At 41.9% G+C, this 144,179-nt stretch overlaps 3 protein-coding genes, 1 non-coding gene and 1 pseudogene across 4 annotated transcripts; 4 read left to right on the top strand and 1 right to left on the bottom strand.

Moving 5' to 3' along the window:
• Positions 1-27,343: 27,343 nt before the first annotated feature.
• Positions 27,344-37,166, top strand: B2m (beta-2-microglobulin). Its single transcript, XM_004660727.3, has 4 exons — positions 27,344-27,454; positions 33,062-33,340; positions 33,888-33,915; positions 36,979-37,166. The coding sequence occupies exons 1-3, from the start codon at positions 27,388-27,390 to the stop codon at positions 33,899-33,901; spliced, it is 360 nt and encodes a 119-aa protein (XP_004660784.2). The 5' UTR covers positions 27,344-27,387; the 3' UTR covers positions 33,902-33,915; positions 36,979-37,166.
• A 12,508-nt stretch (positions 37,167-49,674) lies between these two features.
• Trim69 (tripartite motif containing 69) lies at positions 49,675-73,451 on the top strand. Its single transcript, XM_045156990.1, has 8 exons — positions 49,675-49,692; positions 53,867-53,878; positions 58,137-58,613; positions 59,769-59,864; positions 63,937-64,170; positions 65,764-65,786; positions 65,873-65,997; positions 72,913-73,451. Exons 1-8 carry the CDS (start codon positions 49,675-49,677, stop codon positions 73,449-73,451), a joined length of 1,524 nt encoding a protein of 507 aa, XP_045012925.1.
• Positions 68,585-68,689, top strand: LOC123463265. The gene has a single exon (XR_006638851.1). It is a non-coding gene; the product is annotated as a small nucleolar RNA U13 (small nucleolar RNA).
• Positions 73,452-83,470: 10,019 nt separating the features above from the next.
• Positions 83,471-127,161, top strand: Terb2 (telomere repeat binding bouquet formation protein 2). Its single transcript, XM_004660726.1, has 7 exons — positions 83,471-83,534; positions 83,617-83,698; positions 84,695-84,834; positions 89,547-89,608; positions 92,583-92,662; positions 112,010-112,098; positions 127,013-127,161. The coding sequence occupies exons 1-7, from the start codon at positions 83,471-83,473 to the stop codon at positions 127,159-127,161; spliced, it is 666 nt and encodes a 221-aa protein (XP_004660783.1).
• Positions 127,162-132,210: 5,049 nt separating this feature from the next.
• LOC101607661 lies at positions 132,211-133,361 on the bottom strand (annotated as a pseudogene).
• Between the last annotated feature and the right edge of the window lie 10,818 nt (positions 133,362-144,179).

Here is a 144,179-nt window from a genome sequence, read left to right as displayed (position 1 = left end):
GAAACCTGAAGGAAAGCAGCAGAGATCAGCTAAGGAGCTGCTGAAAGGAATACAGGCAGGACAAGCTGAGCAATTCCAGTACAACTCCAGGCTATCTGCACTCTCTCATCCCCCAGTCAACAGAGCTGTGACTCTCCAGAAAACACATTCAGCCCCCAGAGGCAGGGCGTCCAGCACAGCTGATCAGAACACCAGATTCACAGCACAACATGGAGGGATCGAGGTGGGCACTCAGCATTGGTGACATTGGAAGCCACCCCAAAAGGTAATGAGGCCAATTGACAAAAAAGCAGGTACATAGGCCTGCATTGGAAGTGCTAATCTCTCTTTCCATGTCAGGAAAGGTTATGGGTTACATAGTCTTGGTTGGCTTTAGCATTCATTCTCAATTAAGCTGTATTTGGGGGTTGACTATTGTTGCCTTATAGGGCCTTTGTCTTTTTTTTTTTTCTGTTATTATGAGGGGCAAGATCTGATTCAGACCCAGGCTGGCCTGGAACCCAATTCAGAACAGAAATATTAACCTCCCAGCTAACAGGATTAAGGATGTAGAGCAATACACACCCTTAGGGATGGTAGATTTAGAAGGTTATCTGTTTGTTTCAATCCCCACACTTGCATACTCTGTGCTGGTTTTTATTGAATGTGTATATTGCTCAGTTGAATTTTAGAATTTGCCAGTAAATTGCTCCACCCAGACCACTAGAATACTTGAATAGGAGGCTCAACACTTGTGATTACTTCTGTGGTTGGATTGAAGTACAAGAGCTACACTTGGCACCTTAAACTCCTAATCTGAAGGTACATAAAGTTGGATTTCCAAATCTAAAAGCACCGTAGATTATTAGAAAACTCAAGCATCAAATCAACTCAGGATGAAAAAAATTGCAACATCATAATACAAGAAACACAAAGAATCAAAACAATACAAGCCCACCAACAAATAAATAAATAAATAAATAAATCCATCAGAAATGTTCCCTAATGAGACTGTTTTAGATGAAATTGAATATAGATGAAATGATTTCATCTATATTCAAAGAAATCAAAGGAATCAAAGAAGAAAACAAAAGAACTAAAGAATAAAACAAACTTCTGAAGGAATTCCAAGAGAACACAGGAAATCAGCTTAATGAAATAAAGAAATAGAAATACTGAAGAAAAATCAAGCAGAAGGGCCCCAGCTGAAACTAAGAATAATTGGTGAAACAAGCAAGGGTGCTGTTTTCTTATGAACTGGGTACCAGCACAAGGGTGAAGGAGATCAACAATCAACTCCTACCAAATCAGAGATCCAGAGACTCAGAGGCCCCCAACACCTCATCACTGAAGCAGACCAAAAATGAACCCAACATGGCTCAGAGAAATTTTGTGGAAGAGGGGGCAGGAAGAATGTCAGAGACACATGTTGGGTCATGATATGCAGACATTTATCCTACCCATAACTGAGGGCTAACTCCAGATTGCATGACCCATATACCTTAACAAGGAGGGGCCAAGGGGAGGGGGTAGGTAATGAATGAGCCTAATAATGGTACCAAATTGACTGTATTTGCTGAGTACAAAACTAATTAATAAAAAATTCAACATATTCTGAAAAAAAATCAAGCAGAAATTCTACCTCTGACAAACACAGTCAGTCAAATAGAAAACTGTGGAAAGTCTCACCAGTAGAATAGATGAGAGGAGAACCAAATATCTAAACTAGAAGACCAGGTAGCAGATCTAATACATCCCAACAGAGAGAAAGACAAACTAATAGGAAGGTATGAATGGGAATTCCAATATATCCAGGACACTATGAAAAGATCAAATATATGATTTCAGGCTGTAGTAGAAGGAGAAGAATTTCAATCCAGAGGCTTAATAGGCATTTTCAACAAAATCATAGGAGAAAAAAATTCCTCAAATTGGGAAAGAAATGCCAAAGCAGATACAGGAAGCTTTGAGAACACCAGACAGACTAAACCTGGAAAGAACCCCTCCTTGACATGTTGTAATTAAACTACTAGACACACGAACCAAAGAAAATATATTGAAAGTAGTCAGAGAGAAAAAGCAAATCATCTACAAATGGAAGCCCATCAGAGTCACATCAGATTACTCAACACAAACTTAAAAGCCAGAAGGGCTTGGAATAATGTATTCCAAGTTCTGAAAGATAACAACTGTCAACCAAGATTACTTTATCTTGCAAAACTATCTACCCAAATTGATGGAGAAATAAGGACATTCTACAACAAAGACAGGCCAAAGGAATTTATGTCAACTAAGCCAGTTCTACACGAAATACTTGAAGGAATCCTTCATGCTGAAGAGAAAGCACAACACACACATAAAACAAGAGAAAATTAATCATACTCTAATGACAGTTAAAACAAGCGAGTAAAGGGAAAACAGGAAGCACTACAAGCCAAGAAGAATGGAGAGAATAAATACATACCTTTCAAAAATAACTCTTAATATCAACGGCCTCAATGCCCCAACCAAAATGCTAAAAGTATTCATTTGAGAAAAGACAGCCTCTTCAACAAATGGTTTTGGGAAAACTGGATATCTATATGTAGAAAGATGAAAAAAGATCCTTTTATTTCTCCATGCAAAAGAATCAAGTCCAAATGAATCAAGGACCTTAATATCAGACCTGAAACTCTGAAACTGCTACAGCATAGGAAATAAAACCACTAATCAACCACTGGGATCTCATGAAATTACAAAGCTTTTGTATAGCAAAGGATAAGGATGCTGTGAATAGAGCAAAGAGACAACCTACAGAATGGGAGAAAATCTTTGCCAGCTACACATCTGATAGAGGATTAATATCCAGAATATACAAAGAACTCCAACAAAAAGTAAGAAATCAAACAACCCAATTAAAAAATGAGCTATGGAACTAAATAGAGAGTTCTCTATGGAAGAAATACAAATGGCATATAAACATCAAAAAAAAGTGTTCTACATCATTTGTCATCAGGGAAATGCAAATTAAAACTACTTTGAGGGCTGGAGAGATGGTTTAGCACTTAAGGCACTTGCTAGAGGCCCTGGCATGCCCATTTCTCTCTGTCTGTAATAAATAAATAAAAATAAATCATTAAAAAACCCTACTTTGAGATTCTACTCTCTCCTGTCAGAATGGCTACCATCAAGAAAACAAATGATAATAAATGTTGGCAAGAGCTGGACATGGTGGTGCACGCCTTTAATCCTAGAACTTGGGAGGCAGAGGTAGGAGGATCGCAGTGAGTTTGAGGCCACCCTGAGACTACATAGTGAATTCCAGGTCAGCCTGAGATAGAGTGAAACCTTACCTCGAAAAACAAAAATTGAAACAAAAACAAAACAAAACAACAACAACAACAAAAATGTTGTCAAGGATGCAGCAAAAGGGGAACCCTTCTACACTGTTGGTTGGAATATAATCTGGTACAGTCATTGTGGAAATCAGTGTGGAGGTTCTTGAGACAGCTAAAAATAGATTTACCATATGATCCAGCAATAGCACTCTTAGGCATATATCCTAATGACTCTTCTCATTACCTTAGAGATACCTGTACAACCACGTTTATTGCTGGAACAATAGGAAATGGAACAAACCTAGATGTCCCTCAACAGATGAATGGATAATAAAGATGTGGTACATTTACACAATGGAATTCTATTCAGCGGTAAAGAAAAATGAAATTGCTGAGAAATGGATGGATCTGGAAAGGATTTTACTGAGGTAACCCAGGCCTAGAAAGCCAAACTTCACATATTCTCTCTCATATGTGGATCCTAGTTAAAAATGTTTAGACTTGTGTGTGAGCTGGAACCAAAAAATTGGTAGCAGAGGCCAGTAAGCCAGAAAAAGGCTATAAGGGAGGGAGAAGTAGGAAGGACTTTAGGGGATGGTATTGTATATATGTAAGTAGAAGAACAGATTAGAGGGAGTGGAATAGCCTAAATGAGGCCAGGGAAAGAGACTAAGAGAAGGGTGGGGGAGGGCCAATCAAATTTCAAGATATTTTGAATAAGACATATGAAAGTCTAATTCAGGTTTTAAGTATATTTGTCTATTAGTTTCTTCCAAAAGAAAATTGAATCCTTCTGTTCTATTTTCTCAACACTTTTTATTCTTAATTATCATTTTTCCAGTACCTTCTATAATTAAAAATGCTTTTTTCAGGTGGGGTTTCACTCTAGCCCAGGCTGACCTGGAATTCACTCTGCAGTCTCAGGGTGGCCTCAAATTCACAGTCATTCTCCTACTTCTGCCTCCCAAGTGCTGGGATTAAAGTCATATGTGACCATATCCAGCATTATATAATTTTATTTATTTGTTTGCAAGCAGAAATACAGAGAGAATGGGTGTGCCAGGACCTCCAGCGAGTGCAAACAAACTCCAGACACATGTACCACTATTGGGGAACTGAATCTGGGTCATTAGGCTTTGCAGGCAAGTGCCTTTAATCACTGAGCCATCTCTTTAGCACTCCCCTTTATAAATTTAATGCCTACCATTATCCTTTATTCTAAGCACCACTGAAAAATTGTTCATACTATGACATTCAATATTTAAAATTTTTTATCAACTTTGTTTCCTCTTATTAACCTTATATAGGACCCTTATTAAAATCCTCCTGTAAGTGTTGGAGAGATGGATTAGCTGTTAAGGCATTTGCTTGCAAAGCCACAGGACTCAGGATGGAGTCCCCAGGACCCATGTAAGTCATATGCACAAGGTGGCATATATGTCTGGAGTTCATCTACAGCAGCTGAAGGCCCTGGCATGTCCATTTTCTCTCTCTCTCTTTCTCTCAAATAAATAAAATAAAATACATCTTTTAAAAAATACTCCTTTAAAGAGAAACAATTGCAAAATGAGAGAAGAGAGAAAGGAGAAAACCATTAATTTATTTTTTATTTTCTTTTAATTTAAATTTAATTTTATTTATTTGAGAGACAGAGAAAGAGACAGAGGGAGAATGGGTACACCAGGGCCTTCAGCCACTGCAGTCAAACTCCAGATGCATGCATCACCTTGTGCATTTGGCTCATGTGGGTCCTGAGGAATTGAACTTGGATTCTTTGGCTTTGCAAGCAGGTGCCTTAATCACTAAGCCATCTCTCCAGCCCTCCCTTTTAAAAATTATTTATTTTTTTTTCTTTTTCTTTTCTTTTGAGGCAAGCCCAGCAAACTGGCCTTTATAATGAGGGAGGGAGAGAGAGAATTGGTATGCCAGGGCCTCTAGCTGCTGCAATTGAACTCCAAATATGTGTGCCATCTTGTGCACATGTGCAACTTTGTGCACTTGCATCACCTTGTGCATCTGGCTTACATGGGATCTGGAGAGTCAAACATGGATACTTAGGCTTCGCAGGCAAGTGCCTTAATGGCTAGGCCATCTCTCCAGCCCTAATTTTCCTTTTTTTATTTTTATTTTATCTTATTTATTTGAGAGAGAGAAAGAGGTTGATAGTAATTTGTTATTATTATTATTATTATTATTTACCTCCTCTAATGCTCTGGCTTTCATGATCTATGGCACCAAAAAACCTTCCTTGAAATTAGGATTCCTAGGAAAAAAATCATAGCAGGCCATGAACATCAAAAGATTTCAAAAATCGGGGCTGGAGGGATGGCTTAGTGGTTAAGGCATTTGCCTGCAAAGCCAAAGGACCCAGGTTCGATTCCCCAGGACCCATGTAAGCCAGATGCACAAGGGGGTGCACGCATCTGGAGTTCGTTAGCAGTGGCTGGAGGCCCTGGCGTACCATTCTCTCTCTCTCAAATAAATAAAAATAAATTAAAAAAAAAAAAGATTTCAAAAGTTGTTATAGTGTTTTGGAATGGAAGCCTCTCTTAAAGGAATATTGAATAACATGTAAGAATCCATGAAAATTCCCTCTCTATGTCTTGGAACCTCCAACTGAGATGGAACTTACTTTTGGGGGGTTTAAACACAAACCTCAAACTTGAGCTTGTGTTTGCTTTACTAAAAGAATTGAAATAAGCACTTGGGAGACGGAGGCAGGAGGATTGCTTTGAGTTTGAGGCCACCCTGAGAGTACATGGTGAATTCCAGGTCAGCCTGGGCTAGAGCAAGACCCTACCTCAAAAAAAAAAAAAAAAAAAGGCACTTCCAGCTAAGATGATGGCACAGGAGTCATGCCAAATCAGCATACGGAGAGATATAAGCAAAAACACAGCAAAATACACTCTTCTTCTGAAAAGTGAAGGTATATAAGTTATTATCAACCACAGCAGAGAAGCAGGAGAGATGAAGATCTTCTGGAAAGGAGGAAACCAGACAGAATCCCACGGAGGTACTTGTGGGCATGATCCGCAAGCCCACCTGGCCCCAGGCTGAGCTTCAGGAGCAGAAACCAAGTGAGGGGATTTTCCACTCACCTCAGCCTCTCTCAAAGTCAAGACACCTGAAGGGGACACAGCAGGGACCAGCTGAGCAGCTCTGGTACAACTCCAGGGTTCCTGTACTCTCCCACCCCCCAACTGTCAAGGCCGTGAACCTCGAGAGAACTCATTCAGCCCCCAGAGGCAGGGCGTCCAGCACAGCTGATCAGAACACCAGATCCGCAGTGCAACACAGAAGGATAGAGGTGGGCAGTCAACATTGGTTAAGACCGGAAGATGCCAAAAGGCAATGTGGCTGACTGACAAAAAAGTGGGCACACAGGCCTGCACTGGAAGTGCTAATCTCTCCATGTCAGGGCAGGTTATGGGTTACATAGTCTTGGTTGGCTTTACCATTCTCAATTAAGCTGTATTTGGGGATTGACTATTGCTGCCTTTGATGCTTTCAGATTTATGGGGCCTTTGTCCTTTTCTTCTGTCATTGTTGGGAGCAGGGTCTGATTCAGACCCAGGCTGACCTAGAACCCAATTCAGAACAGAAATCTCAACCTCCCAGCTGACAGGATTAAGGATCTAGACCAACACACACCCTTAGGGATTTTGGCTTTATAAGGTTATCTGTTTGTTTTAATCCCCACTCTTGCATAAATACTCTGTACTGGTTTTTATTGAATGTGTATATCACTCAGTTGTATTTTAGAAATTGCCAGTAAATTGCTCTACCCAGCCCACTAGAATACTTGAATACCAGGCAAACTCAACCCCTAGGATTACTTCTGCTATTGTCTTGCTATACAAGAGCTAAACTTAGCACCTTAAACTCCTACCCTGAAGGTATATAAAGTTGGATTTTCATGGCTAAGAGCACTGCATATAATTTTAAAAAAAAAGCATCAAATTAACTCAGGATGCAAAAATCTCTACATTATAATACAAAAAACACAAAAAAATCAAGACAATACAATCCTACCAAAAATTATAAATCCATTGGAAATTACCCCTGATTAAACTGTTTTAGATGAAATGCCTAACAATGATTTTTTTAGAAAATGATTTTATCTACTCAAAAAAATCGAGGTAGAGGTAGGAGGATTGCTGAGAGTTCAAGGCCACCCTGAGACTACATAGTGAATTCCAGGTCAGCCTGGGCTAGAATGAGACCTCAAAAAATAATAATAATAATAATAATAAAATAAAAACTAAATACATCAGGAATCAAAGAAGAAAACAAACTCCTGACGGAGAACACAGGAAACCAACTTAATGAAATAAGGAGGTCAATATAAGACATGAGTAAAGAAATAGAATTACTGAAGAAAAACCAGGCAGAAATACTAGCAATGAAAGACACAGTAAATGGACTGGAGAGATGGCTTAGTGGTTAAGGCATTTGTCTGCAAAGCCAAAGGACCTAGGTTCAATTCTCCAGGACCCATGTAAGCCATATGCTCAAGGGACACATGTGTCCAGAGTTAGTTTGCAGTTGCTAGCGACCCTGGCACATCCATTCTGTCTCTGTATGCCTCTCTTTTCTTTATCTCTCTATGCTTGCAAATAAATAATTAAATTTAAAAAATTAAAGAAAATAAAAATATAGGGCTGGAGAGATGGCTTAGCGGTTAAGCGATTGCCTGTGAAGCCTAAGGACCCCGGTTCGAGGCTCGGTTCCCCAGGTCCCACGTTAGCCAGATGCACAAGGGGGCGCACGCGTCTGGAGTTCGTTTGCAGAGGCTGGAAGCCCTGGCGCGCCCATTCTCTCTCTCTCCCTCTACCTGTCTTTCTCTCTGTGTCTGTCTCTCTCAAATAAATAAATAAAAATAAAAAAAAATAAAAATAAAAATATAGTAAGTTTAATTAAAAAAAAACTGTGAAAAGTCTCACCAGTAGATTAGATGAGAGGAGAGAACAGAATATCTAAACTAGAAGACCAGGTGGCAGATCTAATACAGTCCAACAAAGAGAAAAACAAGCTAATAGGAAGGTATAAGTGGGAATTTCAAGAGATTCAGAACACTATGAAAAGATCAAACATAAGAATTCAGGGTATAGTAGAAGGAGAAGAATTTCATTCCAAAAGAATAACAGGTATTTCCAATAAAATCATAGAGAAAAACTTCCCCCAAGTAGGGAAAGTGATGCCAATACAGATACAGGAAGCCTATAGAATGCCAAACAGATAAAATCAGGAAAGAACCTCTCCTTGCTATGTTATAATTAAACTACTAAACATGCAAACCAAAGAAAAAATATTGAAAGCAGTTAGAGAGAAAAATCAAGTTACCTACAAAGGCAAGCCCATCAGGATAACAACAGACTACTCAACACAAACTTTAAGATCCAGAAGCACTTGGAGTGATGTATTCCAAGTTCTGAAAGATAACAACTGTCAACCAAGGTTACTTTATCCTGCAAAGGTATCCATCCAAATTGAAGGAGAAATAAGGACATTCCATAACAAAAGCAGTCTAAAGGAATATATGACAACTAAACCAGCTCTATAGAAAATAGTTGAAGGAATCCTTCATGTTGAAGAGAAAGCAAAGTACATACATGAGGAAACTTTAAAAAAAAATCATACCTAAATAACAGTTAAAACAAGAGAGTATAGGGAAAACAGGGAACACTACAAAACAGGAATAGCAAGAATAAATGCATACCTTTCAATAATAACTCTTTATCTCAATGGCCTCAATGCCCTAACTAAAAGACACAGATTGCAGATTGGATTAAAAGTCAAGATTAAAAAAAAAAAAAAAAAAAAGAGGCAGAAGCCAGGCATAGTGGGACACGCTTTTAATCCCAGCACTGAGAGGCAAAGGAAGGAGGATCACTGCGAGTTCAAGGCCACCCTGAGACCCCATAGTGAATTCCAGGTCAGCCTGGGCTACAGTGAGACCCTACCTTGGAAAACAAAGAACAAACAAAAAAGGACGGATCCTGATGTTTGTTGCCTCCAGCAAACTCATCTCTCAATAAAAGATATAGACACTGTCTTAGGGTGAAATGATGGAAGAAGGTATTTCAAGCAAATGGGCCTAGGAAACAAGCAGATGTTGTTATCCTAATATCTGGCAGGATAGACTTCAAACCAACATTAGTAAGGAAAGATAAAGGTTACTTTATACTGATTTATACTGAACACTCCAACAGGATGACATTATAATCCTATACATATATGCACCTCACATGGGGGCTCCCAATATCATCAAACAAACACTATTAGACTTATGGTCATAGATAACACCAAACACAATTATAGTGGGTGACTTCAATACCCCACTCTCATCAATTGACAGGTCATCCAAGAAAAAAAAGAGAGAGAGAGAGAGATCTGGATTAAATGATGTCATGGAACAGATGGACCTAACAGATATCTACAGAAAATTCCATTTAAATGCTGCAGAATGCACATTTTCCTCAGCAGCATATGGAACATTTTCCAAAATAGACCATATATTAAGGCACAAAGTAAATCTTAACAAATACAGGTAAATTGAAATAATCCCTTGTACTCTATCTGATAACAATGGGATTAAACTACAAATCAGTAACAAGAAAAACTACAGAGCATACACAAATTCATGGAGACTAAACAGTACACTACTGAATGATGAATGTCATTGAAGAACTCAAAAATGAAATCAATACATTAATCGAATCAAATGATAATGAGAACATACCAAAACCTTCAGGACACAATGAAGGCAGTCCTAAGAGGGAAATTTATAGTTCTAAGTGCCTACATTAAGGAATTAGAAAGTTCACAAGTAAACAATTTAATGCTTCACCTTAAGGCCTTGGAAGAAGAAAAACAAGGCAAACCAAAAATCAGTAGATGGGAAGAAATAATAAAAATTAGGGGAAAAATTTATGAAATAGAAACAAAAAAATCCAAAGAATTAATGAAACATCTTTGAAAGGATAAACAAAATTGATAAACTCTTAGCAAATCTGACCAGAAGAGACCCAAAGTAATAAAATTTGAGATGAAGAAGTTACCATTATAACAGATACCAAAGAAATTCATAAAATCATAAGGACATACTTTAAGAATACACATACTTCTAAGTTTGAAAATCTGAAAGAAATGGATGATTTCCTTGATTTATATGACCGACCAAAATTAAATCAAGCTGAGATAAACAATTTAAGTAGACCTATAACAACTACGGAGATCCAAGCAGTTATAAAAAGTCTCCCAACTAAAAAAGTCCAGGACCAGATGGATTCACTGGTGAATTTTACCAGATCATCATGGAAGAACTAACACCAATGCTTCTCAAACTTTTCCATAAAATAGAAAATGAAGGAATTTTACCAAACTCCCACAAAGCCAGCCTCACCCTGATAACCAAAACCAGACAAAGACCAAACAAAAAGGAAAATTACAGACTAATTTTCTTCCTCATGAACATAGATGCAAAAATTCTCAACAAAATATTGGCAAACAGAATACAAGAATATATCAAAAAGATCATATACCCTGACCAAATAGGCTTTATCCCAGTGATGGTTCAACATACACAAATAGATAAATATAATACACTATGTAAATGGACTGATGGACAAAAATCACAAGATCATCTCAATAGATGCAGAAAAGGCATTTGACAAAATCCTACAGAAACTGGGAATAGAACGAACATATTTCAACATAATAAAGGCTATTTATGACAGACCTACAACCAACATAATACTAAATGGGGAAAAACTTGAAGCTTTTCCACTAAAATCAGGAACAAGACAAGGGTGCCCACTGTCCCCATTCTTATTTAATATAGTACTGGAAGGCTGAGCCATAATAATAAGACAAGAGGTACTCATAAAAAGGATACCAATTGGAAAGGAAGAGATCAACTTACTATTATTTACAGATGATATGATTCTATACATAAAGGACCCTAGAGACCCTACCAGCAAACTGTTCAGAGCTGATAAACACTTTTATCAATGTAGCAGGATAAAAAATAAATACAGAAATCAGAAGCTTTTCTATATACTAACAACAAACATGCAGAAGTTGAAATCTGGGAATCACTCCCATTCACAATTGTCTCAGAAAAAATAACTAAATAAAGTACCTTAGAATAAATCCAACCAAGGAATTGCAAGATCTCTACAATAAACACTCAAGCTAGATATTGGAGGAGACACTAGGAAATGGAAAGATATCCTATGTTCTTGGATTGGTAGAAACAATGTTGTGAAGATGTCAATCTTACCAAAAGCAATATACACATTTAATGCAATCCCCATTATAATTCCAGTGGCATTCTTCATGGAAATAGAAAAAATAATCCTAAAGTTCATTTGGAAGCATAAAAAACCTTGAATATCCAAAATATGTGTGAGCAACGAAAACAAGGCTGGCATTATCACATGGCATACCCGATTTTAACCTATACTACAAAGCCAAGTAACAAAAACAGCGTGGTACTGGCACAAAGACAGACATGTGGATCAGTGGAACAGAATAGAGGACCCAGATGTAAACCCAAGCTGTGCAGTCACCTGATCTTCAATGAAAGTACTCATTGGACAAAAGTCAGCCTCTAACAAATGGTGCTGGGAAAACTGGATGTCTGTATGTGGAAGGATGAAAACAGATCCTTATCTCTCTCCATGCACAAGAGTCAAGTCCACATGGACTTTAATCCCAGAACTCAGGAGGCAGAGGTAGGAGGATCACTGTGAGTTCAAGGGCATCCTGAGGCTACATAGTGAATTCCAGGTCAGTCTGGGCTAGAGTGAAGCCCTACCTCCATACAAACCAAAAATAAAGACTAGGAAGGAAGTTTTAAAAATAAGGCAGCAACACGTCATCCTTTTCCAAACTGCCAGGGTAGGAAAGACAAAACCTTACCAGTGGCAAAAACCTGAGTGCTAGGGGATGAACAGCTTAGGAGCCAAAAAAGAGGAAAAAGTTCCACCAAAAGTCTCATGAGCAGCCAGGATTTTTATCCTGGGTCCAGGCTTGAATCTGAAAGGAGTCAACACACCTGGACATAGTATCAGGAAGGGGCTGGGCCTAAACTTTACATGACCTGCGTAATTCCAGCTCTGGGTCAGCTGCTGTAGACAGCTGGGTGAACGCAAGGTGTTAGACAGCTGTGCTTTGTTTTATTTCTACTTGGTAGGCAGCAACTAAGATCCTTATTTTTTCCTATGGACCTTCCTGTCTGACTGCTTCTCCCTAAAGCTACCTATCTCCCTCTCAGCCTAGCCTACATATGAGCTTGTCTCAAAAAGAAAAAGAATCTTAGAAATGTTACTATCTCTCTCAAAAGCATCCCCCTACTTGTGTTATATGAAAGATGAATACTGGGCTGGAGAGATGGTTTAGCGGTTAAGCACTTGCCTGTGAAGCCTAAGGACCCCGGTTCGAGGCTCGATTCCCCAGGACCCACATTAGCCAGATGCATAAGGGAGCACATGTGTCTGGAGTTTGTTTGCAGTGGCTGGAGGCCCTGGTGCGCCCATTCTCTCTCTCTCTCTCTCTCTCTCTCTCTCTCTCTCTCTCTCTCTCTGTCGTTGTCAAATAAATTTAAAAAAAAAAAAGGAAAGATGAATACATAGGCAGGAAAAGTTGGTACTTTATCTTCCAAACCTATATCCAATACATAGTCAGGCAAACCTCAGCTGTCCGATAGCCTAACATATTAAAATTATCTGTTGTCATTGTGCAATTGGGCTGGAGAGATGACTTAGCAGTTAAAGCATTTTCTTGTGAAGCCTGAGGACCCAGGTTCATTTCCCCAGAACCCATGTAAACCAGAGGCACATGGTGGTGCATGCATCTGGAGATCATTTGCAGTGGCTAGAGGCCCTGGTATACCCTCACTCCCCATAAATTTTTTAAAATGTGCAATTGCTAAATTTGCAAAGAAAGTCTGAGGTGATAGGAACTTACTTTAGTTTGGTTTTTGGTTGTTGAGTCAGGGTCTCTATATAGTGAAGATTGACCTGTAACTCCTTATGTAGTCCAAGCTGGCTCAAAATCTTCCTATCTGCCTTGTAAGTACTAGAATTACAGGCACACACCACTACCCAGACAAGAGAAACTTAGAATTTTAGGTCTTTTGTCACTGCTGATGAGTGCCCATATGGAGGGTTTTTTTTTTTGTTTTTTTTTTGAGATAAGCCCAACATACTGCTTTTTTTTTTTTTTTTCAAGGTAGGGTTTCACTCTAGCCCAAGCTGGCCTGGAATTCACTGCAGAGTCTCAGGATGGCCTCAAACTCATGGCAATCCTCCTACCTCTACCTTGCAAGTGCTGGGATTAAAGGCATGCACCACCACGCCCGGCAGCCTGCTTTTTTAAAGTGTGTGTGTGTGTGTGTGTGTGTGTGTGTGTGTGTGAGAGAGAGAGAGAGAGAGAGAGAGAGAATTAGCATGCCAGGGCCTCCAGCCACTGCAATTGAACTCCAGATACATGCACCCCCTTGTGCACATGTGCAACCTTGTACACTTGTGTCACTGTGCATCTGGCTTATGTGGGACCTGGAAACTGGAACATGAGTCCTTAGGCTTCTCAGGCAAGTGCCTTAACTGCTAAGCCATCTCTCCAGCCCCCATCTGGCTTTCTGTGGGTGGCTTCTTTGGAATCAAGTACCCTTAACATCCAAACCATCTCCCCAACCCAAGAGAAACTTTTGAAAACATATTTTTAAATACTGCATTTAGGCTCAATTTGTGTTTGTTTGTTTTAATCTTTTAGTTTTTCAAGGTAGGATCTCCTTCTAGTCCAGCAGAACTAGAATTAGTCTTAGGCTGGCCATGAACTCAGTAATATTCCTCCTCCCTCCACCTTCTGAGTTCTGGGATTAAATGGTGCACCACCATGCCTAGTTTATCAATAAAGTCTTAAACTAAAATAATAATAATAATAATAATAATTCTGTAGAAATGGTTTAGCAGTTAATGCACTTGCCTGCAAAGCTTAAGGAACCCAGTTCCATTCCCCAGGACCCACATAAGCCAGATGTACAAGGTGGTCCATGTGTCTGGGGTTTATTCACTGTAGTGGCTGGAGACTCTGAGGTACCCATTCTCTTTCTCTCTCTATCCACTTCTTTTGTCTCTCCAAAATAAATAAACAAATAAATAAATGTTTAAAAATAGTCTCAGAATTACAGAATGCTACATGCTTGCCAAGATTACTGCTTCCAATGACCTTGGACAATTAGCTATGTTGTATAATCAAGAAGGCAGAGGGAAAGAGAATTATAGAGGCCCCCCCCCAAAAAAAAATTGTCATGTTAACCCTTTCATTGCAGGTTTGTATATAAAAGGCATTTGCTCCTCTGAAGAACTGGGGGCGTGTGGTAATTTGAATGTACATGCATGTTCCTCATAGCCTTAGGTATTTTTCCCCTCTGAAGTAGGGTCTCACTCTCTAGCCCAGGCTGACATGGAATTCACTATATAGTCTCAGGGTGGTCTTGAACTCATGGCCATTCACCTATGTCTGCCTCCCAAGTGCTGGGATTAAAGGTATGTGTCACCATGCCTGGCTAGGTTTTTTTTTTAATTTAAATATTTTATTTATTTGAGAGAGACAGATAGAAAAAGAGGAAGATAGAGAAAGAATGGATGCTCCAGGGCCTTCTGCCACTGCAAATGAACACATGTGACACTTTATGCACCTGGATTTACATGGGTAGTGGGGAATTGAACCCAGGCCATGAATCTTTGCAAGCAGTACCTTTAACCACTGAGCCATCTCTCCACCCACCCTAGGTTAAGCTTCTTACTTAGTCTTTAGCAGATGGATCTTTTAGTTTTGTTTTTCCAGGTAGGGTCTCTAACCCAGAATTCTCTTGGTAGTAGTCCCTGGCTGGCCTCAAACTCATAGGATCCTCCTACTTCTGCCTTCCAAGTGCTGGGATTAAAGGCATGCACCACCATGCCGGGCTAGGGCTTCTTGAGTCCAGCCCTGAGAGATGTAGGGCCAGCTGGAGCCCTAGCTGTTCCTGTTGGCTGGTGTTGGTCTTTGTTCTTTTTTTTTTTTTAATTTTTTTTTGTTCATTTTTATTTATTTATTTGAGAGCGACAGAGAGAGAAAGAGGCAGATAGAGCGAGAGAGAGAATGGGCACGCCAGGGCCTCCAGCCACTGCAAACGAACTCCAGACGCGTGCGCCCCCTTGTGCATCTGGCTAACGTGGGTCCTGGAGAATCGAGCCTCGAACCAGGGTCCTCAGGCTTCACAGGCAAGTGTTTAACCGCTAAGCCATCTTTCCAGCCCTGGTCTTTGTTCTTATAGAGGCATAAACAGAGACTGATTTGCTGAAACATGCCCCAAGGGACTGTCACCAGGAATAGGGACTGTACTATCCATCTTAACACAGAGACAGGACAGGACAGAATAGAAAGGTACCTTTAAATTGGAGGTCACATAACCCATAACCCAGGAATGAGATCATACCAGAAAGCATTTTGAAACCAAAGGCCAAACCCTAACCAAGGAACCAAACCAGAAAATGCAGCAATTCCATTTGTTAGGTGAAAGTGACTGAGTGCTGGGGAAGTTAGGGAAGGGACAGTCCCCCCCTAAATCAGTTTTAGCTACCTGGGGGTTTCCCAGCCTGGAGCCTCAAGGCAGTCCAGTCCAGACAGCCATCAGGACTGCTCTTCAATTTAAGGACGCACTGGCAAGTCCAAACAAAGGCTGTTGTGGTGGAGTCATCTGAATATGTAACCAGAGTGCTTGATGTCAGTACAGAGACCAGTGAGCAGAGACAGATATTCAATCTTTAAATTTTATTTGAAGATTAAGCCAGCAATCTGAGAAATCAGCAGGTTAGCACCCTAAAAACTGCCTTGTATTTTATTTCTACCGGCAGATTATGCAGGTAGGGGTGGGGACAAAAGCAGTCAATCATTCCAGAGCTCAGTCTTTCCTCTGGTCAAATGGTCAGCCACCTTCTGATACTTGTGAGGTCTGTGCTCCTCTCCTTATCATCCCTTGCATTCTCCCCTCGGCTTGTGGGCGCCTGGGCTCAAGCACTGTTTTTTTCCTTCAAGGTAGGGTCTCACTCACTCTAGCCTGGGCCGACTTGGAATTCACTATGTAGTCTGAGGCTGACCTCAAACCCACAGTGGTCCTCCTAATTGTGCTTCTTGTGTACTGGGATTAAAGGCATGCACCATCATACCTGGCTAATAAGCTACATCTTAAAGCTATATTTTTATACTCATAGAAGCATAAACATAGTCAGACACTATTCTATCTATATGTATCTGCCTCTTTCTCTCTCTCTCTCTCTCTCTCTCTCAAATAAAGTAATGAAATATTTTTAAAAACTCTTCCAGGATGACCTGGAATTCACTATGTAGTAGTCTCAGGGTGGCCTCCAACTCAAAGCAATCCTCCTACCTCTGCCTCCCAAGTGCTGGGATTAAAGGCATGCACCACCACACCCAGCTTAAATTTCCATAGTCTTTAACCATCCTGACACTGCTCAGAAATTCAAAGTTCTATAGCACATGCCTTTAATTCCAGCACTTGGGAGGCAGTGGTAGGAGGATAGCCCTGAATTCAAGACCAGCAGAGTAAGGTACAGGTCAGCCTGGGCTAGAGTGAGACCCTACCTCAAAATAAATTTAAAAAACCCCAAGTTCAAAGTATCTATCTCCTGAGATTCAAGGCAATTTCTTTTTTAAAATGGAATTTTAAAAATATTTTATATTTATTTATTTGAGGGAGAGAGGCAGATAGGTAGAGAGAGAATGGGCATGCTAGGGCCTCTAGCCACTGCAAATGGACTCCAGACACATGTGCCACCTTGTGCATCTGGCTTATGTGGGTCCTGGGTAGTTGAATCTGGGTCCTTTGGCTTTGCAGACAAGTGTCTTGACTGCTAACCCATCTCTCCAGTCCTCAAGGCAATTCCTTAACTATGACATCCTGTAAAATCAAAAAATACAAATTACAGGGCTGGACTCTCAGAGTAACAGCAAAAGTGAGCCTAAGTGTTGGGTTTGCCTTCTTCTTTGTCTTCTATGGGAGTATCCTAGTAGGCTGGGTGGAGCAAAATATAGGGAAAGTCTAAAATTTCACTGAATAATATACACATTCAATCAAAACCAGTGGGTATGGAAACAAAACAGATCATTAAAAAAAAAAAAAAAAAGCCAGGCATGGTGGCGCACGCCTTTAATCCCAGCACTCAGGAGGAAGAGGTAGGAGGATTGCCATGAGTTCAAGGCTACCCTGAGACTCCGTAGTGAAGTCCAGGTCAGCCTGAGCTAGAGTGAGACCCTACCTTGAAAAACCAAAAACAAAAACCCAGCCGAGCATATTGACACACATTTTTAATCTCAGCACTCAGGAGGCCGAGGTATGACTGGGCTAGGTTGAGACCCTACCTCAAAAAACAACAAATAATCATAATTATAATAGTAATAAAAACCCCAAGGATGAACAGCAAGGAAAATAAAACAAGCACATCAAGGGCTCAGTCTGTTGGCACTGCTTCACAGTCTAAAGGATAAAGTTCATTTTCTTTCCTTTGGTTCCAAGGTCCTCAGCAGACTGTTCCTAGAGTCTCCAGCTGGCGTTACTGTCCTGATATCATGATTTATTTATAGGCCTCTAAACCATAGTCCATGAGCTCATCAGGGGAGGAATTTTCCCCGTGCTTAGAAGGTAACAAAACTCAGTAAGGAATTGTTGAATGAGCAGCCGGGAATGGTGGCGCATGTCTTTAATCCCAGCATGTGGGAGGCAGAGGTAGGAGGATCGCTGTGAGTTCGAGACTACCCTGAAATTACATAGTGAATTCCAGGAGAGCCTGGTTTACAGTGAGACCCTACCTCAACCCCCCCCAAAAAAATTGTTGCATGATTGAATGATTATTGTGGCCACTGATACCGATAGATGGGTTGGACTTGATTGTGTTGATTTTTGGAAGCATTTAGCCAGGCTAAGAAGGGAGACAAAACTTTGGACACCTTTGTCCTGAGTCTGGAGGTTTCCTGTTCTTTCACTCCCCTTTTAACTCTGTAAGCTCAGGTAGGGCAGTAATGGTCTGACTATTTGAAAAATGGTTGTGAAAGAGCCCAGATAAGACAACACCATCAAGTCTGAGGCCTGTCGTTCTGTGTGCTGGGTCCACATCACTGGAGTTGGCTCAGCTCAGATGAGAATGGTAACAGGAGAGGCGGACCCAGATCCTGTCCAAGGCTTTAGCACAATTCCAACTCCCCTTAGCTATGTAGCAGATGGTATGTTGCTTCAACATGAGTATACCCAGTGACCTGTGAAACCAATCTGATTAACCAATAGTAAACAAGACTTTGGAAAGGTAAATATTTATACTGAAGTAAATTCTTGGTAACAAGTCCAAAATATACATGCTTCTGGAAAGGGAAATGAAGTGTGTGTATGTGTGTATGTGTGCATGCACACACGAGCATATGTGCGCACCCATGCACCAGACGGGAATTTTGAATTCCCTTCTCTTCTATTGCTCATCCATGCAGTTCTTGAGATGGGGGTCTCTCCCTCAACCTAGAGTTGATATTTTTCTGTCCACATGATTCTCTGGTTTTTCTCAATCCCCCTAACCATTTCCCACACCCCAGACCAGGGTTACAGATACGTATGACCACGTCTAGATTTCTGGGGAGTCAAACTCAGGCAAGCTGAGGTCCTCTCAGATTCATGCTTAGAGTGGCAAGTGCTCTTAACCACTGATCTGTCTCCCCAACCCTGGACTGGTTTTCTATTACTGTATGCCCAAATGCTCTCTCTCTCTGTCTGTCTGTCTGTCTCTCTCATAAATAAAAAATATTTTTAAAAGAAAGAAAACACCAGAATGAATGACACTTAAGTGTCTGTATGCTAACTAAAAATTAATTTAGGGCTGAAGGGATGACTCAGCAGTTAAGGCACTTGCCTGTAAGGCCTGACAACCTGTGTTTGGTTCCCCAGTACCTACATAAAGCCAGATACACAGTGGCACATGCATCTGGAATTCATTTGCAGTGGCTGGAGGTCCTGGTATGCCCATTATCTTTCTCTGTCTGTCTTTGCTTGCAAATAAATAAATTCCTATTTGGAGATTCTAGAGGACTTTGTCCTTGACTTCTTCCAGCTTCTAAAGGCTGCCTTCATTTCTTTTCTTTTGTTTGGTGCATGTTCGTATGTATATGGGTACATATACATTTGCAGTTGGCTGAAGGCCTTGGAACACCCATTCTCTATCTCTCTCTCTAAAAAAACAAGATAAAGTAAAAATTAAGAAAGAAAACACCTAATGACCCAAGTTTGATTCCCCAGTACCTATGTAAAGCCAGATGTACAAAGTAGCATATGCATATGGTGTTTGATTGCAGTGACTAAACTAAAGGCCTTGGCATACCCATTCCCTTCCCCCTTTCTCTCTTCCTGCTTACAAATAAACTGTTTTATTTATTTATTGATTTGAACGGAGTGCTGTGATTGGTGCAAATAACAATCCTTTATTTGCAAGTCACTTCTTTACTGCTTGATTTATTTTATTTATTTATTTATTTTTTTTTTGAGGTAGGGTTTCACTCTAGGCCAGGATGACCTGGAATTCATTATGTAGTCTCAGAGTGGCCTTGAACTCACAGCTATATTCCTACCTATTCCTCCCAAGTGCTGGGATTATAGGCATGTACCACCACACCCAGCTCGCTTGATACTGTGTTTTTTGTTTTTTTGTTTTGTTTTTTTTTTTTTGGTTTTTTGAGGTAGAGTCTCACTCTAGCCCAGGCTGACCTGGAATTTATTATGTAATCTCAGGGTGGCCTTGAACTCACAGTGATCCACCTACCTCTGCCTCCCAAGTGCTGGGATTAAAGGTGTGCACTACCATGCCTGGCTTGCTTGGTATTTTTTTTTAAGCAGTGCCTTCTTTTTTTTAAATTTATTTTTGTTTATTTTTATTTATTTATTTGAGAGCAACAGACAGAGAGAGAAAGAGAGAGAATGGGGGCTCCAGAGCCTCCAGTCACTGCAAACGAACTCCAGACACGTGTGCCCCCTTGTGCATTTGGCTAACGTGGGTCCTGGGGAATCGAGCCTCGAACCGGGGTCCTTAGGCTTCACAAACAAGCGCTTAACTGCTAAGCCATCTCTCCAGCCCTTGGTATTTTTAAAATGGCACCTTTGTATGCTTTTTCTAGTAAGAACAAACTGGCAATTGAGAAAGTACTATGGCTTAAGTGGAAGGCGAACAGATTCCCTACCAACAGATACTTTACTCTCTTAAATTTTGTCTTTCTATTTACTCTCCCTAAAGTGGGGATAATGGCATTTACCTCATGTGAATCTTGTGAATCTGTTTGTTTCTTCAGTGTAGAATGTTTGACTTACTGTCAATGAAAAAAATGTGTTGTAGGGCTGGAGAGATGGATCAGAGGGTAAGACATTTGCCTGCAAAGCTTATAGACCCTAGTTCAATTCTCCAGTATCCATGTAAAGCCAGATGCACAAGGTGATGCATGTGTCTGGGGTTCATTCATTGCAGTAGCTAGAGATCCCGGCACACCAATTTTCTCTCTTTCTCTCTCTCTCTAATCAATAAATAAACAAACCACTTTTATTTATTTATTTGTAAGCAGGAAGAGAGAAAGGGAATGGGCATGCCAAGGCCTCTATCACTGCAGTCGAATACCAGATGCATATGCCACTTTGTACATCTGGCCTTACATAGGTACTAGGGAATCGAACTTGGGTCATTAGGTTGTTTTATTTATTTAATTATTTTTATTTATGAGGGAGAGAGAAAGAGGGAGAGAGAGAGTGAACGCTCTAGGGCCTTCAGCCACTGCAAATGAACTCCAGATGCATGTGCCACCTTGTGCATTTGGCTTACATGGGTCCAGGGTAGTCAAACCTGGGTCCTTTTGCTTTGCAGGCAAGTGCCTTAAGCACTAAGTTATTCCTCCAACCCATCATTAGGTTTTGCAGGCAAGCACCTTAACCACTGAGCAATCTCTCCAATCCCTAAAATACTTATTTTTTTGAGATAGAGTCTCACTGTAGCCTCTAAAATATTATTTAAAATATATTTAATTATTTATTTGTGTGTGTGAGAGAGAGACAGAGAGATAGAAAGAGAGAGAGAGAGAGAGAGAGCATGTGCTAATGGGCATGCCAGGACCTCTAGCCACTGCAAACAAATTCCAGATGCATGTGCTATCTTATGCATCTGGCTTTACGTGGGTACTCAGGAATCTAACCTGGGTCCTTAGGTTTTGTAGGAAAGTACCTTAAGTGCTAAGCTATCTCCCCAGTTCCTAAAATATTTTTTTCAAAACAAAACAGAAAAAAAAAAAAAAAAGCCCAGGCTGACCTGGAATTCACTATGTAGTCTCAGGCTGGTCTCAAATTCACAGCGATCCACCTACCTCTCTGCCTGTCAAGTGTGGTGCAAATCACCATGACTGGCTTTGCACTTGTTTTTTTCTTGGTGGTTCCACTGTTTAAACAAGCCTATCTCAGAAAACTGTGGACAGATACATTCAGGTTCAATCCAAATCATGTAAATGTTAACATGCTTCTGTTGTCTCCCCACTTTGATGTTTTTTTTTTAAATGTTCAAGCACTTTGTTCCATATCTATCATATGTACATATGTATGTGTGTGGAGAGAGAGAGAGAGAGAGAGAGAGAGAGAGAGAGAGAGAATGGGCATGACAGGCTCTCCCACCACTGCAAATTAACTCCAGATGTTTGTGCCACTTGGTGCAATTGGCTTTATATGGGTATTGTGTAACTGAACCCTGAGCTTGCAGGCTTTGCAAGCAAGTGCCTTTAACCGTTAAGCAATCTCCTCAGTTTCAATTTCTCTCCCTGCTTCCAAATAAAAAAGAGAAGAGAAGAGAAGAGAAGAGAAGAGAAGAGAAGAGAAGAGAAGAGAAGAGAAGAGAGAGAGAGAGAGAGAGAGAGAGAGAGAGAGAGAGAATGGGAATGTGTGCAAGCCAGGAGGGCTTCTAGTCACTGCAAAGGAACTCCAGATGTGTGTGCCCCTTTGTGCATCTGACTTTATGTGGATACTGGGGAACCGAACCTGGGTCATCAGGCTTTGTAAGGCAAGTGCCTTAACTGTTGAGCTATCCCTCCAGCCCTATTCTTTTTTTCCTCCTCCTCTTCTCTTCCTCCTCCCCCTCCTCCTTCTATTTCTCTTTTTTAATTTTATTTATTTTATTTTTTGTTTATTTGGTTGGCTTTTCGAGGTAGGGTTTCACTCTAGCTCAGGCTGACCTGGAATTCACTCTGTATTCTCAAGGTGGCCTCGAACTCATGGCGATCCTCCTACCTCTGCCTCCAGAGCGCTGGGATTGAAGGCGTTCACCACCACACCCGGCGTCCTCCTTCTTCTTCTCTTGACCTAACGACAATACAAGTATCTACTTGTTTTTGGTTTTTCAAAGTAGGGTCTCACTCTAGCCCAGGCTGACCTTTAATTCACTCTGTAGTCTCAGGGTGGCCTTGAACTCATGCAATCCTCCTACCTCTGCCTCCCAAGTGCTGGGATTAAAGGTGTAAGACACCATGCCCAGCCTAGCTTGTCTTTTTTTTTTTTTTAAACAATCATAGTTGGCATACAATGAATGTATTAAAGTATACAATGAGTTATAATGTATGTATACACCTATAGAGCCATCATCAAATTCTAAGTAATAAACACACCTATCACCCCAATGTTTCATCCTGCTTCTGATGCTTCTCCTAACCGCTGAAAACCACTTACCTACTTAAAATCACTATATATTAGCTTGTCTTTTGTACAGGTCTTATCAACAGAATCATACAGCACATATACTCTGGCTTCAGTGACCTTGCAGCTTAAGTATGTGGAGTCTTCAGCAATAGGGTCTTACCATCTATTCCTGATGGGAAACCAAGGACCTCAGCAATGGCCTATAATATTTTGGGGGTATCAGGACCTCCCTGGCCAACAACTCACTGGAAGGTATCCCATCCCTGGCACTGAAAAATTTCTAGTAACAATCTATGGCTTCTAAGTGTTCCATTGTCCAAAAAAGTACGTTTCCATATGACTTATTTATACCGTCTCAGATTTTGATTAGCCCTCCCTCCACCTTTCCTTTACTCAATATCTTCCCCTGACCTCACTTAGACCTTTTCACCCCCTATAGGCCATATTTCACCCTACTTACATATATACAATACCATCCTATTAAGTCCCCCGTTACTCTCTTTCTGTTCCCTTTATATCCCCTTTCTAGGTTACTGGTCTCTCTTTGCATTTTTTTTTTTTTTCTTTTCTGGTTTTTCGAGGTAGGGTCTCACTTTAGCTCAGGCTGATCTGGAATTCTCTATTGTAGTCTCAGGGTGGCCTTCAACTCATGGTGATCCTCCTACCTCTGCCTCCCGAGTGCTGGGATCAAAGACGAGCGCCACCACGCCCAGCTCTTTGCAAACATTTTAAAAAAGAAATTATATAGAAAAAAACTCACCAGTTAGTTTCTTGGGAGATAGAACATTAAATGGTCATGTTTATAGATCTCCAAAGTCTGTGCTCATAGGCAAGCACTGTCTTTGTTGTTGTTTTAAAGTATTGTAGAAAAGAGACCATGAGAGGGGAAAGAGGCGTTGAGGAAAGAAGGGAAAGCAGTAGGACACATGTGACATGAAAGCAGACAGTCTGTGTGCTCTGAGAATGGAAGCGTACAGGGTGGGACAGGATATGGGGAGGGGATGGGCAAGGAGAATCAACAAAACCAATTTTGTTTTGAAAATAACACAATGAAAAATAATATGTTGTGTACTAATTTTAAAAATTAAGGGCTGGTTGGGCATAGTGGCTCACGCCTTTAATCCCAGCACTTGGGAGGCAGAGGTAGGCAGATTGCTGTGAGTTCAAGGCCATCCTTAGACTACAAAGTTAATTCGAGGTTAGTCTGGTCCCAAGTGAGATCCTACCTTGAAAAAAAACAAAATTAATGTCTGGCTGAATCGTCTGACCACTCCTGAACCTTCAGGTTCTGGTGAGTTTCCCCTCCACTACTAGGCTGGCTGGGTTGAGACAAGGGGAGAACCCCTTAGCTCCTTCTCTGACACGGCTCTTTACCCCTCCTGTCGTCCACATGGCAGGAGCTCTTTGTACTTTCTTTTCTTCCTCTCTAACTTCCAGGTCCACCATGTGAGCTCTCGGACTACATGGGTATTTATTTTTCCTCCCTTAGTTTTGTACTTACCTATATATATAATAATTTAATAATTAAAACATTAAAGGCTGGAGAGATGGTTTAGCAGTTAAAGCATTTGCCTGTGAAGTCCAAAGAGCCAGGTTCGATTCTCCAGGACCCATGTAAGCCAGATGCACAAGGCGGCGCATGCGTCCAGAGTTCATTTATAGCAGCTGGAGGCCCTGGTGTGCCCATTCTCTCTCTCCCCACACCCCCTTGCCTGTCTGCCTCTTTATCTCTTCCTCATATAAATAAAAAATTTTAAAACATTTAAAAAAAATAGCTGGGCATGGTGGCACATTCCTTCAGTCCAGAACTTGGTGGGCTGGGGTAGAAGGATTATTGTGAGTTCAGGCCAGCCTGGGGCTACAGAGTAAGTTCTAGGTCAGCCTGGCTAGAATGAGACCCTACCTTAAAAAAATAATAATAATAAAAGAAAATAAAACTTTTGTTTTGTCTTTCTCTCTCTCTCTCTCTCTCTCTCTCTTTTTTTTTTTTTGGTTTTTTGAGGCAGGGTCTCACTCTGGCTCAAGCTGACCTGGAATTAACTGTGGAGTCTAAGGTCTCAGGGTGGCCTCAAACTCATGGCGGTCCTCCTACCTCTGCGCCATCATGCCCTGCCTACTTTTGTTCTCTTTTTTAAAACACATCACATATGAAAATCCAAGAAAAACACATGAGTTCCCCACATTCAGAAAACTGAAAACTAAGCGGGGCATGGTGGTGCGTGTCTTTAATACCAGCACTTGGGAAGCAGAGGCCCTCTTGGGACTGCATAGTGAATTAATTCCAGGTCAGCCTGGGCTAGAGTGAGACACCACCTAGAAAAATAAATAAAACTGAAAAATAAACTTTTCTCCTCCTTTTCCTTCATTTCTCCCCTGCCCCCCCCAATTTTTGTTTGCTTATTTGCTTATTCAGTTGGTTTTGGAGATAGGGCCTTACTGTATTGCCCAGGCTGGTTTTGACCTCCTGGGCTCTCACTTTCCTCCTTACCTTGAAGTATAGGTGTGTGCCAATTCACCTAGCGCTCTCTCTCTCGCTCTCTCTCTCTCTCTCTCTCTCTCTCTCTCTCTCTCTCTCTCTCTGGTTTTTCGAGGTAGGGTTTCACTCTAACCCAGGCTGAGCTGGAATTCACTATGTAGTCTCAGGGCGGCCTCGAACTCACAGAATTCCTACGTCCGCTTCCCCAGTGGGGATTAAAGGTCTGTGTAACTACACCCAGTTTACTGTTTTACTCTTTCATTTTGTAATGTCTGTGAAGAGTATTCTATTTTCTGTAGTTTTGACATGGCCTCCACTATAGAGATTAAAAACTTGGCGGGGTGTGGTGGTGTACCCTTTTAATTATAGCACTTGAGAGGCTAAGGTAGGAGGATTGCCATGAATAATTCCCAGGTTAGCCTGGGCTAGAGTGTGAGAACCTGCTTCAAAACAAAAGTTTAAGAATATGTAGAGAAATCCAGAAGTTACTTGTGCTTCTTGGGGAATCCCAACGCAATTCCTTTCAACTGAAAACAAGGTGATTTCCAAGATCTCCTTCTCAGTCTCCATGGGCCACTTCCTCTGCTTACTGCCCCGCTCAGTGAAGACCCCTGGGTTTGACTGTGTATAATGACAGCGAGATTTAGACTCTCTGGTCACTGTCATCCTTTTGTGGTCTGCAGTTTTACTTCCCTGTTGAGCCCACGGCTGACGTAATTCAAACTCAATAAACTGCGGGCACCATTGTCCTCGGAGTAGGTAGGGCAGGAACCCCATGGGGGTGCCTTTCTCGCTGACCAGAAAACGGGTTCGCTCATGTTACCCACGGCCCTGTTCTAGGGTGCTGATCCCAAGGGGATGGTCTGGCATCTCACAGCGCTCAGCAGTAAAGTTTGATCCCAAGCCCAATCAACGGAACACAGAAACTAACCCAAACAATAGCAAGGCCGGCGGGGGTGGGGGGTGTTCTTGGCACAGAACTTTCCAAGAAGCCTGCGGGAAGTAAGAAAGGGTCCCATGCACTCCTGACCGAGCTCTGAGCTGCAGTCAGGAAGCGAGTTTCCTGACACTGTTCCTTGCCCAGAGAATCCTGGCACCGACCGGGGTGTGCCTGGGCTGTGGTTTTAAACTGAAGTTTGCGTTCTTTTTATTTATTTCTGGTTTTTCTTAGTAGGGTCTCACTTTGGACCAGACTGACCTGGAAGTCACCACGTAGTCTAAGGGTGGCCTCGAACTCTCGGTGATCTTCCCACCTCTGCTGCCCTGTGACATGCAGATAACGATAATATTTACATCGACGAAGAGTATTTTCAAAGTTAAATGACAAAGTCCACAAAGTTCTTCAGCATCGCAGTAAACTACCTTAACACGTAGCTCTTAAAGATTATCACTGAAAGCAACATGTTAATGAAAACAGTGGGTTTTTGGTGCTGGGACCAACGCCACCACGCCTGGCTGCAGTTTGAGTCCGGCCAGTGGATGCTCACTTTTCAAGAGCGAGAGCCGCCGGTCCTCCCTCCACCCACCCGTGAGCGAGCCGATGGGTGGAGGGAGGCGCTTCCTCCTCCTGGAGTGCTGGGACCAGCGGCCCGGGCTCCACCCGCGGGCGCGCCGAGCGCCCCAGGTCCGGCAGCTTGGCGAGTCGATGGAGGCTTTCCTGGAAGTCACGTGACCTTTCTTCATAAGAAAATGAAAATGGGAAAGCCCCTTCTGTCTAACCTGGGGGGAGCCGCCCGCTCGGAGACTGGTGACGGCGTGCCCGGGCCGGCCCCTGATTGGCTGGGCGCGCGGGGCACATAGGCGCGCCGCCCGCCCGCGCGCCCGCAGTAGGGTTTCCTGCCTGCGCTCCGGCGAACATGGCTCGCGCGGCGCTCCCGCTCCTGCTGCTGTTGCTCACTCTGGTGGGCTTGCACGCGATCCAACGTGAGTGTCTCTCCCCCTCTTTGGCGCCCACTCTGAGAGAGGTCTCCCCAAGTTCTCCTCGGCTGGGAGCCGCCCAGGCTCGGTGTCTGGCGGGGCCAAGGGGAAGAGATGCCCTGCCCAGGATGCTGGCGGGGAGCCTGGGGATGAGCGAGCGCGGACTTCGGCCGCTTCAGGCTCCGGGAGGCGGTGGTGGCAGGGCGCGGGGCTGGGACCGCTGGAAACCGGGTCTGGAGTTTGGGCGAAGTCGGCTTCCTTTGAAGTTGGCGGGCGCCTGGCAGGCTCGCCAGCCCGGGTCTCTCTGCCCGATCCAGAGACCAAAGCAGGGCGAGGGGTGGCAGAAGGCGGCTCTGCGGTGTCAAAGGCTTTCCCACCTTTAACCCACTGTTTTCATTAACATGTTGCTTTCAGTGATAAGCTTTAAGAGCTACGTGTTAAGGCAGTTTACTGTAATGCTGGAGACTTTACGGACTTTGTCACTTAACTTTGAAAATACTCTGCTTCGGTGTTAATATTATCGTTATCTCTCTGTCACAAACGAGGAAATGGAGGATTATTGCGGCTAGTCTGTGTCAGATTCTTGAAGCAAGCTGGGCGGCCAACCACCCTGCTTTTTTCCCTTTTGGCACCCTGCCTGGTTCTTTCCAAGATGTACAGAGCTTCTGCTTTCAGTTTTGGAAAATGAAGGTTTGTCAGCGTCAGGGAGGTTGCAAACCCCAAATAAGCGTAATCCAGCATGATTACCAAGACTTCTGAAGGTGCCCACGATCTTCATTACGTTTTGTAAATACCTGCCAATGTACTGGAAGGCTCTCAACTCCCCCCCCCCCCACAATACCCTTATAAAAGTATTTTGAGTACCCGGCGTCGTGACGTCCGCCTTTAATCCCTGCTCTCGGGGAGGCAGAGGTTAAGAGGTTTGCCATGATTTCGAGTTCACCCTGAGACTACATAGTGAATTCCAGGTTAGCCTGGGCTAGAGTGAGACCCTACCTCTGAAAACAAAACAAAAAACCAAAAAAGTGTTTTGAAAAATTTCATATTATGGGCTGGAGAGGTGGCTTAGCAGTTAAGTGCTTTCCTGTGAAGCCTATGGACCCGGGTTCGAGGCTCGATTTCCCAGGACCCACGCTAGCCAGATGCACAAGGGGGTGCACGCTTCTGGAGTTCGTTTGCAGTGGCTGGAGGCCCTGGCGCGCCCCTTCTCTCTGTCTGCCTCTTTCTCTGTCTGTCGTTCTCAAATTAATAAATCATAATAAACAGGGCTGGAGAGATGGCTTAGCGGTTAAGCGCTTGCCTGTGAAGCCTAAGGACCCCGGTTCGAGGCTCGGATTCCCCAGGACCCACGTTAGCCAGATGCATAAGGGGGCACACGCGTCTGGAGTTCGTTTGCAGCGGCTGGAAGCCCTGGGGCGCACATTCTTTCTCTCTCTCTCTCCCCCTCCTTCTCTGTCTGTCGCTCTCAAATAAACAACAAAAATTTTAAAAAAAATTTTTTAATTCATATTACTACACAAACTATGTCAAAACATTTCTGGAGGCTATCCAAGGCATGTTTTATGGAGACTGCCTCTAAAGATCTACTCTTCCTTCACCTCTGATGAGTATTTTTGTGGTAAGGTCCTCAGCATTACAGTAAGCTGCCTTAACTTACCTTCTTTCTCCCACCTCTTCCACAATTCACCCTGAGCCTTGGAGGGTGAAATTAAGATGTCGCATTCAGTGCTGAACACTCCACTGTCACTTCTCAGCACTTTGGAGAGTTTTGAATTACCTAGTGGTCTCTGCCATCTGAAAAAAGAAGTTTCTCTAACCATAGTACAACTCTTAGTAGGGCTAGCAGCCTTTCCCTTGATGATGTTACTAGGGAGGTACATCTGGTCAAGTTATCCAGGTATTTTTCCTTTCCCCTACTATCTTTCATTCATGGATAAGTAGCTGCCCTTTAGTAATCATGTGCCTTGAATATCCATATATTGAAAAATATATTCTAAAGCTGGGTGTTGTGACTCATACCTGTAACCCCAGTATTTGGAACGTTCAGATAGGAGGATTGTTAGGAGGTGGGTCTGGGCTACATAGTAAGTTAGACTAGCCTGGGACACAGAGAGAGAACCTCAAAAAAGATGAGATTATATACATGCATTAAGGCCAAACCTGTATATTCTACATAACATATCTCTTTAATGTTGGATGAAAAACAGAAATAGAGAACAGAGCTGGGTGTGGTGATTCACACTTTAACTCCAGCACTTGAAAAGCTTAGGTAGGAGGGTTGCTGTGAGTTCAAGGTCAGCCTGGATTACAGAGTGAGTTCCAGATTAGTTTGGGCTAGAATGAGACCCTGCTTCAGGAAAAAAAAAAAAAAAGGGCAGGGGCTGAGGAGATGGCTCAGTAAATAAAACTTGCTGTGTGAGCATGAAAACTGGGGTTGGTATCTCCAGACCCTGTGTGAGTGCCATTTGGGTGTGGCAGCCTGCATGGGGCTGGATCTGGAAACTCTGGGTTTAAGTGAGAGACCCTGCCTCAGTAAATAAAGTGGAGAGCAATCAAGGAAGACCTCCATGTCAACCTCTGGCCTCCACATACATATATACACATATGTACCTACATATGCACAAATGCATGTACACATGAAAAAAATTATTTAAAAAGAAATAGAGAGCCAGACATGGTGGTGCACACCTCTAATCCCAGAACTTGGAAGGCAGGAATAGGAGGATAGCTGTGAATTCAAGACTAGCCTGGTTCTATGAAGTGAGTTCCAGGTCAGCCTGGGCTACAGTGTAACCCTACTTCAAAAACAAACAAATAAAAAAATCAAACAAACAAAAAGAGAATAGAGAGAATGAGAGGGAGGATTGGCATGTCAGGGCCTCCAGCCACTGCAATCGAATTCCAGACACATGTGCCCCCTTGTGCATGTGTGCAGCCTTGCATGTTTATGTCACTGTGCATTTGGCTTACATGGGACCCAAAGAATTGAACATGAGTCCTTAGGCTTCACAGGCCAGTGTCTTAACTGCTAAGCCATCTCTCCAATCCCCTCCTTTTCTTTTCTTTTCTTTTCTTTTCTTTTCTTTTCTTTTCTTTTCTTTTCTTTTCTTTTCTTTTCTTTTCTTTTCTTTTCTTTTCTTTTCTTTTCTCCCTCTCTTTTTCTTTCTTCAAGGCAGGGTCTCACCCTAGCCCAGGCTGGCCTGGAATTCACTATGTAGTCTCAATCTCATGGCAGTCCTCCTTCCTGTGCTTCCTAAATGCTGGGATTAAAGTTGTACACCACCATGCCTGGCTTTCTTTCTTTTTTTAAACTTTTTTTTAAACAACTTCCATAATTATAGACAATAAACCATGGGTTTTTTTTTTTTTTTTTTGAGGTAGAGTCTCATTGTAGCCCAGGCTGACCTGGAATTCACTATGTAGTCTCAGGCTGGCCTCAAACTCACTGTGATCCTCCTATTTTAGCCTCCCCAGTGCTGAGATTAAAGGCGTGCACCACCACACTCAGTCCAGACATAAATAATTTGATGTGGGTGCTATGGAGGGTGCATGGAATGAAAAATGAAGTTTGAAAAGGCTGAGGGGATGGGGAGATGGCTCAGTGGTTAAAGGTATTTGCAAAGCTTGAAGGTCTGGGTTGCATTCTTTAGTACTCACACAAAGCTAGGTTCACAAAGGGGTGCACGCATCTGGAGTTTGTTTGCAGTGACAAGAGGCCCAGGTGTGCCATTCTTTCTCTCTGATTGCAAATAAATAAAAATATTTTTAAAAACCCCAGAAAAGGGCTGGAGAGATGGCTTAGTGGTTAAGCGCTTGCCTGTGAAGCCTAAGGACCCCGGTTCGAGGCTCGGTTCCCCAGGTCCCACGTTAGCCACATTAGTGCACAAGGGGGCGCATGCGTCTGGAGTTCGTTTGCAGAGGCTGGAAGCCCTGGTGCGCCCATTCTCTCTCTCTTCCTCTATCTGTCTTTCTCTCTGTGTCTGTCGCTCTCAAATAAAGAAATAAAAAAATTAAAAAAAAAAACACAGAAAAGCAGGCTAAGCCTTGAGTGATTTATTAAGGAATTTGATGTGTACTGAGAAGACAAATGAAGGTTCTTGAACGCCTCTAATAAAAGGCTTTTAAAAACTCAGCACAAAGCAGGCATAGTGTCGCACGCCTTTAATCCTAGCACTCGGGAGGCAGAGATAGGAGGATTGCCATTAGTTTGAGGCCACCCTGAGACTACATAGTGTATTCCAGGTCAGCCTGAGCTAAGTGAGACCCTCCCTCAAAAAACCAAAAAAAGAAAAAAATTCAGTGGAGGGGTCTGGAGAGATGGCTTAGTGGTTAAGGCACTTGCCTGTGAAGCCTAAGGACCCAGATTCAATTCCCCAGGACCCACATAAGCCAGATGCACAAGGTAGCACATGTGTCTGGAGTTCGTTTGCAGTGGCTGGAGGCCCTGGAGCACCCATTCTTTCTATCTGCCTCTCTCATAAATAAATCAAATAAAATATTTTTTAAAAACTCAGCACAGGCTGGAGAGATGACTTAGCAGTTAAGGTGCTTGCCTGCAAAGCCTAAGGATTCATATTTGACTCTCCAGTTCCCATATAAGCCAAATGTAAAAGGTGACATCTGTAGTTCAATTGCAGTGGCTGGAAGCCCTGGCCAGCCAATTCTCTCTCTCTCTGTCTCTTTTACATTACAAAAACAAAAACAGGGGCTGGAGAGATGACTTGGTGGTTAAGGCATTTGCCTGTAAAGCCAAAGGACCCAGGTTCAATTTCCCAGGATCCATGTAAGCCAGATGCACAAGGTGAAGCATGTGTCTGAGTTTATTTGCAGCATCTAGAGGCCCTTGCTTGCCCATTTTCTTTCTATCTCACTCTCTATCAGTCTCTTTCCCTCTCTCTCAAATAGATAAATTTAAATAGGCACACATCCCCCCACACATAGAAACATACATACAAACTGCACACCACACACTGGACACATGCTGAAAAAGAATGATAGAGCTAGAAACCAGATAGAAAATAGCTGTAGTAGTTTGAATAGATGGCCAGTATATTCAGTGTTTTATTAGTTTGTAGTTCGAATCTGCAGCCACCTGGCTGGAGGTGGTGTCACTGGGCAGAACTTAAGGTATGGTGGTGGGTTGAGATTTCAATCTAAAGATGCACAAAGTGTGCCTAGGTGGAGTTCCTGAAGTGTGCTGTGCAGTGTGGCTTTTGGCTTGTGCTCCTCTCTCTGCTTATCCTGTGAAGGCAGGCCAGCTTCCTCTGCCATTATAGAACTTCCCCCGGATCTGTAAGCTTCAGTAAATATCCCTTCCTTCATAACCGAGCCTGTTCTGGAAGTTTGTCTCAGCAAACCTGAAGCTGTCTGCTACAATAACCCAACACATATGTAGGATAATTTCAAGGAAAATATACTAAATCATGTTTGTTTTTTTTTTTTCTCTCAAAAAGGTAGTAGGTAGCTTTTGGAAATTAGAAGATCATTTGGTCAGAGTAAACATGGAATTAGGAGAAACAAATGATACTTGGTATCTGATTAGATGTGAGACTAAGTTAGCTCCAAGTAAAATATTCTTGCAATTTTAATTTGTTTTTCTGTAATGTTTTTCAGGCGCTCCACGGGTTCAGGTTTACTCACGTCACCCGGCAGAGAATGGGAAGCCCAACTTTCTAAATTGTTATGTATCGGGGTTTCATCCTCCTGAGATTACTGTTGACATCTTAAAGAATGGAAAAGCCATGGAGAAAGTGGAGAGATCAGATTTGGCTTTCAGCAAAGATTGGTCTTTCTACCTCTTGGCCTATACTGAGTTCACTCCCAGCAACAGTGACCATTACGCCTGCCGAGTCGAACATAGCACTCTGACTGAGCCCAAGATAGTTAACTGGGGTAAGCGTTCAAGTTCTTGCTTCGCTTCTGAAAGTTGTGTCTGTGTAGAGCTTAGAGCTGCCTTGACATTTTAGAAGTGTGCATGCTGGGAATATTAAAGAAGATGCCCAAAGCACTAATGAGTGGCACCTGCTAGGAGACCTGAACACAGCATGCACCCCGACCCGGTCGTCTCCCAGCAGTGAGAGCAGGATGCAGCAGCGTCCTCTACTGAAGCGCAGTCACTCTCCCAGTGCTTCTTACCAGTTGGCTCTGCCAGGCTCCCTGGCAGCCTGATGGGTCCTAAGCACCAAAGAACATCTCAGGGAGGCACAGGCCTTGGCCTGCAAGCCCTCCTTTCCTGCTACCCTGCTATCCTGAACTGCTCCAATATTCTGCCACAGTTTGGCTCTGAGGCTAGTAGGCAGAGTGGGTAGTTTTAAACAAGTACTCCAAGTTAGGAACAAAACCCTATTCTGCCAGGCTAATTTCTAGCACTATTGGATGTGTGTTTTCAAATAGTATTTTTAAAGTAAGCATGTTTTCCCCTCCATTTTCTTTTCCATAGATCGAGATAACTAAGCGGCATCATGGAGGTAGGTTTTTGATCCTAAGTAATGGGCCTTTGGTGAGGGTCGGGTGTAACTAAGCGGAGAAACATTGTCTAGCATACATGAGGCCCTGGATTCCATATCCAGCACTGCAAGAAAAAAATCAGTCCATTAACTTTAGGAACTATTTATAGGCAAACCTACAACAATAACCCTCACTGTGTGGAAGACATTCATCAAGGTAGCAAGTCAGCAGGTGCATCAGTTGCTTTCTTTTAAAAAAAAAATATTTATTAGCCATGCGTGGTGGCACACGCCTTTAATCCCAGCACTTAGGAGGCAGAGGTAGGAGGATCATTGTGAGTTCAAGGCCACCCTGAGATTACGTAGTGAATTCCAGGTCAGCCTGGACTAGAGTGAAACTCTACCTTGAAAAACCAAAATTAAAACACACACACACACACACACACACACACGCGCGCGCGCGCGCGCGCACGCGTATTTTTTTTATTTGCAAGCAGAGAGGGGAGGGTATATTAGGTGCGCCAGGGCCTCCAGCCACTGCAAATGAACTCCAGACACATGTGCTGCTCTGTGCATCTGGTTGTTGTGGGTAGTGGGGAACTGAACTTGGGTGTTAGGTTTGGAAGGCAAGTTCCTTAACTGCTGCGCCTTCTCTCCAATACTCAGTTGCTTTTTTGTTGCTGGAAACAAATCACCTGACTAGAAACAACTTGTGGAAGGACAGGAGTTTTATTCAGCCTACAGTTCCAGAGGGTAGACTCCACCATGGCTGGGAAAGCACGCCCGGAGCGGCAAGCTGGCATCACGTGTCAGTAGTAAGGACAGGAGAGAAAGGGAGAGACAGAAAGAAACTGCACCTGGGGCCCACGCTATAACACCTTAAGGCCCACACCCAAGTGACACACTTTCTGCAGCAAAGCCCCACTTCCTAAAGATTCCACAACCTTCCAGAACATAAGTATACAAACACATGAACTCATGAAGGACATTTTGATTCAAAACACCACATGCCAAGCACCCAGGAGGCAGAGATAAAGGGATCACTGTGAGTTCAAGGCCAGCCTGGGACAACAGAGTGAGACTCTACCTCGAAAAAACAAAAACAAAAAACCCACAAAACGAAAAACTACTACAGCAGAAGATTCCGTTGAGGTCACATGGCCTGTGGAAAGCCACAGGTCTGGCTCTGCCAGCATCACTAACCCTGTAAAAAGAGAACAGAGGAGTTGCCAGCAGCAGGAAGAGGCAGACAGTTATGCACACCACCTGCAAAGGTTTGGTCTCTTGTGTTTCCGTCTCCAGCATTTCTGTTAAAAAGGCCTTTAAAAGTGAGCCACTTTCTTCCTTTACGTGGTGCTTGCTTTGCTGTTCAGCCAAAAGCGTAGTGACACAGCGCTGCAGATGTCTCACTCTCAGTTCTCACTGTGTGGTCACTCTGCTTTCTGGAGGCTTCCAGGCCACTTGGGGAAAGATGGGGACAGAATGTAAAGATATGTAAAGATACTACAATAGATTTTTTTTTTTCCGAAGTAGGGTCTCACTCTGGCCCAGGCTGACCTGGAATTCACTATGTAGTCTCAGGGTAGCCCTGAACTCATGGTGACCCTCCTACCTCTGCCTCCCGAGTGCTGGGATTAAAGGCGTGCAGCACCATGCCCGGCTATAATAGATTATTAAAAGGACATCTGTAAACATGAAAGAGGAAGGGACTTGGACTTCTCTGTATTTTTAGTTCGAGTCCAGTGGTAGATAATCCAGCTCTGAGGGCCGGGAAAATGGCTTAGTGGGTAAAGTGCTTGCCATACAAATATAAGGACCTGAGTTCAGATCTCCAGTACTCCTGTAAAAGCTGAGTGTGGTGGTATGCACCTGTAATCCCAGTGCCAGGGAGGAGGAGACAAGATGCCTGAGGCTTGCTGGCTAGCATGTGTGGCTGAATTGGTGACCTCTGAGTTTAGTGAGATGCTGTCTCAAGAAAATAAGGTGGTGAGCAATAGAGGAAGACGCCCGATATTGACCTCTCCCGCATGCGTGCACATATGTGCATGCCTGTCTGCACACACCACACATATATAACTCACACACACACACTTAATCTCCCCAATCCAGGTTTTCATTGAAATTCTATTGCTCAGGGTACCTTGATGCTCAGAACTGATTCAAATCTTCTATAACTTTATTACTTTCTAGGGCAACATCTGAGAGATTGGGTGATTTGCCCAGACACGGTTACCAAATGGTACAGCCTGGACCCAAACTCTAATATCATCATTCTTCCCCCAGCATTGGGAAAAATTCCTGGTATATGCTAGTCATTTTGGAGAATTGTCTGTAGCTACTTCTTTTGTAAAAGTGACCTAGCTAGATGTGATAGTATGCACCTTTGTTTTTTAAATGTTTTTATTTATTTATTTGAAAGCGACAGACAGAGAGAGAAAGAGGCAGATAGAGAGAGAGGGAGAGAATGGGTGTGCCAGGGCTTCCAGCCACTGCAAACGAACTCCAGATGCATGCACCTCCTTGTGCATCTGGCTAACATGGATCCTGGGGAATCGAGCCTCGAACTGGGGTCCTTAGGCTTTACAGGCAAGTGCTTAATCACTAAGCCATCTCTCCAGCCCAGTACGTGCCTTTAATTCCAGCACTCAGAAGGCTGAGGTAAGAGGATTGCCATGAGTTTGAGGCTAGCCTGGGCTAAAGTGAGACTCTGCCTGAAAACAAAAACAAACAAACAAACAAACAACAACAAAAACACAATCTAAGGCTGGAGAGATCTCTCAGTGGTTAAGGCACTTGCCTGTAAAGCCTAACAACCCGAGTTTGATTCCCCAGTGCTTGTGTAAAGCCAGCTGCACAAGGTGGTGCATGCATCTGGAGTTTGTTTACAGTGGCTGGAGGCCCTGGTGTACCCATTCTGTCTGTCTCTCTTCTATGTCTCTTGGCTTGCAAGTAAATAAATAAATCTTTTTTAAAAAAGTGATCTCTACAACAGAAGTTAGGCAAATTTGGTGGTGAGATATGTAATCTAAATAAAATAAATGCTTTTAGTAACTTCCTCCTCTTTCTCTCTCCCCTTTTTTTCAGGTTTGAAAATACCTTATTTGGAGCAGCCTAATCCAAGTTGATTGCTTGATTTTTAATATTCATATGTTATATGTGATGGACACAGTAAGGAAGGCATAACAATACAGCATCTTTATAATCTTACTTTGGGCACTGTTTGCATGTTCCTCATAAAAAATTGAAACAATAAAGTATCTATGAGTACTTGATTGAAAGCCTTATTTTTGATAGTCTGATAAAAACTGTATTAAACATAAGTAAAAATAAATTGATCACATCTCAAATCATTACTGTGTACTAAAGTCTCCATGTCTCATTAGAAGGATATGATATGGTTGTTCCTCTTTTGTCCTCCACAACAGGAATGACTAAAACATCTCAGAAACTTGAGATATTTACAAATTCTCGTAAAATACATAGGTCCAACTGAAGCCTGTCAGTGATGTGTGGGCTTCCCCTCTCTTATGGATCATGTCCTCTTTTAATTATTTTCACTCAGAAAGAAAAGACTTTTGGGCTGGAGAGATAGCTTAGCAGTTGAGGTGCTTGCCTGTGAAGTCTAAGGACCTAGGTTAAATTCCCCAGTACCCACATAAGCCAGATGCACAAGGTGGTATATGTGTCTGGGGTTTGTTTGAAGTGGCTAGAGACCCTGGCATGCCCATTCTCTCTCTCTCTCTCTCTCTCTCTTTCTCCCCTCCTCTTTCTCTCTCAAATTAACAAAATATTTTTTTTAAAAAAGAAAAAGACTTTTGTTGTCAGACTGTGCCATAGTGAAGTGGTCCTAGATATCTTTAGGTGCCTGCAAGGATGCCTGCTATTTTCATCATCTGAAGAACCAGTGAATGTCTTAAGTCATGTTTTTGTAAAAGAGCCCCCTGAATTAGGGGTCTGGATGCAATAACTTATTAAGAAAGTGCTCTCCTGGGCTGGGGAGATGGCTCAGCAGTTAAAGACACTTGCTTGCAAAGCCTGCTGGCTGGGATTCAATTCCCCCCCACACACACATAAAGCTAATGGGCATTTGCAGCAGCAAGAGACCCTGGCACACCCATACACACATGCATGCACACACACGAATATAATAAAATTTTAAAAAGGAAAGAGCTCTCAGAATAAAAAAAAAAAAACAAAAAACAGGGTGGTGAAGGACAAGGAATGGGAAGGGATTGTGGGGGTTTCAGAAGTCCCAGCTGCTCCCCCAGGGAGCTCCAGAGCAAAGAGCATTCCTTAGACTCTGAGGCTTAGACTTTGCCCTGCCTAGAAGCAAAGCAGCCACCTTAGTAATCCTCGTGAGCCTACACAGGCTTGTGGACTGGTAGGAAACGAACTCCAGACACTTCCAATTCTCTCTAGTACCTGAAAGACATGTGTAGGAGCTGGTTGTTAACAGCAAAATATGCAAAAGCTGGGGCTGGCTCATTGCCAGATCTAGGTGGGATATCAATTGCTATGGTGTTTCCTTTTAGAGTCATCTGAACTCACAACGAATATGATCCAAACTCCTTTTGAAGCTCAAAGTTTCTAAGCATTAAAGCATGAATGCCAATGGACTTTGGACCAAGTTTGAGTCCTAATTTGGCAAAAGTCAGCATAAAAATTCAGACTTGACGCCTATAGGTGTGGCTATACTTGGTGTTCTCAAAGTCCTTTTGGAGTTGGGGCTTGTTTCCCAGTGTGCTGGTAATGAGAAATAGTGTAACCTTTAAGAGACGTTCATGGGTCATCAGTAAAATATTATGAAGTGACAATTTTGACGAGACCACCTGAGTTCTGAGAGGATTATTATTATTTTTTTAAATTTTATTTATTTATTTATTTGAGAGAGACAGACACAGAGAGAAAGACAGATGGAGAGAGAGAGAGAGAGACTGGGCGCGCCAGGGCTTCCAGCCTCTGCAAACGAACTCCAGAAGCATGCGCCCCCTTGTGCATCTGGCTAACGTGGGACCTGGGGAACCGAGCCTCGAACCGGGGTCCTTAGGCTTCACAGGCAAGTGCTTAACCGCTAAGCCACCTCTCCAGCCCCTGAGAGGATTATTATAAAGGGAACAAACTTGGCCTCTTCTGTCTTCTCTGCTCCTGGTGTAAGATATAACCTCGCTTGCTTGCTCTTCCATGCACATCCATTACTGGTGGCACCATAAAGTGATACAGCCATGGAGTAGCCTTCATCATAGAAATGCTGCTACCATTTGAATTTGGAGCCATCAATGCAGTAAAGGTGTGCTATCAGGGTGGCAGTAGGGATGGGGAAGGCTGTGCTTTTTTAAAAGTTTATTTTATTTTTTTTTGACAACTTCCATGATTGTAAACAGTATCCCATGGTAATGCCCTCCCTCCCCCCACTTTACCCTTTAAAACTCCATTCTCCATCATATCTCCTCCCCCTCTCAATCAGTCTCTCTCTTATTTTGATGTCATGACTTTTCCCTCCTATTCTGATGGTCTTGTGTAGGTAGTGTCAGGCACTGTGAGGTCATGGATATCCAGGCCATTTTGTGTCTGGAGGAGCATGGTGTAAGGAGTCCTACCCTTCCTTTGGCTCTTACATTCTTTCTGCCACCTCTTCCACAATGGACTCTGAGCCTTGGAAGGTGTGATAGAGATATTTCAGTGCTGAGCACTCCTCTGTCACTTCTTCTCAGTACCATGGTGCCTTCTGAGTCATCCCAAGGTCACTGCCATCTGAAAAGAGAAGCTTCTCTAACCAAAAGTGAGAGTAGCATTAACATATGGGTATGAACATTAAGAGAAGTGCTTACCGGGCAGTTTGGTGAGCATAGTGTATACATTTGAAGACTGTGCTTTCCAACATCCACTTGGAATTTGCACCTACTTGGTCACTTGATCCTGGCAAAAATGACCCAAAGTTCTAGGCTAAAAAAATTTACCAGACTGGATGTAAAAGGGTTTTATTAAAAAAAAAAAACTCTTATTGACAACTTCCATAATTATAGACAATAAACCATAATAATGTCCCCCCACTCACTTTCCCTTTTGCAGCTCTATTCGCCCATCACATCTCCTCTCTCAACTAGTCTCTCTTTTATTTTTTATTTTATTTTATTTATTTATTTATTTTTAGTTTTTCAAGATAGGGTCTCACTCTAGCCCAGGCTGACCTAGAATTCACTATGGAGTCTCAGGGTGGCCTCGAACTCATGACGATCCTCCTACCTCTGCTTCCTGAGTGCTGGGATTAAAGGCGTGCACCACCACGCCCAGTTACTTTTTGTTTTGCTTCTCCCTGAGGTAGGTAGTGTCTCACTTTAGCTCAGGCTGACCTGGAATTCACTCTGTATTCTCAGGGTGGCCTCTAACTCACGGCAATCCTCCTACCTCTGCCTTTCCGAGTGCTGGGATTAAAAGCATGCGCCACCACGCCCAGCTTCTCTTTCATTTTTAAGTCATAATCTTCTTCTCCTATTATGAGAGTCTTGTGTAGGTAATACCAGGCATTGTGAGGTCATGGATATCCAGGCCATTTTGTGTCCAGAAGAGTGCATTGTAAGGAGTCCTACCCTTCTTTTGGCTCTTACATTCTTTCCCCCACCTCTTCTGCAATGAACCCTGGACCCTGGAAGGTAGGATAGAGATGTTTCAGTGCTGAGCACTCCTCTGTTACTTCTTCTCAGCACTATGGTGCCTTTTGAGTCATCCCACCATCTGAAAAGAGAAGCTTCTCTAACCAAAAGTGAGAGTAGTATTAATATATGGGTATGAACATTAAGAAAAGTGTTTACAGGGCAGTATGGTGAGCATACTATCTGCATTTAAAATTTTACTTATTTCAAAGAGTGAAAGAAAGATGAGAGAGAAAGAGAGAGAGAGAGAGAGAGAGAGAGAGAGAGAGAGAGAGAGAGAGAGAATGGAGAGAGAATGGGTGTGCCAGGTCCTTTTGCCACTGCAAATAAACTCCAGATGCATGCACCAGTTTGTGTATCTGGTTTTATGTGGGTAATGGGGAACAGAACCTGGGCCATCAGACTTTGCAAGCAAGTGCCTTTAACCACTGAGCAATCTCTCGAGCATATTTTTAATGCTTTTTGAGGTCCTCATAGTGGTCTCAGAACCATTATAGGTTGTTAGATATAAAATTATTTAGCAAGTTACTTGAAAGAGAGAATGAGTATGGGTGTGCCAGGGCCTCTTGCTGCTGCAAACAAAGTCCAGATACATGTGCTACCCTGTTCATCTGACCCTATATGGGTACTGGCGAATTGAACCCAGGCTAGCAGGCTTTGCAAGCAGGTGCCTTTACCACTGAGCTATCTCCAGCCTCTTTCCAGGTCAGCCTGGGCTAGATCAAGACTATCCCTTGAAAAATCAAATAAATAAATAAGAAGGACGATCTGGAAAGAAGGGACATACAAGTGGAGGGGGGGAAAGGAGGGTGGTGGGAGGGGACTATGATCATAGCATGTTGTCTATATGTATGGATGTTGTCAATAAAAAGTTTTTAAAAAATAAAAATATATTACCACCTGAAATCTAAAAGGCTTCCCCACCAAACGAAATAAAATAAAATAAAGGTAGTAGAGCTATTCCAATCCAATCAGGATTTCTCTTTTGCTTAGTTAAGCAAATTATGATTCAAGCAACTGACAAACTGTCACGGAATCCGCAGACCTCACTGGGCCTTGCTCCTGCTCTCCTGCTCCTGAACTTTCCCTCCTCCTCTCATGGGCTCTGAGCCCATCCAAAGCAAACTAACAGAGCCAGGACTCCCGGTCTTCAGCGTCCTGGGCCCACTAAGCTGATCCAAGTAGCCTGTCTTTGCACCCTGGTGCTGGATGACCTAGCTTCATGGAGGTGATTACTCTCTCCCAACACAGCAAATTTTCTAGGCATGGGTTTTCTGTGGTATTCTAGGTGAGATCACAGGATAGGGTATAGATTGAGGAGCAGGAAAAGACATACAAGGAAATATTTAACATGCCAAGCTTATTATACCTTTTATTCTCTTTCCAGGCCTTTGTAATAATAGAATTAAGATTAGAGAGGAAGATAAGAAACTAATGAAGCCATCCTAATTATTTGAACAAACATTAAATGCTATACAAAATTTATCCTCCTTATTAATATAATCATTTAGTTCTAAATAAAATGTATTAATTATAACTTTATACTATTATATATATATGTGTGTGTGTGTGTGTGTGTGTATAAATTTTACTTTATATATATGTATATTGTGTGTGTGTGTGTGTGTGTGTGTGTATTGTGGTGGATATGCCAGGGTCTCTTACCATTCCACACAAATTTCAGATTTTTTCATTTTTCCATTTTTTCATCTGACTTTATGTGGGTGCTAGGGAATTAAACCTGGGTTATCAGGCTTTGCAAGTAAGTGCCTTTAACTGCTGAGCCATCTCCTCTACCCTTGACATTTTAATATATAAAACAGACTGCAGTTAAGCACTTTTTTTTTCTGGTTTTTCAAGGTTGGGTCTTACTCTGACCTGGAATTCACTATGTAGTCTCAGGGTGGCCTTGAACTCACAGCGATCCTCCTATTTCTGCCTCCCAAGTGCTGGGATTAAAGGCATGTGCCACCACGCCTGGCCAATTAAGCACTTAAAAGAAATTATTTTATTTTTATTTATTTATTTGAGAATGAGAGAATGAGCACACAGGGTCTTTGGCCACTGCAAATAAACTCTGAATGCATGTGCCACCTTATGTATCTGGCTTATGTGGGTCCTGGGAAATGATCCTGGGTTCTTTGGCTTTGCAGGCAAGCTCCTGAACCGCTATCTCTGCAGCCCCAGTTAAGCACTTTAATTGAATACCATGTTTTAAGATCCCTTCTTCTGAACTTAGTGCTTCCCCCACCCACCCCTGCTGAGGGAGGATCTTACTCTAGCCAAGGCTGACCTAGAACTTACTCTGTAGTCTCAGACTGTCCTCAAACTCATGGCAATTGGAGAGCCTCCTACCTCTCCCTCCTGCTTGCATGGATTAAAGGTGTATGCTACCACACCCATTTTTAGTGCTTTTTTTGATGATCAAATAGACAAAATAAATGTTTTGTTTCTGCAAAACAGAAGAACAACTCACTAAAATTCATCAACAAGAAATTTTGACACATGGGCCCATAAGTTATGAGTTAGCATTATTGGGCTGGAGGGATGGCTTAGCGTTTAAAGCACTTGCCTGCAAAGTCAAAGGACCCAGGATCAACTCCCCAGGACCTACACACGCCAGATGCATAAGGGGGGCACATGTGCCTGGAGTTCATTTGCAGTGGCTAGAGGCTCCTGGCATGCCCATTCTCTCTCTGCCTATTTCTCGCAAATAAATAGAGTTGGCATTATTTCTACCAGTTTTCACTTCTATTAAAAATATTTTATTCTTATATATTTGAAAGAGAGAAAGAGGGGAGAGGCACTGTAAACAAACTCCAAGCACATGTGCCCCCTTGTGCATATGGCTTACATGGGTTCTGGGGAATTGAACCTGGGTCCTTAGGCTTCACAGGCAAGTGTCTTAACCACTAAGGCCTCTCTCCAGCCCTAATTTTTATTTCTGATGAAGCATACTATATCTTGTGTGGAAGGATTGGGGATGTTGTTTGAATTTTGAGAGACAGTCTCTGTTATATAGCCCAGCTTGGCCTGGAACTCAATGTCCTCCTGCCTCCACTTTCTGAATGCTGGGATTATAGATCTGTGCCACCACAATTGGCTTAAAGTTTAATTTCATTATACACACACACACACACACACACACACACATTTCATTTTTCAATGTAGGGTCTCACTCTAGCCCAGGCTGACCTGGAATTCACTAAGTAGTCTCAGGCTGGCATTGAAGTCACAGTAATCCTCCTATCTTTGTGTCCTGAGTGCTGGGATTAAAGGTGTGTGCCATCATATCTGGCTGTATGTATATTATTATGATATGGTTCTAATGTCCTCTATAACAAGGCCAATAGGGCTACACATATTTATATATATATATATATATATATATATATATATATATATATATATATACATACATACATATATTATTATTATTATTATTATTTTGGTTGTCTTCAAGGTAGGGTCTCACTCTAGGCCTGGCTGGCCTGGAACTCTGTAGTTCCATGCTGGCCTTGAACTCAAAGTGATCTTCCTACCTTTGCCTCCTGGGTGCTGGGATTAAAGGTGGGTGCCACCATGCCTGGTGTTTATAATTTCTTGAGAAAAAAAACATTTTTGCTTTGACATTTTATTCCTTTAAAGCCAAAGTCAGCAAAGTCCTTTTCCATGACAGTAAAAATTTTGTTTGCATGGTAGTGAACTTCCCCTTATTTCCAAAGTTTAGGAAGAAGCTGGAAAATAGTGAACTAAGAAACTGAAGGTCTTTTTCACCTCCAAGAAGCTCTGGGAGGTCAACAAGTTCAGAATATTTCCTTCTGTAAAAAAAAAGCAGAACTCAGGGGGAGAGGGTGTGTTTGTTCTTGAGTTTGAGCTGACTGTGCCATATGGCTTGTCACTAAATGAATTCTATTTCTCTGCTTTTAAGGTCAGCTAATACCATTATTATTATTTTTACTTTTTGAAGCAGGGTCTCTAGCTCAGGCTAACTTAAAACTCACAGCAATCCTCCTACTTCAGCCTACTTACCAAGTGCTAGCATTATAGGTGTGAGCCACTGTCTCTCTCTCTCTCTCAGATAAATAATAAATAAAATATTAGCTGGGTGTGGTAGCACATGCCTTTAATCTCAGCATTCATGAGACAGAGGTAGGAGGATCACTGTGAGTTGAGGCCAGCCTAGGTCAACAAAATAAATAAAATATTAAATATATAAGTCGGGTTAGAGTGATTGCTTTGTGGTTAAAGGTACTTATTTGCAAAATCTGATGGCCTGGGTTCAATTCCCCAGTACCACGTAAAGCTAGATGCACAAAGTGATGTATACATCTGAGTTCATTTACATTTGTATGTGTGTGTGTGTGTTAAGTCAGGTGTGGCCATGCACACTTATAATTCCAGCAGTCAGGAGACTGAAGTAGGAGGCTCATGAGCTAGCCTGAGATGCATAGTGAGAAATGTGTATGATTCGGTGGTATTTAACATACAGTTTGTACAACCATTGCCACTGTCTAATGCCAAAACATTTTATTATCTCTAAAGAAGTCCCAAACCCATCATCAGTCACTCCTCAACCCCTCATTGGCCCAGCTTTGGCAACTACTGTCTACTTTAAATATATTAAAATTTTTTTTGTTTATTTTATTTATTTGAGAGTGACAGACAGAGAGAGAAAGAGGCAGATAGAAAGAGAGAGAGAATGAGTGCACCAGGGCCTCCAGCCACTGCAAACAAACTCCAGACACATGCGCTCCCTTGTGCATCTGGCTAACGTGGGTTCTGGGGAATCGAGCCTCGAACCGGGGGCCTTAGGCTTCACAGGCAAGTGCTTAACCGCCAAGCCATCTCTCCAGCTATACTTTAAATATATTTTAAAAGTACAGTGTGGTGGTGCACACCTTTAGTCCCAGCACTTGGCAAGCAGAGGTAGGAGGATTGCTCTTAGTTCAAGTCCAGTCTAGGACTACAAAGTTCCAGGTCAGCATGGACTAGAGTGAGACTCTACCCACCCCCAAGAAAAAACCTCACAAAAAGGAGAAAAATATAGTGAACAAAATTCCTAAGTGACATTGCTTTCAAAAGATACTACATTCACCAGGATTATAGACTAAATCTAGTAGATACTCTTTCCCTTAGTTCACCTTCCATTGGCTGCTTTAAAGAATATTTTATTTATTAGAGAGAGAAAGAAGCAGATATATATAGAGAGAAGGGGTGTGTCAGGGCCTTTAGCCACTGCAAACGAGCTCCAGATGCATGTGCCACCTTGTACATCTGACTTACATGGGTCCTGGGGAATGAAACCTGGGTCCTTTGGCTTTGCAGCCAAGCACCTTAACTGCTAAGCCATCTCTCCAGCTCCCCCCCCCAACTTTTTGAAATATTTTGTTTACTTATTTGAGAGAGAAAGAGGCAGATAGAGAGAGATACAGAGAATGGGCACACTAGTGCCTCCAGCCATTGCAAACAAATACCTGACGCATGAACTACCTTGTGTATCTAGTTTACGTGGTCACTGGGGAATCAAACCCAGACTCTTAGGCTTTGCAGGCAAGTGCCTTAGCCACTAAGTCATCTCTCCAGCTGGCCACCACATTTTAAAAAATTTTTTTTGTTTTATTTATTTATTTGAGAGCGACAGACAGAGAAAGAGGGAGAGAGAGAGAGAATGGGCGTGCCAGGGCATCCAGCCACTGCAAACGAACTCCACACGTGTGCGCCCCCTTGTACATCTGGCTAACGTGGGTGCTGGGGAATCGAGCCTCGAACCAGGGTCCTTAGGCTTCACAGGCAAGTGCTTAACCGCTAAGCCATTTCTCCAGCCCCACATTTTTTTTTTTATTAAAGACAGAACTTCACTATATAGTCCAGGCTGACTCAAGCTCATAACCCCACCTCAGGCTTCCAGATGCTGGGATTACAGGTGAGTTTGTTCATGCTTGGCAAAGCTAACCAGTTCGACTTATGATTTCATTGATTTTGTTGTTTATTTGTTCTCCATTTCGCTTATCCCTACCTTTTAATTCCTTCTGCTAGCTTTGCGCTTAGTTTGTGCTTTTGTTTTTAGTTCTCTTGGGAGAAATTTGGCTTGTGTATTACAGATTAATTCATTTATTTTGTGGCTTTGGGGATCAAACTCCAGTCTGGTGAATGCTAGGTAAGTACTCTACCATTCAGCTACATCTCCAGCCCATTTTTCTGTTTTTTTAAAATCAATTAGATAATGAATTAATTTTGTGACAAGATCACTTTATGATGCTCAGGCCAGACTTAAATTCCCAAGTCCAAGCATCCCCTTGCCTCAAACATTGTGCCCAACTCTTCTACTTTTAGGCAACTGGTTAGAAAATATTTTATGTCTTATTTATTTGATAGAAGAGAGAGAAAGGGGAAGATACATATGGAGAGAATGGGTGTGCCAGGGCCTCCAGCCACTGCAAATGAACTCCAGACACATGCACCACCTTGTGCGTCTGGCTTACGTGGGTACTGAGGAATTGAACCTGGGTTGTTAGACTTTACACATAAGCGCCTTAACTGCTAATCCATCAGTCCAGTCCTAGGCAACTTTTTGAGTGGTCTGGGGATTGAAGTAATGTAATACCAAGCTCTATACCCAGTTTTATTTATTTATTTACTTATTTTTTCCTTTTTCTTATATTTAGTTTGTCATATATAAGGTTTTTACATACAATCAGTGTGCATTTTAACAGTTCATAATAAAAGTCAATCAAGTTTATCTAAATTGTTAACCTGGCTACACAGCACATTTGACATTATTGCCACGTAAAAAAGGGAAAACAAATGGATTTACAGTAACTTTTGGCCATTTTGGGTTCTGAAGTGTTTATTTATTTTTAAATATTTTTATTTATTTGAGGAAGAGATAGACACACAGAGACAGAGTACGAGCATGTCAGGGCTTCTTGCTGCTGAAAATGAATTCCAGACACATGCAACACTGTGCATCTGGCTTTACATGGGTACTGGGGAATTGAACTCAGGTCAGCAGGCATTTCAAGCAAGTACCTTTAACCACTGAGCCTCTTCCCAGGCCTTTATTTACTTATTTGTTTATTTATGTTTATTTATTTGAGAGAGAGGGAGAGAAAGAGCCAGAGAGAGGGAGAGAGAGAGAAAGAATGGGTGGGCCAGGGCCTCCTGCCACTGCAAACGAACTTCAGATGCATGCACCCCTTGTACATCTGGTTTACATGGGTCCTGGGGAATTGAACCGAGGTTCTTTGGCTTTGCAGGCAAACGCCTTAGCCACTAAGCCCTCTCTCCAGCCCTTATTTTTTAAAATAATATTTGTGTGTGTGTGTGTGTGTGTGTGTGTGTGTGTGTGTGTGTGTGTGTGAGAGAGAGAGAGAGAGAGAGAGAGAGAGAGAGAGAGAGAGAGAGAGAGAGAATTGTAAGCATTCTTACTGTTCCTTTGACTTTTACATTCTTTCTTTCTTTCTTTTTTTTTTTTTTGGTTTTTTGGTTTTCCAAGGTAGGGTCTCACTCTAGCTAAGGCTTACTTGGAATTCACTATGTTGTCTCAGGGTGGCCTCGAACTCATGACAATCTACCTCTGCCTCCTGAGTTCTGGGATTAAAGGTGTGTGCCACCATGCCTAGCAACTCTTACATTCTTTCTGTCACCTCTTCTGCAATAGTCCCTGAGCCTTGGAGAGTGTGATAGAGATGTCTCAGTGCTAAACACTTACTGTCATTTCTCAGCACTTTGGTGAGTTTTGAGTCCCCCCAACTGAAATAGAGGAGCTTCTCTAAGCAAATGTGAGAGTAGCATTAATGTATTTGCATAAATATGAGTATTTAGAGGGCAGTTTGGTGGGCATAACATATCAATTTAGTCATATTTCTCAGGGGGACCCACACCCCAAGCATGTGGAGTCTTCAACATCAGGGTCTTATCATCTAGTTCTGATGGGAAACTAAGCCTTGGGAACAGCCCAATGTTTTGGGGACATCAGGGGCCTCCCTAACCAACAATTTGCTGGAAGGTATCCCATCCCTGGTACTGCAATTTTTCTAATAACATTCTATGGCTTCTGGTCACAACATTATCTATCTCCACAAGATACTTCTGCCCAAACTCTCTTTTTTATTATTTATTTTGCCAGAGAGAGAAAGAGGTACAGAGAGAAAGAAAATGGATGTGCCAGGGCCTTCAGCCTCTGTGAACGAACTCCAGACATGTGCGCCCCTTTAGCACATGTGTGACATTGCATGCTTGTGTCACTGGGCATCTGGTTCACGTGGGACCTGGAGATTTGAACATGAGTTCTTAGGCTTGCAGACAAGCACTTTAACTGCTAAGCCATCTGTCCAGCTCCAAAACTCTCTTTTTAAACATATATCTTATTAGCTCATGAAAAAGTAGGTTTCTATATGGTTTATTCATAAATCTTAAATTTTGATTAATCCTCCTCCCACCTTCTCCTTTCCTCCACCCCTGCCCTTAAGGCCATACCTACCCCAGTTCTGCCCTTCTACTTACATATCTACTATGCCCTCCCCTTAAGCCCTCTCCTCTTTTTTTTCTCCCTCATAGCCTCTTTCCTAGCTTCCTGGTCTGTACTACTGACTTTTATTCTAACTCACATATAAATCTAAATATTTGAAGCTAGGATCCACATACAAAAGAACATGTGGCATTTGATTTTCTGAGCCTAGGTTACCTCACTTAGTATAATCTTTGCCAGATCCATCCATTTTCCTATAGCTTTCATTTTTCCTTACAACTGAATAAAACTCCATTGTATGGGCTGGAGAGATGGCTTAGCAGTTAAGGTATTTGCCTGCAAAACCAAAGGATCCCGGTTCAACTCTCCAGGACCCATATAAGCCAGACGAACAAGGGGCGCATGTGTCTGGAGTTTGTTCACAGTGGCTGGAGGCCCTGGCATGCCTGTTCTCTCCTCCCCTCTCTCTCTGCCTCTTTCTCGCTCTCAAATAAATAAATAGATAGATAAAATGTATATTAAAAAAGAAATGGCAGATAAAATATTAAAAAAATACTCCATTGTATAAATATCCACACCTTCATTATTCATTCATCAGTTGAAGAACATCTAGGCTGGTTCCATTTCCTAGCTATTGTGAATAAGGTGGCAATAAACATGGATGATGAAGTATCTGTAAGTGAGTAAAGAATCATTGGGATATATTCCAAGGAGTGGAATAGCTGGGTTATAAGGTCCTTTTTCTAGTTTGATGATTTTTTAAAATTTTTTTAATTTATTTCAGAGTGACAGACACAGAGAGAAAGACAGATAGAGGGAGAGAGAATGGGCGCACCAGGGCTTCCAGCCTCTGCAAACAAACTCCAGACGCATGCACCCCCTTGTGCATCTGGCTAACGTGGGACCTGGGGAACCGAGCCTCGAACCGGGTTCCTTAGGCTTCACAGGCAAGCGCTTAACCGCTAAGCCATCTCTCCAGCCCTAGTTTGATGATTTATGAGGCTCCTTAGTGTTTATCACCATCTGTTTGGAGGAGGTTCTCAGGCTAGCAGTGAGAACAGGACACAATTTAACCGGCTACTTCCTCCGTAATGTTTCCTGGGCCCTGGCAGAAGTGACAGAGGTACTGGGCATGGTGGCACATGCTTTTAATCTCAGCACTTGGGATGCAGAGTAGGAGGATCACTGTGAGTTGGAGGCCAGTCTAGAAGTACAGAGTAAGTTCCAGGTCAGCCTGGGCTAGAGTGAGACCCTACTTTGAAAAAAACTCTAATAGATAAATACAAATATTTTTATTATTATTACATTAGTGATAGAGGTGACTTATTCCCATAAGTTTTATTATGTTGTGTTTTTTAAAATTTATCTCAAAATATTTTCTAATTTCACTTTCTTCTTTGACTCATTGGTTGTTTGTGTTAATTTTCACTAAATTGTAAACTTCCAGTTTTCTTAGTTTTTGCTCCATTATAGCCTGAGAAGATACTTAATATATTTTAAATTTCCAAAATATATTGAGATTTATTTTGTGACTTAACATACGGTTTTTCTTAGAGAATGTCACATGTTCATTTGAGAGTAACGTGTATTCTGCTATTGTTTAGGCCTTCTGTCTCCTGACCGACCTTCTGTCTAGGTTTTCCTTTCATTATAGGAAAACTGGGGGAATGCAATCTACAACTATTGTTTTAGAACTATTTCTGCTTTCATTCTTAAGGCTTTCTTTATATATGTTGGTACTGTGTTGTTACTTGTATACTTGTTTTAAATTGTTATATATTCTTGGTGGATTGACCCTTTGTCAATATATAATGTCCTCTCTCTCTCTTTATTCCAGGTAGGGTCTCACTCTAACTCAGGTTGACTTGGAATTCACTATGTAGTCTCAGGGTGGCCTTGAACTCACAGCGATCCCCCTACCTCTGCCTTCCAAGTGCTGGGATTAAAAGTATGCTCCATCATGCCTGTTTTCTTTTCTTTTTTTGCCTCTTAAAAAAAAAATTTGTATTTAGCTGGGCATGGTGGGGCATGCCTTTAATCCCAGCACTTGGGAGGCAGAGGTAGGAGGATCACGGTGAGTTCAAAGCCACCTTGAGACTACATAGTGAATTCCAGATCAGCCTGGACTAGCTCCTCGAAAAACCAAAAAAAAAAAAAAAAAAAAAATTATCTACTAGAGAGTAAGAGAGCACAAGTGAGTGAGTATGGGTGCACAAAAGTCTCTTGCCTTTGCAAACTAAAACTAAGTACAGATGTATGTACCACTTCATGTAGCTGACTTGACATTGGTTTTGGGGAATCAAATTTGGGTTGTCAGCCTTTTCAAACAAGCACCTTTAACCACTGAGCCATCTCTCCGGTCTGTTCTTTGACTCTTATAACAATTTTTTTTGTTCATTTTAATTTATTTATTTGAGAATGACAGAGACAGAAGGAGGCAGAGAGAGAGAGAGAGAGAGAGAGAGAGAGAGAGAGAGAGAGAGAGAGAATGGGCATGCCAGGGCTTCCAGCCACTGCAAACGAACTCCAGACGCATGCACCCCCTTGTGCATCTGGCTAACATGGGTCCTAGAGAATCGAGCCTTGAACCGGGGTCCTTAGGCTTCACAGGCAAGCGCTTAACTGCTAAGCCACCTCTCCAGCCCTCTTATAACAATTTTGATTTTAAAGTCTATTTTGCTATATGTTATTATAACCATTCCATCTGTCTCTGGGAATTATTTGTATGGAATATATTTCTATCCATAGGCTTTTAACCTATTTGTGCCTATATAGCTCTAGTGAAATTTCCTATAGATAACATATAGCTGACACACATTCTTTATATCCATGTTCCTAATTCCTACCTCTAGTCAGAGTGCAATCACTTTTTTTAAAGACTTATTTTTTATTTATTAGAGACAGAGAGGGTGAGAGAGAGTGAGAATGGGCACACCAGTACCTCTAGCCACTGCAAATGAACTCCAGACACATGTGCCACCATGTGCATCTGGCTTACCTGGGTCCTGGAGAATCGAACCTGGGTCCTTGGGCTTCACAGGCATGTGCCTTAACCACTAAGCCATCTCTTCAGCCCCAGAGTGCAATCACTTTTATATGAAGTAAGTGTTGATAAGGAGAAAAAAATTACTTTTGTTTTGTTTTCTCATACAGGGTCATCTTATGTAGCCCAGGCTGTCCTTGAAATAACAATCCTCTTGCCTCAGCCTTCTAAGTACTGGGATTAACAAGTATGTGTCACAAATCCCAACATGTACTATTTATTTTTTAGCTGTATTTTAGTCAAGATCCTCCAGGGCTTAAAAAATAATATCGTTTAAAACTTAAATATTTATTTTTATTTTATTTATTAGCAAGAGTGAGAAAGAAAGAGAGGAGAGTGAGAACAGGAACCTCAGGGTATCTTGCCACTGCAAACAAACCCCAAACTCATGCACCACATTGTGCTTCTGGCCTTATGTAGGTACTGGGGAATTAAACTGAGGCTGGCAGGCTTTGTAGGAAAGTGGCCCAAAATGAATATCAAATGATGAGAAAAGCAATTATACAAAATCACATGGCTTTGGACATCCTCACAGCAGCCAAGGGTTAAATGTTGTTTATGTATTCCTGATAACTCTGCTAACATCTCATCTGCTTTGTACGACCTACAGAAACAGGTTCTGACCATGTCAGACACCACGGTGCCATTTGGTGAACAGTTCTGAGACTGATTCTCAGGTTTTTCATATTGGAAAAAGATTATACTTATTATAATCTTCATAGTTATTCTGTTGATCTTTGGACCTTGTATACTCAGTTGTTTTAACTTTATCTCTGCTCGTTTACAAGCAACTCATACTAAGATGGTCATACAACAATCTAACTCCATCCGTACAGGCCCTTGATCATCCTCAGAGAGCTGATCTCTTGCCATTTCTCACAGGACTACCAACCATCCGTATCTCACAATGTCAAACTTCCCGGTCTCTGGGATAGGCTCTAATAGTGATGTCGCTAGTATTTACAATCCTTTTTGTTTGTTTGTGTGTTTGAGTAGAGTTTCACTCTAGCCCAGACTGACCTGGACTTCACTATGTAGTTTCAGGGTGGCCTCAAACTCAAAGCCATCCTCCTACCTCTGCTTCCTGAGTGCTGAGATTAAAGGCATGCACCCCCCCACCTTTTATAACCCATCAAAAACATTTACATACAGCCCGGTGTGGTGGTGCATGTCTTTAATGCCAGCACTTCAGGAGGCCAAGATGGGAGAAGTGCTGTTGTGAGTTTGAGGCCAGCCTGAGACTATATAGTGAATTCTTTGTCAGCCTGGGCTAGATTGAGAACCCACCTTGAAAAAACAAACAAAATTTACAGACAGAGGGCAATGGGACATTGGCCGACTCACAGACTAATCTCTTGAGCCTTTATGTATCCTCCCCCCACCGCCCCTGCCCTGCCCCGAGACTCTAACTGCCTACTCTAGGACCCCAGTCAGCTAGAAATAGTTAAAAGACTGACTGGTCATCATTCACTTTCCTCTAATAGCAGTTAGAATGTCTTCTCAAGAGAGGGGGGAATGAGGGAGAATTAGTCAGGATTGGGTCCAAAAGAGGGAATGAAACAGATGTCACACCACCTGCCTGCTCCAGCACAACTGGCATCCAGCGTCTGATCCAGTCCCCTCCAGTGAGCTCTCTCTCACCCCACCCAGGCGGGCATAGCTTCCCCTTCCTGAGGCTAGACCAATCAGTCTGCTCTCAGACTCACTTGAGACTGAAGGTAAGGCCCACCACAATAAGATTAAAAATAAATCCTTTCCAGGCGAGCAAGGCCTCTTTTTGGCTTTTTACCTTTTCTGCACTTCCAGGTCCCTGCTCTGGTGAGTGGCCCTCAGCTCAGCCCTGCTGGGCTGAGGTGGGGGAACCCCAACCCTACTCCCGTGTGAGCTTCCTACCCCTTCCTGCCTTCCGCATGGTCGGAGAGCTCTGTCTTTTATTTTCCTTTCCTCTCTAAATCTAATAAAGTCTAAGTCATACTCTCTAGCCTATGGGTTTAATTCTTTAAATTCATAACACAAGGATCTGGGGTGCCCTAAATTTACTGGTGCAATTTGCATTAGAAAGGAGCCACAAAACTCTCATAACACATGCCACCATGCCTGACCCAAGAATTTTTATATAGGAACACACAGTAATTTGATTATGTTCCTTTCCCATTGTCCTTTTTTTGTCCCCTCTCCCCTGCCACCATCCCCTGAGGACCTTCCTCTTTTAAGGTGACTTCCTCTGTTTCGTTGTCTCCCACCTTCTCATTCCTCCATGTCTAAATGTTTATGGAACATGATGGACTTGTGGGGTATCAGCGACAACTGTGGTGTCATGAAGACATTACTTGGGTTCATGTCAGGGGTAGACAGACATAAAAAATTTTTGCTTGATAGCTTTTCCATTTTTTTTTATGCTTCAAATATGTTATCATACTGTTTTCTGACAGCCGTGTTTTCTGAACAGAAATATCTATTAATTGCATTGTGAATCCCTTGTATCTAAACTTTTTTTTATAGCTTTGTTCATCATATTTGGGAAGTTTTCAGCCCTTCTCTCTCTCCTCTTTCTGGGACTCTCATTATACACGTTAGTATGCTTGGTAGTGTGTCATAAGTCTCTCAGGTGTGGTTTACATTTGTTCATTCTTTTATCTCTGCTTCTCAGTGAATTTTTCATTTCAGCCATTGTTATGTCTTTAGCTCCATAGTTTTTAATTTAATTTCTCCTCATATTCTCTTTTTTATTATTATTCTATTTGACAAGTCATTATTCTTCTGGCTTCCTTCAGCTTTTTTTTAAAATTTAATTTATTAGTTTTCTTTTCAGCAAATACAGGCAGTTTGGTACCATTGTGTAGGCTCATCTGTGATCTATCCCCTCCCACTGGCCCCTCCTTGTTGATGTAAATGGGTCGTGCATTGTGGAGTTAGCCCACAGTTATTGGTACGATAAATGTCTCTGCATATCATGACCCAACATGTGACTCTGACATTCCTTCAGCTTTTTGCACATATTTAAAGTGGTTGATTTAAATATTTTGTCTACATGGCTATTACGTTCATGAGCTCACAGAGGCTGTCATTACCTGCACAAGATCTGTACCAGATTGGGCCCATCAGCAGTCCAGCATGAGTGGTGGAGGGACTCATGAAGCCCCCACCCCTTTCTGAGTTAGTGGTACATGGGAGAGAGGGAGATCTGTTCTTCAGTGTCATAGCCAATGGTAAGTTGCATATACTCTGGTAAATAATCCTCTGCCCACGTTCCTGCGGGTAACCCTAATTAAACTCTGTGTTGGACACATACATACACATGCACACATGTATGCATGTTACCAAAGTAGAAGTAGGACTAGTTGGGAAGAAGGGGCTCATTGAACAGGTGGAGAGTCAAGAGAAGTTAATGGGTGGTATGACCAAAATATATCATATACATGTGTAAAAATTGAAAATAAATAAATTAGAAACACTCAAGCTGGATATGGTGGCACACACCTTTAATCCCAGCACTGGGAGGTAAAGGTAGGAGGATTGCCACGAGTTCGAGGCCACCCTGAAGCTCCATAGTGATTCCCGGGTCAGCTTGGGCTAGCTTGGTACCCAACCTTGAAAAACAAAAATCAGGTCTGGAGAGATGGCTTAGTGGTTAAGCGCTTGCCTGTGAAGCCTAAGGACCCCGGTTCGAGGCTCGATTCCCCAGGACCCATGTTAGCCAGATGCACAAGGGGGCACTCGTGTCTGGAATTTGTCTGCAGTGGCTGGAGGCCCTGGCGCGCCCATTCTCTCTCTCTCTGCCTCTTTTTCTCTCTGTCTTTCGCTCTCAAATAAATAAATAAAAATAAAAAAACTTAAAAAAAAGAAAAACAAAAGTCAAAACAAACAAACCAAACAAACAAAAAAAGTCCTTGTGTACTAGGTCTTATGATCAGGCTTTCTTGGAATAATTTATTTTTCCCCTGTGAATGGGACCATACCTTCTTGTTTCTTTGATTGCCTTAACTGAAAATGACATTTTCAATTTTTTTAATTTATTTGAGAAACAGAGGTGGGGGGGGGGAGGAGAATGGTTGTGCCAGGGCCTCTAGCCACTGCAAACAAATTCCAGAAGCATGCACTACCTTGTGTATCTGGCTTACATGGGTCCTATAGAATTGAATCTGGATCCTCTGGCTTTGCAGGCAAGCGCCTTAACCACTAAGCCATCTCTCCAGCCTGAAAATGATATTTTCAATAAGTGTCTCTCCATCCTTGTTTGCTTGCTTAGTGACTTTTCTGAACTATTTGTATAAAGTCTTTAATTTTGTAAAGTTTGTAATTTGTGGCCACTGAAATGTGTTCCATTGGTCAGGTAGTGTTTCCATAGTTTTTTTTTTTTGTTGTTGTTGTTATTTGTTTGTTTATTTTCATTTATTTCTTTGAGAGTGACAGAGAAAGAGGCAGATAGAGAGACAGAGAGAGAATGGGCGCACCAGGGCTTTCAGTCACTGCAAACGAACTCCAGACGTGTGTGCCCCCTTGTATATCTGGCTAACGTGGGTCTTGGGGAATTGAGCCTCGAACAGGGGTCCTTAGGCTTCACAGGCAAGGTCTTAACTGCTAAGCCATCTCTCCAGCCCTTGGTAGTTTTTCAAATGCCAGAAGAGAAGAGAAGACACCCCTCCTCCTCCATCCAGCAAAGCCTTTAACAATTGTCTCTGTGTTGCTGTGTTGTGACATTTCTTCAACACTTAGCCAGGCTGTTTATAACTCTGCCTTAGAAGACATATGACAGCTTCTGGAGTGCTGGGAACAGTTTTCCTTAGTGTAATAATTATATAGATGTGTCCATTTTGTGAAGTTGATGAGTTATATACTTATGATTTTGTTTTCTTTTTTCTGTATTCATATTTCTGGAGTGAAGTTTTGAGCTTTTCTTTGTTTCATTTTAAAATATTTTTTTTTTGTTCATTTATTTATTTGAGAGTGACAGACACAGGGAGAAAGACAGATAGAGGGAGAGAGAGAGAATGGGCCGCCAGGGCTTCCAGCCTCTGCAAACGAACTCCAGACGCGTGCGCCCCCTTGTGCATCTGGCTAACATGGGACCTGGGGAACCGAGCCTCGAACCGGGGTCCTTAGGCTTCACAGGCAAGCGCTTAACCACTAAGCCATCTCTCCAGCCCTTATAATGTGTTTTTAGAAAGGAGTGTTGGAGGGTTGAAATCATACCATTGACTGAGCAACCTAATTGATGTTCATTTTTTTTTTCTTTTTGGTATCTAATATCAAGAAAACAAAAATAGGAGAGATGACTAAATGGTTAAAGGTACTTGCTTACAAAGACTGCAGGCCTGAGTTTCTTTCCCTAATACACACATAAACAAAGTGGTACATGTATCTGGAGTTTGTCTGCAGCAGCAAGAGGCCCTGGAACACTCATAATCTCTCTTCTCACAAATAAATAACATATTAAAAAGAAACAAAAATAAAGTCAATGTCTAATAAAACAGACATTGGACATAAAACTCTGAACTGATAAATGTGAAAGGTAGGTAAAGAGAGGAATAAACAACAAAATCTATTTCTTTGGTTGAGTATACTTTAAATTATTATTTTTTATTTGCATATGTGTATGCATGCACATGCATGTACATGGTTAGTCATGTCAGGGTCTCTTTGATGCAAATGAATGCTGTCCAGCTTTATATGGGTTGCTGGGAAAGTGAACCTGGGCCTCAAGCTTTTGTAAGCAGGCACCTTTAACTACTGAGCCATCTCCCAGCTCCTGCTTGAATACTCTTCCTTTGGATAGGGGATGTAGCCCCGTGGTAGAGCGCTTGCCTAGAATGATCAGAGCCCTGCATTCAATCCCCACCACTACAAACATAAAAATAGAAATGTACATGAGTACTCTTTCTTTTCTTGCCTTGGTTCTCTATTAAAGCTTAAATAGAACCACAAATTTTACTGGATTCTTCTCAAAGGAGAGGTTATGGGGCTTTAACCCCAGTTGCACAGATTTTCAGCTCCTTTCAGAATGAAGCCCACCATCCTAGAGGGTAGCAATGGGCAACCAGAGAGAGAAACTCACTTAAGCTGTTCTTTTCCGAAGGTATCCTCTAGACCCTCCTCCAACTTCGATCCAGGCAACTATGTTGAGATCAGTGACTCCACCACCCACAACCCCTCGAAAGTGGCGATGCAAGACATAACTATGGAGCTGCATTGCCCGCTGTGTAATGACTGGTTCCGTGACCCACTGATGCTAAGCTGCGGCCACAACTTCTGCCAAACCTGTATCCAAGACTTCTGGAAGCGGCAAGTAAAGGAAACTTTCTGTCCTGAGTGTAAGATGCTATCTCACTATAGCAATTGTACCTTCAACCTTGTGCTGGAGAAGCTGGTGGAGAAGATTAAGAAGTTATCCCTGCTCAAGAGTCATCCACAGTGTCCAGAGCATGGAGAGAGCCTGAAACTGTTCTGTAAGACAGATGGAAAACTGATCTGCTTTCAATGCAAGGATGTACGGCTGTCTATGGGGCAGTCTAAGGACTTCCTGAAAATCTCTGATGCTGTCCAATTCTTTATGGTGTGTGAGCCCTGGGTCTAAAACTCCTTTTGTATGGGTTCTTCTCTCTTTAAACCTCACCTTTTAACCTTTTAAAATGATAACACAGCCCAAAGTGCTCAGAAACATACAACATATTTACAAAGTTCTTTTTCTTTTTTTTTAAAATATATATTTTTAAAAATTATTTATTAATTTATTTGAGAGCGACAGACACAGAGAGAAAGACAGGTAGAGGGAGAGAGAGAGAATGGGCATGCCAGGGCCTCCAGCCTCTGCAAACGAACTCCAGATGCGTGCGCCCCCTTGTGCATCTGGCTAACGTGGGACCTGGGGAACCGAGCCTCGAACCGGGGTCCTTAGGCTTCACAGGCAAGCGCTTAACCGCTAAGCCATCTCTCCAGCCCCAAAGTTCTTTTTCTAGAGAAGCTGCTTAACAGAAAGGGGCAGGGGAGGAGCTATGGCTGCCTCCTCAATCACATATTGTATAGAACATAAACTTATAGTAATGCTCTTGTTATATAGATTTCAAAATATAGCGAAGTTTAAAATAAAGATAATGACAGAAGAGGAATCTATGATTGAGTTAAATTTTGTCACATTTATAACTCATACATGTTTAGAATTTCTGAGACATTAGAGGGCTGAAGTAATCAGGGCATGTGCCATGAAGGAAAGGAATACAGCCTGAACTACAAAATCATTTGGATTTGGATGGGCAGAAGAGGAGACAGATGTTGCATAGGTAAAAGTTATCAGGGTGAGAACTGTAGAGTGAATGATGTGTAGAGTTCCATTGGCCTTTTCAAAACCCTACAGCGAGCTATTAAAGGGTCAAAATGAACTTTTTCTGCTGCATATACTTTTATTCAAAAGCTTTGTTTTGGTGCTGAGCATGGAACCCAGAGCCTCATGCTGGCAAAGCAAGTGCTGTATCACTGAGCTACATCCTCTGCTTGAGTCTTAATTCTTTTTTTTTTTTTTTGATTCATAATTCTTAAGAGACAGTTACTAGAACACAAGAGATTGCCTAGAAAATGAGTTTGTTTGTTTTTTTTTGAGCAAGAGCGTACTTTTAGAGCTTACTTTTCTCTGGTGTACTGGGGCTTTGGGGATGTTCTTTCTGGCCTTTCATCTCCCAAGCTGGTGTGGTTTAATGCTATTTGGTATTCCTAGGAAGAGCTTGCCATCTATCAGGGCCAGCTGGAGAAAAACTTGAAGGAACTTCAGTCTCTGAGAAATATGCAGAAGGACGCCATTTCTGCTTATAAGGTGAGGAGCAGGGTAGAGGGTCTATGAGATAGAAACCCTTGCTATGTCAGCTGCATGGGCACAAAAATGACATGTCTTACCAGTGTACTACATGGCAAATGGGCTATAGAATCTGTGCTATTTTACCATAGGGTGGAAAGAAATATGTGGTGCGATAGGGTCCCAGCAGTGTCTCACTCAAACAGACTGGCTTTATTGCAGAATTGAGATATGTCTGGTCTGTCTTCATCTATAGAAAAACAAGGAATTTACCAGCAAAACCCACTAAAACTTTTTATGCCTGAAGAAATACTCCCCTGTCCCCCTATGGTTGACAAGCAGGCATGTCTGAACCAAAGTCTCAGATTTCATGATTTTTCTGATTCAATCTTTCTTAGCTTCCCCCAAACTAAATAAAACTATTGCCTATATACTATCAACTTCCTAGGCATTATAGAATGATATTGATAGTTAAGAGATTTGGCAAATCAGTCTCTAGGTTGGGAACTGAAGTGGAAGCTCTAATTATTCATTAATTATCCTATTTAGAAGAGCCATCTCTGGTATTTGGCATCTAGAAAAAGAAATATGTGGTTTCAGGAAAAGAATGATGGGTGGAAGTAATGATGTCTCCAGAGGATTTTATCCCTGTTTTAATAGCTTCTCATTCAGTTGTTAGAGTCGATATTCATTCATTCATCAAATATTTATTGAATGGGCTAGGCCTTCTACCAGAATCTGGAGGTGGGAGACATTAATTAAACAATACCACCAATAACAATAAAATAACAATAGTGATTATTATTATAAGTGAACATACAGGGCATGATTACAGTATACAAATACAGAACCTAACCTAGGTAGAAGGAGAGAAGTTCTTTGAAGAAATCTCTAATTAAAACTTGAACCCTGGGGCTAGAGACATAGCCCAGATGGTAGGGTGCTTGCTTGGCATGTATGAGGCCCTGGTTTTGATCCCCAGCACCATATAAACTCAGAATGGGGGTGCAGCAATATGGAGGTGGAGGAAGGAAGTTCAGAAGTTCAAAGTCATCCTTGGCTACATAGCAAGTTAAAGGCCGGTCTGGGATACATGAGACCCTGTCAAAAGAAAAAACAAACAAAAAACAAATTGAGGGCTGGGAACATGGCTCAGAGGTTAAAGGCTCTTGCTTGCAATGCCTGCTGGCTCAGGTTCAATTCCCCAGTAACCAAGTCAGATGCACAAAGTGGCACATGAATATAGTTAGTTTTCAGTGGGAAGAGGCCCCAACATGCCCATCTCTTCTCTCTTTCTATCTAATAAGTAAATGAAAAGATACTGAAAATATTTTTATTTATTACAGAGAGAAAGAATGAAAGAGAATAAGAATGAATATGGGAGTACTAAGGTTCCTGCCCATGCAAAGGACCTCCTGACGCACATACCACTTTGTGCATCTGGCTTTACATGAGTACTGGGGAATTGAACCCAGGCCATCCAGCTTTGCAAGCAAGCGCCTTTAACTTCTGAGCTATATCCCCAGTCCATAAAAATCATTTTTAAGGGCTGGAGAAATGGCTCAGCAGTTAAGCATCTGCCTGCACAGCCTAAGGACCTGTGTTCAATTCCCCAGTACCCGTATAAAGCCAGATACACAAGGTGGCACATGCATCTGGAGTTTGTATTGATTAGAGGCCTTGTTGCACCCATTCTCTCTCCTTCTCAAATAAATAAAATAATTTAAAAGCTCATTTTTAAAATTTGAGACTGGGCTGGAGAGATGGCTTAGCGGTTAAGCGCTTGCCTGTGAAACCTAAGGACCCCGGTTCGAGGCTAGGTTCCCCAGGTCCCACGTTAGCCAGATGCACAAGGGGGCGCACACGTCTGTAGTTTGTTTGCAGAGGCTGGAAGCCCTGGCGCGCCCATTCTCTCTCTCTCCCTCTATCTGTCTTTCTCTCTTTGTCTGTCGCTCTCAAATAAATAAATAAAAAAAAATTTGAGAACTAAGGATGAGTAACTTAATCAAGTGAACTGGGTGAGGAGAATAGAAACAAAGGGTTTAGAGAACAGTGTTGTAAGAAGAGGAAAGATCACTAGAAAAGTCCAGAGAAAGGACAGTCAGCTGCAGCATGCTGAGCAGAATGGCACTGGAGAGGCAGATATGACCTCAGTCATGTACCTGCTTGTGTGGAGAAGTAAGCATTTTGAACTTCATCCAGTGAAGTGAGAAAGAGAGCTTTAAAATAGGACATGGTTTCATTTCATTTTGAAAATGTCTGGTGGCTGTGTGGAGAATGCATCAGCAAGGGAATGTCAACAACTATGGTTGGAAGGTGACTGCAGTGGTTCCAGAGATGTAGAGTGCATTTTCAGGGGCAGGGGTCCCTGGTACATTCATATTCATTCTCATTCTATTTCGTTCTTTCTTTCTCTCTTATAAATAAGGACATATGGTTAAGAGAGAAATTTATGTGTACGTGGTGCTTGATTAGATGTGAGGACTGACTGGCAATATCAAGTAGGTAGCTGGATTTAGGAATGTGGAACTCAGAAGTTGGAGATAACTTGTCAGTACTAGATAGCATTTAAAACTGTGGGATAGGGCTGGAGAGATTGCTTAGTGGTTAAAGTGCTTGCCTGCAAAGCCAAAGGACCCAGGTTAGATTCCCCAGGACCCATGTAAGCCAGTTGCACAAGGTGGCACATGCATCTGGAGTTCACTTGCAGTGGCTGGAGGCCCTGGTGTGCCCCTTCTCTCTTTCTCTCTCTCTGCCTCTTTCTCCCTATCTTTCTATCAAATAAATAAATAAAAATTTTAAAACCCCTGTGGAGCAAGAGATTGCCTAGAAAGAGTGTAAAATGAGAAGGAAAGAGCTTAGAGTAGAATACCAAGCCATTCTAATAAGTAGAAATTATAATATTGGCTAGAAGAGGTAGAGCCAATAAATAATGAGAAATCATCATGAGAAAGGTAAAAGGGGAACCGTAAAAATGTGAGTTAGAAAAGAGATAGAGTTAAAAGTTTGTGAAGAGTGCAGTAACAATGGCCCATGGAATCCAAGAGGCAAGAGAAAATACGACAGTGGAAGTGCATACACAGAGATGGAGAGGTCAAGGAATACAGTTTCCGCGAGCTCCAACAATTGTTGCAGTGGGTGTACCCAAGTGAGTTTGGAGCATCAAGTTATTTTGGAGATGATGTATTTGCTAGGAATGACAAAGTTCTGTGTGACTGGGAATGAGTGGATAAAGCAATAAACCATTAGAAATGAGGAAGAAGAGGGTATCAGAGTGAAAAGCCAGGATGCCAGACAATGCACCTGTGAAGAGGCTGTGGGCACCTAAGAAAAGAATTGCCAATGTAGCAACGATCAATTGCAGGGGTTTAGACCCTGCTCACATCTGGTTGCTTTTGTGTTGCCCTGGCAGCAGGAATAGCATTACCCACATTCTGGTGTGTACATAAGACAGTTTTCTCTCAGTTTCGTTATGGCCCTAGTATGATAGCAGCATTTGGTAGATATTAATTGACTAATCTTACAAAGCATTATCATTCATTCTGGAAGGTTGGGTGAACTCCACAGTGTTATTATTTAAAAATAGTATTTGCATCATGGTTTATTGTCTATACTTATGGAAGGTGTCAATGAAAATCTAAAAAATAATATTTGCAAGTATAGAGAAAGAGAGAGTGAGTGAGAGAGCGAGCAATAAAGACACCACGAGATTGAGAATGGGCACCACTAGGGCCTCTTGCTACTGCAAATGAACTTGGCCTTATATGGGTACTGGAGAATCAAACCTGGGCCATCAGGCTTTGCAAACAAGAGCCACCTCTCCAGCCCTTCACAGTGCTATTTAATAGAGTACTGTCTGCCACCCCAGTACTACAAGGACCTAGAAACCACTTTTGGCATGTTCATCCTGGACTATTGCATTGTCCAAGAAAGGAGTAAGTCTCTCAAAGGACTCTTGGAGCAGGGTTGAATGTTGATACTAAGCAACATTCCATTGTGTGGTGCTTCCTAAGGTGTGTTATTATGGTGTGGGCCCCCATCCCTAAGTGCTAGTCTCAGTAATAATCATGGTGATGATCATGGAGGTTTCCAGGAAAACAAGATACATCTGCAACAACACATTTCCTTGGAGTTTCTAAAGCTGCATCAGTTCCTGCACAGCAGAGAAAAGGACATTCTAAATGACCTCCGGGAAGAAGGGAAGGCCTTGAATGAGGAGATGGAGCTGAACATGAACCATATCCAGGAGCAGTGTCTCCTGGTCAAAGATATGCTGGCGAATGTACAGGCACGGTTGGAACAGCAGAACACCTTCGTCTTCCTCAAAGTGAGACTGGGTACCATCATGATTATGGGTACACTTAAAGCAGGTCAGGAAGGAACTAGGAAGGATGTAATACTGCTTGTCACCACCAGGAGGCAGCAGAGCAAAGCAAATCCTATCCAAACCAACCCGCTATACCGCCTTTAAGATCCTCTGGATGAAAAATAGGAGGCTATCTTTGTTTCATGTTCAGCAGACACCTTTACTTTCACTGTCTTATAAGACACAATATACAATTTCATTAATAACACTATATATTATTATGCTTTTCTAAAGTTTTATTTGTCAAAAACATGCCTGGGCTGACTCAAGTTCTTAGTCATAAATTGACTGTAATAGACAGTGTCAGTCATTGGGATGAACCTCCAAACCAGGCACAATTTATGGGAGGAATGAAGCTTACAGGCCCAGGGAAGTTCTGTAATGGTAGAAGAAGTTGGCCTCCTTTTCACAGGTCCATACATAGGGGTGGGGGAAAGAGAGAGAGAGAGGGAGAGGGAGAGGGAGGGAGGGAGGGGGGAGCGAGGGGGGGAAGGAGGGGGGAGGGAGGGGGAGAGGGAGGGGGAGAGGGAGGGAGGGAGGCGCCACCACCAAAAGCAAGAAAGCATACTTCAGCAGGAACCCCATCAAAGCTCAAGCACTTTACATATTTTTTTTTCAAACTGCAAATACATGCACCACTTGTGCATTTGGCTTATGTGGGTCCTGGGGAATAGAACCTGGGTCCTTTGGTTTGCAGGCAACCACCATCTCTCCAGCCCCACTTTGCATATCTTTAGGCTGGAATTCCAAATCCATCCCCACACCTTAAGGCTAGACCCTATGATCCGCCTAGTGACACCTAGTCCATCCAGCCATGCAGATGGAGATCTAAATTACAAGTTTTAATAAAATCCTGAATATATTGTGGGACATCCATTCAAACTATCACACTGACCTATCTTAAAAGTTATTTGCCAAACTTAATTACCTGAAGTTTCACCCCTAAAATAACACTAACTTATCTCCTCAATACTCAAAAGTTTAATTAGCTAGAGTAAGGAAAAGTTGGCTTAGGAATGGAATATTTCTAGTTTTTCTTCTGGGACTATTTAGAAGCAAGGTTTAAAAAGGCTTAACCTTAATTATTGTTTCTTGTTCTCTCTAAAGATTGAAATTGGGGCTGGAGAGATGGCTTAATGGTTAAGGTGCTTGCCTGAGAAGCCTAAGACCCAGGTTCAATTCCCCAGAACCCATGTAAGCCAGATGCACATGGTGGCACATGTATCTGGAGTTCATTTTCAGTGGCTAGAGGCCCTGGCATACCTATTCTCTCTCTCTTTCAAATAAATAAAAATAAAATTTAAAAATAAACTTAGAATTCTAGGGAATCAGAGAAGGTCAGCAAATGAGAGTAAGATTGGGTTATCCTGAGGATATCTAGGGATGCAAATCAGAAAAAGCACATGGAGGATGAAAACAGTTGCTGGAGTTGAGTTAAAGACCATCTCCATAGGAAACTGGTATTGATTAAATTCTGGTGGTGGTCAGAATCACCAGAGAAATTTGGAGTTGATGGACCAGCATCTGACTTCTCTGTTTCTCCTTTTCTTTTAGGATATCACAAAGCTCATAGATAGGCAAGTACTTTACTATGGTATTCCTTATTTCCTTTTCGTCAGCCCCTGGAAGATGTCTAAAAATGAATGATTTATGTCCCTTGCAGAGTGGATCAAGAAATGAAGATGCTGGCACCCAGAGAACTTATCTCCAGGAAGCTGAACCCAGGTCTCTTCAAAGGTCCCATCCAGTACATGGTATGGAGAGAAATGCAGTCCACTCTCTCGCCAGGTACAGTGTGCAATAGCTACTGATTCCTAGAGCCTCTGACCTCTATTCCATCTGCGGACCTCTTCTGTGGTTCTTCAGGCTAAGACAGGAGTTTAGTCAAAAAGAGGCTAGTTGGCATGACTGAATTTATTCTGTTGCTATGATCTAAGACAATACACCTTTGAACTGGTAAATGCATAGGAGTCTGATATTAGAATCACTCCTCAGCCAATGATTTTGTTTGCTCTATCAAATGTAGAAACAACCACAATTTTATTGTTTTGCTAAATCAGCTCAAGTAAATCCTCGTTTCTCTGCCCTGAAGGTTTCTGTGCACACTCTTTGTGTGTACACAGGGCTTTCTACAGGGCGTTTTGTGCTTGTCATAGCATGCAGATGCTAGCAGTCATCAGTGCTTCACAAGAAAACCCATAATTTAAAAAATATTTTATTTATTTATTTGAGAGAGAGAGAGAGAGAGAGAGAGAGAGAGAGAAAGAGAGACAGAATGGGCGTGCCAGGGCCTCCAGCCACTGCAAACGAACTCCATCCATATGCTCCTCCTTATGCATCAGGCTTATGTGGGTCCTGGGCAATCAAACCAGGTCCTTTGGCTTTGCAAACAAATGCCTTAACTGCTAAGCCATCTTCTCCAGCCCTGAAAACCTGTAATTTTAGCCAATGTGCCTAATAAGCACATTAAATTTTCATTGCCTGCAGATACAAAAGCACTAAGTAAGACAAAAGAACACAAATGGGCCAGGTGTGGTGATGCACACCTTTAATCCCAGCACTCAGAAGGCAGAAATAGAAAGTTCACCATGAGTTTGGGTTCAGCCTAGGACCACAGAGTGAGTCCCAGGTCAGCCTGGGTTACTGTGAGACCCTACCTTGAAAAAAAAAAAAAAAAAAAAGAACACAAATGTTTTTGTTTTGTTTTGTATTTTTCAAGGTAGGGTATCACTCTAGCCCAACCTAACCTGGTATTCATATGTAGTGTCAGAGTGACCTCAAACTCACGGTGATCCCCCTGCCTCTGTCTCCTGAGTGCTGGGATTAAAGGCATGCACCACCATGCCTGGTTCACAAATGGTATTTTAATAATATTATCTAGTATCCAAAATAAAAAGTTTATAAAAATACAATTTTAGATAAGGTTTTTATAGAATGCTTATGGACTCTGCTATTATGTTTTTGATTTCATTAAAAGCACACATCTAAGCCAGGCGTGGTGGCACACACCTTTAATCTCAGCACTTGGGAGGCGAGGTAGGAGGATCACTGTGAGTTTGAAGCCACCCTGAGACTACATAGTGAACTCCAGGTCAGCCTGGACTAGAGTGAGACCCTACCTTGAAAAAAATCACACATCATCTATTCTTATTAACAATTTCTCGAGGTGATTGCCATTAAAAACAACCTCACTAAAGTATAACTACTATTTTCTTGTACTTTGCAGTATAAGATGTGTTGAGTTGTGATGAGTTGTAAGCTGTGACAAACATGTCAAGATCAAGATGTAGAAAAGTTTTTATTTCCCACACCACATCTTTCACATCACATGTCCCTTTACAATCAGTCCCTTCTGTATACCCCCATCCCTGACACAGTTCTGCTTTATTTCACCTTAGATGTATATTTTCATAATTCTGTTTTAATATAAACCATATATTATGTCCTATGCATCTGGAATTTTCTACTTAGCATAATGCTTTCTGAGATTCACCGATGTAGTTATATGTAGCTTTTAAATTTTTATTTATTTGAGAGAGGGGCAGAGAGAGAGAGAGAAAAACAGAAAGAATGGGAGCACCAGGGCCTCCAGCCACTGTAGACAAACTCCAGATGCATGTGCCACCTTGTGCATCTGGCTTACATGGGTCCTGGGGAATTGAACCATGGTCCTTTGGCTTTGCAGGCAAGTGCCTTAACCACTAAGCATTTCTCCAGCCCATATATAACATTTTTATTTTTTATTTTTTGGATTTTCGAGGTAGGGTCTCATTCTAGTAGCTCAGGCTGACCTGGAATTCACTATGTAGTCTCAGGGTGTCCTTGAACTCACAGTGATCCTCCTACCTCAGCCTCCCAAATGCTGGGATTAAAGGCGTGTGCCACCATGCCTGGCTATATGTAGCTTTTAATGGAGGTGTTTCTGGTGCATGGAGAGCCCAGAACCTATCTTCTTCAGTTGCTCTCCACCTTATTTATTTTATTTTATTTTTAGGTTTTTTTTTATTGATAACTTCCATAACTATAGACAATAAACCATGGTAATCCCCCCTCACACACTCTTTCCCCTTTGCAACTCCACTTTCCATCATGCCCTTTCCCTCTCTTAATCAGACTCTTTTATTCTGATGTCATCATCTTTTCCTCCTATCATGATGGTCTTGTGTAGGTAGTGTCAGGCACTATGAGGTCATGGATATTCAGGCCATTCTGTGTCTGGAAGAGCACATTGTAAGGAGTCCTACCCTTCCTTTGGCTCTTACATTCTTTCTGCTACCACCTTAATTGTTGTTGTCCTCAAGGTAGGGTCATGCACCACCTCACCTGACCATCTTATTTAATTTTTACATATTTATTAATTAAGAGAGAAAGACTGATCCTTTTATTGGTTCATAAGCGTGATGATTGGGTGTTCACGCTCTTGCGTGACGTGTGCCTCCCACTAAACCTTGTTACGCTCTGGCACATAACCTGTCTGACGTAAAAAAAAAAAAAAAAAAAAGAGAGAGAAAGACACAGAGAGAGAATGAATGTGTATGCCAGGGCCTCTAGCCACTGCAAACAAACTCCAGATGTATGTGCCACCAAGTACATCTGGCTTATGTGGGTTGTGGGGAACTGAGCCTAGGTCGTTGGGCTTCACAGGCAAATGCCTTAACTGCTAAGCCATAGCTCCAGCCTTAAATATTTGTATTTATTTGCAAGGGGAGAGAGACAGAGGGAGAGGGAGGAGGAGGAGGAGAAGAGAGAGACAGAATAGGCACACCAGGGCCTCCAGCCACTGCAAATGAACTCCAGATGCATGTGCCACTGTGCATTTGGCTTTATGTGGGTCCTGGAGAATTGAATTCTCATCATTAGGCTTTGCAAGCAAGCATTTTAGCTGCTGAGCTATCTCTCCAGCCTGCCACCTTATATTTTTGAGACAAGGTCTGTTAAGAAACCTAGAGCTCACACATTTGGTAAGCCACCACACCTGGCTTAATGGTTCCTTAAACAAGTTTTTTGGTGTATGTACGTAGTATGTGATGTGTTTGCATGTGGGTGCAAATGTGCACACCTATGCACATGTGTGCCAAGGCCAGAGAAAAATGTAGTCTGTCTTCTTCTCTCACTCTTCTACCTGATTTCCCTGAGACAGTGTCTCTTACTGAAACTGAGAAACCTGTGCTGCTTTTTCTGGTAAACTGGCTGAGTCCCAGAGATCTTCCTATCTCTACCCCCTTAAGTGCTGGGGTCACAGGCATATGTGGCCATGCCTGGCTTTTTACACTTGGAATCAAACTCAAGTCTGTGAAACAAGTGCTGTTACTCACTGAACTATCTCCCTAGCCCCTTGTTTTTTTTGTTTTTTTGAGGTAGGGTCTCATTCTAGCCCAGACTGGCCTGGAATTCACTATGGAGTCTCAGGGTGGCCTCAAACTCACAGCGATCCTCCTACCTCTGCCTTCCTTGTGCTGGGATTAAAGGTGTGTGCCACCATGCCTGGCTCATTTTTTTGTTTGTTTGTTTGTATTTTTGGTTTTTCGAGGTAGGGTCTCACTCTGGTCCAGGCTGACTTGGAATTAACTCTGTCATCTCAAGGTGGCCTTGAACTCATGGCAATCCTCCTACCTCTGCCTCCCGAGTGCTGGGATTAAAGGCATGCGCCACCAAGCCCAGCTTGTTTGTTGTTTTTTAGACAGGGTCTCATGTTGTCTGGGCTGGCTAAGAACCCCCTACATAGCTGAGGATGACCTTGAACTACTGATCCTCCTGCTTCTACCTACTAAGTGATGAGATTATAGGCATGAACCATCTGACTTAATTGGCCATCTCTTCAGCCCTCAGAATGTTCTTTTGAGACAGGATATGATTATGTTATTCAGGCTAATCTTGAATTTAAATCCTCCTGGCTTCTCTTGAGTGCTAGGATTATAGGTATATGCCATATTGCTCTGTACAGTATTTAATTTTTTAATTGACATATGACATTCATACATATTGATGGGATATGATAATTATGTATGATAATTAAGTACTTGTATGCAATCCATAATGATCTAACCATGGTAATTAGTATTCTTATCTCAAACATTTATCTATTCCAAGTGATGGAAAACTTTGAATTCTTCTAGTTGCTTTGAAATATACAATATATCTGGGGATGCAACTCAGTGATAGGATGTAACCTAGTACAAGGTCCTAGGTTCAATCCACAGCACAGCAGATGAGAAAGAAAAATTGTTGTAGATTATAATTATCCTATCTAACCGTATTCTGGCACTTACTATGTAATATCATTCTACCCTATGCCTTTCTACCTTTCCTGTCCTCAAGGGACCACTATTCTATTCTATTTCTTTTTCTTTTTCTGTTTTTTTTTTTTTTTTTTGTCTGTTTGTTTTGTTTTGAGGTAGGGTCTTGCTCTAGGCCAGGCTGGCCTCAAACTCACAGCAATCCTCCTACCTCTTCCTCACAAGTGCTGGGATTAAAGTTGTGTGCCACTACACCAGGCAATTCTATTCTACTTCTATGGGATGAACTTTTATTTAGCCTCTCTCTATATATTTAAAATATATTTTATTTATTTATTCAATTGAGAGAGAGAGAGAGAAAGAGGCAGAAAATGAGAAAGAGAGAGAGTGAGAGAGAGAGAATGGGCATGCCAGGGCCTCCAGCCACTGCAAACTCCAGATGTGCTGCCTTGTGCATCTGGCTTACGTGGGTCTTGGAGAATTGAACTGGGATCCTCTGGCTTTGCAAGCAAACCCCTTAACTGCTAAGCCATCTCTCCAGCCCCTCTATACATTTTTGAGATCCACATTTGTCATGGAATGATATTGCAGAATAAAATATAAATTAATACTTGAAAATGTGAGATTAAAAGAAATGACTACAGGGGCTGGAGAGATGGCTTACCAGTTAAGCACTTGCCTGTGAAGCTTAAGGACCCTGGTTTGAGGCTCGATTCCCCAGGACCCATGTAAACCAGATGCACAGGTGGCACGTGCATCTGGAGTTCCTTTGCAGTGGCTAGAGACCCTTGCATGCCCATTCTCTATCTGCCTCTTTCTCTCTCTGTCTCTGTTGCTCTTAAATAAATAAATAAAATTTTAAAAAATGACTACAGGTCTGGAGAGATGGCTCAGCGCACTTGCTGCAAAGTCTACACTCCCAGGTTTAATTCCCCAGTACCCATGTAAAGCCAGATGCACAAAATGGCACATTGCATCTGGAGTTTTCTTGCAGGAGCAAGAGGCCCTGGCATGCCCATTCTCTCTCCCCCTCTCCTGATTGCAAATATTTAAAAAAAAGATTATAAACTACAAACCTAATTTTGTAATTATTAGACTCAACTGACCTAAAGTTATTTTGTTAGATTGCTGTGAAAATTTCTGAACGTTTACTCTCAAGCTAGTGAGATGGCTCAGTAGATAAAACGTTTAGTGTGCAACTCTGAGTACCTGAGTGTGGAATCCCAGCCCCAAGTAACAAAAATCAAGAAGCCAGAAACTGGGCTAGCTTCTGTCATCCCAGTGCACCTACTGTGAGGAGGGAGGGAGGCAGAAACAGGAGAATTTTCTGGAGGTTGTGAATAGAATGGCCAACAACAAATACACCCTGCCTCCAAATGAGATGGAAGACCAGGACAGACATGAAAGTTATCCTCCGACCTCCACAGGCATGTTGTGACACGTGCACGCCTGAACTCACACATGTGAGCACACACAGCAAATAAATAAACTTAAAATAAAACATTTATAGCTGGCGCTGAACATCTCTATTATCTTGTTTCAGACTGGTTACCAATATAGCTTATGGACTACATTCTGAAGAACAGTGATACGAGCCACCCCAAATCTCATGTCTCATCATATGCTAAGCCAAATATAAACATCCCACTATTGATCTCTAAATGTGACCACTTATCTCTGTCTTAACCTAGCTCTAACAGACAAGTCCTTATTATCTCCCCCACATAAGCAACTGCATTTATTTGTTTATTTAGTTAGTTAGTTTTTCGAAGTAGGATCTTGCTCTGGCCCAAGCTGACCTGAAATTCACTATGTAGTTGTTGGCCTCAAACTCACAGCAATCCTCCTACCTCTGCCTCCTGAGTACTAGGACCAAAGGCATGTACCACCACACCAGACAACTGCGTTTATTCTTTTCCCCTCTGTTTACCTAAAGCATACACTTCCTATATGTTATATCACAACTGAGATAGCTATTCTCTTTAGCAAGATTCAATAGGGCACTGGGGAGGCAGAGGCAGAAGGACTGCCAAGAGTTCAAGGCCACCTTGAGACTACATAGTGAGTTCCAGGTCAGCCTAGGCCAGAGTGAAACCCTGCCTCGGAAAAAAAAAAAAAAAAAAAAAAAAAAAATTCAACAGGGCAACCTTACCTTTTTTTTTTTTTTTTTAACCTCTTTGGCATTTGTATTTATAAATATTTGTACAGATTTACATTAGTTATATCATTTGCTTCAGTAGGGAAAATATTATCTCAGAGTAAAGCCTGACCTTACTTTCAATATAAAATGTCTAGAAATAGCAACAGATACTAGACCAGTAAGAAGTGCATAAGAAACTGCCTGCCTAAGAGCTCCTGCACATGAGGAGTCAGGGTACTATGTCTACACACATCCTATCTTTTTCTTTGGGCATTTGTACGCAACCCCTTTCCACTCACTCCTTGCTATCTCTTATTTTCTCACTAGGCCTCTCTCCATTAAGTCTGGATCCTAAAACAGCTCATCCAAATCTGGTGCTATCCAAAACCCACACCAGTGTGTGGCACGCTGACATTAAGCAAGCGATACCTGACGATCCAGAGAGGTTTGACTCAAGTGTGGCTGTACTGGGCTCAACAGGCTTTACCTGCGGAAAGTGGTACTGGGAAGTAGAAGTGGCAAGGAAGACAAAATGGACCGTTGGAGTGGCCAGAGAGTCCATCATTCGAAAGGGGAGCTGTCCTCTCACTCCTGAGCAAGGGTTCTGGCTTTTAAGACTAAGGAATCAAACTGACCTAAAGGCTCTGGATTTTCCTTCTTATAGTCTGGAACCTGCCGACCTTGAGAGGGTGGGCATTTACCTGGATTACGAGGGAGGACAGGTGTCCTTCTACAATGCTAAAACCATGGCCCACCTTTACACCTTCAGCACCATTTTCACGGAGAAACTTTATCCCTACTTCTGCCCCTGCCTTAATGATGGTGGAGAGAATAAAGAACCATTGCACATTGTACATCCACAGTGATTAGTAATTCTAGTGTATAAATTCACAGAGTTATTAAAGAACTATTGAAATAGCTTACCAATTTCATTGGATTCTCTTTCCAGTTTAGGGGGAACTCTGAAATAATGAAAAGGGGTTTGAGTTACATTTTAGTGTTTCAAGTAGTTTTCACTACTCTGGGGTTTTCTAAGACAGTGGAGCCACTGTCATGACAGCGGTCATCATGCTCTGGTTTCTGGAAGAAATTGTGACTTGATTAGTGAATCTTGAGAAGCCTTTTAAAATATATCCAGAAAAGACTGTCATTAGTTTCTAGCATAATGACACTAAGTAGATGAATTTTTAACTCTGCAGTCTATTTAATTGTCTTTTTTTCTTCAATGCTGGGGTTTGTCGTTTATCTTAAAAATGTTCATTCAACTCTTTCCTCATTTTAAAAAATTTATTTGCAGAGACTGAAGAGAGAAAAGATAGAAGAGAGAGAGAGAGAAAGAGAGAGAGAGAGAGAGAGAGAGGGAGAAAGAAAGAAAGAAAGAAAGAAAGAAAGAAAGAAAGAAAGAAAGAAAGAAAGAAAGAAAGAAAGAGTGAGTCAGGGCCTTTACCCACTTTGTGCACCTGGCTTTACGTAGGTACTGGGGAATCTAATGTAGGTTGTTAGGCTTTGTAGGTAAGCACCATAACCACTGAGCAATTTCTCCAACCCTTATTTGTCTTTTTTAAAAAAATATTTCCCTTAGAAGAAGGAAAAGAGAGAGAGAGAAGAGGGCTAGAGAAGATGGCTTAGTGGTTAAGACATTTGCCTGCAAAGCCAAAGGACCCTGGTTTGATTCCCTAGAACCCACATAAGCGAGATGCACAAGGAGGCACATGCATCTGGAGTTCATTTGCAGTGGCTGGAGGCTCTGGAATGCCCATTCTCTCTCTCTCTCCCTCCTGCTTTCTCTCTCTCAAATAAATAAATAAAATATATTTTAAAAAAGAGAGTACCTGGCATGGTAGTGCATGCCTTTAATTCCAGCACTCGGGAGGCAGAGGTAGGAGGATCACCATGAGTTCGAGGCCACCCTGAGATTGCTTAGTGAATTCCAGGTCAGCCTGAGCTAGAGTGAGACCCTATCTCCGAAAACCAGAGAGAGAGAGAGAGAGAGAGAGAGAGAGAGAGAGAGAGAAGGAGGGAAATGGAGAGAGATATATAGAGAAAATGTACAAACTAAGGCCTCTTCCTGCTGTAAACAAACAATGCACCACATTATGTATCTGGCTTTACATGGGTACTGAGGAATCAAACATGGGCCATCAGGCTTTGTAAGCAAGTGCCTTTAACCACTGAGCAATCTCCCCAGCCCCTAATTAACTATTGATATAAAAATTTATCTCATTTATTTATTAGAACTTGTTGCTGTAAATTAAAAAGTAAGCTCCAGAGACTTAGAGAAAAAAACAGAAAATGGGGCTGGACATGGTGTTGCATATCTTTAATCTCAACATTCAGGAGGCTGAGATAAGAGGGTCCTGTGAGTTCGAGGACAGCCTGAGACTACATAGTGAATTCCAGTCCAGATCAGCCAGCCTGGGGTAGAGATCCTACCTTGAAAAACCAAGAAAAGGAAGAAAGAAAGAAAAAAAGGAGAGAAAGAAATAAAATAGGTTATAAATTAGGTTTGAGTCCGAATTGAATTTTGAGTCTGATGGAAGGAGCTCTTACTGGGGAAGAGGTATCACTGGGGACACATCTTGGAGTACAGCCCTCAGGTGTGTTTGGGGGTAGATCTAATTAGGTTATAAATTTGTCTTGAATTCAGTCAACATGCTTTTAACTTTTGATACTTTCATACATGTATATAATGCATTTTGGTCCCCCTCCCCCAGTTGCTTTTCCTTTTATCCTTCCCCTCAACATGCTTTTTAGTCTAGCAAGTCTTTGGGCTTTTTCTTCCTTTTTCAGTTTCCCCCACTTTATATCTTTATGAGGGGCACTATTCTATATTCAAATACATTTGTGGGGCTGGAGAGATGGTTCAGTGGTTAAATGTGCTTGCTTGCAAAACCTGGTAGCCCAGATTCAATTCCCCAGTACCCACATGTGGTAATTTGAATATATGGCCCCACAGACTCAGGCTTGAATTTTGAGCCTGATGGAAGGAGCTCTTACTGGGGAAGAGGTGTCACTGGGGACACATCTTGGAGTATAGCCCTCAGGTGTGTTTGGGGGTAGATCTAAAGTCTATCCCAAAGATACGGAGACAGTAGGTATATTTTTTTTTTGTTTGTTTGGCTAGGGTCTCACTCTAGCTCAGGCTGACCTGGAATTCACTATGTAGTCTCAGGGTGGCCTTGGACTGATGGCAATTCTTTTACCTCTGCCTCCCAAGTGCTGGGATTAAAGGCATGCACCACCATGCCTGGCTGAGAGTAGTTTTTTATTTATTTATTTATTTATTTATTTATTTATTTATGAGAGTTGGTGGGGGGAGAGAGAGAATAGATGGCCTTCAGTCACTGTAAACTCCAGACTCATGTGGCCCCTTGTGCGCATGTGGGACATTGCATGCTTGCATCACTGTGCGTCTGGCTTATGTGGGACCTGGAGATTCTAACATGAGTTCTTAGCCTTTGCTGGCAAACACCTTAACTACTAAGCCATCTCTCCAGCCCAGGAGAGTGGTTTTGAGTTCTGGTGGTGTTTATGCAAAAGACACAGCTCTCACCTCAAAGGGGATAAGAGGTAGTTTATTCTGGAGACAAACATGAGTGACTGTTGCCAGGGAACACAGATTTAGGTTACTCAAAATTCCATGTTCCAATGTGTTAACAATTTCATGAAGGCTTTATAGTTACAGAACAAAAGAAAGTCATAAATCAAGGCACATTTCAAATACATTGGCAGGCCATTGGGTAGGTGGGTTAGAGCAAAGTGGGGAAATCTCCACCATAGGTCTCAGAAGCTATCTAATGACATTCTTAGCCCTTGGGTTGGTGGAAGCTGGGGTCTGTTCTTGCATTTACAAAAGGATTAATTCTGATCACCTGATAGTTACCAGGATGTTAGATCAGACACAGAGGTGGGCAATAAATGGCTATTAAGGGGCTAAAGGTAGCCCAAGGTAATTTGGTTCTGACTTGCAACATTCCATCTCTCTTATGACCACAGGAGCTTTATCAGTCCATTTGGCCTTGCTGAAAGTAGGTACAACAGATAAAGCTGTTTTCTGGGAACTTTAGTTCACAGTGGTTAGTGCTATTTTGTGGTGCTGGCTATTGTTGATGTCTCTGTATTTAAAGGGAGACAGCTTCTTCCACCATTGATGGTATTCCCCAGGACTCCATAAGCCTGAAATAAACCCTTCCTCCCACAAGCTGTGTCTGGTTGGATGTTTGTCTCAGCAATGAGAAGCTGACTGCAACAGTACTTTGTTACCTGAAGAGTGGGGTGGTTACTGAGACAAATTTGACTGTGTTCTTTTGGAACTTATGTACTAGAGGAATATACTAAAGGAATATAGGTGAACTTGGTACTTGGGATATCAGAAGCCTCACAGAGTAGTAAGCCAAATTTTATGGGCCATTCGGGTGAAAGTTAAAAAATGGTACATGCAGAGAGAATTAGAAGGCTTTGCTTATGAAATTTCAAAGGGAAAGGAGAGACAACAGAGAACTTTGTTGGGACTGAGCTCCTGGCATAAGTTCTTCTGCCCAAGCCCTACGAATTTCAGTAAGATCTAATTTAAAAGTAATGGCCAGACATGGTGGTGCAAACTTTTCTTAAAAAATATTTTATTTATTTATTTGAGAGAGAAAGAGAAAGAGGCAGAGAGAGAGAGAGAATGAATGGGCACTTCAGGGCCTCCAGTCACTGCAAACAAACTCCAGACACATGTGCCACCTTGTGCATCTGGCTTATATGGGTCCTGGGAAATCAAACTTGGGTCCTTTGACTTTGCAGGCAAACACTTTAACTGCTAAGCCATCTCTCCAGCCCCAAACTTTTTTTGTTTTATACAAAACTTTTAATGGTTATAGGTTATAGATACCTTCAGGAATCGCAATATCAAAAGAATGGCTATTTGCTCTTCTGATTGAGCAAATGAAACAAGTTGTTCATATACATACAAATTTTAAAAATATATACAAAGCAAGGAAGGCAGTTAAAATAGTACAAGTGAACATGAAATATGAAAGTAAGCTTGCTTAGACTATAAATCAAATGCCTAAGCAAGGGTACACTTCTTGGCATCTGCTGGGCAGATGAAACATCTTGAGCCATGGTCACTTGGCTGTGATCTCAGCACTCAGGAGGCGGAGATAAAAGGATTGCTGTGAGTTTGAGGCCAGCCTGAGACTATTACATAATGAATTTTAGGATTAGAGTGAGATCTTACCTTGAAACCCCCACATACCAAAAAAAAAAAAAAAAAAGAAAGAAAGTAATAGACTGGTGTACTTGGTGAAGGTATAGAACTGAAAGATGTGTGCTTTAAAGTTGGAAAATTTTCAACAAGCTTAAAGTTACAGGCCAGAGACTGTTTTAGGTTGCTAATGCTATAACTGTTAAACAGGTTACCACCATTAAGGGTGGGCCAACTTCTTTACATTGAAACAATGGAAAAGAAGGCTGAGGGTGAAGTCCACCCTGGAAAGGTTCAATGAACAGCAATGCAAACTCTTTGATAAGAAAGTGACTTAAAGGAAGAATTCTAAGCTGGGCATCATGGTCCACACCCTTTTTTAAAAAAATTTTTGTTCATTTATTTATTTATTTGAGAGTGACAGAGAGAGAAAAAAAAAAGCAGATGGATAGATAGGGAGAGAGAGAGAGAGAGAGAGAGAGAGAGAGAGAGAGAGAGAGAGAGACTGGGCACACCAGGGCTTCCAGCCACTGCAAACGAATTCCAGACGCATGCCACCCCTTGTGTATCTGGCTAACTGGGTCCTGGGGAATCGAGCCTCAAACCAGGGTCCTTAGGCTTCACAGGCAAGCGCTTAAGCACTAAGCCATGTCTCCAGCCCATGGTGCACACCTTTAATCCCAGCACTAAGGAGGCAGAATTAGGAGCACTGCAGTGAGTTCAAGGCCACCCTGAGACTACGTAGTGAATTTCAGGTCAGCCTGGGCTAGAGTGAGACCCTACCTTGAAACCCTCCTCCCCCCTGGGTGGTTTGATTCAGGTGTCCCTCATAAATTTAGACGGTCTGAATGCTAGGTTCCCCAGCTGATGGAAAATGGAAATTAATGCTTCCTGTAGACAGTGTATCCTTGGGGACAAGCTTATGGGTGATATAGCCAGTTTCCCCATGCCTGTGTTTGGCACACTCTCCTGTTGCTATTGTCCACCTTATGTTGGCCAGGGGGTGATGTCCACCCTCTGCTCATGCCACCGTTTTCCCCTGCCATTGTGGAGCTTTCCCTTGAGCCTGTAAATCAAAATAAATCTCTTTTTCCTAGAAGCTGCTCTTGGTTGGGTGATTGCTACCAGCAATGCGGACCTGACTGCAACACCGCCACCCCCCCAAAAAAGAAAGAGCCAGGTGGAGCATGCCTTTAATTTCAGCACTTGGGAGGCAGAGGTAGGAGGATCACCGTGAGTTCAGGGCTACCCTAAGACTACATAGTGAATTCCAGGTCAGCCTCGTCTAGAGTGAGACCGTACCTTGAAAAAGAACCCCCCCCCCCAGGAAAAAGAAAGAAAGAATTCTAAGGGCATATCCTGCTCTTCAAGGTCAAAATTTGTTTACCCCTGGACTAAAAAATTGGCTGTGTCACTGCTTACCTGGTATTGGTTTTGGAAGCATGAAAAATGCCTGTAAGGGTTATGAAGTGTATACAGTTGCAGAAGCTGCTGATGAGATATAGCATGTGAAGCCGAGTGATATCCCTACGTAGAGACCAATCAGGACATCATCTGGAGTAGAATCTGGAAATACTGCTGAGATGTGGCATGTGAAACAGGGTGATATCCCTGTTTGAAGGCTAATTAAGGCCACTGTATGGAGCTGAGAGGATGGACCATGGTTTGCAGTGGAGACTGAAAGATGTACCAGGATTGTACAATAGTTACCATGGTGTGCCGTTGGCTTGAAATGAAAGTTTTCTCCAGGCTACTCAGCCCAACTGGAGGGGCGAAGGTAGAAAACCCAGAGACTGTTGTCACTGGTTATGGATGTCAGACTAGAACTGAAAATGTTTGATATTTACCTGACAATTACTGATTTTGTATTGGTCCAGTCTCTCCTTGTTATGCCTTATTGCAATGGAAATGTCTACTCTGTAATATTATGTGTTGGATGCATATAACTTGTTTTGATTATTTAAGTATTTTATTTTTATTTATTTGACAGAGAAAGAGGGAGAGAGAGATAGAGAGAGAATGGGTGTGCCAGGGCCTTCATCCACTGCAAATGAACTCCAGATGTGTGTATCCCCTTGTGCATCTGGCTAACATGGGTCCTGAAGAATTGAACCTAGGTCCTTTGGCTTTGAAGTCAAATGCCTTAACTGCTAAGCCATGCTTCTAGGCCTTGCTTTGATTTTAAAGGAATCACAGTTAACAGATAGTCTTGAATATCATATGAGATGTGGGACTTTTTAAAAATTATATTTTATTTATGTATTTATATGAGAAAGAGAAAGAGGCAGAGAGGAGAAAGGGAGAGAGGAAGAGAGGGAGGGAAGTAGAGTTCCTGTGCATCTAGCCCCTGCAAATGAACTCCAGATGCATGCGCCACCTTGTGCATCTGGCTTATGTGGTCCTGGGGAATCAAACCTGTGTCCTTAATTGCTAAGCCATCTCTCCAACCCAAGACTTGGGACTTTTGAACAATTTTAAAGTTGGTAAAGACAATGGGGACCTTTCAAGTTGGACTGAATACAATTTACATTGTGAGATGGTCATGAGACTATGGGGTCCAGTGGCAGAATAATGTGGTAGTTTGAATATATGGCTCCATAGACTCAGGCTGAATTGTGAGACCCCAATATATTTCTAAAAGTTTATTTTTATTAGGAGGTGTGCAGTATGTGTGCATGCAGTGCACACACATGTGTGTGTAGATAAATCAGTCTGGTGTGCACTTATGCACAGGCCTAAGGAAGACAAAGGGTGTCCTCTATCACTCTTATGCCTTGTTTACTTCAGATAGAGTCACTACTGAACTTGGAGCTTCTCAGTTTTCAGTTAGACTGGCTGACCAGTGACCTTCTGTCTCTACCTCCTTTAGTATTAGATTTATAGGAATGCCTGGCTTTTTTTTGGGGGGGGGGGTTGTTCAAGGTTCAAGGTAGGGTTTCACTCTGGCCCAGGATGACCCGGAATTAACTGTGTAGTCTCAGAGTGACCCTGAACTCATGGCAATCCTCCTACCTCTGCTTCCTGAGAGCTAGGATTGAAGGTATGCGCCATCACACGTGGCTATGCCTAGCTTTTTACTGGGTGCTAAGGATGGAACTCAGGTCCTCATTCTTGAATAGCAAATGCTCTTACCTGCTAAGACAGCTCCCTAACCCCTAACAGTATTTTCTTAAAGTTCTTAGCCATCATTGATTATTTTTTCAGCTTTTTTTTTTTTTTTTTTTTTTTTTTTCAGAGGCAGGGGCTCACCCTAGCTCAGGCTGACCTGAAATTCACTATGTAGTCTCAGGGTGGCCTCAAACTCATGGCAATCCTCCTACCTCTTTACCTGCCAAGTACTGGGATTAAAGGTGTGTGCTACCATGCCTGGCTAGGCTGTATTCTTTTTTTCTTTTCTTTTCTTTTTCTTTTTCTTTTTGAGGTGGGGGTCTCACTCTAGCCCAGGTTGATCTGGAACTCACTATGTAGTCTCAGGGTGGCCTCGAACTCATAGTGATTCTCCCACCTCCACCTCTGCCTCCCGAGTGCTGGGATTAAAGGTGTGAGCCACCACACCTGCCTAGGCTGTATTCTTAATGAAATGTTACTGGTTCTTTTCCTTGGGAGTTCTCATCTAAATTGATTTCATCCAATATAGCTAATGGTTTTGGGGGAACATTTTAGGGCCTGAAGCATGGAGTGTTTTAAATTAAAACAAGCAGAGTTGCGTTGGCAGGGTGAAAGCCTGCTGCCACATTTGTCTTAATGGGAAAAAAATGATTTATACAGTACAGATCATATTCATGTATATATTTAAAACTTCTGACTTAAGTAAACTAGCCATGACATGATTAAGGTTACATTTACAACTTTGTTTTGTTTTCAAGGCAGGTTCTTACTTCTACTCCAGGCTGTCTTGGAACCTACTCTGTAGCCCCAGACTGGCCTTGAATTCAAAGGCAATCCTCCTGCCTCAGCCTCTGAAGTCTGGGACTAAAGGCATGCACCATCACATCTGGCTTAAAACTTAGTTGTTGTTGGTTTTTAATTATTAGGGGTGTGTGTATGTGTGTCATGTGAGTAGAGTTTATAAAACAATTATTGGGTCAATTATGGAGCTTCTGGGAAACTCTCCTGTCTCCACCTCCTTTCTCACTGTAGAAATACTGGGGAAGCCTTCCACAGTTTCCAGCTTTTTCTTACATGGGGACTGGGGAATCTGGACTTAGGACAAAAATTGTTACACCCACTTTATCCACTGAGCCATCTCCCTAGCCTCATTTGCTCATTAGCAAGTATCTCTTTTTTGTTTGTTTGTTTTGTTTTTCAAGGTAGAATCTAACTGTAGTCCAGGCTGACCTGGAATTCACTATGTAGTCTCAGGGTGGCCTTAAACTCATGGCGATCCTCCTACCTCTGCCTCCTGAGTGGTGGGATTAAAGCTGTGCACCACCATGCCCCACTAGCAAATATTTTTTTAAAAGCAGGTATTGTCAGCCACACTCTGTGGCATAGGCTTATAATCTAGCTACTCAGGGATCTGAGGCAGGAAGATTAAAAATTCAAGGACAGTCTGGGGTAGGGAATGAGTTTAAGGCCAGCCTGGGCAATTTAGTGAGATCCTGTCTCAAAATAAAAAGTAAAAGGGGAAGTCAGTCTTGGTCATGCATATCTTTAATCCCAGCACTAGGAAGGCAGAGGTAGGAGGATCACCATGAGTTTGAGGCAACTCTGAGAATATAGTGAATTCCAGGTCAGCCTAGGCTAGAGTGAGACCCTACCTTGAAAAAGCAACAACAACAACAACAACAAGTAAAAAGGGGGCAGGAGAGATAACTTAGTGGTAAAGGCACTTACCTGCAAAGCCTAACCACTAATTCCCCAGTGTCCATGTAAAGCCAGATGCACAAAGTGGTGCATGCGTCTGAAGTTCATTTGCTTCTTTGCTTGTAAACAAATAATTTTTTAAAATTTTTAAAAATTTTAATTAGCATTTTCCATGATTATAAAAAAAATCCCATGGCAATTCCCTCAATAATTTTTTTTAAGGGTAGGATTTCACTCTATCCCAGGCTGACCTGGAATTCACTATGTAGTGTCAGGGTGGCCTCGAACTTCTCATCCTACCTCTGCCTCTCAAGTGCTAGGATTAAAGGCTGGTTTAACAGTTTAAGGTGATTGCTGGCTTTAGTCTGTTAACGGATTCAATTCCCCAGCCACCCAACATAACCTGGGGCAAAAACAGTGGTGCAAGGGCTGGAGAGGTGGCTTAGTAGTTAAGGCACTTGCAAAGCCACAGGACCCAGGTTCAGTTCCCCACTACCCATCCAAAGGGTAGCTGCACAAGGAGGCACAGGAGTGTGGAGTTCATTAGCGTGACTGAAGGCCCTGGTGCACCCATTCTCCCTCTCAATCTCAAATAAATTACAATGGCACAAGGATCTGATGTTGTTTCACATAGACATGAGGCCCTGGTGCCCTGCCCTCCACGTGCAAATTAGTAAAAATAAAGGAAATGACTTAGCATGTAAAACTCCTCAGCTCCAACGACGACTTTCTCACCTCTGATAGTCACCCTCCAGCTTTCCCCTTCCCGAGGCTTTTCCCGCCTAGATCTTCACAACCAATCAGCGAGCACGGCTTCGGACCAATCAGCGACTCAGCTGCAGGTCCGCTTCCGGACCGCCTCGGACGCGCGAGGCTCCAGGGGACGCCATGTTTCGAGGGCAGCGCGGGTGGTTCTGTGGCAGCGTGGGCCAGGACCTGAGGCAGTTGTGGGGTAAGGAAGATGCGCAGCGGGGGCGTGAGGCGGGCGGCCCCAGGGCGCCCACCCGCCTCACCCGGTGCTCTTGCCTCCACAGTGGCCGAGGGCGGGACTGTCTGCGACGTGCAGGCCGCGGACTTCCTGTTCAGCTGTGACGCCTCGCACCCCGACACGCTGAGGTAGCCGAGGGTGACCGGGACGCGCCCTTCCTCTCACGCGGTCAGGGAAGGAAGGAGGGTTTGAAAGGAGCTCGTTCTCATGCGTGCGTGCGGGAGGACCGGCCTTCTCCTTGCCTAAGTGCCGTATCTCCGGGGTCGCTTGGTCCGGGTTTTGACTGTGCAGCGCACGCCGCAGCGTGCCGCACCAGACCGGACCAGACCCACGCACGGTCCGCGTGCACGGGACCTACACCTCCCTCGCATGCTTCCGTTCGTTCCTTTGCGTTGTTTTCTCTGAGATCTCAGGCGTGTGCCACCATACCCAGCTTTTTAGAATATTTTGAAAAACAAGCTCTACCCTATGAATGAGCCAGTGGCCAAAGACCGAGGGCCAGGTCTCTCATAGTCTTCATCCTCATTGCTATTTTTATTTTTTCTTGTTTTCCAAGGTAGGGTCTAGCTCTAACCCGGGCTGATTTGCTGTGATTAAAGGTGTGTGCCACCATGCCCGGCCTTTACAGCTATTTTACTGGTACTTTAAAAACATTGCACAAAAGCTGGGAGGCACACGTAGGATCTCTGTGAGTTCGAGGTCAGCATGAGGCTGCATAATGAATTCCAGGTGAGCCTGGGCTGCAGTGAGACCCTACCTGAGGTGGTGGGGGAGAGGGCGGGATTAGAGAACGAGAAAGGTACAGGTACACCAGAGCGTCCTACCACTGTAAGAGAGGGAAAAGGAGATTGGGCACTGTAGGGCCTTTAGCTACTGCAAACAATCTGCAGACACATGTGCTACCATGTGCATCTGGCTTACGTGGGTACTGGGGAATGGCACCTGGGTCCTTAGGCTTCACAGGCAAGTGCCTTAACTGACAAACCAACTCTCCAGCCCCTATTTTTAAAAAACATGTTACTGTCATAAAGGTATTCTTTAATATTCTACTTCTAGTCATTTTGAAAGGTTAAATACATTCTTGTTTATTTCATAACCTAAAAGATTTCCTTTCTTTCTCCTAGAATTTATCAGAGCCTTGATTACATAGAAGATAATGCTACAGTTTTTCATGCCTACTACCTTTACGCAGTGGCTAATGCTGAAATGAAAACCTCTGTGGCCTTAGGTCATTTCATTCTTCCTCCTGCAAGTGTACAGAAAGGTTAGCAACAATAATTCAGTCAACCCTCCAATGTTTGCCAAATCCAGCTAATCCCTGTTAGACAACCAAATCCAATTTTACTAATTTTTGTTCCTTTTTTGTATTTTTTTTTTCGAGGTAGGGTTTCTCTCTGGTCCAGGCTAACCCGGCACTCACTCTGTAGTCCAAGGCTGGCCTTAGACTCACAGCGATCCTCCTACCTCAGTCTTTCAGTATTTGGATTAAAGATGTGCACCATCATGCCTGGAGAGCTTTTTGTCTGTTCTTGTTGTTTTTGAGACTGAGTCTTACTCTAGTTCTCACTGGTCTGGAAGTCACTGTATAGTCCAGGCTCATCTTGAACTCACAGTAATTCTCCTACCTCAGTCTCTGTTGGGATTGTAGACATGAGCTACTATGCTGGGCAATTTTTTTTTTTTTGAGTTTCATATTATTTACTGTACAAGGAAAGAGTATAGACTTGGGATTAGATGGCCCTATAGTAAATATTCTGGCTTTGCTTATTCATTCACATATTTATTAAGTTCCTCCTGTATGCTAAGATTCCAACCCAAGTGTCAGGAATTCAATGGTGAACTGTCTTCAAAATGCTCACCAGCCAGGATCCAACACTTGTTAGTGGTGTAATCTTTAACAAGTTATTAAACTCTTTCAAGCCAGGCATGGTGGAGCACACCTTTAATATTAGCACTCTGGAGGCAGAAGTAGGAAGATCCCCGTGAATTTGAGACCAGCCTGGGTTATAGAATGAGTTCCAGGTTAGCCTGAGCTAGAATAAGACCCTACTTCAATAAACAAACTCTTTCAAGTTGTTTTGAGAATGAAATGAGATAATATATTAAGGTGTAGGACATGTGACAGTTTTAAAAAAATTTTACTTATTCATTTGACAGAGAAAAAGGGAGGGAGAGAGAAAGAAAGAATATGAATGGGTACACCAGGGCCTCCAGCCGCTGCACATGAACTCCAGATGCGTGTGCCTCCTTGTGCATCTGGCTAACATGGGTCCTGGGGAATCGAACTTAGGTCTTTTGGCTTTGCAGGCAAACGCCTTAACCACTAAGTTACCCCTCCAGCCCTCAAATATTAATAAATGTGATCTTTGCTACTTTTTTAAAAAAATTATTTAGTTGGGAGAGAAGAGTGTGGGCACAGCAGAGCCTCCTGCCACTATAAATGAACCCCATATACATGTGCCAGTTTATGCTTCTGGCTTTATGGGGTACTGGGGAATTGAACCCAGGCCATCAAGCTTTGCAAGTAGACACCTTTCATCTGTAGGCCATCTTTCCAGCCCCTTTACCACTTTTTAATTCTTTTTTTTCAGCTTTTCCTTAAATATTGGCTATGATAGCAAATTCACATGTTTGTATGCTTTATATTGTTGGTAGTATTTTTCACATTAATTATTTCAACAACACTGAAGTAGAAAGGGCCATTAACTAAACTCTTCTAAGATTGGTTCTTTCAGTTTTCTGTGCTTGGAACATGTTCTTATGTCCCTCCATGTAGCTTCTTTAGCCAATTGTAAATATCTCAGTTTGTATGTCTTACAGTATTATCCAATTCTTAATGTGGATTTTGTTTGTTCATTAATGTATGTCCATCTCTACAGTAAAGACAAACTATATAGATTCCTAGTGTGGAGAATACTAAAAGCAGACGTGAAACAAAAAAACTTAAAAGATATTTTCATGGAACAGACCTTAGAAACCCCAACAATTGGTTTCTCCTTTAATTAATGTTCCAGTAAGACTTACTTAATAGCTAATTATGTAAATAGTGAGTAATGGAAAATTGAATTATTTAAAAACTTATTTAATTGATATTGTGACTGTGTATAGTGTGTCTATTGGTGTGGGGGGGGAGAGTATACAGGTATTTTCATAGATACTTGTGATTCCTGTGCATGTGTTTGGATGTTCTTTCAGTTTTTCCTCATTTTGTTGACACAGAGTCTCCCCCTGAGACCTGAAACTTGCACTGTTTTTAGTTAGACTGGCTACCCAGTGAGCCCTAGTAATCATGCTGTCTCTGCCCTCCTCGGCGTACACAGCTCTTTACACAGGTGCTGGAGATCAAACTCAGGTCCTCACACTAGCACTAGCACAGGACCTCTTATCCACTGAGCCATTTCCCCAGTTCCATTTTGTTTTTTTTCCAAGGTGGGGTCTCACTCAAGCTCAGGCTGCCTGGAATTCACTATGTAGTCTCAGGGTGGCCTCGAACTCATGGCGATCCTCCTACTTCTGCCTCCCAAGTGCTGCGATTAAAGGCGTGTGCCACCAAGCCTGGCTTCCTATTTTTCATCTTATTTATTTATTTTTAATTAATTTATTTGCAAGCAGAGAGAGAAGAGAGAATGAGAGTGGGTATGCCAGGGCATGCCACCAGCCACTGCAAATGAACTCCAGATGCATATGCTACCTTTTACATGGGTACTGGGAATTGAACCTGGATCCTCAGGCTTTGCAGTCAAGTGCCTTAATTGCTAAGCCATCACTCTAGTCCTGTTTGTTTATTTTTATTTTTAATTTTTTTTAAAAGATGTTTTTTACTTTATTAATTAGAGACAGAGAGAGGGGAGAGAGAGGGAGAATGGGTGCACCAGGGCCTCTAGCCACTGTAAAGGAACTCCAGACACATGCGCCCCCTCATGTATCTGGCTAATGTGGGACCTGGAGAATCGAGCTAGGGTCTTTAGGCTTCACAGGTATGTGACTTAACCACTAAGCCATCACTCCAGCCCAATTTTTTGTTTTTTTGAGGTAGTGTCTCATTCTAGCCTAGGCTGACTTGGAATTCACTATGTAGTCCCAGGCTGGCCTTGAACTCACAGTGATCCTCCTACCTCTGCCTCCTGAGTGCTGGAATTAAAGGCATGCACCATCACACCCTGCTTCATTTTTAGGGGGGATGGAAGGTATGCAAGATTTTGCTATGTAGCCCTAGCTGACCAGTTACTTTGCAGCCAAAGCTAGCCTGGAATTCATGGTACTCTTCATGCCTTAGTCTTCTGAGTGCTGGAATTATCTGCATGCACTACCATGCCCAGATACGTTTATTTTTCTTGAGACAGGGTTTTGCTGTGTAGCTCAGGATGGCCTCAGATTTGCGCCAAATATCATTCTTCAAGGACTTTGAAAAAAATGATTATTTATTTATTTGAGACAGAGAGGGAGGGAGGGAGGGAGAGAATGGGCATGCCAGGGCCTCTAAACACTGCTAACAAACTCCAGATGTATGTGCCACCATGTGCACATGTGGCTTACATGGGACCTGGAGAATTGAACCTGAAAAATGCCTTAACCGCTAAGCCATTTCTCCAGCCTCAAGAACTTTTTATTATAGAATCACTGACCTAATGAGCTTATTCTAAGTTACCACTCCTATTATGTTTTTGAATTTAGCATCTTATATATTAACATGTATTTAAACTCCCTCCCCCCAGGTAGGGTCTCACTCTAGCCCAAGCTGACCTGGAGCTCACTTTGTAGTCCCAGACTGGTCTCAAACTCATGGAGATCTCCCTACCCCTGCCTTCCAAGTGCTGGGATTAATGGCATGCACCACCAGGCCCAGCTAAATGTTTAAAAACTGTGTTTGAAATTAAAACATACTCCTTTTAAAAATTAAACGAATATATATTTAGAGCAGTATGGTCTAATGGTAGGAGTATGATATGGTTCCTGGCCACCCTGGGGCTGCTGCACATTGGTTTCCCAGGAGCATCCAGGGAACTGCGGAGCAGGGTCTTGAGCGGCCATGAGTGCAGCAGGAAGAAACACCTGGGATACTGTGTCAGAGGACAGCTTGTTTATTTGTCAGGGGGATGGGTTTATAAGCATTTGTGAAAGAGTGGGAAGAGGTATGGGTCATAAGTGGATTGTTAGTACAAAGGTCCCTGTTGCAGTCAGGTTTACATTGCTGTAGAAATCACCCAACCAAGAGCAGATTTTGGGGAAAAAAAGAGGTTTATTTTGGCTTACAGACTCGACGGGAAGCTTCATGATGGCAGGGAAAATGACGACATGAGCAGAGGGTGGACATCACCCCCTAGCCAACATCAGGAACAGGAGAGTGTGCCAAACACTGGCATGAGAAAACTGGGTGTAACACCCATAAGCCCACCCCCAACAATACACTGCCTCCAGGAGGCTTCAATTTCCATTTGCCATCAGCTGGAGACCTAGCATCCAGAACACCTAAGTTTATGGGGGACACCTGAATCAAACCACCACAGTCCCATTGATACCTAATTAGCATGTAGGGATTTTCTGGGTGAAGGGTAAAGGGCCACATGTCTTAAGTAGTAGTGGGAAAAGGTATAGGGTATAGGTTGTAGGGGGATTGGCTGTGTGTAAAAGTTCAAAAAAAAATTAGAGAGACAGAGAATTGGCAACCCAGGTCCTCAGCCACTGTAATTGAACTCCAGATGCTTGCGCTACCTAGTGGGCATGTACAACCTTGCACTTGCCTCACCTTTGTGCATCTGGCATACGTGGGATCTGGAGAGTCAAACATGGGTCCTTAGGCTTTGCAGGCAAGCACCTTAGGCGTTAAACCATCTCTCCAACCTATAACTGGATCTTTATGTGCACATCTACTGACATGTGTCATTTCCCTTAATATTATATTGTATTTTCCTTATATCATTAAAATTCACTTAAAAACAAAAAAAAAATAGGATTTGTTTGTTTTTCTCTCCATAGAAATAAGAAGAAAAGTTGGTGGTTTTATTTGGGAACAAGATAAGTATTTCCAAATAGAAAAGGTAAGAATACCATACCACACACATACCATAACCATGCCCCTCCCACACATTAAATTAAAAACAGAAAAGATAAGAATAGGGCTGAGGAGATAGCTCTGCAGTTAAAGATGCTTGCTTGTTGGGCTGGAGAGATGGCATAGTGGTTAAGGTGCTTGCCTGTGAAGCCTAAGAACTTATGATCAAATCTCCAGGTCCCAGGCAATCCAGACGCACAGTGACACAAGCACACAATGTCACACGTGCACATAAAGGGATGCATGTGTTTCAAGTTTGTTCATAGTGGCTGAAGGCTCTGGTGCACTCATTCTTTGTCTTTCTCTCAAAATAAAAGAAAAAGATGCTTGCTTGTAAAGCCTGACAGCCTGGATTTGATTCCTCAGTACTCACGTAAAGCCAGATATACAAAGTGGTGCATGCATCTAGAGTTTGTTGGCAGTAGCAAGAGGCTCTGGCATGTCCATATTCTCTCTTATAAATAGACAAATTTAAAAATCTTTAAAACAGTGTGCCCATTCCACTCAAATTTACCTGTCATTTTTTTACTTCAAAATCATATGTTAAAATTTTAATATTTTATTTTTAATTATTTATTAGGGAGAGAGAAAAAATGAGCATGCCAGGGCCTCTGGCCACTGCAAATGAACTCCAGATGCATACAGTGCCCTGTGTATCTGGTTTATGTGGGTTCTAGGGAGTGAAACCTAGGTCTTCAGGCTTACATGTAAGTATCTTAACTGCTAAGCCTCTTAACTTTTTTTTTTTTTTTCAAGATAGGGTCTCACTGTAGCCCAGGCTGACCTGGAACTCTGTGGCCCCAGGCTGGCCTTGAACTCATAGAAATCCTCCTATATCTGCCTCCTGAGTACTGGGTTTAAAGGCGTATGCCATCATGCTTGGCTCAAAATCTTTGTTCAGTGGCCAAACATGGGTAATTTTAGCTTCAGAATGATAGTAATATATCATGATACATTATATAAAAAAAGAATTCATCACTCTGTAGTGATAAACAGCAGAAACAAAGAAAAAAAGAGTAAGGTAGAAAGGAAGGATGGGTGAAAAAAAAAGGAAGGAAAGGTCTGGAGAGATGGCTTTAGTGGTTAAGGCACTTGCCTGAAAAGCCAAAGTATCCAGGTGTTCAGTTCCCCAGCACCCATATAAAGCCAGATGCACAAGGTGGCATATGCATCTATTTTGTTTGCAGTGGTTAGAAGCCCTTATAGCTGTTCTCTCTCTCTCTCTCTCTCTCTCTCTTTGCAAATAAATAAAAATATATATATTTTTTTAATTTTTTGTTCATTTATTTATTTATTTATTTGAGAGCGACAGACATAGAGAGAAAGACAGATGGAGGGGGAGAGAGAGAGAATGGGCGCGCCAGGGCTTCCAGCCTCTGCAAACGAACTCCAGATGCGTGCGCCCCCTTGTGCATCTGGCTAACGTGGGACCTGGGGAACCGAGCCTCGAACCGGGGTCCTTAGGCTTCACAGGCAAGCGCTTAACCGCTAAGCCATCTCTCCAGCCCAAATAAAAATATTTTTAAAAACTTAGGCTTAATTATTTTAAAAAATGGAAAGGGTGGAATGAGCAAATTTTTCCATTATAGAACAATAGCAGCTACTAAGATACAAAGCATGATAGAATAGAAAATCTCCCATTTTATAAAAAAATTCCTTTGTTTCTTTTAAAAAAGATACATTGATTGATATCTTAAAAAAAGAAAAGGGTGTACTCTTAGACCCCCTTACTCCTGTCACAATTCTGCTGAGAGTCTTCTTGGGTGAGGTTATTGGTATTCATTGTAGGGAATCAAGAGGCTTCAGTCAGTCTGGGGGATAGATACGATGACTCAGGCTATTCCCACCCACACTAAGGCTCTTACAACCTTTCCGACCCCTCTCTGCAATGTTCCCTGAGACTTGGTGGGTAAGATAGGGATCTAATTTAGTGTTGCATTCTCTATAGACTCTGGATCTCTGTTTTGATGAGGTTTGGGTAACTGAAAAATCTCCATTTTGTAACTCCCAATATAATAATTGATGTAGACACTGGCCATTAACTGATGCTAACACTATGATCTCAAATTATACCCACAGAATACTTACTAGTTAGAAAGATAAACAACATATCTTTGCAGATGGCAGATACGAAGATGGTACTTTAACCAACTGATTACTCTTGCATCACCAGTGATGTAGTTACCTTCTTGTTGCTGTTACAAAACTTGACCAAAAGCAGCTTATGGGAGGAAAGGGTTTATTTCAGGCTGAAAGGTTCTAAAGGAAGTTTCTTCATGGCAGAGGAACAACAGCTAGTACCAGCAAGCAGGAGCTGACTCTGAACACCTAGGGCTGGACTGGAGATCCATCCCCCAGTGACACATCTCCAGCAAGACTATGCCTTTTGGAAACTAAGTAGGAAGCTTAATCAAAAAAGCTGAGCCTGGGGCTGGAGAGATGGCCCAATGGTTCAGGCACTTGCGTGCAAAGCGTAACCTCCTGATTTGATTCCCCACTACCCACTTAAAGCCAGATGCACAAAGTTGTGCATATATCCGAGTTCATTTGCAATGGCTGGAGGTCCTGGTGTGGGCCCTCTCTCTCTCTCTGTCTCTGTCTCTCTGTACTTAAAATAAAAATACTTTAAAAAAAATATGTGAGGGTAAACCTGATGTGGTGGAGCATCTTTAATCCCAGCATTTGGGAGGCAGAATTAAGGAGGATCACTGTGAGTTCAAGGCCAGCTTGGGACTACAGAGTGAATTCCAGGTCAGCCTGGGCTAGAGTGAGACCCTGCCTTGAAAAATACTCCCACCTCCCGAAGAAAAACCTGAGACTGTGCTCCAACTTACATTCAAACTACCACAACTAGTATTGGAATCATCTCGTTATAGTTAGTCTGATATGCTATAAGTGCACACTATTACCTCTGATGTGCTTTCTTATTTTTTTTCTTTAAGAAGCAGAGAGATTTGCAGCATGACGAATTAGCGTCAAAAGAGAGAGAAAGCAGTCAACCAGCAACAGAGCCAGAGCACCAAAAAGAATTACCCAAAAGGTATTGTATTCATATATTTAGTTGCTACTCAAATTCAGTGTAGATATTTTTGAGCACTGATGTGTCCTCTTCTCCTCTCACCTCCCTTGTTCTCCCCATTTTCTCCTGTCCTAATATATATAAAATCTCACAAATCTGGAAAAAACAAAAAGTCCAACCAATAACAACAGAAATACTAGGCATGTTAGTGCTTACTTGTAATCACTCTAAAGATTGAGATAAGTCCCAGGCCAGCCTGGGCTACCAGAGCTGCATAGAGAGGACCTGTGTGAAGGGGATGGAAACAAAATAGCAAAAAACTACACCCATCATGCCTGCCTAGAGCCTTTTCTTTGTAGAAACACTAGAGGGTGTACTACAAATAGAAAATACACACTGAAATATACCTATGTGGTATTACTTAGTGGAACTGATTAATGGTACTTCCTTGCATTTATTATTATCTTATACTTATTTTACTAGTTTATTTTTATCCTTTTTCCATCTTTCTTTTGGGGATCTTACTGTTTTTCTTATCAATTTAACACATTTTGTAGTAGCTATACTATCCTTTTGCAAGTTTTGATAAATTGTATACACCTCAATTTGTCTGGCTTATACTCTTGGAGGCATGCAATTTTAGTTTTTCTGACACTAACTGCTTTTCCTGTTGCTTCTGTGCTCAGAAAATCTCTGTGGGGATAAGGAGATAGCTTAGCAGTTAAAGGCACTCACTTGCAAAGCTAGCCAGCCTGGATTCATTTCCCTAATATTTGCATAAAGCCAGATGCACAAACTAGCACCTGTGTTTGGAGTTTGTAGCAAGAGGCCATGATGCACCCATATTCTTTCTTTCCCTCATAATAAACAAAAATATTTATTTATCAGAGTTGAAGCAGGTTTTAAATTTTATAGTTATTTATTTTGGAGTATTGATAAGATGAACTAACTTTTGTTTTACAAATAAATTTCCCTCAGTTTCTTGAAGAATTAATTTATTTTCTATGTATGTGTGATTACCCTTTGTCATATTTTTGTATGCTTTTTAAAAAACGATTTTAACAGTTGAATTATTTTTTTAAATACTTTATTTTTTATTTGAGAGAGAAAAATAGGTAGGGAAAGAGAGAGAGAGAGAGAGAGAGAGAGAGAGAGAGAGAGAGAGAGAATGGGTGCACCAGAGCCTCCAGCCATTGCATATAAACTCCAGATGCGTGTGCCCCCTTGTGCATCTGGCTTACATGACTCCTGGAGAATTGAACATGGGTCCTTTGGCTTTGCAGGCAAGTGCCTTAAACACTAAGCCATTTCTGTAGCCCTTATATATATATTTTAAATTTTAACCTGTGTTCCCCAGGGCCTTGCACATGCTTCACATGTGCTTTTCCATTGAACTTTATCTCAAGTCATGAAAATATACTTTTAGACTATTTGTTTTATGTCATTAATACAATATATCCTCAAGCTAGATAAACATCAGTTATTTTAATATTTTTATGTGCTGTGTGCTTGTATGTGTATATATATATTTTTTTAATTATTAAATTATATTTATTGAGGGAAGTACAGAACCAAGGGAAGGAAAAAATATACCCATGAGGTCTGAGAGCCCATGTGGTGGCCTGGAAGAAACTTAGAGAGGGGAAAGAAAAGAAAGTACAAAGAGTTCCTACTATGTATCATGCAGGAGAGGGTATTGAGCCCATGTGGGAGTAGGGGACAAGGGGAGATTAACCAGAACTGGGAACTTCACATGTGATTAACGATTAACACGGTCTACCAAGACAGTTTACCCGCCCCTGGTATGCATATTTACAATTTTATGGCACCAGGGCCTACCTTCTAGCTCAGGTAAGCCAGAAAGACAGCTGATTGGTCTAGGCTGGAGGTGGGCTCAGGAAGAGGATAGCCATGACACCCAAGTTCTGGGGCCTGAATTTGACCAACGACAATGTCAGGATTAGATTTGTATTCTGGAAAAAAAGACCTCCCTCCCAGGGAGGGTCTCAAGTATGGAGAAAGATTAGGGTACTCCTTTAGGCAAGAGATAAGAAGTCAGATCATCCTTTGATCTGTAGCAAGTGCAGACTGCAAGGGCAGACATTCCTGTCTTTACTATCAGGGGCCCAGTCACCATTACTACCTCACAAAGCTACCTGACTCCCTTTCATTCCTCCCCATCCCCCTTCTTAAGAAGAAACTAAGTGCTGTTAAGAGTTAAAAGGATTATGACCAGTCAGTCTTTAGCTGCTTCCAGCTGAACCTATAGAGTAGTTGCAGTTAGTTATCACAACATTTAACCTTGATAATGGCAAGTGTACCATATCTTGTATAATAGCCTTCCTCATGATCTCAATCTCAATATTTAGGAAGATTTCCTCAGCTGTGTCATTTAAAACCTTTTGAGGTTTTTTTTTTTTATGTCGTGTGACATCTCTTAAGCTGATAGGTGAAGTAAAAACAGAGACTAAATGATCATACCATTGAAAAACATTTTTAGGGGCTGGAGAGATGGCTTAGCAGTTAAAGCGCTTGCCTGTGAAGCCTAAGGACCCCGGTTCGAGGCTCGGTTTCCCAGGTCCCACGTTAGCCAGATGCACAAGGGGATGCACACGTCTGGAGTTCGTTTGCAGTGGCTGGAAGCCCTGGCGCGCCCATTCTCTCTCTCTTCCTCTATCTGTCTCTCTGTGTCTGTCGCTCTTAAATAAATAAATAAATAAATAAAAATTAAAAAAAAAACAACATTTTTAGTCTGTTGGTGCTTTAAAACCAACAAATTGCCTGGGTACTCTATGGTTTGTTGTTGCCCTTGTATCCAAGGAAATCCCAGAGTGTACCTTTTTAAATACATTCTGGGGGTAGCCAAATTGGTATTACAGAGCCACTGGCCACTGGATGCCATTAAGGGCTACACAGCATACTTTTGGCTTCAGGACTCTTAGTAGCAAACCATTCTTATAGTTGGAGTATATTGTTGTTTTGGCATAAGTTAGAAAGGACTCACCATTGTTCCCACTCTAAGGAAGTCTTTTGACCTAAGTGACCTTTGGTCAGAGTCTTCCATATATAGAGAGAGATTTGAAAATAACCATCCTGATATCTATGGTTGCTTTTCCTTATTGCAGAACTAGAACTATTAGAATAGAGAGGGGGCCAAAATGTCTTAAGGTCTTGTATGCCCCCCCCTTTGTTTGTTTGTTTTCCAAGGTAGGGTCTTGCTCTAGCTCAGGCTGACCTGGAATTCATTCTGTATTTGCAGGTGGCCTTGAACTCTGGGCAATCCTCCTACCTCTGCCTCCCAAGTGCTGGGATTAAAGGTGTGCTCCACCATACCTGGCTTGTTTAGCCCTTTTGAAAAGCTCTTGTTTCCCTGCTTGTTATTTTTGGTTGACTTAATAGGCCATCCCTATTTCTTAGTTATACATTTCTGAGTGTTTAAGACCAAGCAGGTAGCCAAAATTTAATTAAGTAAATAATTTTGGAGATGACCAGTGGCTCTCCAAAGGAGACTCCTGGGACCTGCGAGGAACACGACAGCTTCTTTAGTACCGGTGTTATATGTTAGGATGAGTCAGGGCCATGCTGACCAAGTAGCTTTCCTTCTGGGAGCCTAAAGGATTGGGTTTTCCTTGGTTGTGACTCTCCTGGTCAGACTGTACACCAAATTTTTGTTTCTGGGTCTCCATGTCTTTCTGATCAGAAAGACAGGTAGCTTCCCAGAGGGCTAGTTAGAAGTGTCCTGTGGCCTCGTGATCTGGGAGCAGGGGGAAAAATATTGGCTGTTTTGGCTCCGGTGAATCCAATTGGCTTTGGCTTCAACATAGGTTATTAAAACCCTTAGAAAGGAAGTTACACCAACCTTGAAGGGAGTACATATGTAGTACATCTGATTAGTGAAACAGATCTAGTTAAAGAATGGCACAAAAGCTTAAAAGTCATTTTATCTAACAACAACAACAAAAAGAATGTTTAGTTATCCTGTGACAGTGGAGAACATATCTGAAGCATGAAAAGTTAGGAACATCTTATTCTTTAAGTATGTAGTAGCTGTAAGTACTGGCAGAACATGTTGTCAGTCCTAAAAACAATATTTTTAACAAGTAAACCTAAACTGATTAATTAACCTAGAAACTGTCAGGAAAACACAAGACAGCATAAACTTTTGGCACCTTTGTTTGAAAACATCTTTGATCAGTCTAGATACCTGTGTGGGTACCAGTTACCTGGGGAAGTCTGGAAACAGAACAGCAGTGTTAAAAATTACTTCTCTAATGAAGACTATTTGTTTGAGCATGAAGCTGTATCCTGCAGCAGGGAATATAATATGTCTTATGAATTAATTTACTAGTGTGGAATGAACTTGAGATATCAGAACTGAGAGTTATTTTTTTAAATCTTGGTTAAAACTATTTGATTACACATAATAGAGTAGAACCTGGTTATTGCTGAACTAAAACATCCAAGTGCTAATACAAATCTGTTTTTAAAGAGAAAACACTGGGCTGAAGAGATGGCATAGCAGTTAAAGTGCTAGCCTGTGAAGCCTAAGAATACATGTTCAACACTCTAGGTCTCACATAAGTTAGACACACAGTGGTACAAGTGTGCAAAGTTGCACATGTGTAGCTCACACATCTGGAACTCAGTTGCAGTGGCCAGAGGTCCTGGTGTACCAGTTCTTATCCCCTCCACCTTCTCATTTAAAAAAAAAAAAGAATGGGAAAACACTGCTTTACAACCAATGCTTTTAGCCTAATCTTGGATAGCAATTAATCTGACATTTACTAGAAATATTTTAAAATTTTATTTTTATATATTTATTTATTTGATAGAGAAAGAAGGGGAGGGAGAGAAGGAGGGAGGGGGAGAGAGAGAATGGGTGTGCCAGGGCCTCCAGTCACTGCAAACGAACTCCAGACGCATGTGCCCCCTTGTGCATCTGGCTAACGTGGGTCCTGGGGAATTGAACCTGGCTCCTTTGGCTTTGCAGGCAAATGCCTTACCCACTAAGCCATCCCTCCAGCCCTATATTAGAAGTTTTATTAACATAAAGCAATTTTGTTTTACCCATGACTTAAAATTGATAAAGCTTAGGCAAGCTATCCAAACATATTTTACCTAACAAGAGGATAGAAATTACAATGATTGAAATTAAATCCCTTGACTTTAAATGATTAAACCTAGTGACAACCACTAAAACAGGAGCTATCCTTAAAGTCACAATGTTCTTAGGTATTATAACCTTATTTTTAGAAATTAAACACTAATAAGTAACCTTTACTTTAAGACTCAATTTCCCCAGGAGTTAGTGCCTTGGCAAATAGAGAAGCATAGTTAATTTGAACTTGGCTGAGAAAACTCCCATCTATCTTGAACTGATTGATTTTGATATGCCTACCACTGATAAGGCAATGCTCCCCACAATGCCATTATCCTTAAAGAATAAATCCACTAATCAGGGAGAGACTTATACTACTTAGGGGAACAGTTCCTTCTGGAAGAGAGGGAGAGAGAGAAAGATAGATAGAGAGAGAGAGAGAGAGAGAGAGAGGGAGGGAGAGAGAGAGAGAGAGAGAGAGAGAGAGAGAGAGGGAGAGAATGAGTGAATATAGGCACACCAGGGCCTCTAGGCACTGCAAATGAACTCCAGATGCATGTGCCACCTTGTGGCTTATGTGGGTCCTGGGGAATCGAGCCTTGAACTGGAGTCCTTAGGCTTCACAGACAAGCGCTTAACCACTAAGCCATCTCTTCAGCCTCATTTTTTATTAATTATTTTTATTTTTATTTGAGACAGAGAAAGAGAAGAGAGAATGGGCATGCCAGGGACTCTAGCCACTGCAAACCAACTCCAGATGCACGTGCCACCTTGTACATCTGGCTCACGTGGGACCTGGAGAATCGAACCTGGGTCCTTAGGCTTCACAGGCAAGCATCTTAACCTCTAAGCCATCTCTCCAGCCCAGAAAACCACCATTCTTTAAGAAGAATTGTACCATGGAAGAGGAATCTTCATTAAGGAAGTCATCCTCATTTCAAGAGATGTGCACTACTAAAGGGAAGGTGAACTTTTTGGAGGATCTGTGCAAATCACCAAAAACTATAAACCACCAAGATGATTTTTTTTAATGGATCCAATTGTTTATAAGGATGAGAATAGTACCATGGAAATAACTCTCACAAAGAAGCCGTTATATTTTTTTAAAGGACTGTCACACTCGGGGAAAGATCTCTCATGTTGGGTCAGTAATAGTTAATCTAGTTACCTCTGAAGACAAGTCACTCACAAAGTCATTTAAGAAATCTACCACGAAGGTCCTGAAAAACCCTCCCACCCAGATGGAATAACACTTTTGAGTGGTTTCAGCTTTTTAAGAAGCAGGGTATCATGGAGAAGCCTTCCTGCATGAAGAAGTCTTTAACTTTACAGAAGCAGCAGCCTAATACTCAACAAGGTTCTACAATAGGCCAGTAGGAACTAAGAGAATCACCTGTAAAGCCTTGTCCTTTGAGAAGCCTACCACTAAAAGGATTCTGATTGTCCATCTGCATTGCAAGAGAAGTATACCACTCAGTTGGAGGTGTCCACTTTGAAGAAGCCCATGAAACACAAACTTCCCACCGAAGAGGAGTCATTTCTTTCAGGTAGCTTCTAAGAAATAGGGTGTGTGGAGGAAGCAACATCCACCATGAATCAACAACAATACACCATTCAAAGGAAAATGTTTGGTGATAGGCCACAAGTAGTTCAGCCAGGCACCTATAAAGATGAGTCATTGTTAAGTCATTGTCCATTAAAAACCTTGCCAATAAGGGGTCCTCTTCTATTTTTTTATTTTCAAAAGAAGCATCCCACTCAGGCAGAAGTGCCAACTTTGAAGAAACCCTTGTCCCTGCAAAAGCCTCCCACTGAGGAGAAATCAACATTTTCAGCTTTTAAGAAGTGGTGTGTAATGCTAGGTGTGGTGGCACATGCCTTTAATCCCAGCACTTGGGAGGCAGAGGTAGGAGGATCACCATGTGTTCAAGGCCACCCTGAGACCAGATCAGCCTGAGCTAGAGTGAGACCCTACCTTGACCCCCCCAAAAAAAGGGGTGTCATGGATAAGGCAACTGCCACCAGTAAGTCTAACCTTACAGAAGCAGTAGAACACTCAACAATGTCCACACACTTGCAGAATGATTACAGACAATCATTTTAGGAAAGTAGTCACTCACTAAGGAGTTACTGTCCTTTTAAAAAGAAAACTATGTTTACAGGTCACTACTCAGGCAGTGCACTCCTGTCAGAACAGTCAGAGTGGTAGAAAACAATTGGTAAAGACAAAAAGTTGTTGTGGACCAAGTCAGTGTCACTTGGGAAGGAGCCCACAGCTGAAAATGAATTCCCAAGGAAGCCCTCTGCACTGAAAGAGAAGCCTATCACTGCACAGGAGGTATCCCTCTCAATGCTAGTAGACTCACAGATGCAAAGTTCCAGTGAAAATATAGTAAGAAAAAGCCGGGCGTGGTGGCACACGCCTTTAATCCCAGCACTTGGGAGGCAGAGGTAGGAGAATCATTATGAGTTCAAGGCCACCCTGAGAATACATAGTGAATTCCAGGTCATCCTTGGCTAGAATGAGACCCTACCTCCAAAAAAAAAAAAAAAAAAAAGAATATAGTAAGAAACCAATAACTTTGGAGGATGGGCCTAGTAGCTATAAGGCATTCTTCTTGCCAGAGCTATTTTCTCCATATAGTTCTGCTGTTAAAAAGAATCCTACCCAAAATGGTAACACTTTTCTCAAAACATTTTCTATCTAGCTGTGAATAGGTCATGTTCCAGAAATCTTTGGACTTAACAAGGGAAAAGTTATACCAAAAATGACTCCCCCCTCCCTCCAAAAAGTCAGTTGCCCTCCCAGGAAGATACAAAGAAACAAAGAGGAGATATTTTTCTGAGTTGTTTGGGAAGAAGACTCATTCCCTGAGGTGGGACACCGGGATTGTCCCAGTGAGTGCTGCAGAGCAGCAATTCATGAGAGGGCAGTACAGCGATGATAATGATTATGAGTCCCTTAACTAAGTACCCTCAGCCTGTCAGCCCCACTCCCCCCAGTATTGAGAATAACCTTTGGAAGTGCAGGAGAAGTCCTCAAGAGTCCTTATTTGCAGCCCGAGCCACCAGGGCCTATAGCCTTGGCCCTGGTCGCCCACCACAGCTGCCATGGGGAGCACAGGAAGCAGAGCATGGGTCCCTGCGATGGAGGCAGTGGCAGCATTAGAGGCAGCTGTAGGGGCAGGGGTGAAGGCAGAGGCAGTGGCAGCATAGCACAGCTCACTCCTTCTGGGGACATCTGGAGGTGCTGCTGCCTTCCCTCTGTATATGTTTTTGCACACATGTATGTAAGTGCAAGTGCACTTATGTATGCGTGTATGCATGCATGTTGTGGTTTGATTCAGGTGTCCCCCATAAACAGGTGTTCTGAATGCTAGGTTCCCAGCTGATGGAGATTTGGGAATTGAAGCCTCATGGATGAAGTGTATTGTTGGAGATGGGCTTATGGGTGTTATAGCCAGTTTCTCCATGCCAGTGTTTGGCCCACTCTCCTGTTACTGTTACCTGTTGGCCAGGAAGTGATGTCCACTCTCTGCTCATGCCAATGTTTTCCCCTGCCATTGTGGCGCTTCCCCTCGAGCCTCTAAACCAAATTAAACTTCTTTTTCCCAGAAGATTCTCTTGGTTGGGTGATTTCTACCAGCAACGCTAACCTGACTGCAATAGTAAAGTGGTACCAATGGGTGGGATTGCCACTAGACACCTGACTGTGGCTTTGGGCTTTTGGAGCTGATTTGGAAGGATTTGAAACCTTAGCCTAAGAGATTCCTTAAAGTGCTATAAGTACAGTTTGATGGTCAGAGTTGAAAGACCTAAATGCATAAGAACTATGGGCTGTGAGGTTTAGCTTATGAGGGTGAGAAAGAGCTTTGCTTGGACTGGGCTGGCAGTTTATGTGAAAAGCTTGCTGTTATGCCCATGTCCTGACAAGTTGTGCAGGGTTGCTTTGAGTAGAAATGGATTGGTGTGAGCAGAGAGATATGGCCCAGAAAGAAAAATCTGGCTGGGCCAGCTCACCTGCACTGGGGCAACAGGAAGAATGTAGAGTCTTTTGAAGGGACCTGAGTGCTCAAGAAATGTCCTGTTCTTCAAAGTCTGCTTTATTTCCCTCTGGATTAACAAATTGGCATCCTACCTGGTATTGTGGAGTACAAGAAATGCAGGAAAGAGAGGGTCGCTGAGTTTGCAACACGGTCTTGTGTTTTGGAAATGGCCATGGGCAGTGTGAAGCACGTTTGCTGGATGCCTGCATGGAGACCCCCATGGGGCCATGAGGATGAACTATTGGATTGCAGCGAAGACCCAGTGGAGTGGAGATGCTGGGACTACGAGATGGCTGCTAAGGAAAGCTGCCAGGCCCGATTGAAGTTTTATAGGACTGCAAGTAGCCTAGCTTGAGGGGTGGAATTGGAATGTTAGAGACTTGGTGCTGGTTAGAGTTATCGAACTGGGAGATTTGTCACTAGTTAGAGTTGTTGGACTTGGAGCTACAGAGTTTGGTATTTTCCCTGTTTAAATTATGTATTGCTTGAGTATTTCTTTGCTATGCCCAATATTATCCTTTACAGTGTAAATGTTTATTCTGTGCCATTATGGGTTTTTTGGTATTATGGCTCAGTTAAAAGATCTTGGACTATGGGAATGTATGAACATCATTGGAATTGATAAAAAAACTATGGGGACTCTTAAAAGTCATACTGAATGCATTGTATTTTATATCATGTATAGTTATCAGTTAATGGAGATCAGAGGCAGAATGTGGTGGTTTGTTTCAGGTGTCCCCCATAAACTTCAGTTGTTCTGAATGCTAGATTCATTGTATTGTATTGTTGGGGCGGGCTTATGGGTGTTATAGCCAGTTTCCCCATGCCATTGTTTGGCATACTCTCCTGTTGCTATTTTCCTCCTTATGTTGGCCAGGGGGTAATGTCCACCCTCTGCTCATGCCATCATTTTCGTTGCCATCATGAAGCTTCCCCTCAGGTCTGTAAGCCAAAATAAACCTCTTTCCCAGAAGCTGCTTTTGGTTGGGTGATTTCTACCAGCAATGCGAACCTGACTGTAACACATGTAGAGGCCAGAAGTTGATGTCAAGTTTCTTCCTCAATTGCTGTCTACCTTATGTTTGAGACATGGTCTGTCACTGAGCCCACAGTTCACAGATTCAGCTAGACTAGCCTGGGAGACCCTCCTGTCTTCTCCCAGTCCCAGTATTGGGATTATATGCATGTGCTACCATGCTTGGTATTTTAAATGAGTGCTGAGGAGCCAAACCCAATTCTTTGTACTTGCAAAGCAAGTGGTTTAGCATTGAGTCCTCTACCCAGCCCTATTTGTATATTTTAATGCCTGAAAAAGCAAAGCTCAAACACATTAATCCTGAAAAGAATATTTTATCAACTTTTAGGTAAGATTTATGTGCTATCAAAATTAAGTTAAGATGTGATTAACCATTTAAATAGACCTTTAACAAGTATGGAAATCCAAGCATTTATAAAAGTCTCCCAACTAAAAAAAGTCCAGGCCCAGATGGATTCAGTGGTGAATTTACCAGACCTTCATGGAAGAACTAATACCAATGTTTCTAAAACTTTTCCATAAAATAGAAAAAGAGGGAATACTACCATACTCCTCCTATGAAGCCACCATTACCCTGATACCAAAGACAGAACAAAAAACAAAAATTACAGACCAATCTCCCTCATGAACATAGATGCAAAAATTTTCAACAAAATAATTGGCCAACAGAATATATAAATACATCAAAAAAGTCCTACACCCCGACCAAGTAGGCTTCATCCCGTAAATGCAGGGATGGTTCAACATAATCAAGTCAATAAATGTAAGTAAAATATATAAATGGACCAGAGGACAAAAACAACATGATCATCTCAAAAGATGCAGAAAAGGCATTTGACAAAATCCAACAACCATTCATGGTAAAAGTCCTAAAGAAACTGGGAATAGAAGGAGCATATCTCAACATAATAAAGGCTATTTATGACAAACCCACAGCCAATCTAAAATACTAAGTGAGGAAAAACTTACAGGTTTTCCACTAAAATCAGGAACAAAACAAGGGTGTCCACTGTCCCTATTTTTATTTAATATAGTACTAGAAGTCATCTATAGCAATAAGAGACACACATAAAAGAGATACAAATTGGAAAGGAAGACACCAAATTATTTTAGATGATATGATTCAATATATACAGGACCCTAAAGACTACCAGCAAATTGTTAGAGCTGATACACACTTAGCAACATAGCTGGATACAAAATAAACACAGAAATCAGTAGTCTTCCTATATGCTAACAGCAAACACACTGACATTGAAATCAGGAAATCACTCCCATTCACATTTGCATTAAAAAAACACCTTGGGATAAACCTAACCAAGGAAGTGAAGGATCTCTATAATGAGAATTTTAAGATATTTGAGATAAATTGCAGAAGATACTAGGAAATGGAAAGACATCCCATGTTCTCAGGTTGGAAGAACCAATATTGTGAAAATGTCAATTTTATCAAAAGCAGTCTATACACTTAATGCAATCACCATCAAAATTTCCAAAGGCATTCTTCACAGAAATAGAAAAAAAAATCTTAAAATTCATTTTGAAGCACAAAAAGCTCAACTAGCCAAAATAATTTTGGGCAACAAAAATAAGGCTGATGGGATCACATCTGATTTTAAGCTATATTACAGAGCCACAGTAACAAAAACAGCATGGCATTGGTATAAACACAGACGCACAGATCAATGAAACAGAATACAGGACCCAAATGTAAATCCATACAGGTACAGCCATCTAAGTTTTGACAAAAATGCCAAAAATATTCATGGAGGAAAGACAGTCTCTTTGACAAGTGGTGCTGGGAAAAATGGATATCTATATGTAGAAGGATGAAAATAGATCCTTATCTCCATGCACAAGAATCAAGTCCAAATGGATCAAATGCTATCAGACCTGAAACAAACTGCTAGAGGGAAAAGTAAGGGAATCCCTTCAACATAATGGCAAAGACAATGGCTTTTTGAATATAACCCTGGTTGTTCAGGATGTAAAACCACTAATAAATGAATGAGACCTCATGAAATTGCAAAGCTTGTGCAGCAAAGGGCACTGTTAGTAGAGCAAAGAGGCAACTCACAGAATGGGAGAAAATCTTTGCCAGCTCTTTTTAGTGGGAAATGCATTTGTGTAGTTTGAACTCCCAGATATGTAAAAGGGAATACTTAAAATATGTTGGCTGAGAGTCAGTTCCCCTCCCAGAGGAAAATAACTATCAGTTTCCTCTGTATACGCACATGTATTTGAAAATTTATTGAACATTTTTTTCTCTTAGAGTATCACAATGTAGTCCAGGCTACCTTGAACAGTTTTAAGCTCTAACAGGCATGTGTCACTGCACTTGGCTCTAAGTACTTCCTTTTCCCCACTTTTAACTGTTAACACTGTTCTGTACCTTGTATTTTTTAATTACTCTTTTTATGTGGCAAGCCCAACAGACTAGCCGTTTTTATTTTTTATGTGTGTCTGTGAGAGAGAATTGGCATGCCAGGTCCTCCAGCCACTGAAATCAAACTCCAGACGTATGCGCTTCCTTGTGCACATGTGCAACCTTGCATGCTTGTGTTACCCTGTGCATCTGGGTCCTGGAGAGTTGAACATGAGTCCTTAGGCTTTGTTGGCAAGTTCATTATCCACTAAGCCATCTCTCCAGCCCTGTACCTTGTATTTTTCATTGTATAATTTATCTTGGAGATCATTCCATGTTACAATAGAATTTTTTTCATATTGTACTACATAGTATTCCATTATATGATTTTCCTGGGTGCTTTCCTGCTTTGTGTGTGTGTGTGTGTGTGTGTGTGTGTATGTATGTACATATGTGTCTACATGCCAGGGCTTCTTGCCACTGCAAACGAATTCCAGATACACATGCCATTTTGTGCATCTGGATTAATATAGGTACTGAGGAATTGAACCCAGGCCTACAGGCTTTACAAACAAGTGCCTTTAACCACTAAGCCATCTCCCCAGCCCTTTTTTAAAAATAAGTTTTTATCAGTGTACTTTTTAATTTTATTTATTTTGTTTTTCGAGGTTGAGTTTCACTCTAGTTCAGGCTGACCTGGAATTCACTATGTAGTCTCAGGGTGGCTTTGAACTCATAGCAGTCCTCCTACCTCTGCCTCCCAAGTGCTGGGATTAAAGTCATTCACCACCACACCCATTTTATTTTTTTTTAATTTTATTTATTTGGGAGAGGGAGAGAGAGAATGGACATTCCAGGGCTTCTAGCTACTGTAAACAAACTCCAGATGCATGTGCCACCTTGTGCATCTTGCTTACGTGTATCCTGGGAATTGACCCTGGATCCTTTGGCTTTGCTGGCATGCCCCTTAAGCACTAAGCTGTCTCTCCAGCCTTCCCTAGCCCTTGTAAGGCAGAGTCTTATTCTAGCCTAGGCTGATCTGAAACTAAACAGTGTAATATCCTATTGAATAATGAATGGGTCATTAAAGAAACAAAGAAGGAAATTTAAAAATCCAGGAATCAAACAAAATGAAAACAATATACTAAACCCGTGGGATTCAATGAAGGCAATTTTAGAGGGAAATTTAAGGCTCTAATTGTTTATTCTAAGAAATCAGATCTTAAATTACCAATCTTTCTGATAAAAATTCTCAACAAGCTAGGCATGGTGGCATGCACCTTCAGTTCCAACACTTGGGAGCAGAGGTTGGAAGATTACTGTGAGTTTAAGGTCAGCCTGGTACTACAGAGTTAGTTCCAGGTCAGCTTGGGTTACGGTGAGATCCTACCTCAACAACACAAAAGATAAAGAAAAAAATACTCTGAAATAAACCTAAATAAGAAAATGAAAGAATTCTCCAATCATTAAAAATTTCAAGAGAGAAATTGAAGACACTAGAATATGGAAGGACCTCTCATGCTCATGGATTGGGAGAATTTATATTGTAAAACTAACTATCTTAAAAGCAGTCAACAATTTTAATACAATGTCTATGAAAACTCCAATGCTGCTGTTCACAGAAATTGAATAAACCATCTTAAAATTCATTTGGAAGTCCAAAAGTCCTTAGATAACCAAAGCAATCTTGAGCAATAAATTTTTTAAATGCTGAATGTGGTGGCACACACATTTAATCCCAGTATTTGAGAGGCCAAGGTAGGAGGGTTGCTGTGAGTTTAAAGCCAGGCTGAGACTTCATAGTGAATTCCAGGTCATCCTGGGCTAAAGTGAGACCTTGCTTCAAAAACAAACAAAAGTATAAGGTCAGATGTTTTACCACACCTGATTACAGAAGCATAGTAGCTAAACCAGCATGGTATTGGTGCACACATACATAACAAAGAAAAAGAAAAATATAAATATGAACCAATTCATCTGATTTTTGACAAGAATACCGGATAAAAAATAGCCCCTTGGACTGGCTTGGCACATAAAGCATTTGTCACAAAAGCGTGAGTATCGAGGTCAGGTCCCCAGACCCCATGTAAAGCTAGGCGCTGTCGTGGGCTTCTGTGATCCCAGCATGCCAACAGCAAGAATCGCCCGGATACTCCTGAACCACTTAGCCTGGCAAGGGCAGTGAACCACCAAGAACAGGAGACTATTCCTCAAATGAGGAACACAGGACTGACCCCACAGCAAGTTGTCCTTTGATCTCCACGTGTGTACTAAGACACATGTGTGTCCACATTACACATGTGAACACGTATACACATTATAACATCAGATACACATACCACAGAGAGAGACAATAAAACTACCCTGCTCCATGAATTTGTAAAAAAAAAAAAAAAAAAAATAGCCCCTTTAACAAATGCTTCTGGCAAATCTGGATATCTAGATGTAGAAGAATGAAAGTAAATTCTTGTCTCTCACCATACACAAAAGCAATCCATACAGAGCAAAGACCTGAGACTGGCTAGATGCCATCCTATGGTGGCTGCTTGGGAGGGAACAAACCAGGCGAAGCTCAGCCTATGTGAACAATGCCCCACGTGGATGCCACTTTGGGACAGGGCCGAGTGCTGGGGTTGAGCACCAGGGCTAGATGCTATTCTACAGTGGCTGCCTGGGAGTGAACAAACTGGAGGATCAGTGAAGGCAGAGAAACCAGAGGAGATCCAAGATCCATCCATAAGATGAAAAGATAGCTGACTGCCCACCATGATACATGCTACCTCTACCACATCTTGCTGGTGTCCATGAGGAATTTCAGAGGAAGCAGCAACATGAATATTGCTCTGACAACCAGCTCCAGGGCAATGGTGACAGACACAGTGGTGATCAATCAAAACTATCAAAGCAGAAATCCAGAGTATAGAGAACTCAACACTAAATCAGACTGCCAACAGGCCTTCTATGGTTCAGAGAATATTGCAGAAGTAAGAGTCACAGTGGGCAAAAATACCCTAAGGCATGTTCTACTCTACGCCCCACAGGGACTGACTAAAGCCTTCATGACCCCACAGTGAATACCATAACTACTGAGGAGAGGACCCCAGGGAAACAAGAGCAGAGTAAGGGGATAAAAGAGTATAATATATATTAAATTAAAATTAAAAAACACTAAGGCTGGAGAGAGATGGCTTAGTGGTTAAGCACTTGCCTGTGAAGCCTAAGGACCTTGGTTTGAGGCTTGATTCCTTAGGACCCACATAAGCCAGATGCACAAGGTGGTGCATGCATCTGGAGTTCATTTGCAGTGGCTGGAGGCCCTGGCCCACTCATTATTTATCTGTCTCTCTCTGCTTGCAAATAAATAAAAAAAAATTTAAAAATTGAGATTCAAACTGTTACAGAAACAAGGAGAGAAAACAACTCAAGATCTAGGCATAGATAATTATGTCTGAATAGGACTCTAGTTGCTCAGATCATAAGGCAATAATCAGCAAATGGGACTTCATGAAAATAAAAGGTTTTGTACAGCAAAGGAAATTGTTAAGCAAATGAAAAATCGGCCTACGGAATGGGGAAATCTTTACTAGCTGTATACATGATAGAGGACTAATAATAGAATATAAAAAGAACTAAAATGCCAGACGTGGTGGCACACGCCTACCCAGCACTCTGGAGGCAGAGCTAGGAGGATTGCCATGAGTTTGAGGCCACCCTGAGACTACATAGTGAATCCCAGGTCAGCCTGAGCTAGAATAAGATCCTACCTCAAAAAGCCCCCCCCCCAAAAAAAAAAACTAAACTAAAGAAACTATAAATCAAACAACCCATTCAAAAAACTGGGCTATGGGCCAGGTGTGGTGGCACACACACCTTTAATCCCAGCACTCAGGAGGCAGAGGTAGGAGGATTGCCATGAGTTTGAGTCCACCCTGAGACTACATAGTTAATTCCAGGTAAGACTGGGCCAGAATGAGACCCTACCTCGAAAAACCAAAAAAAAAAAAAAACAACAAAAAAAAACCCCAATAATTATTTTAAAGAATGTTCAATATCCTTAGCCATCAGGGAAATATAAATTAGAACTATATTGAGATTTCTCTTCTATCAGAATGGCTAGCATCAAAATGGCAACAAATGCTGCTATGAGAAAGGGATCTTTATTCACTGTTGGGTATAGTGCAAACTGTTGCAACCATCATGAAAATCAATGTAGAGGTTTCTCAAAAAGCTCAATATAGAGCTACCATATGACTCAATTAAACCACTCTGCATATATCCTTAGAAGGGAAGCTACTACTGTTGTGAGGCTAAATGGATATGCTGTATCCATCAAATTGCCCAAATACTTATGCTTATTCCCACAGATTAGTGCTGTTCTCATCTTTGGTCAGAGAAGTTTCTTTTTGCAGTTGGTCGTGACTACTGGAGAGAGTCAAAACTCATCAGAGCACTGAGAATAAATGACTGTTGAGTGTTCAATACAAAATGATACATCTGTATCACTCACTCTGAGGCTCATGGAACTGTGTGGAAGAGAGTGCAGAAAGAATGTAAGAGCCAAGGAATGGGGAGGAGTGCTGTGGATCACTGTCTTCTGGACATGGCATGGCTATTTGCATTCATGACCTCACAGCAACTGTCATTACCTGCACAAGTCCTGCACAGTATTGGGCCCATCAACGTTTCATTATGGACCGTGGATGAGGTCATGAGACCCCCCTATCCTAGTAGTTGCTAGGGGAGGCAGAGGTATTGTTAAAGGTGTACCCACTGAAAACTTACACATGCTTTGGTAAATAACCCCCTGCCCATGCTCATGCAAGCAACCCTAATTCAATTCAGTGGATTACGCATACAGAGACAGGCATGAAAGTAGATCTAGTTTGGATGAACAAGAGTTTCAGTGAAGGGGGAGGACAAGGGGATAAGAAAAAGTGATTATGATCAAAGTATACTATTATATGTGTAGAATTGTCAAGAAAATAAAATTATAATATGACATACAACTACATACCTTAAGCATAATTTTAAAAAAGTTAAGGGAAAAAAAAAAGTTAAGGGAAGCTGGGCATGGTGGCATGTGCCTTTAATCCCAGCATTCGGGAGGCAGAGGTAGGAGGATTTCCATGAGTTCGAGGCTACCCTGAGACTCCATAGTGAATTCCAGGTCAGCCTGGGCTAGAGTGAGACCCTACCTCAAAAAACAAAAACAAAAAACAAACAAACAAAAAAAAGGGCTGGAGGAATGGCTTAGAGCTTAAGGCATTTACCTGCAAAGCAAAAGGATCCAGGTTCAATTCTCCAGGAGCCAGATGCACAAGGATGCACACACGTCTAGAGTTCAATTGCAGTGGCTGGAGGCCTGGCATGCCCATCCTCTCTCCCTCTATCTCTGCCAAATAAAGAAATAAATAAACAAAAATAAAGCTTGGCATGGTGGTACACACCTTTAATCCCAGCACTTGGGAGGAGAGGTAGGAGGATCATCGTGAGTTTGAGGCCACCCTGAGAGTCCATCGTTAATTCCAGGTCAGCCTGGGCTAGAGTGAGACCATACCTCGAAAAACCAAAAAGAAAATTAATTAATTAATTAAAAATAAATAAATAAAAATCAAATATTAAAAAAAAATTTAACTCGGGCTGGAGAGATGGCTTAGCAGTTAAGTACTTGCCTGTGAATCGTAAGGACCCTGGTTCGAGGCTCGATTCCCCAGGACCCACGTTAGATGCACAAGGGAGTGCACGTGTCTGGAGTTGTTTGTTTTCAGTGGCTGGAGGCCCTGGTGCACCCATTCTCTCTTTGTGTCTGTCACTCTTAAATAAAAAAAATTAAAAAAAATTAAATCATTTTAAAACCTTATTGTAGGGGTGGAGAGATGGCTTAGTGGTTAAGGCACTTGCCTGCAAAGCCCAAGGACCCAGGTTCAGTTTGCTAGGACCCATATAAGCCAGATGCACAAGGTGGCACATGCATCTGGAGTTTGTTTGCAGTAGCTGTAGCTGGTGCAGCTGTTCTCCCCATCCCTCCCTCCCTCCCTCTCTTGAATAAATAAATAATATTTTTAAAAAACCTTATTGTACCTCATGGTTTCCCCCAGTATTATTTCTTTGTTAGAGTGAAGTATGGAAATACTAGATAGAGTTTGTTATTTGAATACTGAGTAACAGAAATGCTAGAATCAGTCTAGTGTGTTTTACTTTTAGTATATTTAAGATTATATATAAATATGTATATGCATATATTTTATTTAATTATTTCAGCTTGAGTTTTTGCAGGTCTGGGGCTTGAGCCCAGGGCCTAATGTATACTAGGTAATTGGCCGATCACTGAGCTATATCCCTAGCCCTCTTTTATCTAATTATGAAATAATATTGAGTTATTCGCTTCCAAGGATATTGAGAAGATGACCTAGGTCTCTCCGTATACTTAATAATTATTTGATTTATGAAGTGGCTAAGCAAACCAGAGGTAGTTGTGTGGCTCCTTTTCTTATATAGCTTCACAAAGGAAATTCACAATTAGCATTTTTACCCTGTAAGACTATAACCTTATGAAAGTGCTATTAGCCAGGCGTGGTGGTACTCACCTTTAATGCCAGCACTTGGGAGGCACAGGTAGGAGGATTGCTGTGAGTTTGAGACTAGCCGGGGACTACATGATGAATTCCAAGTCAGCCTAAGTTAGATTGAAACCCTACTTCGTAAAAGAAGAAAAGAAGGTCTCAATAAATTATTGTATATCTTGTCTAGAGTAAGTTCTCATTTGTAGTATAAATCCAAAAGTTTTGTTTTAATATGGCTTTCTGTACATTTCACTTTATAGTGCAGAAAAGCATTCTGTAAGGACACCGGTTGTAGAAAAGCAGATGTACTTCCCTCTTCAAAATTATCCAGTGAACAACATGGTAACAGGTAACTTAAAGTAAAAACAGCTGGAGAAGTAATAATGAAATAGTGTTAGAATAAAACTATTGTACTTCAGATGCCTAAAATACAGAGCCTCCTGTCTTACTGTAATGGAAGAAATACCATTTATATGCTCACAACTTAACCCAAGCATGGGCTTTATATTTTCTGTGTGAAAACAGTGGTCTTCCAGTAGGATGAATGCTGCTCCTGTTTGTATGAGACAGTCCCAAGTTAGGCCTATTGTTCTGTTGTTCTGGCATTGATTCTTTTTTTTTTTTTTTTTTTGTAGTGCCAGAGTTTGAACCTAGGACCTCATACATGCCTGGCATTAGGCTTTTCCCCTTAAAAAAAAACAAACATGTATATGTATATGTATATGTATGTATGTATGTGTATGTATATATATATATGTATGTATGTATGTGTGTGTGTGTGTGTGTGTATATATATATATATATATATATATATATTTTTTTTTTTTTTTTTTTTTTTTTTTTTTTGGGTTTTTTGAGGTAGGATTTCACTCTATCCCAGGCTGACTTGAAATTCACTATGTAGTCTCAGGGTGGCCTTGTACTCGTGGCAATACTCCTACCAGCTTCAAGACATTTTTATTGATTTTGAGAGATAAGGAGAGAATAAGTATGACGTTTCTGGGCCTCCTGCCACTGCAAATGAACTTCAGATTCATGCACCACTTTTAGCATCTGGCTTCATGTGGGTTCTGGGGAATCAAACCCAGGCCTTTACGCTTTCAAGTGCCTTTAATCAGTGAGCCATCTCTCTAGCCTGAAACTTTACTCTTTAGTGTCCTAATTTGAAAAGATATATGTGATGTAGACAACTTCAATCATAGTTTCCTTTGAGAAATTAATGATATTTGAGCCCTTTTGTCTAGTTTAGTAGACATGTATGTGCATATGAGACAAGTTTTACATGTAAGTTAAAGAGATTTACAGTTGTCTTAAAGTAGATTACCTACTTTCCTACACAAGTGCCCCACATAAAGAGAAGACAACCAACTGAAGCTGAAAGTGGAGAGTATAGAATTACAGGAACCAGCTGACAAGTGGCTCATGAGATTTGGATGGTTGTCAGTGAGGTAGCTATTTGATTAGTTTGATCTGGCTAGGGTTTGGTGAGGTCAGTGATAATAATGAAAAAATAAGGAATTTTTTTAAGCCACAGTGTAATTTTTGCCTAGGCTGACCAAGAACACACACTGTAGCCACAGGCTGGACTTGAACTTAGGGCGATCCTCCTACTTCATCCCAAGTGCTAGGGTTAAAGGCATGTGCTACCATGCCCAGCTTCAATAAGAGATTTTTTTTTTAAGCTATCTTTTTTTTTTTTTTTTGTTTGTCAAGGTAGAGTCTCACTCTAGCTCAGGCTGACCTGAAATTCACTATGGAGTCTCAGGGTGGCCTCGAACTCACGGAAATCCTCCTACCTCTGCCTCCCAAGTGCTGGGATTAAAGGCGTGCACCACCATGCCTAGCTTAAAAGCTATCTTTAAAACATAGCAGTGTTTTAAAATGTATTGAAATACATTGAAATTGTATTTTAAGATAATTTTTCACATTCATCATTTTCTTATTATACAGCATTGATCAAACTACTTCTGTGAGCTAGTCTACTAATTCCTAGATATCTTCTACCATGTACTGTGGCTGTAACCATTACTTCTGGTCATTTGTTATATTTTTTGTTCTTTCTTTTTTATATTACATATATATTACATATGTACATATACATATACATATACATACATACATACATACACACACACACACACACACACACACACATATATATATATGTATATATATATTTGTTTGAGATAGAGGCAGATAGAGAGAGGGACAGAAAATGGACATGCCATGGCCTCTAGCTACTGCAAACAAACTACAAACAACTGTGCCACCCTGTGCATCTGACTTATGTGGGTCATGAGGAACAGAGCCTGGGTCCTTTGGCTTTGTACATGAGCACCTTAACCACTAAACCATCTCTCCAGCCTTTCTTTTCTTTTAAGTAGTAGAAAATAGCCTTTGTAGCTGGACATGGTGGCACAGGTCTTTAATCCTAGCACTTGGGAGGCAGGGGTAGGAGGATCATGATGAGTTTGAGGCCACCCTGAGACTACATTCTGAATTCCAGGTCAGCCTGAGTGAGACCCTACCTTGAAAAAAAAAAAAAAAAAAAGAAAGAAAATAGCCTTTGTAAAAGTATTTTATGTATCATTCCTATTAATTTATCTTTTTCCTTTTTTCATGTATATGTGTGTGGTATGTATGTCATATACATGTGTATGTCTGTACATGGGTACATGTGTGTGTGGTTGTGCATGCATGCCTGTGTGTGTATATGTCCATGTAGAGGTCAGAAGTCAACATTGGCTGTCTTCCTCTATCACTGCCCACCTTACTTTTTAAAACATACTTTTTTTTTATTTGTGAGAACAAATTATTATTTATTTGCAAGCCAAGAGACAGAGACAAGGAGAATAAATATTGGCATACCAGGGCTTCTTGCCATTGCAAATGAACTCCACGTGCATGAAGCACTTTGTGCATCTGGCTCTATGTGGGTACTGGGAGACTGAACCTAGACCAGCATGCTTGGCAGTCAAGCTCCTTTAACCACTGGGTCTTCTCCCCAGCCGCACTTTAGTTTTCAGAATATTTTTGTTTATTTATTTATTTATTTGAGGGAGAGACAGAGAGAAAGATGTAGAAAGAAAGAGAGTGAGTATGGGTGCTCTAGGGCCTCCCACCACTGCAAACAAACTCCAGAAGCATGTGCCACTTTGTACATCTGGCTTAATGTGGAAACTGGAGAATTGAACCCAGGTCATCAGGTTTGCAAGCAAGTGCCTTAACTGCTGAGCCCTCTCTCAGCCCTTAACCTTCTTTTTTTGAGGAAGTTTCTCACTGACCTGGAGCTCATCAGCTTAGCCTGATGGCTAGCCAGCAGGCCTCATGCATGCTCCTGTTTCTGCCTCACCAATACTGGCATTATAGATGATGCCTCCATGTTCAGCTTTTGCATAGGTGGATAGAGGATCCCAAACCAGGTCCTCATGCTTGTGTAGCAATCAGTTTATCCACTGAACCTTCTAAAATATTTATTTGCAAGGAGAGAGAGGGAGAGAAAGAATGGGCATGCAAGGACCTCTTGCCGCTGCGAATGAACTCCATACACACATGCCACTTTGTGCATCTGGCTTGACATGGGTACTGGGGAATGGTACCCAGGCTGTTAGGCTTTGCAAGCAAGCACCTTAACCATTAAGAAGTCCATCCAGCCCCACATTGAGCCTTTTTGAGAGACAGAAACTCATAGTCCTGGAGCTTCTCAAGTGCTAGGATTTATATATATATATACATATATACATATGTATGTATATTACCATACCACTGTAAAAGTGCCTTGATAATAAGGTTTATAGGCTGGAGATAAAGCATAGTGGCAGAACACCTGCTTGTTGTGTATAAGGGTCTTGGTTAGATCCTCAGCACCACCAAAACACAAAAATGAAGGTTTTGGACTGTTTGGGAGAGAGCAAAGAAAACTAGTATCCAATTTTGATAGTCCTAGGACTTTCAAGAGCAGCTGTGTGTTTCAAGGGACAATTAAGTAGATGTCCTTATGTCCTAATATTTGGAGCAAGTGAGTGCAAACAAATTTGGATATTCAAGTAAAATATCTTACACCATGGTTATGGTGTATTGGTAGTATTAATTTTGCTTCAAGTTTGGGGCTAGGGGTGTGGCTAGGCAGGTAAGGGCACAAGTTGCTCAAGCATGAGGACCTAAGTTTGATCCCCATGACCCATGTAAAAAACCAGGCATAGCCATGAATGCCTGTAATCCCATTGGTAAGGGAGGCAGAGATAGGAGGATTGCTAGGGTTTCCTGGCCAATCCAAGCTCAGTGAGAGACCATGTCTCAGGGAAATAAGGCAGAAGAACATTGTAGGAGGCCACATAGTGTCTTCCTCTGATCTCCATATGTGTATGTGCTAGGCATGTGCATCTGTTCACATAAGCCACATGCACACATATACACACCAAAAGATTATAAAAAGAGAAAAAATGCTTATTTGGACTTAACAAATGCTTATTAATATGTTCAAAGTTCGAAGACAGGCTTGGTGGCGCACACCTTTAATCACATCCCTTGGGAGGCAGAAGTAGGAGGATCACCGTGAGTTCAAGACCACCATCAGAATACTGAGTGAATTCCAGGTCAACCTGGGTTAGAGTAATACCCTACCTCAAAAAAACAGAAAAAAAAAAAAAAGAAAAGAAAAAAACTATCAAAGCAGAGATCCAGAGGCTCCTAAGTGCTTATTACTGAAGTAGACTTAAAAGTCACCCACCACTGCTCAGGAAATTTTGCAAAAGAGGGGGTGGAAAGTTTGTAAGAGCCACAGGTTGAGACATCATGCCCAGAGGCATCTCCCCCACCAGAATAACTGACTGCTTTTCCCACAACACATAAACTACAACCTGGGAATACCTGCAACCCTACTAAGGAGCGCCTCCCAACAGAATGGGGGCAGGGAGGAGGGAAAAGAGTGTACCAACACGTGATGTACCCATACGAAACATCTGGCTAATATAATAACAATGATAATAATAATCACTCAAAATATATAAAAACCAGCCATACAATAAAGATACACACTTACTTTTGGACATTTAACAGCTCTGTTTCAGCAGGTAAGGAATTGGCTAAGACTGCTAGTGGCACAAACTTGTAATTCTAGCATTTGAGATACAGAGGCAGGAGGGTGGTGAGTTCATGGCCAGCTTGGAACTACGTAGTAAAAACCCGTTTTTATAAAAACACACACACAAAGAAAAGAAGATGTTCAAAAATATGACAGTAGGGCTGGAGAGATGGCTTAGCAGTTAAGGCGTTTGCCTGCAAAGCCAGAGGATCCCGGTTCAACTCTCCAGAATCTATGTGAGCCAATTCGTTTGCAGTGGCTGAAGACCCTGGCATACCCATTCTCTCCCTCTCTCTTTCTCTCTGCTTCTTTCTCACTCTCAAATAACTAAAAATAAAATATATTAAAAAGAGCTATGCCTGAAGGGTTACTGCCATATATATATATATATATATATATATATATATATATATATATATATATATATATGTGTGTGTGTGTGTGTATGACAGTATTGTGTGAAACAATTATGAACTAATTTGTTAGTCAGAATCTTTATTATTATGTTGTATGTGCATGTTTGTGTGTGGGTGAATGTACATATGTGTATATGCACATGTCTGTGTAGCCCAGAGGACAGCTCTAGGTGTTTGGCCTCAGGCACTATCCACTTTGTTTTGTTTTGTTTTGTTTTCTTTTTCTTTAGTCCAGGCTGGCCTGGAACTCCTGATCCTCCTGCCTCCACCTCTTCAGTATCCTACGCCACCTGCACCATCATAGCCGGCTTGTTTTGTTTTTCAAGGTAGGGTCTCACTCTAGCCCAGGCTGACTTGGAATGTACTACGTAGTCTCATGCTGGCTTCAAACTCATAGTGATCCTCCTACTTCTGCCTCCCAAGTGCTAGTAGCCTGGCTAATTTTTTTTGGTATGTATGTATGTGTGTGTGTTTCTGTGTGTGTAAGTACATGTATATGTGGTGCACATGCACATATGTGTGGTGGCCAGAGGATAGCCATGAATGGTGTTCCTAAGGGATACCATGCACCTTTTTTTGAGACAGTCTCTCCTTGGCCTGGAGCTCACCAATGATGTTAGACTGGTTACCCACAGAACCCTCGGAATCCTCATGTCTCTGCCTTTCCAGTGCTGGAATTACAAGTGCATGCCACCATGCTTGGCATTTTCATGTGGGTTCTGGGGATTGAATTTAGGTCCTGCTAGCACTTTATCAACTGAGTTAACTTCCCAGTTCTATATATTTTTTTTAATTTTTATTTATTTATTTATTTGAGAGTGACAGACTCAGAGAGAAAGACAGATAGAGGGAGAGAGAGAATGGGCGCGCCAGGGCTTCCAGCCACTGCAAACGAACTCCAGACGCGTGTGCCCCCTTGTGCATCTGGCTAACGTGGGACCTGGGGAACCGAGCCTCGAACCGGGGTCCTTAGGCTTCACAGGCAAGCGTTTAACCGCTAAGCCATCTCTCCAGCCCCTATATTTTTTTTAATAGTGTTAGGGATCAAACCCAAGGCCATGAGTGAGCTAACTATGCACTCTAACACTAAGTTATACCTCCAGCTTCCACAATTTTTGTTTTTATTTTTATTTAATTTTGAACCTTATTTTCACATGTTGCATGCATGTGGGGGGGCAGGGTTTCTTGCTGCTGTAAATGAATACCAGATGTTTGTATCACTTTTAAAAAATTTTCTTTTCAGCTGGGCGTGGTGGCGCACGCCTTTAATCCCAGCACTCGGGAGGCAGAGGTAGGAGGATCGCCGAGAGTTCAAGGCCATCTTGAGACTACATAGTGAGTTCCAGGTCAGCCTGAGTCAGAGTGAGACCCTACCTCGAAAAACCAAAAAAAAAAAAAAAAATTTTTTTTTCTTTTCAAGGTACATTCTTGTTTTAGCCCAGGCTGAGCTAGAATTTACTATGTAGTGTCAGGGTGGCCTTCAACTCAACATGATCCTCCTACCTCTGCCTCCTGAGTGCTGGGATGAAAGGTGTGCATCACCACGCTTGGCTATATCTCATTTATTTATTTATTTTCAAGAAGAGAAAGAGGAGAGAGGAAGAGAAAGAGAGAGAATGGCTACGCCAGGCCTCCGGCCAAAGAACTCCAGATGCATGCACCATGCCCAGCTTTTTAAATTGTTTTATTGTTTTTGTTTGTGCTTTTCAAAAACTTTATTTGAGAGGGCATGCCAGGGCCTCCAGCAAACAAACTCTAGATGCATGCATCACCTTGTTCAACTGGCTTAGTTGGGTCCTGGGGAATTGAACCAAGGTCCTTTGGCTTTGCAGGCAAACATCTAAACTGATAAGCCATCTCTCAAGCCCTGATTTTTAAAAAATATTTTAATTTAATTTATTTATTTGGGGGAGAGAGAGAGAGAGAGAGAGAGAGAGAGAGAATGAGATTGGGAGAATGGGCATGCCAGGGCTTCCAGCCACTACAGATGAACTCCAGACGCATGTAGCCCCTTGTGCATCTGGCTAATGTGGGTCCTGGGGAATGGAACCTGGGTCCTTTGGCTTTGCAGGCAAATGCCTTAACCACTAAGCCAGCCCTGATTTTTGTTTTTTTGAGGTATGTCTTGTTCTAGATAAGGCTGACCTGGAATTAGTCTCAGGCTGGCCTGGAACTCATAGCAATCCCCCTACCTCACCCTCCCCTCCTGAGTGCTGGGATGTACATGTGCCATCATGCCTGGCTGTTGGCTGTTTTATTGTTTTGTGTTTTTTTTTTTTTTCTTGATAGTGTCTTACTTTAGCCCAGGCTGACCTGGAATTCAAGCTGGCCTTGAATTCACAGTGATCCTCCTACTCTGCCTTACAAGTGCTGGGGTTAAAGGTATGTGCCACCATGCCAAGCCGTTTTATTGTTTTTTATTGGAATTAAACCCCTTCAATTTGAAATTAATAAATTCTGAAAGGGTGTAGTGGTGCACACCTTTAATACCAACACTCAGGTGGCAGAGGTAGGAGGATTGCTGTGAGTTTGAGGCCAGGCTAGAACTACAAAGTGAATTCCAGTTCAGTCTGGGCTAGAGTGAGACCCTAATTCAAAAAGAACAAAACAAAAAAAGAGAGAGAGGAGGTGGAGGGAGGAGAATCGCTCAGTGGCTAAATGTTCTTGCTTGCAAAACCTTCTGGCCCAGGTTCAATTCCCAAGCCACCTATGTAAGTGTAAGTCAGACACAAAGAGTGCTACAAGCATCTGGCATTCATTTGCAGCAGCAAGAGACCCTGGCTCATACACATGCAAATAAATAAATAAAAGTTAAAAAAAAAAAGGTTCTGATTGAGAGTTGAATTGTGATTAATAAAGAGCAAAAAAAAAAAAAACCCAATTACTAATAATCATAAATGCATTGCTGGTGAAAATTTTCAAGTCAAAGGCTCTAATAAATAAATCAAGAACCTGTAATGCATACTATATTAGTTATTTAGTGGAATGTATCAAATAGTTTTAGTCTACTAGTATAAAGCAAATGGCATGTATCTGGGCATGGTGATTCATGCCAGTATTTGGAAGGCTAAACTGGAGGATCTCTGTGAGTATGAGGCCAGTCTGTACTATAATGAGTTCCAGACCAGTTTGACTCCTGTGTGAGAAGCTGTCTCAAAAAAAAAAAAAAAAAAAAACAGGGATGGAGAGCTGGCATAGCAGTTAAGGCACATGCCTGAGAAGCCAGGTTCAACTCCCCAGTACCAACATAAGCCAGATGCACATGGTGATGTATGTGTGTATGTGTCTGGAGTTCATTTGCAGTGGCTAGAGGTCTTGGTGAACCCATACATATTCTCTCTCTTTCTCTCTCTCACTCATAAGTAAATAAATAAAAATAAAATGTTAAGCTGGGTGTGGTAGCACATGCCTTTAATCCAGTACTCGGGAGGCAGAGGTAGGAGGATTGCCATGAGTTCTAGGCCACCCTGAGACTACATAGTGAATTCCAGGTCACCCTGGGCTAGAGTGAGACCCTACCTCAAAAAATAAAAAAATAAAATGTTAAAGGGACAAAAATAAAATTAAGAAAAACCAGACAGGGGGCTGAAAATGAAGCTCAGTTGGTAGAGTGCTTGCTTAATATACAGGAAGACCTGAGATTTTCTACCAGCACCACATAAACCTAGTGTGGGTTTAATCCAAGCACTCAGGAGGTAGGAGGAAGAACAAGAAGTTTAAGGTCATCCTCAGCTACATAGCTAGTTCAAGGCCAGTTTGGAATACTTGGATTTGGGGAATTGAACCTGGGTCCTTAGGCTTCACAGACAAGTGCCTTAACACTAAACCCATCTCTCCAGTCTCAAAATTTCTTTTTTTTAAAAAATATTTATTTATTTGAGAGAGAAAGAGAGAGAGACAGTGACAGAAAGATTGGCACACCAGGGCCTCTAGCCATTCTAGATGAACTCCAGACACATGTGACACCTTGTGCATCTGGCTTTATGTGGGTACTGTGGAATTGAACCTGGGTCCTTAGACTTTGCAGGCAAACACCTTAACCATTAAGCCATCTCTCCAGCCCTGTTTCACAGTTTCTAAGGGTCAGAGTCCAGGAGCATATTAGCTGAGTACTTCACAGTCTCTCATAAGTTTTCAGTGAAGTTGTCTTCAAGGCTATATTCATTCTAAGGCACAATTTGGCCTGTAGGTGGGGGAGTCCACTTTAGAACTCAGTCATGTGGTTGTAGGCAGGCCTTGAGGCCTTGCTATGTTTTGGCTAAATACTCCTCACCAAGTGGACCTCTTCATAGGGCTGTTTAAAATTCAATACCTTCTTTCTCTGAGAAATCAAATGTGAGAAAGAGAATTCCAAGATAGAAGCTACAGTCTTTTTCATATCTTTCTCTCAGAAGTGACATACCTAATCATTTCATACATGTACTAATGGTCAGAGACCAAACCAAATACAAAGCAGTCAGGGATTACACATGTTTGTAAATACCAGGAGGTGAGTTCTCATTGAGAGTCATCTGGGTGCCTGGCTACCACAGACACTATGAAATTGTCCTCCAGGAATGCTTTTCATCCTCTCATTTGGATAATGCAGAAACAGGCATTTTTTGTTTGGTTGGTTGTTTTGAGGTAGGGTCTTGCTCCAGCCCAGGCTGACCTGAAATGCACTATGTAGTCTCAGGCTGGCCTCCAACTCATGGTGATCCTCCTACCTCTGCCTCCTGAGCGCTGGGATTAAAGGCATGAGCCACCACACCCGGTGAAACAGGCATTTTTAAAGCATTAGTTTATTTTACAACTTCAACAGTTGCTTTGTGTCTGAATACCTGCTTTGAGTTGGGCTAATCACAGTCTTTTCTGGATTTTTAGATATAATACATAGCATATCAAGTCATTCTTATTCAGGTGACCAAAGGGGCCATGTATGTACATGTATATGAACACACAGACACACAGAAGGAGACGTTTTCTGGGAATCAAACCCAGTGCTAAGCAAGCACTCTACCACTAAGCTATACACTTAGCCTAATGGCTTTATTTTCTACCATGAAAGGAAAGCCAATTTACCTCAGTAAAGGATAATTAGGTTAATGTAGAGAAAAACGAGAGCAGTGAGAGCAATTATAGTTGATTTTTACTAATACTGAGTCCCAGCAATATGCCTACCTACCTCACATCTTGGTTTTCTATGACAGTATCCCTCCATTGGTTACAAAAAAAATACTGCTCACAAAACAGGCACCAGAGGCAGAGTGGAGAATCAGTTTTATTCATGTTGACATGGACTTAGGGGAATAATTTCCAAAGCCTGAGCACCCTGTCACTGGCACAAAGAGCTTTTATAGATAGTTTAGTGTCGTTTCTGATCTTTTCTTTCTTTTTTTTTTTCTTTTTCTTTGTTTTGGTTTTTCGAGGTAGGGTTTCACTCTAGTTCAGGCTGACCTGGAATTCACTATGTAGTCTCAGACTGGTCTGGAACTTATGATGATCCTTCTACCTCTACCTCCCAAGTGCTGGAATTAAAGGAGTGCATCACTATGCCCAGCTCAGACAGTAAACTTTAAACCCATCAATGATAGAAAAGATCAAAAAATGCCAGGCATGATGGCACTTGGGAGGCAGAGAGTGCTGTGAGTTTAAGGCCACCCTGAGACTACATAGTGAATTCCAGGTCAGCCTGGCCTAGAGTAAAACCCTACCTTGGAAAAAAAAAAAAGATAAATAAACAAATAAAAAATAAAGTTTACTGTCTGTGTGACGGAGGCCATGAGCAGAAAGTTTTAATAACAAGCAGGTTTCAGAAGCCAGAGGGCAGTTAGACAAAGGGTTTTTGAAAACAGCTGCATTTTGAGATAAGGTTTGTACGGAAAGTGTAAGAGAAAAGCATGAAAGAGAACATTGGACTTGATCTCTACAGACAGACTATTGAGAGAAACAGTGAGGGGCAGCAGTCTTCCAGTGGGATGAAGACTGAAGCACTGAGCCAGGTTGGGGTTCAGACTTATAAGGAGAATCCTAAGAAACAGACTGTACCAGGTGCAGTTGATAAGAAAATTGTAGCTCTTTGTGTCTTTGTTCAGAATAGGCTTATTCAGCCGAGATTGTCTAAGGGAGTATACTCAGATGATTTCTGGTCCTTTAAGGCCCTCTTGCCCTGTGTTACTGCTGTTGCCACAGGGTCATGTTGCATCACCCCAATCCCAGAAGTCTCAATGGGTCTGGCTTATGCTGCTCAGCCTGGCTCAGTCCCAGGGGCTCACGCTAGCCTGCCTTGTCTTATGCTGTACTCAACCCCTCAGTTCTAACAGGCGCTGGTCCAGTACTCTATCCTTTTGCCTTCCAATTGACAACATGTGGCTGCTGAAAGGATTCCAGGTTGGGTGAACAATCTCCATCTCCAGTATACTTTATACCTCCTGCTCTTGGGGGAGAACTGCTCACCCCTAGGACAAGCTTAGTCTTTTCTTCCATGAGTAAGTACCTTCTAGAAGCTCACCACACACTTAGTGCTGTGTTAATTAGTTCTCTAGGAACTCTGACTCTACACAGATCTTACCATATTTGCCCTTTAGTGACCAGAGCAGACCCTTTGTCTGCTTTTCTCTCATGTCATCCTTTCTTGATTGCTTTTGCACTTTGCAAACCTGATTTACAGGTCAGAATCATTCAGGTCTGCCAGAGTGTCTCCTACCTCATAAAAATCACATCTCACTATTTCCCAGTCCAGTCCTGAGGTCTCTTCTGAATCAGCCTCTTTCTTTCTTCCTCTCTTTCTTTCTTTCTTTCTTCTTTTTTTTTTTTTTTTTGTTTTTTTGTTTTTTTGAGGTAGAGTCTCACTCTAGCCTGGGCTTACCTGGAGTTCACTATGTAGTCTCAGAGTGGTCTTGAACTCAGTGATTCTCCTACCTCTGCCTCCCAAGTGCTGGGATTAAAGGTGTGTGCCACCAAGCCTGGCCTCAACCTGTTTCTTAGCTTTTCTGAGAACTCAGTTCTATCAGATCCAGTGAACTAGGCATCAAACACTGACTCTCATGCCCAGTTCCCTCAGTAATGCCAGTCCTTCCTCTGTTATCTTCAAGTCCCTAATGGTCATGAGGACCTGAACAAGCAAGTACCTCTAACAGCTAGTCTGAGCTAGTGCATTAGGGACTGATTTTCCCTGTATTGCCTCAGGTTATACAGCCTTTGTCTTGAGGAGAGATAAGTAGTTATATTACTCAGTTTTTCTGCTTCCATATCACTTAGAATTATCAGCCTCCTTGTCCTACAGCCTCATAAGCCAGGAAGGGACAGGCTTTTTCATTGTTTATTTAAAAGTCTTTCTAGTCAGGTGTGGTGGTACACACCTTTAATCCCAGTTCTCAGAAGACTGAAGTAGGAGAATCACTGTGAGTTTGAGGCCAGTCTGTGTGTCTTGCAGTGCTGTAAGTGCAGCTTGATGGATTATTCTTGTCAGAGTTGAAAGACCTGAATGCAGTAAAAACTATGGACTGTGAGGTTTAGCTTATGAGGGTGAGAAAGAGCTTTGCTTGGACTGGGCTGGCAGTTTATGTGAAAAGCTTGCTGTTATGCCTGTGTCCTGAGAACCTATGCAGGGTTGCTTTGTATAGAAATGAAGTGGTATGAGCAGCAGGATATGGCACAGAAAGAAAAATCTTTGGGTGAACTACTGCCTGTTTAGCTGCAACCTTTGAGATTGGGCTGGTTGATCTGCACTGGGGCAACAGGAAGAATGTAGACTCTTTTGAAGGGGCCTGAGTGCTCAAGGAGTGTCCTATTCTTCGAAGTCTGCTTTATTCCCCCATGGATTAACAAATTGGCACCCACCTGGTATTGTGGAGTATAGTAAATGCAGGAAAGAGAGGGTCACTGAATTTGTAACATGGTCTTGTGTTTTGGAAATGGCCATGGGCAATGTGAAGCAGGTTTGCTGGATGCCTGCAAGGAGACCCAATGCGGCCATGAGCATGAACTGTGGATTACAGTGGAGACCTAGTGGAGATGCCAGGACCATGGGATGACTGCTAAGGAAAGCTGCTGGCCCTGATGAAGTTTTCCAGGACTGTGAGTAGCCTAGCTGAAGGGGCAGAATTGAAACTCCAGAGACTTGTTGCTGGTTAGAATTATTGAACTTGGAGATTTGTCACTGGCTAGAGTTATTGGACTTGAAGTTACAGAGTTTGATGCTTGCCCTGGTTGTTTTAAATCTTGTATTGATTGAATATTTCTTTGCTATGCCTAATGCCATCTTTTGCAGTGTGAGTATTTATTCTGTGCCATTATGGTTTTTTGGGGGGATTTTTTGTTATTATGGCTCAGTTAAAAGATCTTGAACTATGGGTATATATGAACATCATTGGGATTAATAAAAGCTATGGGGACTTTTAAAGTTGGACAGAATGGATTGTATTTTAAATTATGTATGGTTATCAGTTTATGGGGTCCAGGGGTAGAATGTGGTGGTTTGATTCAGGTGTCCCTCATAAACTTAGGTATTCTGAATGCTAGTCTCCCCAACTGATAGCAATTGGAAATTAAAGCCTCCTGGAGGCAGTGTGTTGTTAGGGGCAGGCCTATGGGTGTTATAACCAGTTTTCCCTTGCCAGTGTTTGGCACACTCCCCTGTTGCTATTGTCCACCTGATGTTTGCCAGGGGGTGATGTCCACCCTCTCATGCCATCGTTTTCCCCTGCTATTGTGGAGCTTCCCCCTTGAGCCTGTAAGCCAAAATAAACCTTTTTTCCCCCCACAAGCTGCTCTTGGTTGGGTGATTTCTACCAGCAATGTGGACCTGACTGCAACACATCCCTTTAGCCCTAGATTTATTTTAATACAGGGTTTACTTTTAAATTAGACTTCAATTTTAGCATAAATAATAAACATTTATATTATAATAAAATTCTATCATTCAAATAATAAACTATCAAGTTAGTGCTTAAAATCATTGAACCCTTAAGTTCTTGCCATTGGTCCAGGCCTTTTGATATTCATATATATTTCAGATTATTTTGTTTTTGTTTTTCTGAGGTAGGGTCTCATTCATGTCCAGGCTGACATGGAATTCACTATGTAGTCTCAGAGTGGCTACCTCTGCTTTCCAAGTGCTGGGATTAAAAGGTGTGTACCACCACACCTGGTTTATATTTCAGGTTATTACTAATATAAAAATTACTTGCACCTCTAACCTTTGTTAACTGAACAGTAATATTGGTTTTACTATTAATTTTCCACTAAAAATATTGCCACAATGTTAACAGTGCATGAAAATGTTGCCTGCTCAAATAGAGGAACTGTTTGGGCTATTCTATATGATTGTCATCTAAGCTAGTTATTTTGGTCTGGGTACTTTTATGTTCCAGCCTCAATCTGGACATCACACTCCTACTAGTCAAAGTGGCTAATCAAGTATCTATGTTCTAACAGGTATTAAGAAAGCAAAAGTGGGGAGAAGAGATGGAAAATGATAGAAAGGGGACAAATATGAGCAAAGTAAAATGATATCTATATGAAGGTATTATAATGAAACTCACTATGTTGTAAACGAAACAAATAAATAATTTAAAAAACAACATTGAAAGAGTGTTAGGAGACTGCAGAGGGAATGGCAGATTCCTCACATCAGATTTCATAGAGAAATTTCTCACTTATTTTTGTTCTCACCATTTGTAAAGTTCTTTTCTGAAAATGTTCTTTAGAAAATTTTAATAAGTTAGATACTGAAAATTGGAGTGTATGATTTCAAGTGTGTATGTTTTTTCTTATTTTTATAGGTTATATATCAATTGATTCCATGAAGAAATTCCTTGGGGAGTTACATGACTTCATTCCTGGAAGCTCAGGATATTTGGCATATCATGTTCAAAATGAAATTAACATGTCTGCTATAAAAGATAAATTAAGGAGGAAACTACTAAGTTAAATTGTTATTATATCTGGGCATTTATTTTTTATAAAATGTTACCAAATATGTGCATAATTTAAATTTAAATGGGGAGTTCTCTTCCTCAATATGTGTCCTTAAGAAATTCAGAATCATTTTGGCTCTCTGTTTTGACTCTAGGCTCAAGCAATCCTGTGTCTCAACATACCAAACAACTTATACCTAGCTTTTTCATGGTTTTTTTTTTTTTTTAATCAATCTAGAGATGTGGCAACTTCAAGAAGGCATATTTACTGGGATTTGTGGTGTAGACAAATCCTAGCTTCTTGGTGGCATAGATCATTCCCAGCTTCTTGGGAGGCTGAGGCAGGGGGATTGAAAGCTCAAGGCCAACCTGGACAACTTAGTAAAATTCCATCTCAAAATTAAAAGTAAAAAGAAGGCTGGGCAAATGGCGTAATGGCAGATCACCTGTCTGGCTTTGTACAAGTACCCTGGGTTCAAACCCAAGTACACAGACAAAAAAGAAAAAAAAAGAAAGAAAAGGGCAACTTCTTATCTTTATCCATACTTTGTAGTCTGGTGAGCTTGTTGAATTTTGGAGATATAAACGGATTATTTTTAAAGATACTGTCTTATTAGAATTGTTCTTCCTTTTGGACTGTATAGCAGTTATAGAATTATCTGAAGAAAACGTACCCTGTTTTTATTGCTTGGGTCATTTCTGTATATGTGGGCCTTAGCCTACCTTTCTCCCATGATTCAAATAATAATACATTCTAACACTGTTTTCAGTATCAACACTGAGAATTACATTTTTGTCTATTTGGTGGTTTGTCTTTATTTATACTTCTATCTGTTGTTAAGCCCTTCTGAACTAGACAATTGAAAATCACAAAAATCCGGGTGTAGTGTTGCACACCTTTAATGCCAGCACTCAAGAGGCAGAGGTAGTGGGATCACTGTGAGTTCGAGGCTACCCTAAGATTACATAGTGAATTCCAGGTCAGCCTGGGCTAGAGTGAGATCCTACCTTGAAAAACAAAGAAGAAAAAACACAAACTGTTATATTTTCTCGAAACATATTAAATATTGTCGATTCTGAACACTTTATCTCAGTCACATTCTATTGATTGTTTCTTATATCAAAGCCAAGCCTATCTGTACATTTATAATTAATTCTTAAGAATTCTGTGTCAGGCATGGTGGCACACGCCTTTAATAGTAGGAGGATCACTGTAAATCAAGGCCAGTCTGAGACTACATGATTTCCACATCAGCCTAGACTAGAGAGAGACCCTACCTCAAAAAAACCCCAAGTATTATGAAAATATATACTAAGTTATTTACATTGGGATTTCTTGGAATAAAGTATTAAATATTTCTCTAACAATCATATAAGTTAACATAGTAAATAAAAACCTTTAACCTGACAGGAATTTTTCTCAAATAAAAGTAGATTATGCCGGGTGTGGTGGCACATGCCTTTAATTCCAGCATTTGGGAGGCAGAGGTAGGAGGATTGCTGTGAGTTCGAGGCCACCCTGGGACAACATAGTGAAGTCCAGGTCAACCTGGGCTAGAGTGAGACCCTATCTTGAAAACCAAACAACAAAAAAAGTAGATTACACACACACATCTCAAGCCAAATGCAGTATCCTTGAAATACTTCCAGAAACAATCAAGGCAGTCAATAGCATAAGTGCTTTAGGAATTAAAAACATATGAGGAAATAAAATGAGAAAGGTAAACTATTTATGTTATTAACACTTTATTGTAGCCAGGCATGGTGGTGTATGCCTTTAATCTCAGCACTTAGGAGGCTGAGGTAGGGGGATCACTTTGAGTTCAAGGCCATTCTGAGACTACATAGTGACTTCCAGGTCAGCCTGGACTAGAATGAGACCCTACCTTGAAAAATCAAAAAAAAAAAAAATTCTATTAATCAGAAGTAAGAAGACTATTTTTTGTGTTACTGTTTCTTTTATTTGCTTTATCCTTGGTTATATAATCTTGTAAGAAATGATTCTTTGGCTGGAGAGATGGCTTAGTGGTTAAGATGCTTGCTTACAAAGCCAAAGGACCTAGGTTCAATTCCCCAGGACCCACATAAGCCAGATGCACAAGGTGGCACATGCATCTGGAGTTTGTTTGCAGTGGCTGGAAGCCCTGGTATGCCCATTCTCTATCTGTCTTTCACTCTCTCTCTCTCCACAATAAAATATTTTTTTTAAAAAAATGATTCCTTTAAGATAACTTTGATTGTACAGCTTTTGAGCTAAAATAACTTTTGTATTTGTTGTTTTATTTGTTTGCTTATTTTTAAACTGTTTCAAGCTCTGGAGACTTCAGTCCTTAGAAGGAGAAACCAATTTTCAATTATGTTGGCCTTTTATTTATTTATTTATTTTTGATTTTTCGAGGTAGGATCTCACTCTAGCCCAGGCTGACCTGGAACTCACTATGTAGTCTCAGGGTGGCCTCGAACTCGTGGCGATCCTCCTACCTCTGCCTCCCGAGTGCTGAGATTATAGGCATGTGCCACCACGCCCGGCTTTATGTTGGCCTTTTATAAAGCTTGAGTTTTATGTAAGATTTAAATAAAAGTTTGCTACAAAGAAAAAAAAAATGATTCTTATCATGTCAGAATATTTATGTCTCCACTCTTGCAAATGTCTCTTTTCAGATGCTTTCATAGTCATGTGTTATACTATTTAGTTATTTCTTGTATCCTTTTTGACTACATTCTTTTTTATTTTGGTAATATTTTATGTAATTAGGTAAGTTATAAGTCACTGACCAAGTCTGCTGGTTATTTCTGAATGTGTGAAAATTTATGATGATCAATAAAAGAAAATTTCTGTGTGCATATGCTAACTAGAATAATGACCATATTCTCAGCTAGGTATGGTAGTATAGGACTATGATGCCAGCACCCAGGAGTCAGAGGAAGAATGGCTGCAAGTTTGAGGCCAATCAGGTCTACACAGTAAGTTCTAGGCCGGCCAGGGATCCATAGAAAGACCCTGTCTAAAATAAATAAGTAAATAAATAAAAATTCTCTGTGTTGTAGTCGGTTCCATGCTACTGGGATGAACATCAAAACCAAACACAGTTTATGGGAGGAAAATATTTATTTCTTTCAAGTTTATAGATTCAGAGGAAGTTTCCTCAAATGGTGGAAGAAGATGGTTCCCATTCCTAAGTCCACACAGAGACACACCACCAAGCAGCCAGCACCACAAGCAATCACAGCCAGAGCTCAAAACCTCTCTGCATACCTTTTGGGTAGAATGAAGATTCAGCTCCAGTGACACACCCTTGCTAGTCTGCCTGCTAGTTGCTGAAGCTGAAAACCTTTCAAAAATATTTTATTTATTTGAGAGAGAGCAAGAGAAAGAGGCAGAGAGACAGAGAATGGGCACACCAGGGCCTATAGCCACTGCAAACGAACTCTAGACACATGTGCTACCCTGTGCACCCGGCTTACATGGGTACTGGGGAATTAAACTTGGGTCCTTAGGCTTCTCAGGCAGGAGCATTAACCGCTAAGCCATTTCTTCAGCTCCTGAAAACTTAAAACACCCAAGCCTATGGGGGACATAAATTCAAAGTAGCACACTTGGTTTCACCTGAAGTGAAATATAGCTATAAGAACCAGGTGTGATGGTGTACACCTTTAATCCCAGCACTGGGAAGGTAGAGGTAGGAGGATTGCCATGAGTTCAAGACCACCCTGAGACTACATAGTGAATTTGAGGTCAGCCTGGGCTAGAGTGAGACCTTACCTCAGGGAAAAAAAAAAAAAGGAGAAAGAAAAGAAATACAGCTATGACACATTATCTTGGCTAAGGATTATACAGCAGAAATGACATCTGGGGGTGGGAACATGGCTGGCAGGAACAGTGTGTGCCTAGCTGGGGCCTATTAGTTCAAGGGGATTCTGCTGGGGGGGGTCTATGAAGATGGAGCAGTTGCTGCTGTGGGCATCCCTCCCCCCACCCACTGCCAACCCTGGAAGACAAAGAAAGCCCGAGTCTCCCAAGGCACCTGGAAAAAGATGCAGAACGAAAGGCAGTGTGGACAACTTGTTTGGAAGATGCATGGTGAGTTGTAGCTGGTGACTTCTGTGTTTCCTGAGGTGTAAATATTGTGGGAGCTGTCTTGAGAAGATTGAGCCTGACCTTCTGTCTTTGAGAAACACAAAGCCTATATTTTCCTTTCCCCTGGAACTCACAGAAAACAGTGCCACTCTGTCCCAGCCAGCATCTGTCTTGTGGGCCAGTATTGTACTTCACCAGAGCATTCAGTTGTATGGAAATATTGCAGTCTTGTGAAATCATCATAGAATATGAGATCCTCACACTTTGGCACTGTATATACTGTGCCAAAGCACACTAATACCAAAACAGAAGTAACAGGGAAATCATACTATAATACTCATTTGGAAAGATCTACACTTTACAACAGTCCCATATCCTAGGATACATCAAGGTAAACTTTTCCCTAACCAAGGTCCTTACATGAAAGTCTTTAGATGCTCTGATCTCCATTTAGAACTACAAGAAATGTCAAAGCAAGGCAATATACCCTCTCCAAAAGTTAAAGTTCATATTTTTCCAGCTGCTTCAAAGATTGAAAGGAATAAAATTCCAGAAAAAGAATTCAAACGAATGATTTTTTTTTTTTTTTTTTGGTGTAGCACCTGTTTATTGTTATACAGTTTACACAGAGCTTGGGTGGACAGGATTTAAGAGGTGGGCAGCGCTGTGATGAAAGCTCCGGCGAAGTCCTGGAAAGTAGCATAGCCATCCATGTCAGAGGTTTGAACCCGTGTGTGTGTGTGTGTGTGTGTGTGTGTGTGTGTGTGTGTGTGTGTGTGTGGCGGGGGGGAATTGTCATCATCCTGTGGCATGGGCCCTATCCCTAACACCCACCGCCCAGCAGTTTCCTAAGGAAACCAGACTCAGGACAACCTAGCCTCCACTCAGAAAAGTGATTATGGTTCACTGTTTCTTCCCTGGTCCATTGTACTGAAGGGATATATAGGAAGCATGGTCCTTGTGAAGCTGGAGGGAGTTTAGGGCTCTAGCCCCCATGGGGGTGCAGGTGGACAATGACAGACTTGGAGTCATTCGTGGTGCTGTAGCTGCCCATGTCTTGAGTCCACACCTACAGCCACCAGTGGCAACAGCTTGCCAACTGTGATCACCTTCACTGCATCTGCACTCATGCTGGAGTGGTGCTCAAGACTGAGGGGCCACAGCATGTTGGAAGCTGACAGCAGCAGGGCTGTGGGATTGGCTATATTGCTACCCACTGCTGGGGCAAATGGGTGCCAGGCCCCCATCTCAAAAACTGCATACTCTGAGCTATAGCTCTCACCAGGAGCCACGCCAGCAACTCCAACAAGGCCAGCAGCCAGATTGCCAATAATGCTCCCATATAGGTCAGGCATCACGTACATCAAATTGGTAAGGATTCTTCACCAGCTGCATGCATTATCATTGTCTCAAATTTGATTTTTGGGGTACAGTTCAGCAACTTTCTCACATCACTGCAGGAACAACCCATCCCCAAGTTTCATGATGTTGGCCTTGTGGACAGCTCTGACCTTGTTCTGCCCCTTCCTGGCAGTGTAGTCAAAGGCAAACTTCGCACTCCGCTGGGACTTGGTTTGAGTGATAATGTTGACACACTCAGTTACACCCCTTGCACTCTCATGGTCCAGAGAGCTAGATTCCCCTTCTGTCTGCTCTTGACTTATCACCAGGTCTAGAGTGTTGTGCCGAGTCTTGTACCCAGGAAGGGACTCCATATGAACTACATTAACAAATAAGTCCAACTTACACCTCGGCCTCATATCACAGGAAGCTTACACTCCATTGGGGTATGAATCTTTCCAACGATGGCAACTTTGTTCTCCTTCGTACAACTCAGCACCTGTTTCAGCTTCTCCTCAGAGGCCATGTTCTTTCTGCACTCACTCGGGTGATGCTCCTGGAACTCCACTGGGACTCAGGCAGCTTTGAACACCTCCTTGACCGCATGCATGAGCTTGGGGCCCACACCATCTCCCAGCAGCATGGTCACAGGAAAGGCCCCCTCCACCCTCTCATCTTCAGCCTGGCCCTGGGAAGTGACATTTGCAATGGCAAAGTACTCAGACCCCTCCATGTCCCGGGCTGCGGGTGGTGACCACCCCAGGTCAATCAGCAGACACTGCTCAGTGACGCCATGTTCTGCGCACAAGTCAAAAGGATGAATTTTTAAAAAATATTTTATTTATTTATTTATTTGAGAGAGAATGAAAGAGACACAGAGAGAATGGGTGCACCAGGGCCACTGCAAACAGACCCCAGACATGTGCACCACCTCATGCATCTGGCTTATGTAGGTACTGAGGAACTGAACCTGAGTCCTTAGACTTTCCAGGCACCTTAACCCCTAAGCCATCTCTGCAGCCCCAAGATCAGTGAATTCAAAGAAAATGAATTAAGGAAGAAAACAGAAAAACAGAGTGAGTTTCAGGTCAGCCTGGGCTAGAGTGAGACCGTGCCTTGAAGGAAACATTATGCCCACGGGGCTAGGGGTATTATTTGCTAGAGTGTTCATCTGCCATGTACAAAGCTCTAGACTCAATCTCTAGTATAAATTTTCTTTAAAAAAAAAAGTGTGCCACCACACTTTTAATCCCTGCACTTCAGTGGATGAGGTAGGAGGATTAGCATGTGCTTGAGGCCAATCTGGGGCTACAAAGTGAGTTCCAGGTCAACCTAAGTTTGGAGTGAGACCCTGCCTCAAAAAAGAGAAAAACTAAAAAATAGGGCTCTAGAAGGAGCTCAGCAGTTAAGGTGCTTGTCTGCAAAGCTTAACGACCTTCAATTCCCCAGTACCTATGTAAGCCAGATGCACAGGATGGCTCATGCATCTGGAGTTTGTTTGCAGTGGTCAGAGGCCCTGGCATGCCTATTCTCTATCTTTCTGCTTGCAAATAAATAAATATTTTTTAGGGCTGGAAAGATGGCTTAGTTGTTTAGGTGCTTGTCTGCAAAGCCCTTTAAGGTTTGATTTCCCAGGACCTATGTAAGCCAGGTGTACAAGGTGGTGCATGTGTCTAGAGCTTGTTTGCAGTGGCTGGAGCCCTGGTGTGCTCATTCTCTCTATCTGCCTCTCTCTTGCTCCCCCTCTCCCCTCCAATAAATAAATTAAAAAATTAAAAAGTATATTTTTAAAAACCTAAAACATAAAAAAAATAGCCAAGTGTGGTGGCACATGCCTTTAGTCTCAGCACTCGGGAGGCAGAGGTAGGAGGATCACTATGAGTTAGAGGCCACCCTGAGACTACATAGTGAATTCCATGTCAGCCTGGTCTAGAATAAGACCCTACCTCAAAAAATAAATAGGGCTGGAGAGATGGCTTAGTGGTTATGGCACTTACCTGTGAAGCCTAAGGACCCATGTTTGACTCTCCAGATCCCATGTAAGCCAGGCGCACAAAGGTGAGGCAAACACAAGGTTGCATATGCCCACTAGGTGGCACAAACATCTGGAGTGCGACTACAGTGGTTGAGGTCTTGGCATGCCAGTTCTCTCTCTCTCTGTCTCTCTCTAAAATAAAATAAATAAATAAAAACACAGCAAACACATTTTATTATGATATAATTTACACTCCATACAATTTGCCTACATAACGTATGCAATTCAATGTTTTTTAGCATAATGAAAATTGCCACAATCTAATTTTGTTTTATTTTGGTGTATTTATTGAATTTAGGATTATGAGCATGTTACTGTCTAGTTTTATACTTTCATCATCTCCCAAAAGAAACAACTTGCCCAGTAATAGTCATTCTCTATCCCCTAATACACATCTCTTGTTCTAAGCAATCACTAATCTTCTTTCTATTTCTATAGATTTGCCTAACACACACATTTTTTTAAACTTTTTATTTTTATTTATTTGAGAGAGAGAGGCAGAGTAAGAGAGAGAGAATGGGCGTGCCAGGGCTTCCAGCCACTGCAAACGAACTCCAGATGCATGTGCCCCCTTGTGCATCCTGTTTCCATGGGTCCTGGGGAATCAAACCGAGGTCCTTTGGCTTTGCAGGCAAGCACTTTAACTGCTAAGCCATCTCTCCAGCCTCTAACATGCACATTTTAAATGACTGGAATCATACAAATACCTGTTCATTTATGACTGGCTTACACAGTTCATCTGTGTTATCACATGAATTTATTTTGTTCTTGGGCTGGAGAGATAGCTAAGTGGCTAAAGGCACTTGCTTACAAATCCCGCCAGCCCAGGTTCCATTCCCCAGTACCTATTTAAGCCAGATACTCAAAGTGGTATGTGCATGTGGAATTCATTTGCACTGGCAAGAAGCCCTGGTGAATTCATTCTCTCTCTCTTGGCTTACATATAAGTAAAAACATCTTTTAAAAATACCTTAAAATCCTCTACCTTGAAAAATGAAAAAAAAAAAAAAACCTTACACCCATAATAAAAAAAAAACTTGTTTTTTTATTGCCAGGTATTTTGCTATTGCATGAGTATGCCATTTTTTAATTTATTCATCAACTTGTGGGCATTTGGGATCTTTCTACCCTTTGGCTGTTATGAATAATGCTGCTATGAACATTTCATGTATGAGTGTTTGTGTGGGTATTTTATTTCTCTTGGATTAGTATCTTAAAAGTGAAATTTTGGTCATGCAACAGCTGCATCATTTTCATATGCGCCAGCAGTGTATGAGGAGTCCCGTTTCCCCATATTCTTGACAACCCTTGTTTTGTTTGGTTTTGTGTCAGGCTCCTATTATATAACACAAGCTATGTTGGGACTTGTCATAGTCTGGGCGCTGAAGTTCCAAGCCTTTGCCATCCTGCCTGGCCATTTTTTTTTTTTTTTTTTTTTTCCCTTTTTGAGGTACGGTCTTGTTCTAGCCCAGGCTGACCTGGAATTCACTACATAGTCTCAAACTGGCCTTGAACTCTGTGATGCTCCTAAGCTTCTAAGTGTGGAGATTAAAGGCCTGCACCACCACACCCGGTTATTGTCTGTCTTCTTAAATAAAGCCACCGTGGTGGGTTTGAAATGGTATCTTGTGGGTTTGATTTGCAGTCTCCTAATGAGTAATGACACTGAGCATTTTCACAAGTTTAATGATCAGATTTTTTTGTTTTGTTTTTCAGAACAAACGTTTATATAAGAATTAAACAAAGCAAAAACATTAAAGCATTAGAGTACAGACAGAATACAATTTGTCTCAATTTGTCTGAAATCTGGAAGCAAGTTGCTCTAACTACTTACCTGAGGTAGATGTACGCTGCACTGCTTCAAGGGAACCTCCCTCCATCCCAGAAGTTACCTTCCAGTTTGGGTTACAGGCTCCTATGTGGTCCTCTACGAGCTCAGGTTATGCTATATAAATAATACTAACACCTTCCCCATGGTTAAAAAGCCCGCTGGCCTGTTTGACTCCCCTAAAGGTTACTGAAGGATGGTCCATTGTTTACTTAGCAACTAGAAAAAAAAATTACCAGTAAAATTAGTTGAAAGAAAGGGTAAGTCACTGACCCTGCTAACAATTCCAACTTTTTCCCTTTACTAAGGACTAATGAGAAGCTGTAAACACTTTATTACCCCCATGCCACACACCCGAAATTAAGTATCACAATTGTCAGAACTACAAGTGATAGGCATGATTTTCACCAACAAGAAAAAAATATACATATTGTATGTTTTATCACACTGGGCAACCTTTCATGGTATAAGAGCTATTTATAAAAATTATTTAAGTATGTCAGATCAAATAAACTCAAAGGACCGGTTTTCTATAAGAAAAAAAAAAATCCCAGAACTAGATCCCTTATGATTATGAGCCACACCCACTAGCCTAAGAAGAGCGAGCCAGTCATCTGGGTCAGATTCCCCGGCATGCAGACAGGCGGCCCACCAATCCCACAGACAAACACAGTGCCCAGGGAGCTCAGGGCTCTGCTCTGTAGACCACCAGAACAGAAGACTCCAATTAGCAAGAAAATAATTTAGCCAACAGGGTCCCAAATAATACACAGATGTGAAGTGTGTATATGAAGTATCTTTTAACAGGAAAAAAAGAAAAAAACTGAGCTGAGACCAGTGCCAGATTCATGGACCGTGGAGTATGTGGGGGGGTGTTGAAGAGCACCAGGACAACGCCGTGGACCTGGGTCAGGTGCTTACCCATAAGCCTCTGGTGAAGCCTGCACTCATGCCAAGTTCATGCCTCACTGTCCTGTTCTTCCCTTGGCCAAACTGGAGAAACAAAACAATCAAAAATACCCTATCACTTGGAAGCTTGATTTGCTCACAGACTGCAAGATATTGCAAGGAGAAAAGAACACCAGCTTAGTCAGGATTCAGAACAAACAGGCCCTGCTCGAGTACGAATGCCTCAGTAAGTGTCTCTTCTGAAGCTGAGAGAAACCCCGAGGGTACCCATCAGTGAGGTGACAAATTAGGTCGCAAATCTGGATGTTGTCATAATCGTTATCCTGGAGTTTATTTTGAGATGAAAATAAATGAACCTCTGAATTTGAAATTTCAAATACCAGATGTCTCAAAAAATATTTTAGGTTAAAAGAAGATCTGAGGACAGGCCTTAGCACAAGTAAAGAGTGAGTGCCTTGTGAAGCTGTTGGGAATTTCCACCTAGGGTGCCCATCCCCTGGCTTCTTGGTTCTTTTCAAAGCTTGCAAAAGGTCCTCATGTGATTACAACACACAACTGCCATTCCATCCAGAATTTAAAAGGAAAAAAAGTAACAATCAAGAGACAAAAATCAATATACTCCTTTTCCCCCCAAACATGCCATGTAATATCACAAGTTTATAGTCCTTTCCTTTATTGGATTTCTGAATTTAAAAAAAAAATGAAAGTAAAGCAATCAGTCAGTGGTTCCAATAAAAGAAAAGCATCCTTACCTGAGCTACCACAGGTCTACTGTGACCTGCCTAGCTTCTTCCAGAACAAGCTTCTAGGCTTCTAAATACTACCTCCATACTCCATGTAGTTCCTCTACCATACAGGTCAACTAACCATGGGAGTTTTTCTCATACATATGTGCAGATTCTCATCCACAATCACCCACTGGAGAAGACTCTTCTGTAGAACAGGTTCTTTGGGGTCCAATGAGATATGAGCTTATAGCAAACCTTTACAGACTCAAGGTATCTGTTTTTCACAGACGTGAGTTCCCTGACACACCCTAGCTGATCCTTGAAAGCTTCTCATGCAGACACTTGTAACATCGATCCTTCCTTGTGATGCAAATACAATGTTCTTGCCACACTCAAGACAAAAATATAAATTTCTACCAGTATGGCTTCTTTGATGGGAAAGAAAGTCAGTTCTGTAGCACTCTCTCCACTGCCTCCAGGGTTTTTCCCCAGGTGGATTTCCTGATGTCCAGCAAGAGGTGCATGCTGTCTGGAGTGCTGCTGACACTGGAGGCATTTAAGCAGTGTGCTCTGATCTGGGTTCTCATGAGAGGAGGTGGCTGAGCACTGCCAGAAAGCTCTTACGTCCACTGCATATGGAAGGCTTCCTACCTGTGTGAAACTAGCAAGGATCAATTCTGAGTCAGATTAAAGGGCATCTGTGGAGTTGCTCACTGGAGTGACTGACAAAGGTGCTCTTGGGGCCACTCTCTAGATCAGGTTATTTCTCACAGTTCCCAATGCTGCAGGCTCTCTGGTGCCCAGTGAAGTCTGAGCTCTAAATGAAGTTTAAAATTCACCTACAGGGCTTTATCTTAATGAGTTCTCTGACATGTAAATACATTTAATGTTTCTATAATGTATGGTCAAGACATTTGGGAGGCTTCTGATGCAAGGGGAGGGCTGAGCTCAAGACCTTTTTCTATCACATTACAGATGCATGGTTTTTCACCAATGTGTACTGTCTGATGTTGAACACCTGAGCTGTGATGGAAGCTTTTATCACATACACTGTATTTGTAATGGAGCTCCTCAGTTTGAGTCCTCATTTTCTGTTGGGCAACAAAATCCATACCTAAGAGGAAACCACTCTCACATGTAGACCACTGATGTGGTTTCTCTTCCATGTGAATTCTTTTTTTTTTTTTTTTTTTTTATTTGAGAGTGACAGACACAGAGAGAAAGACAGATAGAGGGAGAGAGAGAGAGAATGGGCGTGCCAGGGCTTCCAGCCTCTGCAAACGAACTCCAGACGCGTGTGCCCCCTTGTGCATCTGGCTAACGTGGACCTGGGGAACCGAGCCTCGAACCAGGGTCCTTAGGCTTCACAGGCAAGCGCTTAACCACTAAGCCATCTCTCCAGCCCCCATGTGAATTCTTTGATGTACAATAAGGTCTGAGCTGCAGTTGAAACTTTTCTTGCATTCAAGGCATTTAAAGGTGTGCGTGTGAGTTGCTTGGTGCCTAATTAGGTTAGCACTATGAGTGAAACTTCTCATGCATTCTAAACATTTATATGGCTTTTTCACACTCTAGACACTTAAATGGTTTCTCACCTGTGTGCGTTCTTCGGTGCCTTATGAGGTTTGTGCTTCAGCTGAAGCATTTATCACACTCATTACACAGATACGGTTTCTCACCTGTATGGCTTCGCTGATGGACAAGCAGATCAGCGCTCTGACCAAAATTCTTGCCACAGATGTCACATGTGTAGAACTTTTTACCAACATGTGTTCCCTGGTGTCCTGAAAGGGCTAAGTGGTGCCAGAAGCTCTTCTCACATTTGCTACACTTATAAGGTTTCTCATAATTGTGGATCCTCTCGTGTGAAATAAGATCTGAGCTTTGGATGAAGGTTTTATCACACATATCACATCTGTAAGAGTTATCCCCAGGATGGGTTCTCTCACACACATGTGCTAAGTTTTCACAATAGTTTTGTTCACGTTCAAGGCACTGGCATATGTGATTATCTAGTTGAGTAATTTCATGTACAGGAATAAAAATATTTTTACCCTTCTGAGAGCATACATGATATATTTTTCTTTTTTGAGTTCTCTTATTACATCTCTCTTCTGATGTGTACATTTTCTATGGCTCTCTCCTAGGGAGTTTTCCACTGGTCTTCTTGATCCATTATTGCTTTCATAGTTGTTGTCTTGATACTTAAAAGACACATCTATTCCAACCCTTTCAGTCATAAGCAATCTGCTGTCACCAGTTTCCAGCAGCATATATATTAGTCTTTTGCTTGGTATTTTCCAAACCAAGATTTATGACTGTTTTCCTTAGGCACCAGAAGGTTTGTAATCCGGAATTATTCCCAACACTCAATTCTTCCCACTCCTCCAGGGACCACAGGACCAGAAGGCTCTTCCTTCAACTTCCCACCAACCGCCACATAGTGGGCCACCGGCCGCCGCCACGCACGCTCACCCCGCCCCCATGATCAGATTTTAATATTCTCTCTCTCCCCTCCCTTTCTTTTTTTGAGGCAGAGTTCTACTCCAGCCCAGGCTGACCTGGAACTCACAGCAATCCTCCTACCTCAGTCTCCTGAGTACTGGAATTAAAGGCATGCACCACCATGCCAGCTCAGTTTATGATTTTCTTTTCAAGAATATCTGCTAAAGGGCCAGATATGGTGGCACATACCTTTAATCCCAGCGCTCTGGGAGGCTGAAGTAGGAGGATTGCCATGAGTTCAAGGCCAGCCTGAGACTACATAGTGAATTCCAGGTCAACCTGGGCTAGAGCAAGACCCTACCTTAAAAAAAAGGAAAGAAAAGAAAAAAGGAATATCTGTTCAAGCCAGGAATGGTGATGTATGCCTTTAATCCTAGCACTTGAGAAGTAGAGGTGGGAGGGTAGGCGGATTGCTATGAGTTTGAGACCAGCCTGGGGCTACACAATGAGTTACAGGTCAGCCTAAGCTAAAGTAAGACACTGCCTAAAAACAAAACAACAAACAAACACCAAAAACAGGGCTGGAGAGATGGCTTAGCAGGTAAGGCACTTGCCTGCAAAGCCAAAGAACCCAGGTTCAATTCCCAAGTACCCACAAAAAGCACAACATGGATCATGCATCTGGAATTTGCTTGCAGTGGCTAGAGGACCTGACACACCCATTCTCTATCTGTTTCTCTCTCTCTCTGTCTCAAATAAATATGTTTTTAAAGAGAGGGGAGTTAGCATTCTCTATCTGCCTCTTTTTCTCTCTCAAGTAAATGAATTAATTAAATATTTTTAAAGAGAGAAGTAAGTGAAGTTCTGTTGCTCAACTTTGGGGACAGATAACTGGGGTGGGTTTGTTGATGTGGTCCAGTGAGCCTCTCTTGCATGTCGGAGACCCTGCCAGCCAGTGATTCTTCTGGATTCCAGGGAGAGGGAGGACAAGATAGAGGCGATGTGGGACTGATGGTGCTGGGACCCACCTGTCCACAGGACAGATGCTCTGTAGGGGGAGATGGTTCTTGGGCCTTAGTTGAGTGAGATAGGTGCAGTTTGTCCATCTGCATTAATTTTCTTCCAAACCTGGTTTTGGTTGGCTGGGAGGAGGACTTCTAAAAGGCAAATACATCTGGAAGTAAATACCCCACAAAGAAATAAGAACAGTGACATCTCCAGATTTACAAATTACAAATTTTGAAATCTTTTTATCAATCTTTCCCTTCTGACATATATATATATATATTTTTGAGATAAGTTCTCATTCTAGCCCAGGCTGATCTGGAGCTTACTCTGGAGTCTCAGGGAGGCCTCCAACTCACAATGGTCCTCCTACCTCTGCTTCCTGAGTGCTGGGATTAAAGGTGCGCATCACCACACCCAGCCTCAGACAGGTTTTTAAAGGTCTGTGAAGTATACATACTTCAAGGGGAAACATTTTATATTGCACAAGACTTTTTCAGTAGACTTATGTTCACACAAAATGAACACAAATAAAAATGCTTCAACTCATTGGAATTATCCCATTATTCATTGCTTCCAAATTTAAGGCAATCTACCCTCCAAAAGTCCAAGATTTTGCTTATGTCATTGATGACACTTAGAGAGAAGTAGGTATTTGAAGGAAATTCATGATACTAAAGGCTTTAAAATGGGAACTTTGACCTCTAACAGTCATCTCATAGTTAAATCTCTCTAAGTTGAGGCCCTTACTTCTTCTTCTATCTCAGTATTCTCAGGATGCATTCACTCAAATTGCTCAGCATCTAGCAGAAAGCTGGAAAAAGCTATGCTGCATGCAGCCTTTTGGGAGAGAGACATCATCAACAGTGTTAAGCAGCAGTGGACCCTGCAAGCCTTAGGGCTGGCCAGCCAGGCCAAATGCACCAACTGGTACAATAGTGGCACCTCTGTTATGGGGAAAACCAGCAGCTCTCTAATTAGACTGGATGCCCGCTTCACAGGAGGGAATACATACATGCCTGGTACTAAAAACCTAGTCAAAAGCCTATGGCAGGGGAGGTCATGAGCCCTAGGGGAGTAACAGCTACAGTTGTCTGGCTAAATGCATATATTATGCGCACCAAACTGCCCACTAAGTGCTTTTTTATGCTTGTGTTTATGCCCAAATAGAAAAGCTACTTCCACTTTTGGTTAGAGAAGCTTCCTGTTCAGATGGTGGTAACCATTAGGGTGATGCAAAAGTCACCAGAGAGCTGACACGTGACAGTGGAGTGTTCAGCACTGAGACATCTCCATCACACCCTCCAAGGCTCAGAGTGCACTACAGAAGAGGTGGCAGAAAGAATGCAAGAGCCACGGGAGAGGAGTGCTTACAATGCCACCTTCCAGACACAAAATGGCTTTGATACTCAGGACAGCACAGTGCCTGGCACTACTTATACAAGACTTTTATAAGAGGAGGAAAAGATGATAATATCAATATAGAAGAGACATTGATTGGAAAGGAAAATGGATTCAGTGGAGGGTAGATTTGAGAGGTAGTGAATGGGGATGCGTTGAGAATTATCTTATTGTCTGTACTTATGGAAACTATCAATAAAAAATTCAGAAACATAAAAAAAAAAATGAAAAACAGGCCAGGCGTGGTGGTGCACACTTTTAATCCCAGCACTTGGGAGGCAGAGGTAGGAGGATCGCCATGAGTTCAAGGCCACCCGGAGACTACATAATAAATTCCAGGTCAGCTTGGGCTAGAATGAGACTCTATCTTGAAAAAAAAAAAATCAAAAACAAATAGCTCAGCTTTTAGATCTGTGTATTCTAATCATCGACTCATTAGAGTTCCAATGCAAAATTCCAGCTGCCCCTGCTTAATGCCATTTTATCTCCATTGCAATGATTAAGAAATTGAATAACCAAAACTTTTCCAGGAAAATACCACTGTGATTGTCCTTATCAATTCAGAAATTACACTGCCATTTTTGGTTTTGAAAACCAATTAATCTGGGCATAGTGGCTCACACCTCTAATCCCAACCCTTAGGAGGCAGAGGTAGGAAGATCAGTGTGACTTTGAAGCCAGTTTGGGACTACAGAGTGAGTTCCAAGTCAGCCTGGGTTATTCCCTAGCCACTCACGAAAAACCTGATGGACATTTGTTTGCAGCAGCAGGAAAGCCTGACATGCCCATAAGACACACATGTACATACACATGCAAATAAATAAAAATACAACAAACTGTAGTTACTGGGTATGAGGAAGTTAGGTAGAGTTACTGAAGTTTGTACTGCTCTAAGACACAGAGAGTTCATGGCAGCTCCATGTTATTTTTTCCCTAATGATTTGGAAGAGATAGTAAAGAATATGTCTTTAAAGTTATATTTATTTATTTGCTTGTTTGCAAGCAAAGAGAGTTAGAGGAGATGGATAGATTAGATAGATAGATAGATAGATAGATAGATAGATAGATAGATAGATACATACATAGATAGATAGATAGATAGATAGATAGATAATAGAATGGATACACCAGGGCCTCCAAGCCACTGCAAATTAATTTCAATCTTATGCATCACTTTGTGCATCTGGCTTTTATGTGGGTACTGGGAAGTGAATGTCAATTGTTAGCTTTTCAGGCAAGTGCCTTAACCACTAAGCAATCTC

Source organism: Jaculus jaculus, chromosome 8 (assembly GCF_020740685.1).
Source record: "Jaculus jaculus isolate mJacJac1 chromosome 8, mJacJac1.mat.Y.cur, whole genome shotgun sequence".
NCBI lineage: Eukaryota > Metazoa > Chordata > Mammalia > Rodentia > Dipodidae > Jaculus > Jaculus jaculus.
The sequence above is the reverse complement of the archived record's forward strand: the minus strand, read 5'-3'. Positions and strand labels throughout refer to the sequence as shown.

Bases quoted from the DNA above. Each gene is read 5' to 3' on its own strand.
- B2m (XM_004660727.3), top strand. From the start codon at position 27,388: ATGGCTCGCGCGGCGCTCCCGCTCCTGCTGCTGTTGCTCACTCTGGTG. The intron at 27,455-33,061 runs GTGAGTGTCTCT...AATGTTTTTCAG, and splicing joins GGGCTTGCACGCGATCCAAC to GCGCTCCACGGGTTCAGGTT.
- Trim69 (XM_045156990.1), top strand. The intron at 58,614-59,768 runs GTGTGTGAGCCC...TGGTATTCCTAG, and splicing joins ATGCTGTCCAATTCTTTATG to GAAGAGCTTGCCATCTATCA. The intron at 65,998-72,912 runs GTACAGTGTGCA...TTTTCTCACTAG, and splicing joins GCAGTCCACTCTCTCGCCAG to GCCTCTCTCCATTAAGTCTG.
- Terb2 (XM_004660726.1), top strand. From the start codon at position 83,471: ATGTTTCGAGGGCAGCGCGGGTGGTTCTGTGGCAGCGTGGGCCAGGAC. The intron at 83,535-83,616 runs GTAAGGAAGATG...TTGCCTCCACAG, and splicing joins GGACCTGAGGCAGTTGTGGG to TGGCCGAGGGCGGGACTGTC. The intron at 84,835-89,546 runs GTTAGCAACAAT...TTCTCTCCATAG, and splicing joins TCCTGCAAGTGTACAGAAAG to AAATAAGAAGAAAAGTTGGT.